Below are 142,238 nucleotides of genomic sequence, written 5' to 3' on the forward strand. Positions count from 1 at the left end.
TTTCAGGGTACTGTTATAGCCTGCTTGGGTGTGCTTGGGCTAAGGCCCCTGGATACAACAAGACCGTTGGTATTTTGGTGTGCATGGCTGGCAAAGAGATCTCTCTGCGGTAGGCAAAAAAGATGACGTTTGGACAGACAGGGTAAATTGGGGGTACATCTGCAGCAGCAACACTTTCTGGCTAATTATTAACTTCTTCCTGTTTCCAGGGGAAACTACTCTTTAGCACTCAATCAGAACAAACAGCAATGTGGGTTTCCCCTGGATTGTCTATTGCTAAGCAGCGGGTTTCTCTTGGGAGCTGTCCAGAGTGGCTGGGGCAGCCCAGCCAGGTGGGCAGAATACAAATAATAAAATTATTGTTCTTATTTTTCTTATTATGTCCTCTTGGAATGGAGCAGGACAAGGGGGAAATCTGTGCTGGTCCCAGGAGGGTTACTGTGCAGCGTGGTCCGAGTCCGGTCCTGGGTCAAGGGTCTGGAGGCTGTCCGTCAAGGGCGAAGTGGGGTCCAAGGCAAGGAGCCAGGCGTGGTCAGGAACTCTGGAGGAGCAGGTCAGGGTCCAGGCAGGAACAGGTTTCCAACAATGTTGCTCCTGCAACCTGGGACTGGGCTGACTGGCCTTTATCTCCTCTGAGGCCTGGGGTGGTCCTGGCCCACAGGTGACTCGCCTCTCCTGGCCTGGAGGCGAGCCCTCCTCCTGAGGGAACTTAGTTCCCTCTGCCTCTCTGCCCTGAGCCTCTGCAGCTCAGGAGAGGCTGGAGGGTTACCGGACCCAGAGGCAACCTCACCTTCCCCTGAGAGGGCTGGGAGAGGAGCACCTGCAGGCAATGGGTCCATGATCACCTCTGGAGCCAGAGCAGATTCAGCTGGTGTTTGCGCCTGAGGATCCGGCACAGGTGAGGGCCCTTCATGTTCAAGCCCCAGCCCCGGCTCAGCCGGCCCTGGAGGCGGGGACTCCTGTGCAGGCTGGGATTCTTCAGGTTCAGCCTCTGAATCTGATTCCCAGGCCGTCACAAAATCACTCAGACCTCTGCTTTCTAGGCACAACACAAGTCTGCTTACCTTTAATGGTCAGGCGATGTTGCGGCCCCGGTCATGTCCGCGATCTGGCACTGGCCTGGGGTCGGATTGCAGCCTGCTGGCAAATCAGCCAATGGCAGGCAGGTTTAGGCTCAGCCGACAGGCATCACTTGGCTCCACTCCCAGGGGGATAAACAGAGGTCTGCCAAGGTTTCCTCCCCAGTTCTTCAATGGATCTCCTACTCTGCCTCCATTTTTCATGTGTTTTTTGCCTTCATGCTAGACCTTGCTATGGACTTTATTGGCTGCCATATTCAGAACAAGGCCAGAATTTTTCCACTTGGCAAATTGGCTCCTGTTTTGTGGTTTTTCCCTTCGTCGTAGCAATAGTCACAACTTTGTAAGGTAAGCCATGGGGTAAGCCTTGGTCTTGGCTGGAGGGGAGGTTGTAGCCTCTGAGGAGATTTCACCCCTCCCATCTCCAAGAATCTCCTGATGATCTCTGCTGATTCTCCAGAGAGGAGGGGCAGTGTTCTGCTCTCTACTTATTCTGCTCCAGCACCACATCAAAGAGTCAGTCAGTGTGTCGGAGAGAGAGACTGAGTGTTAGAGATTGTGTGTATAGATAAGGTTGCTGCTAAGAGCAGCTGCAGACACTCAGTGCAGCATTCATTTATGCTTAGACCTCATTAAGCTCTGTATATAGTTGTACAATAGGTGTAGATAGAATAAAAGAAGTTATTCTACAGAGCTGCTCTCCAAGTCGTTTATATACTCTGCTAGACTCTGCTATACTCTGCTGTGCGACGACGGTCTTGTAGAAGTGAATCCGGTGCTCACAACTCTAAGCTGTGAGTCCACAGCACTTTGACCTGTTCCTGGGCAGAAGGTGGTCTCTGGAAGTGCTAGCCAGCTCACCTAGCCCAGTCGGGGCTGAAGTGCATGAGTCCAGTTGGTGGCACTGGCTCAAGGGCGATGCTGACACCCTCTGCCTGCCCCTCCTTGGTTATGGGTATCCTGTTAAAGGGATATGCAAGGAGTTTCTTCTGTCTGGATGCCCAGGCAGGGAATAGGGTCATAGTACTCCATGGGGTACCCCTATTTGATGTAGGTCATACCACACACACCCCAGATGTGATTTCCCCTTAGATGCACTCCCAGCAAATGGTCTGGAGTGGAAAATGGCTACACCCAAATGCCTATGCCAAATCATTCACACCTGTAATCAATAAAGTTGTGGCCGATTTGACGCCAATTTATGTTGCGTGGTGAGTTCCTGCCTCCCCCCCCCGGTGGAAATAAAGACACATGGCACAAATATTTAGGTTAATGGGCAAAAAATGGCCACAACTTTATTGGTTACAGGAATGAGCGGTATTGGTCCTAACCGACTATCTGGCTTCAGCCCGATTGCTTGAAGACCGACAAGGGTTAACCACCGGTAGGGGGAGTCCTGCTGATACACATCAACTAGGAACTCCCCCGGGGTCACCGATTGGGGGCATGCCTTAGGCCTTCACCTCCATAGGCTTTGGATGGGGCCACGCCCCCCGGAATCCTTTACCGGACTGCCCTTTGATTTGGGGGAAGGTGATGGCGCTCCTCCCCCCCAACACATCTACATAACAATACCCCTACCAATGCCTAACCGCCAATGCCGAGGAAGTTGTGACGATTTGCTACGAGGTAGGCGAAAAACCAAGTGGTTGCTGCCAATTTGCCAAGTGCAAAAAAAATCCTACCAGGCCCCTTAATGGCGACCAACCGAGGTCCATAGCAAGGTCAAAAGAGAAACCTTGAAGGGTGGGAGGGTGGGAAACCCGATGAGCTGAGGTGGCAAAAGTTCCCTGGCTGTGCCAGTGTGATATCGTGCAAGCCACGCCCCCCCCAGGTCAGCCGATTGGCTGCATCTCCTGCAAGAAAATAATCCTCTCGAGTTCGGAAGTGGTTTTGTTGTCTTGTCTGGTTATTTATCACTTAGGCCGTGATGTAGCCACAGGGCCTTGGCACGCAAGTGGAAGTGTGGGAGAGTCCCATGTTGAGCTATTATTTGTTGTAAACACACACACACACAAATGGACTCACCAAAAGAGAATGGCATAAAAACCTCATTCTTCTTGAACTGTCCGTTCTCATCCAGGAAGTGTTAAGGGTCGAATCTTTCTGATTTTGCAAGATGTTTGGGGTCTCTCAGCACGGATCTCAGTGCAAGGAAGACTTCAATTCCCTGAACAAGAGAGGGAGAGGAATGAGAAGAGAAAGGGACAAATGGAAGATTCCTCCGGGTGGGAAGAAATCAGTATGAGATTTAGAGTAGCAAATTACCTTCCACTAATCCTGGTTGTCTTTGTCCATGGAGTTTTCTTGGCAGGGATACTGGAGTGGCTTGCCAGTTCCTGCTCCAGGAACCTAGATAGCATCTTAAAAAGCAGAGACATCACCTTGCCAACAAAGGTCCGTATAGTTCAAGCTATGGTTTTCCCAGTAGTGATGTATGGAAGTGAGAGCTGGACCATCAAGAAGGCTGATCGCCAAAGAATGGATGCTTTTGAATTCTGGTGCTGGAGGAGACTCTTGAGAGGCCCATGGACTGCAAGAATATCACACCTCTGCATTCTAAAGGAAATCAGCCCTGAGTGCTCACTGGAAGGACAGATCCTGAAGCTGAGGCTCCAAGACTTTGGCCACATGAGAAGAGAAGACTGCCTGGAAAAGACCCTGATGTTGGGAAAGATGGAGGGCACAAGGAGAAGGGGACGACAGAGGACGAGATGGTTGGACAGTGTTCTCGAAGCTACCAGCATGAGTTTGACCAAACGACTAAACAACAACAACAACAACAAACCCAAGTAGAAGAGGGGTGGATCTATACACAGGGGTGAAAACATGATGCTACAAATAAGTCAGAAATTAAATAATTATAACAAAAGGGGAAAAATATTATGTAAAAAAAATTCATAGAATTTTTTGTTTGCTCTCTGGCGCCATCTGGTGTTTCATGTTTATAACACATTCAAAGTGTTGGGGGCGGGTTGGGTTTTTTGGACTAATGTAGCCGAGTCCCAGATGTCCTCAAAGCATCTGACGTGAAGACAAGATTGGACCAGCCAAACTGTCTAGAACACTGCTTAAAATGGCAGGTGGCATTTTAATCATGGTACAGCCCAACTCCTTATTCATCCCATCCTTCCTGAGTCAGTCTCGGTGGAGCAGCACCAGGATTTACCGTATTTTCCGTGTATAACACACACCCACGTATAAGACACCCACTGTTTGGAGAACTCCAAATCAAGAAAATGTGGGGCGTCTTATACCTGTGTATTAGACGCCCCCAATTTTTAACATAATTTTAAAAGAAAAAAATCTAGTCTTATACATGGAAAAATACAGTGGTACCTCGGGTTACAGATGCTTCAGATTACAGACTCCGCTAACCCAGAAATAGTACCTCGGGTTAAGAACTTTGCTTCAGGATGAGAACAGAAATTGCGCGGCGGTGGAGCGGCAGCAGCAGGAGGCCCCATTTGCTAAAGTGGTACATCAGGTTAAGAACGGACTTCCGAAACGAATTAAGTTCTTAACCCAAGGTACCACTGTATGGTATTTGCTTATTTAAAACAAAATGAAAAGCAACTTCCCTGTGCATTTTGTTGGTAGATACCCGCCTTGTGGGAAACAAAGCGTCGACAACCTTGCCAGAAAAGCCCCTTTGTTTTGTTTTTTTATAAAATATTTATTGAGATTTTACAAAAACATAGCTTTACAGAATACAAGAAAGACATATGGAAAGAAAAAAACAAGAAAAAAACAAGAAAACTCACAAAAATACATAAAAAATAAAAAATTAATAAAAATACAAAATACAAAGAACAAATAGATAAAAAAGAATTAAAAACAAATCCATGTTTTGTAACTTTAAACTCATTAGCTTGTTTCCTTGACCTCCTCACACCTCCCCTTTTTGTATTCCCATTTACATAATCAGATCAGCAAATCCTTACACTCTTTCATTTATCTTAACTCTATTCTTAACATATTGTAACTCTATATTTCCATCCCTTATCGACTCATTTTGCATATTCTTAATAGCTTTGTTGCTAATATCACTTATTTTCAATCCAACATCATTTTAACATTCAGTAATTTTACAGTGTTTCTGCAAATAGTCTTTAAATTTCTTCCAGTCTTCTTCCACCATCTCTTCTCCCAGGTCTCGGATTCTGCCAGTCATTTCCACCAATTCCATATAGTCCATCACCTTCATCTGCCACTCTTCCAGGGTGGGTAAATCTTCTGTCTTCCAATACTTTGCAATAAGTATTCTTGCTGCTGTTGTTGCACAGAAAAGCCCCTTTGAGTCAGCCAGAAAAGCAACCCTTTGAGTCATCTCCAGCAACCTTGCCAGAAAAGCCCCTTTGAGTCATCTCCAGCCCTGTCTAGTCCCATAGGCCTCCACCAAGGAATAGCCTGTATGGATCAGCCTTCGGCATCCAAAGATGAAGACTGTAGGTCTCAACCAATGCCCCAGGCCACCCCCCCCCATCTTGGTAACCACCTGGCAGAGATGAGCACCCCAAGCAAACAGACTGCAAGCTGCCACCAGGATCCGTCCCTGCAGCTTGCTCCCTCCATTAACTGGGGAGGGATGAAGCACCTCTGTAGCTGGGTCAGGAATGGGCACCTGAATCCTCAGCTCCACCGGAAATGGATGCTGGAATGGAAGCAGAAGCTGCTGAGGAGACCAGGAGTGAGAACCCCGTGCAGGATTTACGTATAAGCTAAGCAAGCTATAGCTTAGGGCCCCACTCTCTTAGGGGCTCCCCAAAAATGTAAAGGGGAAAAAACTGGATGTACATTTCCAAAATGTAAGATAAAAAAGAAATAAAATAAAACCTACATACAAAAACAGTTTTGTGTTGTGTGGGCTCCTGCGATGTAAGTCATGGGCCCCGCCTGCTAGGCTGCTCCCTAAAATATCACTGGTTTGCTCATTTGCGTGGTGAGTTCCCGCCCCCCCCCAGTGAAAATAAAGACACATGACACAATTATTAAGGTTAATGAGCTAAATAAGGCCACAACTTTATTGGTTACAGGTGATGAGCGGTTTTGGCTTAGGCATTGGTCCTAACAGACTATATCTGGCTTCAGCCCTTCCACTTGACGGGTTAACCACCAGTTGGGGGAGTCCTGCTGATGCACATCAACTAGGAACTCCCCCAGGGTCACCGCTAGGGGGCATGGCTTAGGCCCTCACCTCCCCAGACTTCGGACAGGGCCACGCCCCCCCCCCCGGAATCCTTTATCAGATTACCCTTCAATATACAGGTCAGGTGAGGGCGCTACCACCCCTCTTCCAACTACAGAGCAATACCAATGCTTAACTGCCAATACCAAGAAAGTTGTGACGATTTGCTATGAGGTAGGCGAAAACCAAGTGGCTGGTGCCAATTTGCCAGGTGGAAAAATTCCTACCAGGCCGCTCAACGGCGACCAACCGAGGTCCATAGCAAGGTCAAGGAACGAAAACCTTAAAGAGTGGGAGGGTGGTAGTTCTTAACTTGGTGCTTCTCAGTTTCTGTTTTCGGTATGAGTGAGATAAATGCTTGCTTCCACGATTCAGGAGCCTTTTTCCCCTCCATGATTTGATTACACACTTCTTTCAACGGTTGTATTAGCCATTCCTTAAGTGCTTTGTAGTACCTCGCGGTCAATCCATCTGGTCCTGGTGATTTCCCCAATTGCATACCCTGAATGGCACCCTCTATTTCTTGGTCTGTAATTTTCTCATTCAAAATCCTTTTATTATTTTCACTAATCTTTGAAAGTCCATATTTTTTAATAAAATCTTCTATCTCTTGTTCATTCTTTGGCCCTTGTGCATATAATTTCTTAAAAAAACTTTGAAAACAATTACTGATCTCATTTGGTTTACTGATAAGTTTCCCCTCTACCTCGAGGGATGTTACCGTGTTCAGCTTTTGCCTCTTTTTCAATTGCCATGACAGCAGTTTCCCACATTTATCTGCTGACTCAAAAGTCTTTTGCCTCATTTGTTTTATTTTCCATTCTATTTCTTGATTTATCAGTTCCATATACTGGGTTTGTTGGTACTTTATTTCTCTTAAAATCTCTTGAGACTTGGGTTTAGATCTCAATTTCTTTTCTCCTTCTTTCATCTGTTCCCAAATTTTTTCTTTTCTCTCATTCTGTTTTTTCCTTTTTATAGAATTTTGTTGGATTAGGAAACCACGCATCACGGCCTTGCTAGCATCCCACACTATTCTTCTTTCCACATCTGATCTTAAATTCACCTCGAAGTAGTCTTTCAATGTCTTTTGGGCCTTTTTGTAAATAGCATCATCTCCAAATAGGGTGTCATTCATTCTCCATCTGAAGTTTCCAGCTGTTGTCAGTTTCATGTCCATCCTTATTGCGTTATGATCGGAGCAGGTTTTTGGGCAGATTTCTGTCTTTTTAACCCTTGGTGCCAGATTGCTAGAGATCCAAATTTGGTCAATCCTGGTCCAGGTCATCTTTGCTTCAGAGAAGAAGGTCCCCTCTCTTTCCAGGGGATTCCTTGTTCTCCAAATATCAATCAAGTCCATGGTATCAGTCAGCTCGAAAAAGGTCTTTGGTAATCTCCCATCTTTAGAAATTATTTGTCTTTGCGCTTTGTCCATGTTTGTGGAGACGACTCCGTTCATATCGCCCATCATTATGATTTTAAAGAATTAAGGCCTACTGGGAAATGATCTATAATGAAATTAAGAAGGTCCTAAAGTGGACATTTGCAAAGAAGCCGGAGGCCTTTCTCCTGGGCATGGTCGATCAAACGATTCCAAAGAAAGATAGAACTTTTTTCATGTACGCAACCACGGCAGCAAGAATTCTTCTAGCAAAGTATTGGAAGACTCAAGAGCTACCTACTCTGGAAGAATGGCAGAACAAGGTGATTGAATATATGGGACTAGCAGAGATGACCGGCAGAATCCGCGACCAGAGGAGAGAGACGGTGGAAGAGGACTGGAAAAAATTTAAAGTGTATCTTAAGAATTTTTGTAAAATTTTGGAATGAGAAGATGTCAAGGGCTATGAAATTAGAGAATTTATAGCTGTTAAAATCTAAACTTAAGAAAATTTAAAGAAAGTTGTTCTTTTAAAATTGAAAGAAGGATTGCTTAAAGCTAATTTAAAAAATAAGGGTGCAGTGATGGGAAGGTTTGGGGAAGTCATGTATGTATGTTTGTATGTTTTTCTTTTTCTTTTTCTATTTTATTGTCTATTTTGTTTTCTATACTGTTTAAAATGAATAAAAAATTTTATAAAAAAAAAAAAAATAAAGAGTGGGAGGGTGGGAAAAGCAGGAGCAGTTGACGGGCGGCAAAGAGGGAGATCCCTGGCCGCGTCCTGGTTTAAATAGGGCAGGCCACACCCCCAGAGCCAGCTGATTTGGCTGGGCAGGGGGTGACACGGCCGGTGATTGCCCCAGTCGCATGCGGGCTTGGCTCCAGCCTCTGCCCTTGTGGTGGGGCCGTGACGCCCACAATCCCCCCTCCTCTGCAGGGCGGAAGTGGCTTTCTATATACAGTGGTGCCCCGCAAGACGAACGCCTCGCAAGACGGAAAACCCGCTAGACGAAAGGGTTTTCCGTTTTGGAGGCGCTTCGCAAAACGAATTTCCCTATGGGGCTGCTTCGCAAGATGAAAAAATCTTGCGAGTCCCTGCGGGTTTTTTTCCACTTTTTTCGTCCTTTTCCTAAGCCGCTAAGCCGCTTAACAGCTGATCCGCTGATAAGCCGCTTAACAGTTGATCGCTAGAAGCCACTAGACCGCTGTAGCGCTAATCCGCTAAGTTGTCAATGGGCTTGCTTCGCAAGACGAAAAAACCGCTAGACAAAGAGAATCGCGGAACGGATTCTTTTCGTCTTGCGAGGCACCACTGTATAGGGTGCCTACATTCTGCATGGACTGATTGCATGGCAACATGTGCAAATGGTTTTAGATACCTGTTAGGCCCATAAATCACCATATAGCATATATTCAGCTCAAAAAAACAGCAGCAATTTGTTGTTGACAAAGGAGGGCTGGACATATAAAAGGCCCCATTCCCTTCCGTAGCTCCTCATCAAACCTAAATCCAGCCCTGTGAGAACCACAACCGCCAGATCAGGTTGGCACCTGACACCATCAGGCCCCATAGCCATTCTCACCTGAGGTGCCAGGACATCCCCTGCGATCGGAGGAGAAAGAGGAAGAGGAAGAATGGACGCTTGTGCATTTAGCCAAAGCTACTCCTGAACGTTTTAACATCAGCCAAAGATTACTCGGTTGCATCAAGTCAAAAGACAAACTGTTTGTCCTCATATTCAAACCGCTGGCCAAAAACCACAGAGCAGATAACATTGGAGGCGGCATGGCTGAGGTAGAAGGTCGGATCAAATGGGTGCCCTGCAGAGGTGGAAAATGGGCACAACCAGGGAGAAGAGTCGGTGGAAGAAGAATGGAAAAAATTTAAAGATTATTTACAGAAATACTGTAAAATCAATGAATGTTAGAAAAATGTTGGAATGAAGTTATATGGCTTTAGCAGAAATGTGATAAGGAATTAAGTACAAATAGACTTTTAATGTATTAAAGGGGGAAAATAAGGTTAGAATAAGTTAAGATAAATTACAGGACAGAAAACAGAGGAAGATGGAAAGGAATTGCTGAAACAGTTAATTGAAGTGGAATACAAAAAGGGAGGTGTGAGGAGGTCGTGGAAACAAGTGAATGAAAGAGAAGATACTGAAATTATTGGATGTGTTTTAAATTGTGTTTGTTTTGTGTTGTTAATTCAATGTTTTAGTGTTAATGTAATGTAGTGTTTTTCTTTTTGTATTGTATTGTATTGTTTTGTTGAATTCTTTTTCTTTCTTTTATAGTCTTTAAACTGTTAATAAATATATATTTTTTTTTTTTAAAAGGAAAATGGGGACAACATCACCCAAGATGCCAGGATACACCCTGTGGTCAAAGGAGAAAGAATATGCCTAATGGACACGGGTGCATTTAGCTAAAAAGGCTCCTGAATGTTTTAACAGCAGCCAGAAATATGCAAACAAAGCTTCTCCAGCTAGATGAAGCCAAATAAAACTCTGCACATGGGCAGGAACTTGCCATGCCATGGGAGCCAGTGCAGAACTCCCGCCAGCCCCATATTTCTACAGTTTAAAGGAAATTCAAGAAAGCTTGGGGGCTTTCTAGAAATTCTCCTCAATTCTATTTAATTTTTTTTGAAACTATTTGTCCAAGAAAGGAAAGAAGAAAAAATATTTTACATTTACATCTACAAGAATACACAGGCAGAAAACACAGAATGGCACCTGGGTTATTTCATGTGCAAACCTTGGCCCAGGAAATGAAACTCTACAGCGTGAATTTCAAGAGATCCTTAAGACAATGACTTGGAAAGCTGTGGTAAAAGAGAGGCAGCTTTGCCTTTTCAATAGCTGAGGGGAAAGCCTAAGGAAATAAGGAAAAGGGACAAGGCCATCTTGCAGTTTCACCCAGCAATGCAATTCCAAGCCATCCTCTGAGGAACCTTCCAAATTCCTCAGGGACTCGTGAGGCGTGTGTAGTAATTAATTTATTACAGAATGAGGCATGTGTAGTGATTAATTTATTTCAGATGGTAGCTGTTTAGAAGGGCCATCGAGAAGGGCTCTCTCTCCAGGGGGGAGAAAGAGGGCAGGAGAACCTTTTGAATCGTCATGAAAGAAAGGAAGGAAGGAAGAGGCATGTACCTAAAGGGAGCCATTTTGAGCCTGGCATTAATTTAGCCTCTTCATGGCGGGAGAGAAGGAAAAGGTGGGAAAACGCCTCTGCTAGAGGACGGCTCCATTGCCTCTGCTCAGTTTGCTCACATCCCTTGTCTGGTCTGAGGAGACAGAAAAGGGGTCTTATTTCTCCACAGAAACAACCCCAGAACTCATTTGGTTCCTCACTAGATGTCTCACCCCTTAAGTCTCCGAGGGAAGAGGGAATGGAGGTAGACAAGCCGGAGGTTTCTGAGGGAAGGTGCTCAAAAAACCACAATCTGACACCCAAAATGCAGAGGTTAGACTACACACATCCACAAAAACCAGACCCAATATAAAGTTATTGTGAAAAATTACAGGTGACAGTGATTGCATCGCACAAATGCAGAGCCCCACTCCTTGAGGTAAAACCCTTTGCAGATCTGGAACGCAAAGAGCAGGCATAGTGTCGTAAACAAAAATTGCCCTTTTCCCTTATGGGGTATCCAAGAGCCCATATAGAGTCCTTACATAGGTTCCCTATTGGTAGGAGAAAAATAACAGAGGCCAACCAGAGAATATTGAGAAGCAAAGAAGCTAGTAAGCCTGATCTTTATTGATCTGTGCAACAGGGTGCTCCCCTCACCCGCAGGAAAGGAGGGACCCAGAAAAATGGCGCGCAAGGCCTTATAAAGACTTTTGAAATTGCCACCCTGTAGATCAAGACCACCCCCAGAAACATCACACATACATCACAGAAGGGGTGTAACCTAAGACCACTCTCCAGATACATCACACCTACATCACAGAAAAGGTGGTCCAAAATAGAAATTTTAATATTGTTTTTCTCCTGTTTTTGTTTATCTCCTGTCTGGCAGGTTACTTGATTGGATTGCCTGGGGAGCCTGGCCAGTCTTTTGTAATGATAAATACTTAGTTCCTGGGCCATGTCACAGGCTCACACCTTATTCAAACACAGACATATCCTTAAGACAGGATTTGTGAAGGAAAAGACAATGGGGAGGCTTTTCCACTTTGACCATGCAGAGAAAACATTTGCTCAGTTTAGGAATAAAATGGCTTCAGGTCGGTCTTCCTGTGCTGTACATGCTGTTATGAACATTGCCATATATCTAAGACCATAAAATTCCTATTACAATAGGCAAACCCAGCCCTCCAGATGTTTTGGGACTACAACTCCTATGATTCCTAGCTAACAATGAGGCATCTGATCAAGGCCTGTATTTTAAAATGAGCTTAAAAATATATATATATTTGCAGATGCTTGTGTGTTTTTATGCCAGGCAGAAGACCAGCTGGCTTTGACAGATGTTTATCCTCCTGGACAAAGGCCCCCTGATTTATTTATAGCAGGAGCCAAAATTCTCAAAGTTGTAAAAAGGGAATTACAGGCTGAGAGCAAAGGCTACTAGGTTACTGACCCTACAGAATACAATCAAGCCGCAAAAGCACTAATTAAGAGTTGGTAAATAGTAGGATTCATTGTTTAACAAAATATAATACCATGTGTCTCCCATTAGAGACTTTAGCCACATTTTCATAAGGTTAAAGGGCAAGAGCTAATGGGAAAAGCAGCTGGCCAGGAAAGGGGGTTGTAAACTGAAGAAGTTTTTACTTTGAAAAGGCCTTTGCTTCTAAAAATCTATATATGTTATGTATGAAATATATTGGCTTAAATGTAATTATGCAAAGGATTTAGAAAGTAAGAAATGTTAGATTCTTATGTTAGATTCTTATTTCATTGATGATGTGTGAGAATGTGAACCCAAGATCTCTGATCTCTGTTTAAGATAAAAATTTAAAACCATTAACCATCTGTTTTGGAGGGCAAAAGGGCAAGAAGAGCAAGAGGTGATCTGGTAATTAAGGTGCCTTGTTGAGGCAAATGTAAGATATATGGCTACTTGTTCGCCATTTAAAGATAGAAGGAAATATAGCTCTTTGTCTCCCATAAAAGGTAATAGGAAATGGGTGTATCTTTTATGATTGGTTCTAGCAAACAGCCAATAGGAATTTCAACCAGGCTGATTGGACAGAGGCAGCCAAAGGAGGAGCAAGGGGGCTGGGCTGAGGAAATATAAGTGCTGGCCATCAGGGCTGGAGTGGGCAGAGCTTTGGTAACCATATACCACTGTGTCTCTCATTTATTTGTCTGACAAATAAATTATTATTTTAATTTCTCTATTGCTGCGTTGAATATTTCATTCCAGCTAAGCGTTAACCACAAGCAGGGTGCTACAACAGGACCAGTGGTCAGGGATGATGGGAACTGTAGTCCCAAAACATCTGGAGGGCCGAGTTTGCCTATGCCTGGAAAAGAGGGAGGAGATCCTTTGCCACCCATGACAGGCTCTGGTTTTATGCGCCACAGCCCTCCTGAGGCATCAGCACAACCACAAGCCTTGTCCTGTGTCAAACTGGTCTTGTGAATGTCCTGTCAGGCATGGGCAGACTCCCCCCCCCCCTTTTACACACATATACAAAGCAAAATGGAGACTGGCCATCTAGGGCAGCCATTCACCTCAGAAAGGACAGGCAGCTTGTTCCTTCCTCTCTCTGTGTGTGGAGACAGGTGCAAAAATGGTGGCTGCACCTTGCCTGTTACCCTCCTTCTGCCTTGCCCAGCCCCATGGGTGCCTTTTGCGGTTTCCCCATACCCCCCCAACTTTAAGACAAGTTTCCCTTCATTGGGTGTGTCTGTGTGTGACAGAGGTGGGTGCAAAAATGGCGGCCGCACCTCATCCAATAGCAGCCTTCTCATGCCTGACTTGGCCTTGGGTTTGGGGAGGATTCCTGCCCTTTTGGCTGCCTCCAACATGTGCTCACTTATTTTATTTCGGAGAGGGAGCGAGGTGTCATTATTAGCATGGGTCAGGGTTAGAATGGCAGCCTGTGTCTGCATTCGTGGCTCAATTTCTCTGCTGTTGTTTTCTCATAATCTTCATTATTATTGTTGTTGTTTAGTCGTGTCCAACTCTTCGTGACCCCCTGGACCAGAGCACGCCAGGCACTCCTGTCTTCCACTGCCTCCCGCACTTTGGTCAAACTCATGCTGGTAGCTTCGAGAACACTGTCCAACCATCTCGTCCTCTGTCGTCCCCTTCTCCTTGTGCCCTCCATCTTTCCCAACATGAGGGTCTTTTCCAGGGAGTCTTCTCTTCTCCTGAGGTGGCCAAAGTCTTGGAGCCTCAGCTTCAGGATCTGTCCTTCCAGTGAGCACTGGGCTGATTTCCTTCAGAATGGAGAGGTTTGATCTTCTTGCAGTCCATGGGACTCTCAAGAGTCTCCTCCAGCACCAGAATTCAAAAGCATCCATTCTTCGGCGATCAGCCTTCTTTATGGTCCAGATCTCACTTCCATACATCACTACTGGGAAAACCATGGCTTTAACTATACGGACCTTTGTTGGTAAGGTGAGGTCTCTGCTTTTTAAGATGCTGTCTAGGTTTGTCTCATTATTATTAGCAGCCTGAAAATGTATGTGTGTGTTGTGCAGTCCCCTGTTGACTTTGGATGTGTTGTTGTACCAGTATCATCAGTTCTGAGGTTAGGACTGCAGCCTGTGTCTGTGCATAGCTGTCAACGTCTCCCTTTTTTAAAGGGAAATTCCCTTATACCGAATAGGATTCCTCGCAAGAGAAGGGAAGAGTTGACAGCTATGTGTCTGTGTGTGTTGCTGAATGCTTTTGTCATCTCAGCATTATCATCCTAGCAGAGCATGATCTTCATTCCACATGGTGGGAAGAAGATGTGGCACAATAAATGTGTGCCCTGCTGTTGCATGCTTCTTGTTTTCTTTGCAAAACGGGAATACAGGGAGGGAACCAGAACAGAGAGCATGCAGGGAAGCAACAGGGGCAGCTGGGACCAGCTTTCAGAACCAAGCTAAGACACTTGTCAGTTCAGTTAGGTACTAAATATTTGTAGAAGTGCAATTCTTAAATGTTTCTAATATATTTGCAAAGGGAAAATATGTGGCGGGGGAAGGGAGAACAGCTTGGCCATGTCCCCTTGAGCCCCTTGGCCATGTCCCTGAGACCATGTTCTCATGATCTCCTAGCTGTCCTATCAGGTCTAAGGGACACCAGACATCATGGATTAACTCTGAATAAATGCCATGGGGTGCCTATAAAGGTAAAGGTAAAGGGACCCCTGACCATTAGGTCCAGTCGTGGCCGACTCTGGGGTTGCGGCGCTCATCTTGCTTTGTTGGCCGAGGGAGCCGGCGTACAGCTTCCGGGTCATGTGGCCAGCATGACTAAGCTGCTTCTGCCGAACCAGAGCAGCGCACGGAAACGCCGTTTACCTTCCCGCCGGAGCAGTACCTATTTATCTACTTGCACTTTGACATGCTTTCGAACTGCTAGATTGGCAGGAGCAGGGACCGAGCAATGGGAGCTCACCCCGTCGCGGGGATTTGAATCGCCGACCTTCTGATCGGCAAGTCCTAGGCTCTGTGGTTTAACCCACAGCGCCACCCGCGTCCCACCGGGTGCCTATAGGGGGGAAATATTCTCCAGGTGACCTGCCTCTTCCCCATTGCACATCTAATATAGAGAAACCCTTGCCGCTGTGAGAGATTGCTCACACTGAGCCAGCCAGGAACAATTTCTGACAACCTGATGAGTCCCAGGGAGCCATGCGTTGTGTCTCATGTGGGGTTTCAGCCATGGTGGTTGGCAGCAGGTGGTGCAACAGCTAACACTGGACTACAAATCTCCAAGTAATGTGCTCTTAGGGTTCTAAGGAGGCAGCAATTTCCACCCCATCCTGTGCTTATCACACCCTTTGTGTTCTGCTACTTTGCATTCTTCCACTGAAACCTGTGCTGTCCATTTTACTATCCACTATGACCAAAACTAAGGGACGCGGGTGGCGCTGTGGTCTAAACCACTAAGCCTTGGCCTGAAGGTCAGCGGTTCGAATCCCCATGACGGGGTGAGCTCCCGTTGCCCTGTCCCTGCTCCTGCCCACCTAGCAGTTCGAAAGCACGTCAAAGTGCAAGTACATAAATAGGTAGCACTCCAGTGGGAAGGTATACCACTTGCTTCCATTTCTGGTGGAATTTTCTAACATCCCCGTTTTCCTTTAAGCTATCCAAACAAACTCAACTTGGCCGGCGCAAGATGCCACTGGGGCAAAGTTAATTGCTTTCCAACAGAGAAGGAGTAAAATGATAATTGATTTGGACTGATTCTGTAAACGCGTCAAAGGGCGTAGGAGGGTAATAACATTGGCACTACACTATTGTGTCTTTTAGGTCCCTCTCCCCAAAAAAGGACTGGCTCTCTTCTGCCAACACCCACACACCGTATTTGTGCTCCAGTCTGAAGGAAACATTTATAAATTAAATCCATATTCTCTTGTTGATAAAACACATTTTATTCTATGTTTAACCATCAGCAATATAGCATAAAAACAATCATGGGAAGCATTATCTAGCTTGATAGAGTATTTTTCATTCTATCTTTCTAGAACCTCTATTACAACGCAGTACGTATTTATTAACGATGGGGAAATTTAAAATTCAGAGGAAAATCAATCTGATATTTTTCTCAAGTTGATTCAGTCTCAGAGAATTTGCTTGAGAACTTCCTTTCCCCCCCAGCCACTCACTGGTCTACTGTCTAGCTTGTTTCAATCCCAATGCTTTTTGTCTAAATATGCCTTAAACACCCTTTGAACCCAGTAATTAAAAAAGCAGACCGCCCCCACTTCTTCAAGAAGTCTTGGGTAGATCATGGATTCTAATCTCTACTAATGCTTGAGATATCAGAATCAACTGGGGTATTTATTCTTTCATTCTGGATCCACCCTGGCATTAGAGAGTGGCTGTGTTGAACCATGAGATGGAAATGACCTCTCCTGGTTAATGATTGACGGTTGCTCGTGCAAGAGAGAAAGCTTTGCAGAGGCATTTGACATGCAAGTGAACATTCTGGTCAAGGCTGTTTGTGTATTTGCTAACAGGCCTTGCCAAAGGCAACCTCAGAACCACCCCAGCAGGGATGGATGACAGAGAAACACTTTAAAACAGAAAGAGGCGGGCTCTGGTCAACGGTGACCTCTCACATATTTCTGGGTGTGTTTCCAATGAAAACAAGAGAGTCTGTGAAGATTTCAAAAACTAGGTAAAGGTAAAGGGACCCCTGACCATTAGGTTCAGTCGTGGCCATCTCTGGGGTTGCGGCGCTCATCTCGCTTTATTGGCCGAGGGAGCCGGCGTACAGCTTCCGGGTCACATGGCCAGCATGACTAAGCCGCTTCTGGCGAACCAGAGCAGTGCACGGAAACGCCGTTTACCTTCCTGCCGGAGTGCTACCTATTTATCTACTTGCACTTTGACGTGCTTTCGAACTGCTAGGTTGGCAGGAGCAGGCACCGAGCAGCGGGAGTTCACCCCGTTGCGGGGATTCGAACTGCCGACCTTCTGATCGGCAAGCTCTAGGCTCTGTGGTTGAACCCACAGAGCCACCTGCGTCCCTTTTTTCAAAAGGTAGGTGGCTGCTATCTAAACAGAAGATTTTGCAGCATTTGAACCAAAAAGTGTGCTCCACCATCGCCAGCAATTCTATTCCTGACCTGGAATGCACCTTTAAGGCAAACAGGCATTTATGGACTAATTCTCAATTTTACCATCTGCATGGTGTGAGTTCTGCTGTTCTTGCCATCCACCTTATACAAGCTGTGACCCAATATTAGGGACCTGGCCCATCAGTTGAAGACCAATGCCATAGAGCAGTCTTGCTCAACCTTGTGCCTTCCAGCTGTTTTGGACTGTAACTCATTGTAGTCTGAAGCAGCTGGAGGGCACCAGGTTGCAGAAGGCTGTCATGTTGGGGTGCCATGTAGCTCTCTGATTGCTTGTGACTATTTGTGGTCCAAGACCTGTCCACCTAAAAGCCTTTGACTGTGTCGACCACAGCAAACTATGGCAAGTTCTTAAAGAAATGGGAGTGCCTGATCACCTCATCTGTCTCCTGAGAAATCTCTATGTGGGACAAGAAGCTACAGTTAGAACCGGATATGGAACAACTGATTGGTTCAAAATTGGGAAAGGAGTATGACAAGGCTGTATTTTGTCTCCCTGCTTATTTAACTTATATGCAGAATTCATAATGCGAAAAGCTGAGCTGGATGAATCCCTAGCCAGAATTAAGATTGCCGGAAGAAATATCAACAACCTCAGATATGCAGATGACACAACATTGATGGCAGAAAGTGAGGAGGAATTAAAGAACCTTTTAATGAGGGTGAAAGAGGAGAGCACAAAATATGGTTTGAAGCTCAACATCAAAAAAAACGAAGATCATAGCCACTGGTCCCATCACCTCCTGGCAAATGGAAGGGTAAGAAATGGAGGCAGTGAGAGATTTTACTTTCTTGGGCTCCATGATCACTGCAGATGGTGACAGCAGCCACAAAATTAAAAGACGCCTGCTTCTTGGGAGAAAAGCAATTACAAACCTAGACAGCATCTTAAAAAGCAGAGACATCACCTTGCCAACAAAGGTCCGTATAGTTAAAGCTATGGTTTTCTCAGAAGTGATGTAGGGAAGTGAGAGCTGGACCATAAAGAAGGCTGATCACCGAATAATTGATGCTTTTGAATTATGGTGCTGGAGGAGACTCTTGAGAATCCCATGGACTGCAAGAAGATCAAATCTCTCCATTCTTAAGGAAATCAGCCCTGAGTGCTCACTGGAAGGACCGATCCTGAAGCTGAGGCTCCAAGACTTTGGCCACCTCAGGAGAAGAGAAGACTCCCTGGAAAAGACCCTGATGTTGGGAAAGATGGAGGGCACAAGGAGAAGGGGATGACAGAGGGCGAGATGGTGGAACAGTGATCTCGAAGCTACCAGCATGAGTTTGACCAAGCTGTGGGAGGCAGTGGAAGACAGGAGTGCCTGGCGTGCTCTGGTCCAGGGGGTCACAAAGAGTCGGACACAACTAAACGACTAAACAACACAACCTGTCCACCTCCCTCCACTGAGTACCATCTGGAGATGTTCAGTAGGCTGACTCTGGCCACAAGGTGGCCGTTAAAGGCACAGAATCTAGGAGATTTGGACAGAAACAGCATTGGGACTATATTAGCATAACCTTGGAGAATGTCACTGTGCAGTTCTGGCTGCTTCACCTCAAAAACAATATTGCAGAATCAGAAAAAGTTTAGAAAAGGACAACCAAACCAATCAAGGAGCAACTTCCCTAATGAAGAAAGGCTGCAGCTCTTGGGACTTTGTAGTTTGGAAAAGAGATAAGTATGAGGCATCATGATAGAAGTTTCTAAAATTATGCATGACATGGACATCCATTGAAGCTGAATGTTGGAAGATTCAGGACAGAGCAAAGTCAGTCCTTCCTCGTGCATTTCAGAGTTAGACTATGGAACTCTCTGCCACAGGAGGAAGAGATGTCCACCAGTTTACACGGCTTTAAACAAGGATTGGACACATTAATGGAAGAGGAGAGGGTTATCAGTGACTACTAGCCATGATGTCTATGCTGTATCTCCATCGTCAGAGCATAGCTGTCCCTTATTTGGCAGGAAAGTCCCTTATCCCAGCGCCATGTCCCACTGCTGTCCCTTATTGATGATGTCCCTTAAATTTCCCGGGTTTCAAAGGAAGCAGCTCCTCTCTCTCCCTTCCTGCCGGCCAGGGAGGAGGGAGGCTCCAACTGTGTTGCTTGACCCAATAAGGAGTCTAAGAACGACTGGGGGGTGGAGCTCGCATGCCTTGTGCCGATCAAATCAGCCGCGTTTCCTAGGGACTCGCCTTTGCTCAGCGCTTCCCAGCGGAGAGGGGACGGTGGTTTTCCTTGCTGCATCCCCTTTGCCGGGTTGCTGCGCTGTGGGAACCACCGCTTGAGGCTCCGTTTGGCTGCTGGTTGACTAAAATCCCTTATTTTGGCTGCTGGTCCCTTATTTTAAAGGCTGCTGGTCCCTTGTTTTCAAATCTGTAAGTTGACAGCTATGCGTCAGAGGCACCAATGCTTCTAAAGATGAGTTGCTGGAAATCTCAGGAGGGGAAAATACTGTTGCCCTCATGTCAAACTTACAGGCTTCCCACAGCCATCTAGCTGGCCACTGTTAGAACAGGATTCTAGGCTAGATAGGCCGGTGACCTGTTCCAGCAGCTCCTGATTGTGTTCTTATGTTTTCAATTCGATTCGATAATCTTTATTGTCATTGTCCCATACAGAACAACGAAACTGAAAAATCTACATAAGACATTCAAAACACAACACGCCTGCTATCCCAGCTATCCCAACCTGGTTAGCCCCCTAAAAACTCTGATAACTTATTTTTTGGTCAGAATTGCCCCACTGGGTCAAACTAAGCATCTATCCCAATCTTCTGTTCCCAGAAGCTCACAACAGAGCAGGGCAGGAGACAAGAAAGTCACATAGCCCAGACAGTTCACAGGCTTAAAAACATGACTAAATAATGGGGTGTGTTTCTGCATAGTTCTAGAGCAGCTTAGGGCAAAATGAAAACGTACAAGACCCATGATGAACAGGTGAACCCAATTTGCATCTTCTCCCCTCCCTCCCTCCCTCCCTCCCTCCCCACCCACCCCAAGCAATGGCTTGCCAAATCTGGGATCAGCGAGGCACCAAGCACAGCTCATATGTTGGGGGGATGTTCCCAAAGCCACTCAGTTTGGGGGAGAGGTCAATGTCCTTTGCAGGCACAAGGGATTTCAAAGAGAAGCTTTGCAAGATGGTGGTGAAATAGAGGAAGAGCTCCATGCGGGCCATGGCTTCCCCCAGGCAGACGCGCTTCCCTGTGGAGAGAGAGAGAGAGAAAGGAACCCGAATAAGTCATAATTTGCTTGGCCAAGGGGAGCTCCACTCTGCCTGCAGATGCTACAGAGGTCTTGGAACGCCACCTTCCCTTCGACCTTTATATTTCTCTCTCACATTATTCTCTGTCAGTACTACTATATAAAATAAAATAATTTATTTATACGCCGCCGAACTGGCTGGGTTTCCCCAGCCACTCTGGGCGGCTTCCAACAAAATATTAAAATACTGTAATACATCAAACATTAAAAGCTTCCCTAAACAGGGCTGCCTTCAGATGTCTTCTAAAAGTCTGGTAGTTGTTTTTCTCTTTGACATCTGGTGGGAGGGTGTTCCACAGGGCAGGTGCCACCACCGAGAAGGCCCTCTGCCTGGTTCCCTGTAACTTGGCTTCTCGCAGCGAGAGAACTGCCAGAAGGCCCTTGGAGCTGGACCTGAGTGTCTAGTGCCGTGTCAGTACTATGAGCACCATTGCTATCACTACCACTGCTATTCTTAATCATCATCGTTTGTTTCCCACATTTCTTCCAAGGTTTTCAGGGTGGCACACACAGGAATCATCCCACTGTATCTTCACAACAGTGATGAAGGCTCGATTAAGCTATAAGGGAGCTGACTAGCCAAAGGCCCTTTCAGTAAGCAGTAAAAAGCAAACAAGGACAGAGACCTACCCGAAGAAAATGGCACAAAAGCATCGTTCTTCTTAAAGCGCCCTTTCTCATCCAGGAAGTGCCCAGGGTTGAACTTCTGGGGGTTGCTGAAATATTTGGGATCACGTAAGACTGAGCCTAATAAGGGGAAGACATCAGTGCCCTGGAAAGACATGAGACAGAGGTCCATATTGAAATGGAACTGACAGGGACAGCGAGGGCCTCATAAACAGATATGGATCACCCTTTCATCTTTTCCATAGGGTTGTTCCTTTTTAACTGAACTCCCCTCTTGTCTCACCTTGGGCAGGTGGTACCCCCGGAACTGAGTGTCTCGCATCACAGTGTGTGGAACTCCCATGGGGACAATGTCTGTCAGTCTCTGGATCTCATGGATGACGGCGTCTGTATAGGGCATGTTCATCCTGTCTTCGCTGGCAGGGATGCGGTTGAGGCCAATGATGTGGTCAATTTCCTGGTGGACCTTCTCTGTGGAGACATTGAGAAACACCTTCTAGGAGATCAACCAGGGGAAGTGAAAACGTGGCCTTCTGAGCACATCACTGAGAGAAAGAAGCGCATTATGGATGCGAGTGGAACAGCCCTGGAATTAGCTGCCTTCCGGAGCTTAGAATTGGAAGCTGTCTATCATGTAGAGCCATCAAACCTTAAACTGGAAACAAGTGGATTTCATGCATTCAGCCCTGTTTAAAGCCTGACAGTGCCTCATCATTGATCAGTTCCTATGGGTAGTTTGGATTTGATTTCCCACTTTATCATTACCCGAAGGAGTCTCAAAGCAGCTAACATTCTCCTTTCCCTTCCTCCCCGACAACAAACACTCTGTGAGGTGAGTGGGGCTGAGAGACTTCAGAGAAGTGTGACTGGCCCAAGGTCACCCAGCAGCTGCATGTGGAGGAGCGGAGACGCGAACCCGGTTCCCCAGATTATGAATCTACCGCTCTTAACCACTACACCACACTGGCTCATCGTATAAAATAATGCCTGGAAAATCCAGCAGCTGTAACTTACTGATGTCTCCCTAGGACATTGCGGCAGAAAGCACAGATGGCTCCAAAGTAGGGAGTAATTGCTCCAGTCCTCCTGAGCAGAAGAGTTAGCTAGAGGGAAGCCTTTCAGAGATGGCCACTTCCATATCCCCTCACTCATATGCAGTGGCTACTTTTTCTCTTTGTCCACAGCAGTCATGAAATTAAAAGACGCCTGCTTCTTGGGAGAAAACCAATGACAAACCAAGACAGCATCTTAAAAAGCAGAGACATCACCTTGCCGACAAAGGTCCGTATTGTTAAAGCTATGGTTTTCTCAGTAGTGACGTATGGAAGTGAGAGCTGGACCATAAAGAAGGCTGATCGCCGAAGAATGGATGCTTTTGAATTATGGTACTCTTGAGAGTCCCATGGACTGCAAGGAGACCAAACCTCTCCATTCTGAAGGAAATCAGCCCTGAGTGCTCACTGGAAGGACAGATCCTGAAACTCCAAGACTTTGGCCACGTGTTGAGAAGAGAAGACTCCCTGGAAAAGACTCATGTTGAGAAAGATGGAGGGCACAAGGAGAAGGGGACAACAGAGGACGAGATGGTGGGACAGTGTTCTCGAAGCTACCAGCATGAGTTTGACCAAACTGCGTGAGGCAGTGGAAGACAGGAGTGCCTGGCGTGCTCTGGTCCAGGGGGTCACGAAGAGTCGGACACGACTGAACGACTAAACAACAACAACTTTTTCTCTTCTCCTCATTATGGGTCAAAACTGAGGTGAGCAGCCGTAATTGAATCACTCCTCAACTAACCATGTGAAGGGGGCAGGAATCAAGTTGCCTCCAGTTGAACTTTAATGTGGCAATCAATAAATCACTGTAGGGAAAGGAAGGTGTGTGAGCACTTCCACCCTGAAGGATGCACTACAATATGCACCTGGCCTCTTCTCCATCTCACCTTGAGATATTTTTGTTTTGCCCTCCAATTCTTCTCCTCTTCTCTTTCTTAGGGCTTACTTAGATCTCATGTTAAACATGTAATTGGGAAGCCCACCTCGCTTCTTCTTTTATTTTATTTTTTCAGAGAAGGCGTGCGAAGGCCAGCTTTCACTGGGACCACAACAGAGAGAGAGAGCAGGTTTTGCCAGTGGTGTCTGGTGCTCCTTGGGATTGGTTGGGTGGAAGTCACACAGCCCAACAGCAGGTGGTGCCAGAGTCAATGACAGGCAGAGCCAACAAACCCAGCCTTGCCCCCATTTTTCATCCTCCCTGCTGAGCTCTGCAATGAGGAAAATTGAGGCTGGGGAGGAAGAGAAAGCTGGCAGTAGATTCCACCACTCGGACTGGATGTGTGGGAAAAGGCAGGCAGGTGGGGGTTGCCCAAGTGGGCACGGGATTAGCTGTTCCCTACTTCACTGGGACACGGGTGGCTCTGTGGGTAAAACCTCAGTGCCTAGGACTTGCTGATCGTAAGGTCGGCGGTTCGAATCCCCGTGACGGGGTGAGCTCCCTTCATTCGGTCCCAGCTCCTGCCCACCTAGCAGTTCAAAAGCACCCCTAAGTGCAAGTAGATAAATAGGTACCGCTTTATAGCGGGAAGGTAAACTGGTGCTGACTCGCCAGTTGCGGCTTTGTCACGCTGGCCACGTGACCAGGAAGTTTCTTTGGACGGCGCCGGCTCCCGGCCTCTTGAGTGAGATGAGCGCGCAACCCTAGAGTTGGTCACGACTGGCCCGTATGGGCAGGGGTACCTTTACCTTTACCTTTACTTCACTGTGATCCCAATGAAAAGCCCCCCCCTGCTATTAAACTCTAGGGGGAAGTCCCCATTGACAGCAGCAATGATGAAAAGCAGAGTGAGGCAATGCTTTTCATAGGAACTGAAGGAAGACTTACCGGTAAATCTTTCCTTCCCATGTGCTGCAGTCTCTCTCTCTCTCTCTCTCTCTCTCTCTCTCTCTCTCTCTCTCTCTCTCTCTCTCTCTCACCTGTCAGCTATCCTCATGATGCTTTTAGCACCATGTCTAGCTGGGTGCCTCTAGTCTCCTGGTTCTTCTGATTTTGATACAGCTGCTAATGCATATTAGGTGCCATCATTAACCATTTTATCAATGGTAAATGACAATGGCTACAAACTGCTATCTAAGCTTAATGGGTCGTATTTGACTACAGATCTGGATTGCTATACATTCAGATAATGATTTAACCCCAAACCAGCCTTTACCAACTTAGTGCCTCTATATATTTCGGACTACAATTGCTGTGCCGACTGGGTCTGATGGGCGTTGTAGCCCAAAATACCTGAAGAGCCCCAGGTAGATGAAAAAAGGTAAATGACCCCTGACAGTTAAGTCCAGTCGCAGACGACTCTGGGGTTGCAGCGCTCAACTCGATTTACTGACCGAAGGAGCCGGCGTTTTTCTGCAGACAGTTTTTCCAGGTCATGTGGCCAGCAGGACTAAGCTGCTTCTGGTGCAATCGAACACCAAAACCAGAGCAGCGCTCAGAAACGCCATTTACCTTCCTGCCACAGCAGTACCTATTTATCTACTTGCACTTTTTGCCGTGCTTTCGAGCTGCTAGGTTGGCAGGAGCAGGGACCAAGCAACGGGAGCTCATCCCATCGTGGGGATTCGAACCTCTGACCTTCTGATCGACAAGCCCAAGAGGCTCAGTGGTTTACCACAGCGCCACCAACGTCTGATGGGCGTTGGTAGCCCAAAATACCTGAAGAGCCCCAGGCAGATGAAGGAAGAAGAAGAGTTTGGATTTGATATCCCGCTTTATCACTACCCGAAGGAGTCTCAAATCGGCTAACACTCTCCTTTCCCTTCCTCCCCCACAACAAACACTCTGTGAGGTGAGTGGGGCTGAGAGACTTCAGAGAAGTGTGACTGGCCCAAGGTCACCCAGCAGCTGCAGGTGGAGGAGCGGAGACTCGAACCCGGTTCCCCAGATTACAAGACTACCGCTCTTAACCACTACACCACACCACTACATCAGCACTTGCTTGACATCTGCCAGTCCCAGATGTCATCCTCCATACCTTCCACTTCCGGGTGTTTCATCAAGAAGAGGAATCCGTATCTCAGGGTGGAGCTGACCGTCTCTGTCCCAGCAAAGAACAGGTTGAGGGTGGTGAGGACCAAATTCTTCAGGTTGAATTCACTGGAAGGGTTCCCTTTTTCCTGTGAAGGAACAAAGAAATTAGCGTATGTGTGTGCGTGTGCATGAATGTGCACCGTGTACGCAAGCATGGCCACTGGTGGCAAGAATGGTTTTATGGTTCAAAGGTGCTTTGACTCTGCTCAGGGCTGGATTTAGGTTTGATGAGGCCCTAAGCTACTGAAGGTAATGGGGCCCTTTATATGTCCAGCTTGTCAACAACAAATTGTTGCTGTTTTGTTTTTTGTGTTGAATATACGCTATATGGTAATTTATGGACCTACGGTAATTGGTCTCTAAAGCCATTTGCATATAACAAAATACAGTGGTACCTCGGGCTACGTTCTTAACCTGAAACTGTCCGTTCTTAACCTGAAACTGTTCTTAACCTGAAGCACCACTTTCTCATCCTGAAGCAAAGTTCTTAACCCGAGGTACTATTTCTGGGTTAGCGGAGTCTGTAACCTGAAGCATATGTAACCTGAAGCGTCTGTAACCCGAGGTACCACTGTATGTATTTTATCAAAGTCATTGTTGAACTGAAATACAGTTAAGAAGTATATTAATAGTGAAATACAATTAATTATATTAATAGTGAAATACAATTAAGAAGTATATTAATGGTGAAATAATTATTAAGCTCTAATCGTATGTGGGTTTAATTTTTTATCTTATATTTTGGAAATGTGCATCCATTTTTTTTTCTTTTAATTTTTTTGGGCCCCCAAGAGAGTGGGGCCCTAAGCTATTGCTTGCTTAGCTTATGCGTAAATCCGGCACTGACTCTGCTAAATGCCTCTTGCTTGTCTGGACAGATAGGGAGGGGTGTGGGTGTTACAGATACCGTCATGCAAAGGTCACATTCAAATTCATTGCTCAGCCCACTTTTTCCTCTGGCTCCATGCACCGCTGCCATGGGGAAAATGGCCCTAGGGCAGGAAAAGGTTCCCAACCCTTGGTATAAAGGTAAAGAGTAAAGGGACCCCTGACCATTTAGTGCAGTTGTGACCGAATCTGGGGTTGCGGCGCTCATCTCGCTTTACTGGCCGAGGGAGCCAGCGTACAGCTTCTGGGTCATGTGGCCAGCATGACTAAGCCGCTTCTGGTGAACCAGAGTAGCGCACGGAAATGCCGTTTACCTACCTGCCGGAGCAGTACCTATTAATCTACTTGCACTTTGATGTGCTTTCGAACTGCTAGGTTGGCAGGAGCAGGGACCGAGAAATGGGAGCTCAGCCCATCGCGGGGATTCAAACCGCCGACCTTCTGATCGGCAAGTCCAAGGTTCTGTGGTTTAACCCACAGTGCCACCTGCGGTCCTTAGCATACACCATGCATAATTGGACAAATTTCTGCTATGTCTCCTCTGAGCTGTCTTCCCCCCAATCGGAAAACCTGATATTGTAGCCTTTCCTCACAGGGAAAAATGCACCAAGCATTTTGGTTGCCTTTCAGTGCACGTTTCTGTGTGAGGAGAGCTGCACACACAACCAGGATTCCACGTGTTGCTGCCCCTATCCTGGCAGGGGGTGGGGGCTTCCCTCCCAATTTCAGATAATACGGTCCAGTTTGGTTCTCTTCCCTTCTCCCATGGCTGAAGAGGGGATCCATTCTGGTACCTTCTCCATCTGGCTAAGGAAGCAGTCAATGAAATCCCGCGGGTTGTTGGGGTCGAGTGTCGCTTGGTTCTTTTTGATTCTGTCTGCAATGAAATCCTTGAGCTCCTCGATTAGGTAGTAGATGCGGTTGTGTCTCCCGGGCAAGTATTGCATGACGCAGGAATACATGTCGTAGAGCTGGAAGGGAAAAGCAGCTGTTGTTGCTGTATTCTGAGACCATGCAGCCAAGGAACACAGCTTGTACATTGAGAGGAATAAAGAGCAGAGACGCTTGCCCAGAGATGGGAAGACGGTAAGATTCCCACTGAGGAGGACTGGCAGAAACTACTGGACCATGCACAGATGGCAAGATTAACTGGGAAGATCAGAAATCAGGAGGATCAAAGCTTCAATAAAGAATGGGACAAATTTGCATTATATTTGAAAGACCACTGTAGATACTTGAACTCTCAGGCAGGTTTTAAATAACTTGCAATGACTTTGGATACAATGGAGGATAGCAAACTAAATGGACTTATTAGGTAAAAGTAAAGGGACCCCTGACCATTAGGTCCAGTCGTGGCCAACTCTGGGGTTGCGGCACTCATCTCGCTTTATTGGCCAAGGGAGCCAGCGTACAGCTTCCGGGTCATGTGGCCAGCATGACTAAGCCGCTTCTGGTGAACCAGAACAGCGCACGAAAACGCTGTTTACTTTCCCGCCAGAGTGGTACCTATTTATCTACTTGCACTTTGACGTGCTTTCAAACTGCTAGGTTGGCAGGAGCAGGGACCGAGCAATGGGAGCTCACCTTGTCGCGGGGATTTGAACCGCCGACCTTCTGATCGGCAAGCCCTAGGCTCTGTGGTTTAACCCACAGCGCCACCCGCATCCATATAATGGACTTACTATATGCAGTAAACAAAAAATTTACTTGAAGAACCCACGGAAGGGAGGAGGGAAGTTCTGAGTATCAGAAGAATCTTGTGCTGTTTTTACCTTATGTGTTCATGACTGGGAATGGAGTTGTAAAATCAAATTAAAAAAATAAATACAGATAGAGACTCCCAGAGAAGAGGTCTGTTGCCCCTTCCCATTTTTGTCTTGAAAAGCTGAGTTTCCATTTTTGGAATGCTTCCCCCTTGCAGAAAAAGGGTAGATGGACTCCCTTGCAGATCTTTCCATTACCTGTGCCCAAGGAGTGCTCATCTCTATGAAGCTCTCATTGATCATGCGCAACAAAGAGAGAAAAACCTTGTCGTCGTAGTCAAAGCGACTGCCAAAGACAACTGAGCTGATGACATTGGAGACTGTGCGGCTTAGGAAGAAGGTGGGATCGAAGGGCAGTCCTGAAAAGCACAAATCCAAGGGTCATTGGTGATGGCACCCTTTGCCCATTTCCCTCTCCACAAGCCTCTGGCAGAAGCAGCACTGCGGAAGGAGTTGGGCGAGGCCAACACTAACCTTTAAAGGTAAAGGTAAAGGGACCCCTGACCATGAGGTCCAGTCGTGGCCAACTCTGGGGTTGCGGCGCTCATCTCGCTTTATTGGCCGAGGGAGCCGGCGTACAGCTTCTGGGTCAGTGGCCAGCATGACTAAGCCGCTTCTGCCGAACCAGAGCAGCGCACGGAAACGCCCTTTACCTTCCCGCCGGAGTGGTACCTATTTATCTACTTGCACTTTGACGTGCTTTCGAACTGCTAGGTTGGCAGGAGCAGGGACAGAGCAATGGGAACTCACCCCGTCGCGGGGATTTGAACTGCCAAACTTCTGATCGGCAAGTCCTAGGCTCTCTGGTTTAACCCACAGTGCCACCCGCGTCCCAATACTAACCTTTAGTTTTCCTAAACTCCTCCAGCAAGTATTGGGCCTCCTCTTGGATCCGCTCCTCAATGGACCGTTTCCCCATCCCAAAATTCCTCAGGGTGGTGAGGGAGAAGCGACGCAGCTGCCTCCACCGTTCCCCGTTGGCCAAAGCAACTCCTGGAAATGAAGGCAGTGACATTCCTTAGGGCAGCCATGGTTGATACAAAATCTTATCTCCTACCCTCCATATTTAGGCCTGAACAAGGCAGGCACATATTACAACTCAGCTCCTTGACTCACAAGCCCAGGAGAGGTTCTGTCTGGCAGGAAATATAAGAAATTCTGGTGGTAATTTACATCAGCGATAACCCCTCTGTGCCTGCCCCCAATAAGCTCCCCCACTTTAAAGCAGACCTCACTGACTGTAGTTCAAAACAGCTTTCTCTAGTTGAGAAAGGCTATCCCCAACTAGAGATGGTAAAATCTGTAGATCTCAGTTTCTTCCACTTTCATATTTTCCCAAACTGAAGTTTGGTCCTCCACATTCCCATGTCAGTTTGAAATTCTTCTTTTTAAAGCCTTCATGAATATTAATCAACCTGAAAGTGTGATATTCTCCTAGTATATACATTTTTTTGGCAACCAATTCCCCCTAATATAAAGGATCTTTGAATCTTACATATGCATTTTTATGGACACTACCCTAGCGGACACATTTTGGTATGCGTTGCTTGTTTGGAGAATTGCCCTACAAAATTTGGAGAGCTGCAGATTCTGAAGGATGGCCGTGTTTTGGTTTCTGTATTGTTTCAAAAAGGTCAGATTCAACCAGTTAACCTTTAAAAATGAATTTGTCCTCTGTTCCTATCTGCAAAACAGACTCTCCTTTACCATTCATAAGAGTTTCTCCATGTTGTATTGGCAGAACCCACCAGATCTACTCGACTCACCAAAGCCATTGAAGTTCCGGTCAATAGAAGCCAGCTCCCCCCGGCCACTGAACTCCTCAGCTTGGTCCACCAAAGCTTCCTTCACTGCCTCATGTCCACACAGGACCACAACTCTCCGCGGCCCAAGGTACACCGTGAACACGGGACCATATTTTTGCTGCAGCTGCAGAAGAAACCATAGTTAAGAAGACAATGGTGAAACAGGCAAAGCAGGACACATGAAAGAAGGTTGTAGAATCATAGAATCATAGAATCCTAGAGTTGGAAGAGACCCCAAGGGCCATCGAGTCCAACCCCCTGCCAAGCAGGAAACACCATCAGAGCACTCCTGACATATGGTTGTCAAGCCTCTGCTTAAAGACCTCCAAAGACCACCACGCTCCTTGGCAGCAAATTCCACTGTCGAACAGCTCTTACTGTCAGGAAGTTCTTCCTAATGTTTAGGTGGAATCTTCTTTCTTGTAGTTTGGAACCATTTGTAGTTTGTAGAAGCCTTCAATCCGTCTGGGCCAGCCTGGTGCCCTCCAGGTGTTTTGGACTACAATTCCCATCAGCCCTAGCTACCATAACCATGCTGGTTGGGGCTGATGGAAACTGTAGTCCAAAACATCTGGAGGGCACCAAGCTGGCATATATATTGCATGGAAAAAGTGGGTAGACATACACCCTGCAATTAATTCTATAACATGCTGTCATTCAAAGAGATTCGTTAGTAAGAGATTCAGAACACAGAGAGAGAAAAAGTCCTACTTCACACAACATAGAGTTAAGTGGTGATGGTGGTAGACCCTTATGGTGGTAGATACTTACATGGGTGGCTGTAAGTAGAAATAAAATAAATTCATGCCGGGTGGGTATTTGGCATAGCTGTCAACATTTCCCTTTCTTTAAGGTAAATGCCTTTATTCCGAATAGGATTCCTCGCAAGAAAAGGGAAAAGTTGACAGCTATGCTATTTGGTCAGTGGGTATTTGCTCATAAAAGGTGATATAGAGCTTCCATTTTCAGAGGCAACATATCTCTGAATTGCCTTTGTGGAGCAAAAAGTGGGGTTGATGTTGCCTACAGGCCCCTCTGGGGTCTTTCCAGAGAGTTGTGCTCAGTCACAGATGCAGTGCTGAGCAGACCACTGGTCTCACCTGGCTGGAGTCATAAGAGCTACCTTGTGGAAGGTGGAACATGCGCTCATACCTGTTCCCTGGCTCAACTTGGGCAGTTCGAAACACAAGAATTCTTGAAAACTAAGCATACAGCTCCAGCCCAGCCATACTTTCTCCCCTCATTTCCTCCCAAGCTTCTGATGGCAAAGAGAGCACAACTCACCGCCAGAAAGGACTTAAAGGGCTCGCTGGTTTTGATTTGCAGCAAGTTGCCGATGAACGGCAAGGGCGTTGGCCCAGGGGGCAACTTGCCTTCCTTGTGCATCCTCTTCCATGCTGAGATGAGGAGCAAGCAGGAGACACAGATGGCCAGGAAGATGCTCAGTGCCCCTCCAAGCTCCATGGCCAAGCGGCTGAGAATTCAGCTGAAGGCCAGCCTCGGCGCACCCATTATATGCCCCTGCCCTGTAAGTGAAACCATCTAGCCTGGCCTCCTGGACTTCCTTGCAGAGCAGGAAAACAAGATTGGGTTTCAATATAGCATTCATTGTTTTGGGAAGGTAGAGGATGGATGGATTCCTCTCTGAGTTCAAAGTGAGCATTTGGGGCACGTGGAAGATTTCTTGGCTAAACTGAAGAAGGCATTTTTTAAAAAAAAACACTGCATAGCTTCCCACCTTTCTACTGTATCTTACAGAAGCAGGCCGATTTAGGATCAGAGTTCAAAGTCTGCAGAAATCAATGACACAGCCTTGCTGCCAATATTTATCAGGAAAGTTCCTTTGAGCATCCAGGAGATTTGTTGTTGTTGTTTAGTCGTTTAGTCGTGTCCGATTCTTCGTGACCCCCTGGACCAGAGCACGCCAGGCCCTCCTGTCTTCCACTGCCTCCCGCAGTTTGGTCAAACTCATGCTGGTAGCTTCAAGAACACTGTCCCACCATCTAGGCCTCTGTCGTCCCCTTCTCCTTGTGCCCTCCATCTTTCCCAACATCAGGGTCTTTTCCAGGGAGTCTTCTCTTCTCATGAGGTGGCCAAAGTCTTGGAGCCTCAGCTTCACGATCTGTCCTTCCAGTGAGCACTCAGGGCTGATTTCCTTCAGAATGGAGAGGTTTGATCTTCTTGCAGTCCATGGGACTCTCAAGAGTCTCCTCCAGCACCATAATTCAAAACCATCAATTCTTCAGCGATCAGCCTTCTTTATGGTCCAGCTCTCACTTCCATACATCACTCCTGGGAAAACCATGGCTTGAACTATACGGACCTTTGCTGACAAGGTGATGTCTCTGCTTTTTAGGATGCAGTCTAGGTTTGTCATTGCTTTTCTCCCAAGGAGCAGGCGTCTTTTAATTTCGTGACTGCTGTCACCAAGAGATCTGTATATGCTTATTATTATTATTATTATTATTATTATTATTATTATTATTATTATTATTATTATCTACAGCAGGAGTGCCAACTTGAATAAAATATTGGGGGGCCCAGGTAAGTCCCACCCCACATAACTGATCACAAATGCATGCACGCCATTTGAATGGAAATGCCCATCAACATTTTTGGGGGCCAGGGCTCAAACATTTTATTGGGGACCAAAGGGACCTTGGGCCCTAGGAGTTAACTCCTATGATCTACAGCCTCTGCTTGTATACTGGGTTAGGGAGAACATTGCTCCGGCATGTATGAGCCCATTGCTAGGTCCCAGAAGCAGCCTCCTATTAAAAGTTCTAATCTGAAACATATTTGTTTGAGATCATGGGGAGAACTATCGCCTGCCCAAGCAGGGCCATAGCTCAGTGGCAGGTCACCTGCCCCACATGCAGAAGGTGCTGGGTTCAATCTCTGACAGCATCTCATAGCCAGGCTGGGAAAGAACGTTTCAGCTGTGATTCCTGCACTGCATAGGGTTTGGCTAGATGACCCTTGGGGTCCCTTCCAGCTACAGTTCTGTGAGCTGCCTTGCATGCAGAAGGCCTCAGGAGAAGTTTCAATCCCTGGCACATCCAGATGGAGCTGTAAGAGAGTCTCTGTCTCAAACTCTGGAGAGCCATTCCCAGTCAGTGAAGATGCTATGACAAACTGGGTGGACCAGTGTTCTGACTCAGTGGAAGACAGTTTGCTATGTTCCAGCTGGTAAACTGGGACCGGCTCCAAAGGGTGACAAGTTGAGCATTTGCCAAAGCCACCAACGGTGTCTGACAGCGCTGCCTTTCCCCTTGTGCACAGAAAACCCCAAAACATCATAGACGCAACGGGAGGTTATTCTCTATCTGTCCTTCCCACCTCTGCATGGGTTAGAGGCCACTGCGAAGGCCCTGCCTGAAGATTCTCCACCTCATCCCATAGGGTGTAGAAACAAACTCTGGGTGGAGTACTGTATTTTTCACCCTATAGGACGCACTTTTTCCCCTCCAAAAATGAAGGGGAAATGTGTGTGCGTCCTATGGGGCGAATGCAGGCTTTCGCTGAAGCCTGGAGAGCCCCACCACCAGCCCCACAAGCTCGGGGGACAGCGGTGAGGCGCAGCACGCCATCCCGCTGTCTCCCGACCTGGTTTGGAGGCTGGCGGCGGGGAGAAGCGTGCAAGCTCGGGGAACAGCGGGGAGGCGCAGCGTGCCCAGGCTTAGCTTTGCGCAGCTCTCCGCAAGGCGCGGGAGCCCGGCACTGGGCTCCCACGGCTTGCGGAGAGCTGCATGTTCTGGGGGCTGGGGTCGGGGGAAGCTCGGGCTTCCCCCGCCCCAGCCCGCGCCTGGGGGGGGGGAAAATAATTTCCCCCTTTATTTCCCCCCAAAAAATATTGTAAAATTAATGAATGTTAGAAAAATGTGGGAATGAAGTTATATGGCTTTAGTAGAAATGTTATAAGGAATTAAGTATAAATAGATTATTAGAGTATTAAAAGAAAAAATAAGGTTAGAATATGTTAAGATAACTATAGGATAGAAAACAGAGGAAGATGGAAAGGAATTGATGAAACAATTAACAGAAGTGGAATACAAAAAGGGAGGTGTGAGGAGGTCGTTGAAATAAGCGAATGAAGGATAGGATAATGAGATTGTATGATGTGTTGTAAATTGTTTTTATTTTGTTGTGTTAGTTTAATATGTTAGTGTTGTGTGGTGTTTTTGTATTGCATTGTATTGTCTATTTTGTTTTGTAATGTCTGTAATGTTTAAATTGTTGGAAAAGTAATAAATATAATTTTTAAAAAAATATTCCCTCCCCCCCCAAAAAAAAATTAGGTGCGTCCTATGGGCCGGTGCATCCTATAGGGTGAAAATTACGGTAAACTGTTTTGGGCTGGGTGGTCTGCCTTCGTACAAGGCTTGAGAGTCACCACTTAGAAAATGAGACCCATTCAAAAGTTCATGTGATGCGAGGGCTCCAGATGCCCAAAGAACGACAAAGCACTTCCTTGGGAAGTGATTTATAATGAGTTGGGGGAAAAAATTTTAACATTGCTTTCCCAAAAAGACCAAAGTCCTTTCTATTGGGAATAATCCAGACAGAAATCCCTAGGTGTCAGAAAAGCCTGTTTATGTAGGCAGCAACAGAGGCCCATGTTTTGTTAGCTCCAAAATGGAAAGTGAGCGAGGTCCCTCATAAACAAGATTGGCAACTTAAGATGTTAGAATTTGCAGAACTCGCAGGTTTAACATATAGAATAAGAGAGGAAGAAGAACGTATATTTAAAGAAGAGTGGGAAATATTCATTGAATATGTGGAAAACAACTATATGCAGCTGAAAACGCTGCCAGCATTAAGATAAATTCAACAGAGTAAGTAATAATTGATTGTTGTAAAAGTGGAAATCTGATTTCAATGGTTAAGGTGAAATATGCAGGAACAGGGGATATGCAAAACGAACCATGGAAGGAGAAGAAGGGAAGTCAGTGGATATCTTAAAGTTTGTAAAATGTTTATTTTGAAATGTAAAATTGAAATCTTTAATAAAAATCGTTTTAAAAAAGGAACGACGAGGCACTTCCATGCTTTAGCGTCAGCTGGGAAAAGGTTCCGCTGCGTGGAACTCACGGCTACCTCAAAATCAATCACGGGTGTTGTCAACTCTCAACTCAATGGCCTTCAGCCAACTGTCCTGGGTCAAGAATGCTTGACGATTGCTTCATTTAACCTTAGCAAACAGAAAAGCATTTTACAAACATTAAAATCAATGTGAGATTGGGAGGCGAGGAGGTGGGGGCTGAGCAGTTATGTAAAGCGAGATTGGGTTGCAGCTGGTGTTATGCAATCCCCTGCAAGGGAATAATTCTCCCTTTGGGAGCTTGACTTTGCACTTTGAGTGCCTTTGTTTACCCACCAATCACTCAAACCCTTGTGAACAGAGGCGGGGCAGCGAGAACTGATCCTCTATACCTCAAGCATGTATGGCCCCAGCTGACTAATATTTATCAAGGCATGAGAAGACCTGAGATGCCTCTGACAGGCGGCGCAATGTAGACAACCTGAGGCAGGTCATTCCCCCCCAACACAACACACTTTTGACAGGCTTTTGTGAGTGTTACGGAAATGACGGGGGGGGGCACACCTTTAAAGTTGTTACAATGTTACAAATATTATGCCTGAATGTATCCTTTCGACTTGACAGCTCAGATACCTAGCTTTATAAATTTGTAGAAAACCCATACTTTAACCAACTCTCCTCATTCCAACGCCATTTTAACCCTTTGTTACCGGAAAAATCCGAGGGCTCCCTTGGACAAAAAGTAAAGACACCAACCAGAGTAAATTGGAGCAAATCAGCAGCCTGTAGGCTTGGCCTTTATTGAACTATTGCAACAGGGTGCTCCCCTCACTTGCAGGAGAGAGGAAAGACACAGAAAAATGGTGTGCAAGACCTTAAAAAACTTTTGAAATTCCCATCCTGTAGGTCAAGCCCACCCCCAGAAACATCATGCATACATTACAGAAAGGAGGGGTTGAGGGAGGAGTTGTGGTGGTAACCTGAGTGTCCTGTCACCTGGCTGGTTCCCCCTTTCCCCCTCCCCATGAGTACTTTCCAGGTGACAGAGGGGAGTTGGCAGTTTCCTGCCCCCAGAGGGAAGATCTGATCATTGTCCTTTGTTCCAGTCCATGCTGAATCCACTCCCATCTTTGTGATCTTGATGGTCGTCTGTCTAGGACCATCAGGGTTGGCATAGCAACTGGGCAGGGCTCCTGTGGATGTGCTGGGATAGTGAAGGGATTATGGCTGGCCTGTATCAAACCTTCCCCATTTTGTAGTCTTTCCTTCATGGAGTAAAATAAAAGTGGAACAGTGAAAATCCGATGTATGGTTGATTTTTCTATGAATTTATAACAGAAGCGTAGTGTATGCAGTGTGTGAGTGTGAGTATGTGTGAAGTTTGTACAAACTGAATGATTGGGGGGGGTTTCCTGCTACACCTTAAAGAAAGGTGAATTTGGGCTCCACCTCCCTCCATGGCCCAAGAAGCAGGAAGTCACACAGGCAGCAGGAACAGGGCATCCTACCATAATTCCCCAAGCGTGAGAGCGCAGACACGGCCCCCCCCCCCACCCAGGGAGTGACCAAGGGGGCAACACTAGACATCCGCAGAGGCAGTTGAGCAAGTCAGGTGTTCTGAAAGCCCATCTCCAGACCAGTCCTGAGGGCAAGGAGATGTCAAGGGTTTTATTGTTCTTTCGGTGATGGTCTTAGGAAAGGTGTCTGATCAAGTGACCTAATGTTGAACTTGTGTAATCCTTGTGTACCCCTCCCCATTTGTGACATGCTAGTGATGTAGTGATGATGTATCAATGCTGCTGCTCAAAGTGTATTCAGGGGGAAAGAGGGAAGTTTTGAAAGAGGATGTGTTCGGGGTTATTACTCGTGTGGGGACCTGTCGCACAACGATAAAGATCGTGGTCTACTGACGGCTGTTTTACTCCAAATTACTTGGCTGGATAGTGATGTATGGAAGTGAGAGCTGGACCATAAAGAAGGCTGATCGCCAAAGAATGGATGCTTTTGAATTCTGGTGCTGGAGGAGACTCGTGAGAGTCCCATGGACTGCAAGAAGATCAAACCTCTCCATTCTGAAGGAAATCAGCCCTGAGTGCTCACTGGAAGGACAGATCGTGAAGCTGAGGGTCCAAGACTTTAGCCATCTCATGAGAAGAGAAGACTCCCTGGAAAAGACCCTGATGTTGGGAAAGATGGAGGGCACAAGGAGAAGGGGATGACAGAGGACGAGATGGTGGGACAGTGTTCTCAAAGCTACCAGCATGAGTTTGACCAAACTGCGGGAGGCAGTGGAAGACAGGAGTGTCTGGCGTGCTCTGGTCCATGGGGTCACAAAGAGCCGGACACGACTAAATGACTAAACAATAACTTGGCGTTATTTTACTGACTGCATGGACCTGCAGGGGACTTGCACCCCGATGAGCTGGGCTGTTGAGTAGGCTCTCACCCCAGAATTCTTTTCCCTTAACAGAGGTATTTGTATCTGTCTTAGTACTTTACTCCCTCTCCCACCACTGCAGCAAAGCCCCCACCCCCACAATTTTGGCTCAACATATCTGAACGATGTAAGTGCTCCACATTGTACCTCTCTGTCCAGTGTGCAAGTTCCTTAATAATTATGACCTGCCAGAAAGACCCAATGGTGGTTCCCCCGGAAACATAGTATCCATTTATTTTTTAATATTCAAAAACCACCCAATTGTACTGCTGATGGTCTGAGCCTTTGGTTCTAACCATTGTTCACGCTTTCTGTTTTCAGCTGCAGAGTAATGGTGGCAGCCCTGTGCGAGTTACACAACCAGGCACCCAGTGTTTGCCAAATTCATTGTGCCTAATCATACCATGACAGTTCCCTGAGAAGCCAGAAGGAGCAAGCAAAGGAAAGAAAGAGAGAATCTATAAAGGACAAAAGGCTGTGAAAAGGCAGGATTAGCCTTTGGGGAATCCACCCTGAGCACAACGGGTAACGCTAAACCTCTCAAAGGGTTGGTCCAAACCAGTTCTTCATTATGTCCTTGAAAAAGGAGCCGCTTAAGCAGGTTGCGTAAGAAAAACATTCTGCGGCTTGGACAATACGTGCTGCCCAAATTGTCATGGGCTTCAGCCATGTGAGAGCAACAAAATCCGTGTGTGCAAAGGCTGAAGATATTTGGCAAGGAAACTGTTGTGCACAACTTGCCAGGAGGCTGAGGCTGGGATGTGGGGACAGAAGCCACTTAGATTTGGCTCAGTAACATCGAAACTGGGGAAAGGAACACAGGAAGCCTTATTCTGAGCCAGACTGGCTCGGTATTCTCTTGACACAAATTGGCAGGGGTTATCCCAGGATTTCAGGAAGGGGAAATTAACAGCCATACGTTGGTGGTGCTGCCAGTATAGAACGTGGGACCTTTTGCTCTAACTCTGAGCCACAGCTCATCCCAAAAGGGAAGAAAGGGCTGTCTCAAAAATACCTGTGGCTAGGTCCAATAGAGACCAAACCCTGGCTCTGGGTGGGGAAAGTGGCAGCTGTTCCAAAAGTCATAAATAAATCTTCGACACCTCCCTTTCCATGGAGGCGCAGATTGCAGCTATAACAAAGGCGGCATTTTTCCATCTCCGCCAAGCTAAGCAGTTGGCTCCTTACCTTTCTCGCCCTGACCTAGCCACTGTGATCCACGCGACGGTCACCTCCAGACTGGATTATTGTAACTCGCTCTACGTGGGGCTGCCCTTGAGACTGACCCAGAAACTCCAGCGGGTGCAGAATGCTGCAGCGAGACTCCTTACGGGGTCCTCGCTGCGAGATCACATTCACCCGGCTGCACTGGCTCCCGGTGGAGTACAGGATCAGGTTTAAGGTGCTGGTTTTAACCTTCAAAGCCCTATACGGCCTAGGACCCTCGTACCTACGGGACCGCCTCTCCTGGTATGTCCCACAGAGAAACTTACGGTCTTCAAATAAAAACATCTTGAAGGTCCCAGGCCACAGAGAGGTTAGGCTGGCTTCAACCAGAGCCAGGGCTTTTTCAGCTGTGGCTCCGATCTGGTGGAACGCTCTGTCACAAGAGACTAGGGCCCTGCGGGACTTGACATCTTTTCGCAGGGCCTGCAAGACAGAGCTGTTCCACCAGGCCTTTGGCCAGGGCACAGCCTGACTCCCTCCTTCGGCAATCTTCGCGGAGCTCTGCCCCAATGGTTGCCATTGGTTTGATTTGAATTTTATAATGAACAATTTTAGAGTGTTGTGTTGTACTGTTGTACTGTTTTATTGTTGTTAGCCGCCCTGACCCTGGCTTCGGCTGGGGAGGGCGGGATATAAATAAAAAAAATATTATTATTATTATTATTTAATTAATTAATTAATTACGGTCCAGAGACCCAACAAATCACTGCAAAGCAATACGCAATTCATATAGCCTACCTCCAGGTTAAACAAGCATTTTGTTCAAAATCATTGGTTCTTGCAACAACCGATAAAAACTTTGCCACTGCTAATGTTCTAGCGTTTGTCCGGTCTTCAAATAGGAACTTGACATATTGAGCCGCTGGTTGCCCGATTCCTCAGTAGCAAACTGACAACTTTTCTAAATGAACATAATATACTATCTGAAGCCCAGGCAGCCTTTCGTGAGAACATCAGACCACTGTCTAATGCTGTCCTTCCTAGCTGAGAAGTATACCAGGCCTCTACAGGGTAAACTCTTTGTGGCCTTCATGGATCTGAAATCAGTGTTTGATTCCATCCTCAAATCCCAGCTATGGTCCAAATTAAATCTGATTTTGCAGGACAAATGACTCCTCTTTCTTATAAAAGCCCTGTACAATGGAACGAAACTGCAGGTCCGATGCGGTCGGCAGGGACAGTTATTGAACAGCATCGAGATGACTAGGGGGGCGAGACAGGGATGCATTTTGGCCCCCACACTGTTTTTTCTCTTCTTAAATGACCTAGAAGAGAGCTTAATGGACCCAGAATGACACATTCCAAAAATAGGAATGAGAAGGACCCCCCTTGTTGTTATATGCGGATGACGCAGCCATCATCTCACATTCCAGACCAGGTTTGAAATACCGTATTTTTCGCCCTATAGGACGCACTTTTTCCCCTCCAAAAATGAAGGGGAAATGCGTGTGCGTCCTATGGGGCGAATGCAGGCTTTCGCTGAAGCCTGGAGAGCGAGAGGGGTCGGTGCGCACGGACCCCTCTCGCTCTCCAGGCTTCAGGAGAGCTGCAGCGCCAGTCCCACAAGGTCGGGGGACAGCGGGGAGGCGGAACGCCGCCATCCCACTGTCTCCCGATTTGGTTCGGAGGCTGACGGCGGGGAGACGCGTGCTTCTCCCAGCCGCCAGCCCCGCAAGCTCCGGGGACAGCGGGGAGGCGCAGCGCGTCTTCCCGCTGTCCCCGGACCTGGTCTGCAGGCGGGCGACGGGGAGAAGAGCGCTTCTCCCCGCTGCCTGCCCCGCAAGCTCCGGGGACAGCTGGGAGGCGCAGCGCGTCCTCCCTCTGTCCCCGGACCTGGTCTGCAGGCGGGCGACGGGGAGAAGAGCGCTTCTCCCCGCTGCCGGCCCCACAAGCGCCTGGGGGGGGGGGAATAATTTTTTTTTCTTTATTTCCCCCCCAAAAAACTTGGTGCGTCCTATGGGCCGGTGCGTCCTATGGGGCGAAAAATACGGTACATGCTGAGGACGTTTTCTGGTTACTGTTCTGGAAATGGTTTATCCATTAATTATGAAAAATCTAAAACTTTAGTATTCAAAATCATAAATAGTTCAATCTTTACTAGCAAATCCTGTCAGTATCCTCATTGGATACTGCTGGCTTTTGCCAATAAGAAATTACCGTATTTTTCGCTCTATAAGACGCACCAGACCACAAGACACACCTAGTTTTTGGAAGAGGAAAACAAGGAAAAAAATATTCTGAATCTCAGAAGCCAGAACAGCAAGAGGGATCGCTGCGCAGTGAAAGCAGCAATCCCTCTTGCTATTCTGGCTTCTGGGATAGCTGCACAGCCTGCATTCGCTCCATAAGGCGCACACACATTTCCCCTTACTTTTTAGGAGGGAAAAAGTGAGTCTTATAGAGCAAAAAATACGGTAATTTAGGTTCAGCCTGAGCAGGAGACTTGAAAAGGCTGAAACCGGAAAAGGCAGAGCCTCTGAAATTTGGTGATGAGGCTATCTGGTCCAGAGTGAGCCAGTTCCTTTCTGAACCTCAATTAAAGTGGAGTTTTTTGGCTATTGGGGAGCGGTCAGTTCTACAGATATAGCAGAGGATCTTGTCAATGACAAGCCTCATTTTGATAAACCTTGGGCTCATCCACACTTAACCTGTTGCCCAGTGCTTTCTTCACACAGGTCCGCACTTCTCCAGTCAACATCCAAGTACATTTTTACGCCCAAGATGCAGCAAGGGAAAGTTTGGACGAGCCCTTAGAAGTGTAAGGCAGGCGATAAAGAATAGCCCTGAGCATAAGTTAACTTTGAAGCCAGTTTTCCATCTTCCTACAGGCAGAAGTGTTAGCTGAACTCGGAAAATTGTTAGCTATTTGCAGTTTAGTAGCACTGCAGAGAGCTTGCTGGGGAGACCACGCATTAAAAAGGGACTCAAAAATAACTTAAACAAGGTTTTAATAACAAAAACTCCTTATACACTAAATACATCAACAACAAACCAGACCAAACCACCAACCCATCCCCCAGGGTCATGGGAGATCTAGGTGCTGCTCCTTATATACTACACCCAATTGCTGGCACAGCTTAATCAATACAACTCAGCAGCACCTGCTTTGTTTCACAGCTGTAAAGCTGGGTCTCGTTATTTTGCTCTGGCCCCTTAAAGAGACATACACATCGGGTGGAACAATGATGAACCTTTACATTTAACGAAACCATTCAACAGAAATAACAGAGAAACTTGGGATTTTGGGGTAGCAGCGACAGAAGAGTTTAGAATCAGCCCAAAAAACAAAAGGTAGCAACAAGTTCACGATCTTTCCCAGGTCTTATTAAATGGGATTGGGGTGCTGATTTGCTTATTTTCGGTTTGCAGACATTTTTTAAATGACACTGCGGATGCAAATAGCAATCTGGATATCTGGCATACCCAGCTTGCAGGCACCATTTGTGTGTGTGTGTTTCTTAGAGATCTGACTTATAAAGGAACCTAGTGTTGTTATAAATCCATATTGTGATAGGTGGAGGTGGAAGAAAGATGATTACATCGTAGTTGTTATTTCAATTTATTTCTTGCCCAGGGCAGCAAGCACATCAATATTTTCTTTTAAGCATTCTAAAAACAATCCCCACAACGGGGTGACCTCCCGTTGTTCGGTCCCAGCTCCTGCCAACCTAGCAGTTCGAAAGCACTTCAAAGTGCAAGTAGATAAATAGGTACCACTCAGGCAGGAAGGTAAACGGCGTTTCTGTGCGCTGCTCTGGCTCACCAGAAGCGGCTTAGTCATGCTGGCCACATGACCCGGAAGCTGTAGGTCGGCTCCCTCGGCCAATAAAGCGAGCTTCCTTCCAATTGGACAAAGACATCTCTCTGCTGTGCGCTTCGGGATAGGGCTGGGCAAGCTGTTCGGCCTTGGAGCCAAATCTGCTATGATTTTGACGGCTCCAACCCTGAGAGGCCAAAGAGGGCGAGCTGGGCTTGCCAGCTGGCCTCCCGGCCCCTCTGCCTGTTGACACTCCCATCATCCCTGACCACTCATCCCACTAGCTAGGGATGATGGGAGTTGTAGTCCAACAACAACTGGGGACTCAGCTTTGAGAAATATTGGTGTACTCTGATGGTCAGTGGCTGTCCAGGGTTTTAGCCTTTCCCATCTTGGCCCTACCTGGAGATGCCAGTTATGGAAGCCAAGGCCTTCTGCATGCCAAGCAGGTGCTCCAAATAACAGGGGAAGAGCCCACCGCTCCTTCGCATGGAGAAGGTCCCATGTTCAGTCCTGGGCAATAAATCCTCTGCTTGAAACCGTGGAGAGCTGCTGCTGCCAGCCAGTGTAGCCAACACTGAACTAGATGGACCAATGATCTGGCTCCATAGAGGGCAGCACCTTATAATCTGACGGTCCACTCTGCAGGTCACTGGGACTTGTGGGTCTGTCTCCCTACGTGCCCTCAATCTGCAATTCCCAGTGCAATCCCAGGCAAGCGGGAAACGACCAAAGAGGCAGAAGTCACAGCAATGGGCGAAAAAGAAAACTCGGCCAACCCCAGCCAGCAACATTGGGCAGGGAAGCAGTTGATAGGTTGGGAACATTGGGAAACAAATCCCTGGATCTTTGTGGCTTCGCTGCCTTGGGCTGCAACCAGGAAATGAATGGTTGGAGATCCTGAAGCTATAAGGAATGCACTCCTGAGCATGTGCAGAGTGCTTTCTTTGGGTAACACTGGACAACCGCCAGCCACTTCCACCCCTCTGGATTTAGGAGGCCCATTGAGCTTGTGATTCCTACCAGACTTTAGCCCTGGTGGCATCTCCTAATAATAATAATAATAATAATAATAATAATAATAATAATAAATATTTTTATTTATACCCTGCACTCCCCAGCCAGAGCCAGGCTCAGGGCGGCTAACACCAGTAAAAATACAGTAAAAACATAATAGGGGGAAAAAAACAATTTAAAATACAGGTTAAAATGCAGCTCTGTCTTGCAGAAAGATGTCAAGTCCCGCAGGGCCCTGGTCTCTTGTGACAGAGCCTTCCACCATGTCGGGGCCAGTACTGAAAAGGCCCTGGCCCTCGTTGAGACCAGTCTAACCACCTTGCGACCCGGGACCTCCAAAATGTTGCCATTTGTGGACCTTAAGGTCCTCCGTTGGAACATACGGTAATACAATGGTGCCTTGGTCCCTTTACCTAAGTCCATAAAGAATGCTGTGTTATTTTACTGTTGTTAGCCACTCTGAGCCTGGCTTTGGCTGGGAGGGCGGAATATAAATAAATTATTATTTATTATTATTATTATTATTCAAAGAACTGTCGCAACAACCAGATTTACGAATCTGAACCATTTGCTTCTCCTTCCAGATCCAGCCTACAAGAGCCTTCAATCATCTCCTGCCTCCGAACCCAGAAGCTCCCCACCATATGGAACAGGACGGTGATGATCCTCAGCGCCATCCTGCTGCTGCTGCTGCTGCTGTTCCTGGCCAGCCCCTTTCATCTGTACCCGTCGGAGCTCTCCTGCCTCCAGCAAAACCGCTACGCCAGATCCTTCCACCTCATGCTCACATACAGTGGGCCACCACACACGTAGAAGGCAGGGAGTGCTGGTGCGGCCTGGACTCTTCATAATGCATGGAGAGAAGAAAGTTGTCTCTGGGAGTTCCACAGGCTCTTCCTCCAGCAGGTTCCAGAATCTGTTCCTGCAGTGCAGTGCCCGGCTGCATCTGCTCAGAGATGGGCTGTAGCACCTGGTGAAAGGAGAGAGACCCCCCCCCCACGTGTTCATTTATTAGTTGTTAACACAAATATTCACTTACAGATAGGTAGCCGTGTTGGTCTGCCAACACGGCTACCTATCTGTGTATCTAAACTCTGTGTATCTGAAGAAGTGTGCATGCACACGAAAGCTCATACCAAGAACTAAATTAGTTGGTCTTTAAGGTGCTACTGGAAGGATTTTTTTTTGTTTTGACAAATATTCACTGTTAGGCCTATGTTCCTCCATTCATTTAACTGTTCTTAAAAATGATGGAACTTGTATCCAACTACGCATGCCTCATACATTTGCGGCACATTCCCTTCCTCCTAAGAACTACAGTTCCCAGCACCCTTGACAAACGGCTATACCCAGGATTCCTGTGTTTGGGTGTGCTTTAAATGTATGATGTGCACACCGCCTTTCTTCCACTCGGCACAGAGTCACAGAAGTCAAGGAACCTAGGTTAGCCATCCCCATTAAGTTCAGTGTGTCTGCGGACATCACCCTGAGGCTAGGAGTTCCGTAGATCGCAGGCGGCTGCATTTTGAAACGCAGGACCTTAGGTGGTAATTCTGGCAACCTCTGCTCTTTGATTGCCACATTCCCTCGCTAGAAGTGGCAACATCTGGAATTCTGGGTGGCCTTTTCTGCAGAACATGAACAAGAACACATTTAGAAATGGGTATTTTGAAGGAAATGATTTTGAGAGGAAAATGCACTCTAAAATATTATTAAAAGGCAGTTTTTTAAAAAGATCATGGCATCACACAGAAAGGAGGCAGAACCAACTTCTGGGTGAATCCACACGAAAGCTGCATAAACCATTAATATAAGGTTACCAGATTTTTTTCAATGAATCCGGGGACACTTTTCAACTTCAATGGATTTTGTCAAGGGGCTGATTTCCAAAATCTGGGGACTGTCCCCAGGAAACAGGGACACCTGGTAACCTTACATTAATAACGTTTTATCACCCATTTATTTGTTTGCAAGCAGCCTTGTACCACTTTGTAAGGGAGGTGGGGGCAAATAATTTTGCCTGCTCTAGTGTCAATGCTCCCTGTTAACGGAGAAATCTGAGGGCTCCCTTGGACAAAAAAACAAGGACCCCAGCCAGGAATACCAGAGCAAAACAGCAGCCAGTAGGCTTGGTCTTGATTGAAGACTGTCGTGACAGGACTCCCACCTGCCACCAGGTGGAACAAGATGGAAGCCCAGAACAAAAGAGAACCCAAACTTTTATTAGCTGCTAATTCCCATGTTACACCCCTCCAAACTACATCACGGTTACATCATGAAAGGGGAGGTCTGGTGGCAGTAATCTGAGCATCCTGGACCCTGCCCCATGGTTCCCCTTGCCCTCCACCAAACACCCATCAAGTGAAGCAAAAGAGATATTTACATTTCCCTGTTTCCCAGGCAAGTTAACTGCACCCTTTTGTCTTCATCTGGGTTTGTTATTTCTGGAATGGCTACCTGTCTGGCACTCAGGTATCAGGATGCCAGGAATTACCACTCAGGGATTTCTGAAGTTTCCCTAGTGAGCCAATACACAGATACATTTGTTTTGCGTTTTGCGCCTTTTGGGGAGGGCAGTGCCACCCTCCTGGTGCCCGTCCCCCCCCCCCCCGCCATAAAAGCAAGCAGGCCGCGGCTTTGCTGGAGCCCCGCGCCACCCGCCTGGGTCGGAAGGAGCACCGGGCAGGCGGCGGTGGGGAGCGATGCCCCCCCCAATACAAGCTTGTAATGGGAATTTTATGGTCTTAGATATATGGTAATGTTCATAAGTGTACCAGCCAGGCACATACATAGATCAGCGCAGGAAGGCCAACCTGGAACCATTTTGATTCCTAACCTGACCAAATCTTTTCTCTGCAAGGTCAAACTGGAAAAGCCTCCCCATTGTCTTTTCCTTCACAAATCCTGTCTTAAGGGTATGTCTGTGTTTGAATAGGGTGTGAGCCCAGGAACTAAGTATTTATCATTACAAAAGCCTGGCCAGGCTACCCAGGAAATCCTGCCAGACCGGAGATAAACAAGGACAAGAGAAAAACAACATTTAATTTTCTGTGATGTATGTATGATGTTTCTGGGGGTGGTCTTGATCTACAGGGTGGGAATTTCAAAAGTCTTTATAAGGCCTTGCACACCTTTGTTCTGGGTCCTTTCCTGCGTGTGAGAGGAACACCCTGTTGCAACAGATCAATAAAGATCAGTCTTACTAGCTGCTTTGCTTCTCAATATTCTCTGGTTGGCCTCTGTTATTTTCTCCTACCAATAGGGAACCTATGTAAGGACTCTATATGGGCTCTTGGATACCCCATAAGGGGAAAAGGGCAATTTTTGTTTACAACACAAGCAGCCCGCGGCTGCGGCCAGCTGGGGTCCACGCCACCGCTGGCCGTCACAAAAAGCTGGTAGGCTGAACTAGCGGCCGACTCAGGGGCCAGGATGCCCACTCAGGCTGGCAGCGCCCTGGGCAAGCAGCTGCCGGTGGAGGAGCCGGCTCCCCCCCCCCTGCTGCCAGGGAAAAGCTCCAAAAAGGCCGCAACGTGCCTTACCGAGCACGCTAAAATGCAGCCTAGCCTCGGGGAGGGGCAAATCCCCCCCCCGGCAAAAGGAAAGTCCGGCCGCCTGGATGCGCTCCTGACCCTGATCCTGGAAGGAAGAACGGCAAAAGAGGCTTGAGCCGAGGAGTCAGCCTCTTTTCCTTTTGGCCGAGGGCGGGTCAAAGGCCAGTTCAAGCAACATAGCTGTCAACTTACAGATTTGAAAATAAGGGACCAGCAGCCTTGAAAATAAGGGACCAGCAGCCAAAATAAGGGACCTGCAGCCTCACCTGTTCCAGGCACTCCAGTCTTCCTGTCCTCCTGCAGTCTGGTCAAACTCATGCTGGTAGCTTCGAGAACACTGTCCAACCAACTTTGTAACCAGAGGTTCAACTGAATAGAATCTGAATCCCATGCACCACAAGGCCTATGCAGCCTCAACTTAAGATGGCTCCCCAGCCTGGCTTTGCACTGCAAAGTTTGCAGCAGCACGTGCAACAAAATGGCGTCCAGCATTCAAAAAACTCCTCAGCTTGCATTAACTAGCCACACACACACAGCCTCCTCCCCTTGCCACGAGATCGCCACTCAACCAGCTCCTTTCTTTTCCCCCATAAGTCAATCGAATAAGTCCCGCTCCAGCGGGAAGGTAAACGGCATTTCCCTGCGCTGCTCTGGTTCGCCAGAAGCGGCTTAGTCATGCTGGCCACATGACCCGGAAGCTGTCTGCGGACAAAACGCCGGCTCCCTCGGCCAATAAAGCGAGATGAGCGCCGCAACTCCAGAGTCGGCCACGACTGGACCTAATGGTCAGGGGTCCCTTTACCTTTACTAAAAACAATTAGAAATATTTTCTCGGCCACCGATTTCAGGGTTGCCAGGAGCAGTTAAGTCAGTATTGTTACCCAGTCTCCTGGCATCAGTCCCACGGCCAGCAAGTAGGACATCCACAGGAGCAAAGGAGGGTGTGTGTGGTGGGGGTGGTCCGCCCTGGGTGTTTTCGCTGAGGAGGTGACATTTGGCACGCCGCCTGCCTGTGACTCCCAAGCCTACCCTGAGCCAGTGTGGTGTAGTGGTTAAGAGCCATAGACTCGTAATCTGGTGAACCGGGTTCGATTCCCCGCTCCTCCACCTGCAGCTGCTGGGTGACCTTGGGCCAGTCACACTTCTCTGAAGTCTCTCAGCCCCACTCACCTCACAGAGGGTTTGTTGTGGGGGAGGAAGGGAAAGGAGAATGTTGGCGGCTTTGAGACTCCTGAAGGGGAGTGAAAGGCAGGATATCAAATCCAAACTCCTCCTCCTCTTCTTCTTCTTCTTCTTCTTCTTCTTCTTCTTCTTCTTCTTCTTCTTCTTCTTCTTCTTCTTCTTCTTCTTCTTCTTCTTTGCCAATTTTCTGGCGGCATTCTCTGCTTCCCCCTTTGTTTTGACAACAGGGGAAGGCTTGGGAGTCATGGGCGGGTGACTCGCTGAATGTCCGCCATCAGCGGCTGTCTCCACCCCCAGCTGCAGGGCATGCACGCTGCACCATGCACCTGAGCGGCTATCTCATGCCTATCAGGGCACACGCCACCAGGCCCAGACGGGGGGGGGGGGGATAAGGGCCACTTGGTCCGGGCCTCCAATTCCAAAGGGGGCCTCGGTCAGCATATTCACAATGCTAGGAAAGCGTTTTTAAATGTAAATACTTAAAATAATCCTTTTCCCTATGTATTTTAAAAAAGCACTATTGTATATATTTTCCCAATAGTGATGTATGGAAGTGAGAGCTGGGCCATCAAGAAGGCTGATCGCCGAAAAAGGGATGCTTTTGAATTCTGGTGCTGGAGGAGACTCTTGAGAGTCCCATGGACTGCAAGAAGATCCAACCTCTCCATTCTGAAGGAAATCAGCCCTGAGTGCTCCCTGGAAGGACAGATCCTGAAGCTGAGGCTCCAAGACTTTGGCCACCTCATGAGAAGAGAAGACTCCCTGGAAAAGACCCTGATGTTGGGAAAGATGGAGGGCACAAGGAGAAGGGGACGACAGAGGATGAGAGGGTTGGACAGTGTTCTCAAAGATACTTGCATGAGTTTGACCAAACTGCGGGATGCAGAGGAAGACAGGAGTGCCTGGCGTGCTCTGGTCCAGGGGGTCACGAAGAGTCGGACACAACTAAATGACTAAACAACAACAACAATTGTATATTTATATTTTCCATTTTGTCTTTATATGCAGATATGGTTCAAGTCTTGAAATTATTTGTCAGCATAACGTTTGTGAAAATTGTTTATATACTTACTTATTTATAAGACTTCAGTTATCCCCAGGGTAAAAAAAGGGGGGGCACATTGTCTACCTGGCCCTGGCCTTTGCCTGGCTCTGCAAGGCCCTGCACGCCACTGTTGGCTATTTGCAGTATAGGAGCACTGCAGAGAGCTTGCTGGGGAGACCATGCATTAAAAAGGGACTCAAAAATAACTTAAACAAGGTTTTAATTACAAAAACAAAAACTCCTTATACACTAAATACATCAACAACAAACCAGACCCAACCCCCAGGGTCATGGAAGAGCTAGGTGCTGCTCCTTATATACTACACCCAATTTCTGACACAGCCTAATCAACACAACTCAGCAGCACCTGCTATGTTTCACAGCTGTTATTTTGCTCTGGCCCCTTACAGACATACACATCAGGTGGAACAATGATGAACCTTTACATTTAAAGAAACCATTCAACAGCCACGCCCCCCTCATATGCTCTGCCGCTGGTCATCCAAGGACCCTAGACTCAGAAGGCCCCTCACTGGCTATGCCCCCCAGCTGCTCACTCACTGCGGAGCCTGGCTCTCATCCACTGGGATACTCCAAGAGCTGTGCTGGACGCAGTTTTGGTGCACCAGGAGGACTTCTGCACTCCATTAATGCCCCCGGCCTTGGCTGATGTCTTGCCCTGCCTCACAATAGCGACCCCACTGCCAGGAGACCAGTCCTGTTGTAGTTCCCCCGCCTCCCAGGCATAGCTGTCAATGTTTCCCTTTTTAAAAGGGATATTCCTTTATTCCAAATAGTGTTAACGGAAAAATCCGAGGGCTCCCTTGAACAAAAACAAAGGCACCAACCAGGATAACTTGGAGCTAAACAGCAGCCTGTAGGCTTGGCCTTTATTGAACTGTTGCAACAGGGTGCTCCCCTCATCCGCAGGAGAGAGGAGGGACCCAGAAAAATGGTGTGCAAGGCCTTATAAAGACTTTTGAAATTGCCACCCTGTAGATCAAGACCACCCCCAGAAACATCATGCATACATTACAGAAAGGAAGGGTTGAGGGACGAGTTGTGGTGGTAACCTGAGTGTCCTGTCACCTGGCTGGTTCCCCCTTTCCCCCTCCCCATGAGTACTTTCCAGGTGACAGAGGGGAGTTTGCAGTTTCCTGCCCCCTGAGGGAAGATCTGATCATTGTCCTTTGTTCCAGTCCATGCTGAATCCACTCCCATATGCAAGTTATTTGTGATCTTGATGGTCTTCTGTCTAGGACCATCAGGGTTGGCATAGCAACTGGGCAGGGCTCCTGTGGATGTGCTGGGATGATGAAGAGATTATGGCTGCCCTGTATCAAACCTTCCCCATTTTGTAGTCCTTCTTTCATGGAGTAAAATAAAAGTGGAACAGTGAAAATCCGATGTATGGTTGATTTTCTATGAATTTATAACAGAAGTGTAGCGTATGTAGTGTGAGTGTGTGTGAAGTTTGTACAAACTGAATGATTGGGGGGGTGTTTCCTACGACAATAGGATTCCTCACAAGAAAAGGGAAAAGTTGACAGCTATGCTCCCAGGTGCTCCTCACCAGACTGGCTGCTGTAGAAACAATTATCACCGTCTCCCCCCCCTCCCCCACTCAGCTGGTGAATTTATTTCGAGGGCTGGTTTGGTTTTCCAGACAAATGTACCCTCTCTACTGACCCCGCCACACAAGCACGAACAAACTTCAGGTGACAGCAAAGGTCCGTTTCGCTCGATTGGCCCCTCTCAGCCCAAATCCAGCTCTACATTGCGCAGAGGAGCCTAACATGTCACAAACACACACACATGAGTTTTTGCCTCAAACCAAGAACAGTGGTACCTCTTGTTAAGTACTTAATTCGTCCTGCTGGTCCGTTCTTAACCTGAAGCACCACTTTAGCTAATGGGGCCTCCTGCTGCCGCTGCGCCGCTAGAGCACAATTTCTGTTCTCATCCTGAAGCAAAGTTCTTAACCTGAGGTACTATTTCTGGGTTAGTGGAGTCTGTGACCTAAAGCGTATGTAACCTACCAAGCCTACCAAGCCTATCAAGACCACCCCCAGAAACATCATGCATACATTACAGAAAGGAAGGGTTGAGGGACGAGCCTACCAAGTGGCAATGGCGACGGCGAAGAGGGCCTTCTTCGCCGCCTCCATTGCATCTGCAGAAAACAGCAGCAGGAGACTTTTTCAGGTGGTTCGCAATCTATCAGAACCACCTGTACCACCGGGGCCTGGTAGGAACCCCAAGATCTCCTGCAATGCTTTTGCAAAGTTTTTTGCAGATAAAATCGCTCAGATTCAGAAGGAGGTAGACTCCACCGTGGGAGCAGGGCCAGGGCGGGAGAGTGCTAGAGTTCTGTCTGGTCCTGTTACATGGGATCAATTCCAATCTGTTACCTCCGAGGATGTGGACAGGCTGCTTGGACGAGTGAAACCGACCACCTGTCTCCTTGATCCTTGCCCATCCTGGCTGATAAAAGCGAGCCGGGAAGCGCTGGGCGATGGGCTCTGCGGGGTGGTGAATGCTTCCCTCTGTGAGGGAGCCTTCCCAGACCCGCTGAAAGAGGCGGTCATTAAACCGCTTCTTAAAAAAACATCTTTAGACCCGACCAATTTGGCCAACTATCGCCCAGTCTCAAATCTGCCATTCTTGGGCAAGGTGATTGAGCGGGTGGTTGCTGAACAACTCCAAGCACGCCTGGAGGAAACGGACCATTTGGATCCCTTCCAATCGGGATTCAGGCCTCACCATGGGACTGAAACTGCCTTGGTCGCGCTGGTTGATGATCTCCGGCGGGCTAGGGACAAAGGTGAGAGCTGTTTCCTAGTTCTGCTGGATCTCTCAGCGGCCTTTGACACCATCGACCATAACATCCTTCTGGACCGTCTAGAGGGGCTGGGAGCTGGGGGCACTGTTATACAGTGGTTCCGCTCCTTCCTCCTGGGCCGTGTCCAGAAGGTGGTGGTGGGGGGTGAGTGTTCAGACCCCTGGGCTCTCACTTGTGGGGTGCCTCAGGGTTCTGTCCTCTCCCCCATGCTTTTTAATATCTATATGAAGCCTCTGGGAGAGATCATCAGGGGGTTTGGACTGGGTGTTCATCAGTATGCAGATGACACCCAGCTCTACCTCTCCTTTAAATCAGAACCAGTGAAGGCGGTGAAGGTCCTGTGTGAGTGCCTGGAGGCGGTTGGAGGTTGGATGGCGGCTAACAGATTGAGGTTGAATCCTGACAAGACAGAAGTACTGTTTTTGGGGGACAGGAGGCGGGCAGGTGTGGAGGATTCCCTGGTCCTGAATGGGGTAACTGTGCCCCTGAAGGACCAGGTGCGCAGCCTGGGAGTCATTTTGGACTCACAGCTGTCCATGGAGGCGCAGATTAACTCTGTGTCCAGGGCAGCTGTCTACCAGCTCCACCTGGTACGCAGGCTTAGACCCTACCTCCCCGCAGACTGTCTCGCCAGAGTGGTGCATGCTCTAGTTATCTCCCGCTTGGACTACTGCAATGCACTCTATGTGGGGCTACCTTTGAAGGTGACCCGGAAACTGCAATTAATCCAGAATGCGGCAGCTAGACTGGTAACTGGGAGTGGCCGCCGGGACCACATAACACCGGTTCTGAGAGATCTGCATTGGCTCCCAGTACGTTTCCGAGCACAATTCAAAGTGTTGGTGCTGACCTTTAAAGCCCTAAACGGCCTCGGTCCTGTATACCTGAAGGAGCGTCTCCACCCCCATCGTTCAGCCCGGACACTGAGATCCAGCGCCGAGGGCCTTCTGGCGGTTCCCTCATTGCGAGAAGTGAGGTTACAGGGAACCAGACAGAGGGCCTTCTCGGTAGTGGCGCCCGCCCTGTGGAACGCCCTCCCATCAGATGTCAAAGAGATAAAGAATTACCTGACGTTCAGAAGACATCTTAAGGCAGCCCTGTTTAGGGATGTTTTTAATATGTAATGCTGTATTGTTTTTAATACTGATTGGGAGCCGCCCAGAGTGGCTGGGGAAACTCAGCCAGATGGGCGGGGTATAAATAATAAATTATTATTATTATTATTAACCTGAAGCGTCTGTAACCCTCTGACAGTGCTCGCATCAGCTTCTTCCGCAACAGGCATCAAGAGTACCTCGGTTTTTTCTCGGACGAGAAGGACTTGGTGTACTGTGCAGATATTGCGCAGCTTCTGCTCAAGCTTGGAGTGCCACAGTACGAACCCAAAGATTGGAGACTGTTCATTGACAGCAGCAAGCGATCACTGAAATGTGTTCTGCTGCACAACGGCAACCAGTTTGCCTCTATACCCCTGGCTCACTCGAGTACACTGAAGGAGAACTATGAAGCGGTGAAGTATGTGCTGGAGAAAATTGGTTATGATCAGCATAAGTGGTTTATTTGTGTTGACCTGAAGATGGTGAACTTTTTGTTGGGACAACAGTCTGGCTTTACCAAGTACCCATGTTTTCTGTGCATGTGGGATAGTAGGGACCGTGCTCAGCATTACATGAAGAAGGACTGGCCTGTGTGGGAGGAATTGGTGCCTTGCAAAGAAAGGAATGTCATCAACGACCCTCTGGTGGACAGACACAGAATACTCTTCCCACCGCTGCACATCAAGCTCGGCTTAATCAAGCAGTTCACCAAGGCTCTGGACAAGGATGGTGACTGCTTCACTTACTTGTGCCAGGCTTTTCCAGGACTGACCATGGAGAAGTTGAAAGCTGGCATCTTTGACGGTCCTCAGATCCGTCAGCTCATCAGAGATCCAGAGTTCGGAAAGTCAATGAACGAAGTGGAAGCGTGGAAGGCACCTGAGGAGAAGAGAAGACTCCCTGGAAAAAACCCTGATGTTGGGAAAGATGGAGGGCACAAGGAGAAGGGGACGACAGAGGACAAGATGGTGGGACAGTGTTCTCGAAGCTACCAGCATGAGTTTGACCAAACTGTGGGAGGCAGTGGAAGACCCAGGAGTGCCTGGCGTGCTCTGGTCCAGGGGTCATGAAGAGTCGGACACGACTAAATGACTAAACATCATCAACAACAACAACAACTTTTCTTTGGGTAGGCGGGATGCTTGTGCGATTGTATCAAGCTCTATGCCCAAATAGGTCCTGGTTGTGACTGGACCCTCAGTTTTATCATTCGCCAAAGGGACACCAAGCTCCCCGGCCAAGAATGTAAATGCTCGTAGCAACGCTATGCAGTCGGGCGGGTTACTTGCCACGAGAATAAAGTCATCCAAATAATGCCCCACCCCTTTGGACCCTGTTCTAAAGCGAAGGGCCCTATCCAGGAATGTGCTAAAGGTCTCAAAGGCTGCGCAGGCTACTGAGCAACCCATGGGCATGACTTTATGAAATACGCCCCCTAGAATTTAAAACCCAGCCAATGGAAGTCTTCCAGATGAACTGGGAGGAGACGAAAGGCTGACTCAATGTCACACTTTGCTAGTAGGGCTCCCCTCCCAAATCCCCAAATAAACTTTACCGCTTGATCGAAGGAGGCATACTTCACAGAACAGAGTTCCTGAGGTATTGCATCATTAACTGACACCCCCCTAGAGTAGGACAGGTTATGAATCATGTGGAATTTGCCCGGGGCCTTACTGGGCACAATACCTAATGGCGAAATGTGTAAACCCTCAAAAGGAGGCTCCATGAAGGGGCCAGCTACCCTCCCAGCGGCAATTTCCTTAAATATTTTCTTTTTTGCAATTTCTGGCATGTCCTTTACTGACTTCTGATTAGGGGGGTTACCGGAGCTGGGTGTGAATGACACAGGGATTCTAAAGCTGAGGGAAAACCCATCCCACAGATATCTCGTGGCTTTCCTGTTTAGATATAAATCAAGGAGGACTTTCAATGGCTGAAGTTTAATTGGTGAGAAGCCCAGACCAAGGTTAGTATTAATACCGGTTTCCGGCCGCACCCTGGGAGGGACTGGGGACACTACGGTTACCCTGGTGGAAGTGCTCCCTGCCACCCCGGAAGGGCTGCTTACCTTTGAAACAAGTTGTGGCCGGATGGTTGCCCTGGCATTTCCCCCACTCATGCAGGTACTTACAGCTTGGTCGCAAACACGTCCCTCTGTTATACTCCCAGCATTGCCGATGCCTTTTTGGCTTGACCTTCCCAGATTTATTGAATGCTTCAATGGTTGGTAGGCAGGATTGTATTCCAGGATTGTATTCCTAGCATTTTGGAGCAACCGGGTACATCTGCCTCCGGTCTGAGTAGTGCACAGCTGGGCAGCAGTTCAGGCAGTCGCCCTAACACACGCTCCCAGTCATCATGTAACAAAAAGTCTATGCCAAGTTCCGCAGGTGGTGGGACCTCTTTCACTAGACCTAATCGCTCTGCTCCACAGCGGCAGGTTATAGATGTTCGTAGTATAGTCCAGCTCTTGTATGCTGTGCTTTAGTTAGCAGGCCACATTTTTGATACCCCTGTGTTGTTCCTTGTATTAGTGAAGAAAGCTGGAAACTGCAAGCTGAAAACAAATGTTTATTTAGCTGTAACATAGAATACGTTAACCACGAGCAACCTTCCTCAGATTCTGGCTGTTTCCCTCCCTACTCCAGCCAGGCCTCTCTCCAATCCTTCTTCCTTCCAGCACCTCCACTCAAAGGAGGTTTTTAGTCTTGCAATCACCCTCAAAAAATAAAATTTCATAACAACTTTGGAATCAATATGCAATTATCAGGAGAGTCCAAATGCAGACAACGGGACTATTGACTAGAAACCACTAGATTAAAAAGTTTAAAGTTGATTGGCATGGAAATTGTTTACCCACATCACGAAGAATGTGCACACAAACTCTCGTGCTCCTGGAACAAATATTCACAACCTTGATAACCAGGAAATAGATGATTAACTTTTGGCATAGGTTTATTGGGATTAAAGCTCTCAACAGGTTGTCCTTGTGCAGTTACATAATGCAGAAGGTGGGGCCAAATCCAGCCTTGATTCAGTATCTAGAACCCTGTCAAAATGGGACAGTTGTCTACACTGCGACAGACTGGTAGTGACCTCCATCATGGATCTGGCCAGCATTGTAACTCCCCTTCTTGTCATCTGCCTGGCTTGGCTCCTCATTTCGGCAGCAGTGAGGAGCATATCGCGCCATGGGAAGCTGCCCCCCGGACCCATCCCGCTCCCTGTGATTGGAAATTTCCTGCAGATCAAGTCATCAGAAACTTTGAAATCCCTCCTCAGGGTGAGTTGACAGCCTCTGGGAACCAACCTTTTCCAACCTTAAATTGAGTTCTCAATATTTCTGGAGAAATTTGAGAACTATTTTTTTAAAAAAAGAAATCTTCATGGAAATTTACCAGCATTTTAGTGCAAATGTCTCCTTATATACACATCCCCCCTCGCATGCCCTTTTGACTAATGTGCACATTTTTTTCAAGTGATATCCCTGAATATTTCCATTTGCATGCACCCTTTCCTGTGGTGTCTTCATTTGTCATTGTTTGGCTGGAGATCTGCGTTGCAGAACCTGGATCCGTGCGCTTCAGTTTGTGCATGGTTTTGGAAAGTAAAAGGTTGGTAGATTAGCCTTCCGATGAAAGCGGAACCAGATTTCTCCCCAGGTCGTTCTAGGAACAGAGCAGCAAGAGCGGCACCCAGGAGTCAAGGGGAAATTCAAATAATTGAGATGCATGGAGGCATCAGTTTGCCTCCATCTCTCTCCTCTTCCATCTCCACCCTTTCTCTTGCACAGGAATATGCTCAAAATACAGTGCTTCCCCAATTAAGCATCTCTGTGTCTTCTTTGTGGCTTTCTGGATATTCCTGTCTCTCTGCCTCTTACCCAAATACCTTCCTCCATCTCTCTCCTTGTATCCCTGCCTGCCTGCCTGCCTGCCTGCCTGCCTGCCTCTAGTTGGGTAGATTAGATGACGGTTGCCCTGTCCACCCAAAAGCTTTTATAAAGAGAGACACCTTTGATGAAACCTGCCTCCCCTTCTTTTCATACACAAGGGAAGTAGATAGCAAATTTCTCCCACCCGTTTCCAAACAGGTCTGTGGACAGCCTACAATGATCCATTGATGTTTTAAGATGATGTAAACTGACACTATAAACTCAATGCTATGTTTGTTTGTTTTTTGCAGAGACTGTATTAAATTTTAATTTTAAAAAAGGAGAGTTGACACACTTGATAATCTTTTGCTTCTGTTTTCTTTGGATCCATATGTTCACCCGTTTGCCCGATGTTTGCCTGATGCCAACTTTGTTAAATAACACAAAAAAAACCCCTGTTAGGACTCACCCACTCTTACCTTTGCGCTGCCTCTTCTTGGCACAGGTCTGTGTTTGAAAGCTCCCTGTTTGAACACTTTCCCCATTTTGCCCTGGTGCTTTCCCCATGAAAGCCCGCTCTTTACTACGGAATCGAGCAAACTGCAATCCTCAAAAAACCCAAATTGCTGTTTGTTCCGATTCAGCTTTAAAGAGCAGGTTTTCCTGGGGAAAGTGGAGGTGCCAAAAGAGCGTTACTGCGAGTAGAAGTAACACTAGTAAAATTAATTGCCTACCTTTGTAAGGTTGTTGTGAGTACCAAATGTTGAGGTGCACTTTCAGCACTCAGCAAGCTAAGCATGATTCTTGCTAACTTCCGAAAATATTTTTCTTTTTTAAAAAAACAACTCAACATCAATCCTACATGTTATTTTCACAACCCTCCCCTTCTTTTAAAACTTTCCAACCTGTTTTGCATTCTGGCAGGCAGCATTTAACTATACTGTACGGCATTTAACTATAAGGTCCGTATAGCTCAAGCTCTGGTTTTCCCAGTAGTGATGTACGGAAGTGAGAGCTGGGCCATAAAGAAGGCTGATCGCCGAAGAATGGATGCTTTTGAATTCTGGTGCTGGAGGAGACTCTTGAGAGTCCCATGGACTGCAAGAAGATCAAACATCTCCATTCTGAAGGAAATCAGCCCTGAGTGCTCACTGGAAGGACAGATCCTGAAGCTGAGGCTCCAAGACTTTGGCCACCTCAGAAGAAGAGAAGACTCTCTGGAAAAGACCCTGATGTTGGGAAAGATGGAGGGCGCAAGGAGAAGGGGACGACAGAGAACGAGATGGTGGGGCAGTGTTCTCGAAGATACCAGCATGAGTTTGACTATACTGCGGGAGGCATTGGAAGACAGGAGTGCCTGGCGTGCTCTGGTCCAGGGGGTCACGAAGAGTCGGACACGACTAAACGACTAAACAACAACAGGCAGCATTTTGGAGACTCTAAATTTGGATAGAATCCTAGAATTGTAAAGTTGGAAGGGGGACCACCAGGGACATCCAGTCCAACCCCTGGCTATGCTGGGATCTTTTGCCCAACATGGGACTTGAAACCATGTGTGACGAAAAAGTTGGTTTTGCTGGACCTGTTGGATCAATAAGCATTTCTTTCTTTCCCTGCCAGCAAATGGTTAATGAACGGCAGACTCCGATTGGCTGTGGTTCCAGGAGGGAGCGTTTAAAGGCAGAGGATCTGAAGAGAGACAGGAGAGTTGAGAGGGTTGGTTGAGGCGGGTTGGAATTGAGGTTGGGAGATAGAGTAGGAGACGGGTTGAGCTTGGCTTTAACCATTTGCCTTTGAGAAAGAACTGCGCATTACAGTGGAAATTGTTAAGCAACACCCCCCCCCTCAATGCTCAGCTATGTTTCCCCTGGTGATGAAATGCTGGTGTGTCAACAGAGTGAGGCTTTTTGTTCAGGTGTTGCTGGCATCATATTTCATAAATGTCTCCATTTATTTAAATATTTGTACTCATACTTTTTTGTTCAACAGCAGGATCCTCACGGCAGCTATAACTCACCTCGTTGGAGGTCTTGTGGTTTATTTTCCCCTTCAAAGAGAAATGGGTCAGGCAGCTGGGAGGATTTTGTTTTTCCCCCTCAAGTAATATTTATCGAATTTTCCACTTTTATCATATTCACATTTTGTTACATAATTATATAGCTTATTACTCAATAAGAGCATTGACGTCCTTCTCTCCCTTTTTCTGACTTCCACACATTTTTCTATATTCTTCGCATTTCTATAATCACTTATTTACCTTCTATCTTATTACAGTATTTCACTTTGTTATCGGTAACTCAGTTCCTTATATTTACATTACAAAACATTTCAATTCAAGCCTGCAAACGTTTTCAAATGTTTACAATTTTCTTTCATGTAAAATATAAATTTGTTCCAGTCCTTTTGAAACAGTTCGTCACGCTGTGAGGATTTTGAACAGCAAAATGGTCCACGAAGAAAGGATTAAGTGCCTGGGAATGCCAGCCGCTGCTTTAACCAAATTTGCCCTCCCTGCCAGCACCTGCTTTTTTAAAAATAAAAGTGTTGGATGATTCATTCTCCCACCTGATATGGAGTTTGGCTCTATATGAGAGAGAATGCTCATCTGGCTGATGAAACCCTGAAGTGCGACTCTGAGCCAGGTCTCATAGAATTATAGAAAGGGACAATACCACTGTATTGTTGTTTAGTTGTTTAGTCGTGTCTGACTCTTCGTGACCCCCTGGACCAGAGCATGCCAGGCACTCCTGTCTTCCACTGCCTCCTGCAGTTTGGTAAAACTCATGCTGGTAGCTTCAAGAACACTGTCCCACCATCTCGTCCTCTGTCATCCCCTTCTCCTTGTGCCCTCCATCTTTCCCAACATCAGGGTCTTTTCCAGGGAGTCTTCTCTTCTCATGAGGTGGCCAAAGTCTTGGAGCCTCAGCTTCAGGATCTGTCCTTCCAGTGAGCACTCAGGGCTGATTTCCTTCAGAATGGAGAGGTTTGATCTTCTTGCAGTCCATGGGACTCTCAAGAGTCTCCTCCAGCACCATAATTCAAAACCATCAATTCTTCAGCGATCAGCCTTCTTTATGGTCCAGCTCTCACTTCCATACATCACTACTGGGAAAAACCATAGCTTTAACTACATGATAAAGTGCATTTTGGTGGCAGGTAGAGGCCCTCTGAGCATGTGCCGAAAGCCTCCTGCCTGGCATCTCTCTCCTTCCCACAAAATAAGAGTCTAAGGGAATTCAGTGAACAGATTTTAACACAGAGATGATGTTCAAACCGCACTGTTGGATCAGACCAAGGGCCAGCCTGTTTCCAGCATTTATGTTGTCGACTTTTTTACGGGTGCCAATGAATTGTAAGAAAAAGAAGCAGTGGATTTAAGACTGTTCTGTTTTTTAAATTTTAAAAAGTAGCCTTTGGCCTTTCTCCTGTGCAGCTGCGCGACAAATACGGCCCAGTGTTCACCGTCTACTTTGGAAATCGCCCGATTGTGGTCCTCTGTGGACATGAAGCTGTGAAGGAGGCCCTCATAGACAAGGCAGAAGAATTTAGCGGAAGGAAAACCAACCCCACGCTGCAAAGGACCTTTGATGGTTATGGTGAGGAGGAGGAACCCAGGGCAGTGGTGTAGCGTGGGGGGTGCAGGGGGGCCGGCCGCACCGGGTGCAACATCTGGGGGTTAGGGTTAGGGGGCACAAATCCATGGGTGAGGGGGTGCAAATTCACAGGTTAGGGGGCGCAAATTACTTGCCTTGCCCCGGGTGCTGACAACCCACGCTACGCCACTGACCCAGGGTGGTCTAACTTGCAACACAGGAGTCTTGTGTCTGCTGTTTCCTGGCTGATATTCAATCCTTCTCCCCTTTCTCCTCCCCATACCTGCAGGGGTGGCGTTTTCTGAGGGAGAGCGCTGGAAGCAGCTGCGACGCTTCTCCCTCACCGTCTTGAGAAATTTTGGCATGGGGAAAAAAACAATTGAGGATCGGATCCGAGAGGAAGCTCAGTTCCTGCTGGAGGAATTTCATAAGACCAACCGTGAGTAGGCCAAGTGAAGGGCAGGGAAGAGGAGGTCAGCAGCCCCACCAGGCTGGGCAGAAACACGAGCTCCGAAGCCCAGACAGGCTGGGGAAGGGAAGGCTTTTTGTCCCAAAGGCAATGACAATTTCTGGGCTCCAGAAGGATAACGGGCAGGGAGGAAAGAGCACATACATTGCCCCCAAAATAACGGATAAGGAGAAATAAAGGGGGATGCGGACCTAGCAGTTCGAAAGAACGTCAAAGTGCAAGTAGATAAATAGGTACTGCTCTGGCGGGAAGGTAAATGGCATTTCCATGTGCTGCTCTGGTTCACCAGAAGCGGCTTACTCCTGCTGGTCACATGACTCGGAAGCTGTACGCCGGCTCCCTCGGCCAGTAAAGCGAGATGAGCGCCGCAACCCCAGAGTTGGCCATGACGTTTACCTTCCCGCCGGAGTGGTACCTATTTATCTACTTGCACTTTGACGTGCTTCCAAACTGCTAGGTTGGCAGGAGCAGGGACCGAGCAACGGGAGCTCACCCCGTCGTGGGATTCAAACCGCTGACCTTCTGATCGACAAGTCCTAGGCTCTGTGGTTTAACCTACAGTGCCACCCACATCCCTAACATGCATAATACTATTAACCAATATTGGTTGGAATATTGGTTGGAATAATTCTCTGTAGCAAATATGCAATGAAACATGGTTGGGAGGCCCAGAGCCAAAGCACAAATTGGGTGAGTAAAAGGCGTTCAGCAGATGCAGCAAAAGAGAGGCCATAATGATAGGACTGAGCGAGCTCTCTGGGAAGGCTGCTCCATAGCCAGCGAAGGTCTTCATTCTAGTAGCCTGGTCAGCAACAGGCATCTTCTGGGTGGGTACTGCAGATGATCTTTTGAAAAGAGTTTGGGAGAGGACTTTTCAGGTGTCCCACAGTTCCTCACACTTCCCAAGGTACCTTGGCCCCTTCAGCACAATGCGTCTTCCTTCCCTGGCATTGCAGAGAAGCCTTTCGACCCCACCTTCACCCTCAGCCGCGCCGTCTCCAACGTTATCTGCTCCATCGTCTTTGGCGACCGCTTTGACTACGAAGACAAGGATTTCCAGTCCCTGATGAAGATGATGAACGACAGCTTCCGGGAGATGAGCACCGCCTGGTCTCAGGTACCCGGTCTCAAAGCAGACAGAGCCCGAATCCATTTCTCAATCAGACACCCTCCTGATATTGTTGGAATGGAGCTCCCATCTTCTTAATCATCCCTGAGCATTGGCCTTGCGGGCTGTGCTCTGTGCCTGATGGGATTTGGAGTCTAAGCTCATGTGGAGAGCAGAAGGGCACCAGGCTGGACAAGGGTCTGAAAGCCAGCCGTAGTTTATAACAGCTACTGATCATCTAGTGGGGCCTCCTTGGCTTGCAAGGAAGCTCTCCTGACCCTCAGGAGACATTCCTGGTCAGCTGCCGGTGGCTTTTCTTTCTTCTTGCAGTTCTATGACATGTATGCCAGCATTCTGAAGTACTTTCCAGGGCCACACACCAAGATCTATGACCTTCTGGAAGACATGAGAGCCTACATTGCCAAGAGAGTGAAGAAGAACAAGGAGACCCTTGACCTCAATGCCCCTCGTGACTTCATTGACTGCTTCCTCATCCAGATGGAAAAGGTATCCTGTTGGCATATGACATGAGGTGGGATTTCCACAGGGAGCTGTAGGTTCGCACAAGGATCACTAACTCGCACATCACTTACAAAGAGATGCGCTCTCTGGTCTGCCACAGGGGCTCTGCAGATTCTGCTGCTTGCTAGCACACCTTGCTGATAATACACTTTGCAACTGCTTCATGATCAGGTGAGCCACCGTTTCAGTCACTGGTGAACCTAGAGTGTGCTAGGCAAGCATGTAAAATTATTGTGCAAAGTTCAGTGAATGCTGCTCACCAACTGAGAGGCCCCTCTAGGCTTGTGCCTTATTGCACTGGGTGAATTGCGTGGCAAGTTCCAGCCCCACCCCCAGTGGAAATAACGACACACGACACGTTTATTAAGGTTAATGGGCTAAATAACTTTATTGGTTACAGGTGAAGAGAGGTATTGGCTTAGACATTGGCTTAGACATTGGTCCTAACCGACTATATCTGGCTTCAGCCCATCTGCTAGAAGTCTGGGAAGGGTTAACCACCAGTAGGGGGGGTCCTGCTGATGCACATCAACTAGGAACTCCCCCAGGGTCACCGACAGGGGGCGTGCCTTAGGCCCTCACCTCCCTAGGCTTCGGACAGGGCCACGCCCCCCGGAATCCTTTATCGGACCACCTGTCAATATGCAGGGCAGGTGATGGTGCTCCCTCTTCCATCTACAGAGCAATACCAATACCTAACCGCCAATACCAAGAAAGTTGTGACAATTTGCTATGAGGTAGGCGAAAAGCAAGTGGCTGGTGCCAATTTGCCAGGTGGAAAAATTCCTACCAGGCTACTCAATGGCGACCAACCAAGGTCCATAGCAAGGTCAAAAACCTTATAGGGCGGTAGGGTGGGAAAAGCAGGAACAGCTGGCAGGCGGCAAAGAGGGAGATCCCTGGCCGTGTCCTGGTTTAAATAGGGCAGGCCACACCCCCAGAGCCAGCCGATTTGGCTGGTCAGGAGGTGAAGCGGCCAGGAATCCCCCCAATTGCGCGGGGGCTGGGTTCCAGCCACCGTGCACGTGGTGGGGCCGTGAAGCCCGCAACTCCAGTTCGCGTGACAGACCTCAGCAACTCAGCATTTTGGCTAATCTACTTTATTTACATATAAACACACACGGAGCACTGCAACATGACTCCCTCTCTCTCTAGCATCAGACAGGAAAGAGAAAAAGAACAAAGGACAATAGTCCCACTTCACGGAACACAGTAACACAAACATCCTGTCTCCCTCACTTCCCACTCTGTGGAGTCGAAACATCCACCGTCATGTGATAGACAACAATCCCATGACTGCAATCACGGAGCAGGAATTCTAACATACAGAAGACCTTTTTGGTAGTCACACCCACCCCGTGGAAAGCCCTCCTGGAAAACGTCAAAGAGTTCCACAGCTATATAATTTTTCACAGACATCTGGAGGCAGCCCTAGTTTTAGAAGCTTTCACTGGTTGTTGTTGGTTTTCCGTATTTTTGTTGGAAGCCACCCAGAGCGGCCGGGGCAACCCAGTCCGATGATTGGGGCATAAGAAATTTATCCTCATTATCATTAATGATCTGATGGGGTGACATGTGTCCAGCTTGCCTAGTTTCCCTTCACCCCCATCAGACAAGTGACGTCCTTCTTCCATAAAAGGACTATACCAGAGGCAGCAGCCCTGAAACCAACTCCCCCTTCTTCTCACCCACACGGGGGAATCCTGATGACATTGGCTTCCTGTTTGTCTTCAGGAGAAAGGCAACCCGTCCAGCGAATTCAACACCAAGAACCTAGAACTCACCACACTCAATTTGTTCTTTGCTGGGACGGAGACCGTCAGCTCCACCCTGAGATACGGGTTTCTGTTTCTGATGAAACACCCTGAAGTGCAAGGTACGGAAGGGAACCAGCACACTGCCGCCATGCTGATTAAAGCCCAACCTAGCCTATTGGGGGGTGGGGAGTGAGTAAGTAAGGGGGAGATGCGGCAGAGGTGTGTAAAGTTAGGCTTGGTGTGGAGAAAGTGGGTAGGAACAGTTCTAACCCAACAGAGCCATCCAGTGAAGCTGAATGTTGGGAGATACACAGTGATGAACTATGGAACTCACCGACACAAGATATTCCATCTGAGTTGAAATAATTATTGAATTGAATTGAATTTTATTATTACAGTTACAGATCAGTTCCGGCTCACTTACAATATCAGGAAAATCATAAAACGCAACAGAAATACATTGAATTGCAATTGGGTATAACAGAGACAATTCAGATATAGCGGCAGTTAAAAACATATATTAAATCTTGATCACTAAAATATAACCTAAAATTGTCATTTAAAACCATAATCATTTTGGCAGTACAGCTTGTTCCCTAAATTTTATGGCAGTCGCACAGAATTTGGCCACCTTAGCTGATCTCTAGGCCCTTGTCCTCTACCAGGAGTTCTAGACATTGAAGTTCAGACCCATTTGGAGATTTTTGTATACTGTAACAGGAGTGATAAATACCGAGCGTATATCCCCGTAGAAACGGCAGCGTAACAAGACATGAGAGACAGTTTCTGCTTCCATCAAGCCACAGGGGCAGACTCGTTCCACGTATGGTTTACCCTCAAATCTGCCCTGCAGTAAGGCAGGTGGCAGCACGTTGAATCTAGCGAGGGTAAATGACCGCCTGTATTTGGGTATTTGTAATTTTGACAAATAATTTGCTGGGGTGAATCCTCTCCCATTATCTTTTATGGCTGGGTGTTTATTCATCTCACTCACGTGGCAGAATTAATCATTTCTTAAATGCTTCTCATATGCTTTTAGCTTTTTGTGATTTTTTTTACACCTGTCTTGTTTTAATTTGCGTAGGTTGCCTTCAGTCTGGAGAAATAAAGAAACATTTAGCTAGGTTCAAGCTGAAAGTTGAACTGCGTTTTGGTGCTAGAAATCTTAAGTACAGTCATACCTCGGGTTAGATGTGCTTCAGGTTGAACATTTTCAAGTTACGCTCCGCAAAAACCCTTAAGTAACAGAGTGTGTTACTTCCAGGTTTCGCCGCTCGCGCATGCGCAGGCACTCAAAATGACGTCACGCGCATGTGCGGAAGCAGCAAAACAAGACCCGCGCATGCACAGATGCGCTGTCGTGTCTGCGAACGGGGCTCCGGAACGGATCCTGTTCGCATCCAGAGATACCACTGTAAACAGATAGCTTAGGCAGTGGACTACGAGACTCGGGGTCATGGATTCAGGCCCTATGTTGGGCCAAAGATTCCTGTATTACAGCGGGTTGGGCTAGATGACCCTTGTGGTCCCTATTTTCTGACCCTTCTCTGATCTAAATGCATTGGACAGCAAAAATGCACCAGGAGATTGACCAAGTGATTGGCCAGAACCGTGCCCCCAACATTGAAGACCGGAGCCAGATGCCTTATGTGGACGCTGTCATTCACGAAGTCCAGAGGGTCAGTGACCTCATCCCCATGAACGTGGCCCACTCTGTGATGCGCGACACGGAATTCAGAGGCTACATCATCCCTAAGGTATCAGTTGTGGGGCAGAGGGAATAAAAAGTGTCTGGGACACAAGAAAATGGGTTCTTGTTGCTGTTTAAAAGAGATTAGCAACATTCACAGATTTGTGCCTTGCCACCAACATCTGCCCGCAACAGTTGAGTCTTCATCCGGCACAGAATCCACCTGTTGGAGGCAGGATGAGGTGATGTTGGCTACTGTTATTGGCGGGTATTTGGCAAAGGAAAAGGACTGGACGCCCTCCAGGAGAGTCTTAAAGATTTGCCAATCCGTTAAGCAGCCTGCACCAACCTATTGCCCTCTAGGTGTCTCGCATGGCCAGGCTGGCTGGGATTGACCAGAGTTGCATTTCAAAACCTCTAGAGGGTACCAGGTTGGCAAAAGCTGCCAACATAGCACTTAAAAACAACAACAACACAACAGCCAATCCTCAAAGGATGACCAGGGCCCAGCTGGTAAAGTCTCATGCTGCGGCTAGTTTACAGGGTGCATGGGGACCAAAGCTGTCAACTTACAGATTTGAAAATAAGGGACCAGCAGCCTCGAAAATAAGGGAACAGCAGACCAAATAAGGGATTTTCAGAGCACAGCTATGTTCAACTTCTGAACCCCTCTGAGCCAAAGGCAGAAAGCCCAGCCGGCAGCCAAACGAAGCCTCAAGCGGTGGTTCCCAAAGCGCAGCAACCCGGCAAAGGGGATGCAGCAAGGAAAACCACCGTCACCTCTCTGCTGGGAAGCGCTGAGCAAAGGCGAGTCCCCAAGCAACCCGGTTGATTTGATCGGCACATGGCATGCAAGCTCCACCCCCCAGTCGTTCTTAGACTCTTTATTGGGTGAGCAACGCAGCCAAGCAACACAGTTGGAGCCTCCCTCCTCCCTGGCCAGCAAGGAGGGAGGGAGAGGAGCTGCTTCCTTTGAAACCCGGGAAATTTAAGGGACATCATCAATAAGGGACAGCAGCGGGACACTGTGCTGGGATAAGTGACTTTCCTGCCAAATAAAGGACGGTTGACAGCTATGATGGGGACACATCTGTCCTCCAACACCTGGCCTCTAGTCCTCACCCTCCAGACATGCCGCTTGAAGCAGCTGGCTCACTCTGCCTAATGGCAAGGCTGGACCTCCTCTTGGCTTAAGCTGAACTACAGCCAGAGGTGGAATGCCTCCCTGACCCCAGATGGATGCCCACAGTGATGCTTCTGTGGAGTGGTGGGGCGGGGACCTGTAGATCAACTGACCATTTGACCAGAAAGCATGAGATTTCTGTGGGTCAGTTACGCATGCGGTGCCTTCACATTCAGGCAGGGCACTCTGTAGATGTCACGGGGAGGAGTTGGCCGGTGGCTGAATGTGGCTGGCAATCCACCAGTTGAGAGAAGGGGTGGAGAGCTTCTCTCTCTCGACTTTCCCTGAATCGTTGCAATTCTGACCTCAATATTCTCTCCCTCTTTTTCCTAGGGGACAGAAATCTACCCTGTGCTCCACACTGTCCTGTTTGACCCCAAGAAGTTTAAAAGCCCATTTGCTTTCAACCCAGAGAACTTCCTGGATGAGAATGGGCGCTTCAAGAAGAATGACGCTTTCATGCCATTCTCCTCAGGTACATTAATAATAATAATAATAACAATAACAACAACAACAATAATAATAATAATAATAATAATAATAATAATAATAATAATAGATTTATTGTTTATACCCCACCCATCTGGCTGGGTTTCCCCAGCCACTCTGGGCGGCTTACAACAGAATATTAAAATCTCTATTAAACATTAAAAGCTTCCCTAAACAGTGGTGCCTTCAGATGTCTTCTAACGGTCTGGTAGATGTTTTCCTCTTTGACATCTGGTGGGAGGGTGTTCCACTGGGCAGGTGCCACTACTGAAAAAGCCCTCTGCCTGATTCCCTGTAACATGGCTTCTCGCAGCGAGGGAACCGACAGAAGGCCCTCAGCACTGGACCTCAGTGTCCGGGCTGAACGATGGGGGTGGAGACGCTCCTTCAGGTATACTGGACCGAGGCCTCCTCTTAAACCAGGCTACCTCAACTTCGGCCTTCCAGATGTCTGGAGACTACAATTCCCATCAACCCTGACCACTGGTTCTGCTAGCTAGGGATCATGGGAGTTGTAGGCCAAAAACATCTGGAGGACTGAGGTTGAGGAAGCCTGTCTTAAACACTTTTTTATTTTTATTTTGGAAATGAGAACCTCTCCCATCCTCTCCTCCTTCACTTTTTGAAGTTGTGAATGTTGGACTTGCGTTCGACCGAGCGACTCTTCTGGAATCGCTCTTCTCTGATGTAATTAACGACCTGAGCCTCTGATAAGGCTCCAAGCACGTTCCCCATTCCGCAGAGTATCCAACACAGGGAAGGAGCTGAGATAGCATGAGCTACATGCTAAGAGTTTTATTACGCAGACAGAAAAGAAATATATCCTCTCTCTGTGAAAGCAGAGAGCAACCAAACCACAAAGGATCAGGAAACAAGTAACGTCACATCCGTCTCCCGTGAGACTTCCAACAGTATGGAATCTCTGGAATGTAAACAGAGTCTTGTGACTCCAAGAACTGCACAGTGGCAACAAAGAGAAACTAACAGTGAACCTGGGTCTCCTACAGAAAACAAACCTTCACTGCACTGTGGCTTTTACTTGGTCGTTTGTAGTGTTTCCACATACCCTACTCCCTAACATGCACCATAATAAATAAATGTGCAAAGGAATGGGGAGATGTTAATAACAAATATATGGGCATAATCTGCTGGAAGGAAGTATTGGTTGTAGGTGGGGCTGCCAACTTTGGTCGGTCAGAGTAAGCGACAAGTCTGGGGTTGGAGTGGGGGAGACAATTGGTTCCTTTCCAGCTCTACGATTCTATGGATCTATAAGCCCATTTTACATATAGGGGACGCGGGTGGCGCTGTGGGTAAAACCTCAGTGCCTAGGACTTGCTGATCGCAAGGTCTGCGGTTCGAATCCCCGCAGCGGGTTAGCTCCCGTCGTTCGGTCCCAGCTCCTGCCCACCTAGCAGTTCGAAAACACGTGAAAGTGCAAGTAGATAAATAGGTACCGCTTTCTAGCGGGAAGGTAAACGGCGTTTCCGTGTGCTGTGCTGGTGCTGGCTCGCCAGAGCAGCTTCGTCATGCTGGCCACGTGACCCTGTGTCTCCGGAAAGTGCTGCCTCCCGGCCTCTTGAGCGAGATGAGCGTGCAACCCTAGAGTTGGACACGACTGGCCCGTATGGTCAGGGGTACCTTTACCTTTACCTTTACATACACAGTCTGAAGAAATACTTCCTTTTGCCACCCTAGATCTCCTGTCCCTAAGTTTCACTAGATGACACACACACTCACACAAAGAGATCTGCCAAAACAACAACAACAACAGGGTTTTAGTCCTATAAGAGAGGAAAACTCCCCTCCCTCCATTCACATGGATTTCAGCTGTTCTATTCACACCCCAAGGACGTTGGACTTGACCGAAACCTGGCCTCTAACCCCAAAGCCCATGTCTTCCCTCCCTGCTGATTCTTCTCCCTTTCGCCTTGCAGGGAAACGGGTGTGTCTGGGTGAAACGCTGGCCCGAATGGAGCTCTTCCTCTTTTTCACCACCACCCTGCAGAGATTCCGGCTGAAGCCCCTTGTGGACCCCAAGGACATTGACACAACCCCCCAGGAGTCCGGCTTTGCCACCATCCCGCCCTTCTACAAGCTCTGCATCGTCCCGCGTTGAGTGGAAACCAAATCTTTCCTCCCCTGCCACTGTGCTCTTGCACAAGCTGGTCTCTCTGGCTGCTCAGGGAGAGGGCCGGCTCAAGATTTTGCTCTCAAATTAGGCCTCGTTCCTACCTATGGACTGGGCTTCCTTCGGCTGAGTCTATGCCTCTCTGCGTTTATCATCCTTTCCCCATTGCTGCCCTTCCCATCCTCTCCTCTACTGAGCCCAAAGAACTTCAGTGCCTCTTGAATTTCCATCTCCTTGCAAAATGTCTTTAAGCTTTGACCTTACGCCTGAAAAGAAAAGAAAAACTTGCAGCATTTGCTTCTGGACTTGTTGCTTGTTATACGCTTCAGAGCTTCTGGGGGGGGCGGACTATATTTTGGGGGGAAATATGAAAGTGTTCCTATGCCCCACAAATACCCCAGAGATGCATTTTAAATAAAAACACACATTCTACTCATATAAATACATGCTGATTCCCGGACCGTCCACAGGCCGGATTCAGAAGGCGATTGGGCTGCATCCGGCCCCTGGGCCTTAGTTTGCCTACCCAAGGTTAGAACATCTAGATGGGAAAGGGTTTGCTGGTAATTTTCTTGCATTGCTTTGCTGTGTGATGGATTTATTATGACATTTCGTTCTGCTATCTTGAGTTTGGAGCCTGCAGGGGAAGTAATGAACATCAGAGCCTAGAGCAACATGCCATGATTGTTGTTTTTGTTGTGGATGTTTTCTGTCTGGGCTAGAAGACGCCAGGCATATGAGAATTCCCTCTGGTGAGTTTCTGAGCCGCAGCAGTCTCTCAGAATTCTGTTCTTAACTCCATGGTTGCCAACTCCACTTTCCACCTCCCTCTCCTCAGCCCCCAGCACCCAAGGAGGGAATGCAAAGCCCAGCATGCAAGGAAAGAAGAATCATTTGTGATCTAACAGTGCTAGAGAAATGTTTGCATAAAGCTTGGTGACACATACTTTTTCCACAGTTCTGTCGTGGTCAGAGATAAAGATGGCATCTAAATGCTAAGATTGACAAGAAGCATACATATATTAAAAAATATACAGTGGTACCTCGGGTTAAGTACTTAATTCGTTCTGGAGGTGCGTTCTTAACCTGAAACTGTTCTTAACCCCATTAGCACGGGAGGCTAATGGGGCCTCCCACTGCTGCCGCGCTGCCGGAGCACGATTTCTGTTCTCATTCTGAAGCAAAGTTCTTAACCCGAGGTACTATTTCTGGGTTAGTGGAGTCTGTAACCTGAAGCGTATGTAACCCAAGGTACCACTGTAGTAAGTAATTTCCACGCATAATAAAATGAAGGACCGATTATGCAAATGAGTCGGTTACTTCATTAGAGCAACAGTGAGATTCTATGTACTTTTACTCAAAAATAAGTTCCACTATGACCAGAGGAGCTTCTTTCTCAGAAGGTGGACACAGGTGGCACCTTAGACTTTTTACAGGATGGGATGGTCATTTGAATTTAGCCTTGGAGGGATCAATAAATATTTGCATGCAATGAGTTTAAATCAAATCAAAACAAAACAACCCAATAGTCCAACAATTTGTTCCTTTGTTATGAAGAGGCAGTGTGAAGTGGAAAGGCAGCACAGTGAACACCTACCGTATTTTTCGCTCTATAAGACGCACCAGACCACAAGAAGCACCTAGTTTTTGGAGGAGGAAAACAAGAAAAAAAATATTCTGAATCTCAGAAGCCAGAACAGCAAGAGGGATCACTGCGCAGTGAAAGCAGCAATCCCTCTTGCTGTTCTGGCTTCTGGGATAGTTGTGCAGCCTGCATTCGCGCCATAAGACTCACACACATTTCCCCTTACTTTCTAGGAGGGAAAAGGTGAGTCTTATAGAGCAAAAAATACAGTACATAGCCACTTGGCAGCCCTCGATGCAAGTTATATAATGAGCAAATGGTCCACAATTTAGTCCGCTTGGAAAATGGCAGCCAGAGCTGGGCAAGCCACCAAAACCATCATCTGCTTTGTGTAATCTGTGCACGTTGCTTAGACAGCGAGATACTTCACCCCCCTTTCCAGCCAATCAGCCTTGAATGGAGAAGAACACTAAATCATGTCCCGCAGAGCTAGGCTGGCAGGCCTGAGACGTTCTCTGACACTTTTTGATCGTTCCCCAAATTGTTGGAGAATTTCAGCCCCCACTGAGGAATATCCATCTGCAGGGCAGCTGGAGGAATAAAGGAACAAGCATGGACCCAGCCCAGTATATTTAAGAAGAGTTGAAGTGGGACATGGAGGAGGAGGAGTTTGGATTTGATATCTGGCTTTATCACTACCCGAAGGAGTCTCAAAGCGGCTAACATTCTCCTTTCCCTTCCTCCCCCACAACAAACACTCTGTGAGGTGAGTGGGGCTGAGAGACTTCAGAGAAGTGTGACTGGCCCAAGGTCACCCAGCAGCTGCATGTGGAGGAGCGGGGAATCGAACCCAGGTCACCAGAATACGAGTCCACCGTTCTTAACCACCACACCACACTGGCTCTCCCCTTCCACAAGGGGTGACACTAGGCTTTATTTCACCTGGGTCAAAGACCCTGTTTGGCAGCACCCCCATCCCCACCCATTTGTGTATACACACACAGGCTGGGAGCCTCAATGGTGCCTCTCTGGAGGCTTCAACTGGGGCAAAAAACGCGGCTAGTCCCCACCCCCCCAATTGATGCTTTTGAATTATGGTGCTGGAGGAGACTCTTGAGAGTCCCCTGGACTGCAAGAAGATCCAACCTCTCCATTCTGAAGGAAATCAGCCCTGAGTGCTCACTGGAAGGACAGATCCTGAAGCTGAGGCTCCAAGACTTTGGCCACCTCAGGAGAAGAGAAAATACCCTGATGTTGGGAAAGATGGAGGGCACAAGGAGAAGGGGACGACGGAGGACGAGATGGTGGGACAGTGTTCTCGAAGCTACCAGCATGAGTTTGACCAAACTGCGGGAGGCATTGGAAGACCGAAGTGCCTGGAGTGCTCTGGTCCAGGGCGTCACGAAGAGTCGGACACGACTGAACGACTAAACAACAAAGTCCCCACCCCCCAACCCCATAGCTACAGTTCTGCCTTCCACTCTCCCCTCCCTAATCCCATTGCTTCCCCCATCCACCCGTAGGAATAAGCTAACAGTGTAAGTTTCTTTCAGAAGTAACTGAGCCAACATTTCTCACAACATTTCTGGGAATACTCCCTCCCTATCTGCATGGACTGCTGAAGATCTCTGCCTCATTATAGAATCACATAATTGTAGAGTTGGAGGAAACCTCCAGCCCAACCCCCTGCAATCCAGGAAACTCAACTAGATCATACAGGATCATACAGGAGAGATTGCAATCCAACCTCTGCTTAAAAAACCCAAATGAAGGGTAGTCCTCCACATCTCGTGGCAGTCAGTTCCACTGTCAAACACCTCTTACAGTCCTAAAGTTTACTGAGAATCTCTTTTTTTTGGTAACATGAATCCATTGTTTTGGTCATTCCTCCAGAGCAGGAGAAAACAAGATTGCTCATTCTTCCTTATGACAGCCCTTAAGATATTTGAAGATGGTCACCCTCTCAGTCTCCTCTATTAGGCTAAATTGGGTATAATTCCTTCAACCATTCCTCATAAGGCTTGGTTTCTTGATCACCTTGGTTGCCCTTCTCTGCACACATCCATCCTAAATTGTAGCACACAGAACTGAACACAGGACTCCAGGTGCGGTCTGACCAAGACAGAATAGAGTAGGACTATACGATACAATAATCTTTATTGTCATTGTCCCATACAGAACAACGGAATTGAAAAAATCTACATCAGACATTCAAAAACCAACAAGCCTGCTATCCCAGCTATCCCAGCCTGGTTAGCCCCCTAAAAACTCTGACACCCCATAATTAAATACAATATACTCCCATAGAGACTACCTTACACTGCTTTGAAAACCAAAATCGCATTTGGATAGAAACTGTTTCTCAGGAAGCTAGTCCTAGTCTTTATAACCCTGTACCTGAGGGATGTGGGTGGCACTGTGGGTTAAACCACAGAGCCTAGGACTTGCTGATCAGAAAGTCGGCAGTTCAAATCCCCGTGACGGGGTGAGCTCCCATTGTTCGGTCCCTGCTCCTGCCAACCTAGCAGTTCGAAAGTATGTCAAAGTGCAAGTAGATAAACAGGTACCGCTCTGGCGGGAAGGTAAACGCCGTTTTCGTGCGCTGCTCTGGTTCGCCAGAAGCGGCTTAGTCCTGCTGGCCACATGACCCGGAAGCTGAACGCCAGCTCCCTCGGCCAATAAAGCAAGATGAGCGCCGCAACCCCAGAGTCAGCCACAACTGGACCTAATCATCAGGGGTCCCTTTACCTTTACCTTTTACCTTCTTCCAGAAGGCAGAAGCTGAAAGAGATCATTTCCGGGGTGGGCACTATCCTGCGCTATCTCTGCAGCTTTCTTATGGCACCTGGAAGCATAGATTTGATCCACTGTGGGGAGAGTGCACCCAATTATTCTCTCCACAGTCTTTACAACCCTGTATATTGTTGTTTTCCCCCTGACCATGCAGCTCCCAACCACACACAGAGACCATAAGTTAACACACTCTCCACAGCACAATGGTAAAATGCCATCAACAGGTCCTTTGAGAGATTGTTTTTCCAGAGGATTCTCAGAAAATATAACTCTGCTGTGCTCTCTTCATCAGATCTTTACCGTTTTCTCCCCAGGTTAGGTCATCTTCTCTTGATCTGAATACTAGTCTTAGAATCAAAGAGTCATAGAATGGTCGAGTTGGGACCCCCTGGGGTCATCCAGTCCAACCCCCTGCAATTCAGGAATCTCAGCTATAGCATCCATGACAGATGGCCAGCCAGCCTTTGCTTACAAACCTTTAAAGAAGGAGAGTCTACAACCTCCCGAGGGAGACCCTTCCACTGTCAAACAGCTCTTACTTGTGTTGATGCAGCCTAGAATATCATTAGATTTTTTTTTGTTGCTGCATCATACTGTTGACTGACATCTGAAGACAGCCCTGTTTAGGGACATTTTTAATGATTGATGTTTTATCATGTTTTTAATACAGTGATTCTTTTCCTGTGATTTTGGCGGTTATGCCAGAAGACAATTATTCGAGGCCCTAAAATTTAATAGACAGATTTTTACACAACCAACTGTTCTGGACCTGCTGGCAGACAGCGATGATCAAATTACTTTAATAGCGGCTGAATTTTTAAGTGCTGTCCATGAAGAAAGAATGGGCCATGATAAAGAGACTTAGTGGTTTTTAATGGTAGGTGATGTTGCTGTGTTGTATTATATTATCTATGTACATCGATTTATTTCTTGGAGTTAAGAATAGGACTGGGATAAATTGTGTTTGCTGAGCCCGTATTTTATACAGTCTGTATATGATGTTTGTTTGTTAATGTGTGGTGTGCTATGCCTAATAAAGGATTTTGAATTGAATACAGTGGTACCTCGGGTTACAAACACTTCAACTTACACTTTTTTGGGTTACGGACGATTGTAACCAGGAATTAAGTTGTCCAAGCTCTCAGAAGCCTTGCCGCTGCCTGGATCCAAGCCCCAACATCTGCGGGGCCTGCAGAGGCTCCGTGACTGAGCTCCAGCCGCCGGAGTTCTCTGAGGCCTCCGCGAATGCCGGGAGCGAAGCCGATTGTGATTGTGGAAGAGAACCCTGAGCCCCCATCCAAACAATGACTATCATCAGTGCAGGTACAGTGGTGCCCCGCAAGACGAATTCCTCGCAAGACGGAAAACCCGCTAGACGAAAGGGTTTTCCGTTTTGGAGGTGCTTTGCAAAATGAATTTCCTATGGGCTTGCTTCGCAAGACGAAAATGTCTTGCGAGTTCCTGTGGGTTTTTTTCCCTTTCCCCCCCCCTTTTTCCCAAGCCGCTAAGGCGCTTATCAGCTGATCTGCTAAGCTGCTTAACAGCTGATCCGCTAAGCTGCTTAACAGCTGAACTGCTAAGCCGCTAAGCCGCTTAACAGCTGATCCGCTAAGCCGCTTAACAGCTGAACTGCTAAGCCGCTAAGCCGCTTATCAGCTGATCCGCTAAGCTGCTAAGCCGCTTAACTGCTGATCCACTAAGCCGCTAAGCCGCTTAACAGCTGATCCGCTAAGCCGCTAAGCCGCTAATAGTGCTAATCCGCTAAGCCCCTAATGGGCTTGCTTCACAAGACGAAAAAACCGCAAGACGAAGAGACTTGCGGAACGGATTCTTTTCGTCTTGCGAGGCACCACTGTAAGGGGGGAAGGAATCACATTTTCATTTTGTACTGTTTTATTTATTTCATGTTATGGATCAATGAACTCGTTAGTAAAATTCATGTAAAATTGCTGTTTTGGGGGGTCGCTTTTCATCGTCTGGTTCCTTTTTGCGTTTTGGTTTGTGCGGCTTTCTCGGTTTTTTGACTGTGACTTGTTCTTCATTTTATGGGACTGACTCGCGACTTCGCTTTTGTGACTGTGCGGAACCCAGTTCAGCTACTGGTTGATCGTGTGACTTCAGAAATGGATAAAAGCCCCCCATCCAAACTGACTATCATCAGTGCACGAAAGAGGGGGGGGAATGTTAATTTCATCTAAAATACTGTTTACTTATTTTATAGTACAGTACATTGATTATTGCCTTAATTTTATGGATCGATGGTCTCGTTAGACAAAAAAAAAATGTGTTAAATTGCTGTTTTAGGGGGTGTTTTTCATCATCTGGAACGGATCAATCCACTTTCCCTTACTTTCAATGGGAAAGTCCGCTTCAAGTTAAGAACAGACTTCCGGAACCAATTAAGTACTTAACCTGAGGTACCACTGTATTCTGTTGGGAGCCGCCCAGAGTGTCTTGGGCAACACAGTTTGATGGCACATGGGCGGCATACAAATAATAAAGTTGTTGTTGTTGTTGTTTGGCATACAAATAATAAAGTTGTTGTTGTTGTTTGGCATACAAATAATAAAGTTGTTGTTGTTGTTGTTCTCATGTTCGGCTTGTGGTCTACTAAGACCCCTAGATCCATGAAAGTTAAGTACACTTCAGGTTTGCAGCTGCGTGTGACTAAATTAGGTAAGAAAAACCAACTCATTAAAAAAAATACAACCCAAGTAAAAGTACAGTTACTGTATTGGCCTGAATATAAACTACACCTGCAAATAAGCCGCACCTTTAAAATTCAAGGGAGGGGAAGTAGGGGAAAAAGACGATACCTGAAGATAAGCCACTCCCTTAAAATTCTGCAGGCACTCACACCTATAAATGGCAAATGTAGAAGAAAATCCCACGGGTGCCATTCTCCCACGCTCCCGGGTTGCTCTCTTGGGGGGGGGGGAGCCGCGTCGCTTTGACGGCCTTCCCCCCTTCCCCTTTCTTTCCAGCGGTTTGGGGGAGGCTTGGGAGCTGCGGTTGGGACAGCTGCTGTTGTCCTGCACCCCCAACACCCCCCGTGGGCAGCTGTTTCAGCAGTGATATTGCAAAGTCACAAATATAAGCCACACTTTAACTTTTCACGGTCGCAATTTGGGGGGAAAGTGCGGCTTTTATTCGGGCCAATACGGTATATAATAAAATATATTTTGATTGCAAACAGAAAACAAAAACCTTTTCCGTACTAGTTGATGATGCCACTATATTATGAGAGTCATGTCGGGTGCTGAAGAACAGAAAGGGGGTGAATAAGTGGTAGGAGCAAAGTTGAGCTTAGACCTTTTCATCAAAGGAGGCCTGCATGTAAATTACCGTATTTTTCGCTCTATAAGACGCACTTTTCCCCTCCTAAAAAGTAAGGGGAAATGTGTGTGCGTCTTATGGAGCGAATGCAGGCGGGAGGCTCTGCTCAGCGCTCCCTTTAAAGAGCCACGTGGAACATGTGTGCGGCTCTTCGGGGCTGCCCTCCTCCCTCCTCGGGAAAAGCCCCCAAGAGCCGCACACATACTTTGCTCTTTAAAGGGAGCGCGGCTCTTGAAGAAGCCTTAGCCGCACGCAGCCTCTCGTGGGCAGGGGATGAAGGCTCTCCTTGCCCAGGAGAGGCTGGGCGCAGCCAAGCAAGAAGCCAGGACAGCCAGCGGGATCACAGTGATCTGCGCACAGCCTCCGCAGTGCAGCAGGGAGCCTTCATCCCACTGCCCTGCGGAGGCTTCGCGCGGCTATCCCTGGCTTTTGCAGGAGATGGGGGAAGGGACAGAGTGCGTGGCTCTTGTGGGAGGTGAGGGGAAAGCCAGTAGGCTTCCTTTCACTGAATCCAGGAGGGCAAGTGGGATTGGTGTGCACCGATCCTGCTTGCTCTCCTGGCTTCAGGGATAGCCTCGCAAAACCTCCTGTGCAAAGATGGAGGAGCGCTCCCTCTTAGCTCAGGATGCTTTGCGTTGCTTTCTTATTTCTTGTTTTCCTCCCCTAAAAACTACCGTATTTTTCGCTCTATAGGACACACTTTCCCCCCTCCAAAAATCAAGGGGAAATGTGTGTGCATCCTATGGAGCGAATGCAGGCTCCTTGGCTTCAGCGATAGCAACGCGAAGCCTCCAAAGCGCAGGGGGAGCCCTCCCTCCGCACTTCGGAGGCTTCGCGTTGTTTCGCTGAAGCATGGAGAGCGAGAGGGGTCAGTGTGCACCAACCCCTCTCGCTCCCCAGGCTTCAGGGATAGCTGCCTGAAGCCAGGAGAGCAAGACTCTCCTGGCTTCAGCAGAGAGGGAGAGCTGCGCAGCACCCCTTCAGCCAAGCGGGAGGAGAAATGGAAGGGGCTGCTTTGCTGGAGGGGCGCTGAGCAGAGAGAGAGAGATTTTCCCCCCTTGTTCTCCCCCTCTAAAACAAGGTGCGTCCTGAGGTCCAGTGCATCCTATAGAGCAAAAAATACGGTAGGTGCGTCCTATGATCCAGTGCGCCTAATAGAGCGAAAAATGCAGTACTTCCTTTGCTTATCTCGTGTGAATGCCACATAACAGGGACACCTGGCTTTACGCCCTCTTTCCATCATGCTTTATTTAAAAGTCCACAGCAACAGGGCAGGAGCCATGGTTGGGGGTCTACCATGTCAATTCTTGGGACCTGCCAGCGTATAACAACCAACAAGTCCAGAAGCAAATGCTGTAAGTTTTTCTTTTCTTTTCAGGCGTAAGGTCAAAGCTTAAGGACATTTTGCAAGGAGATGGAAATTCAAGAGGCACTGAAGTTATTTGGGCTCAGCAGAGAGGATGGGAAGGGCAGCAATGGGGAAAGAAGGATGATAAATGCAGAGAGGCATAGACCCAGCCGAAGGAAGCCCAGTCCACAGGTAGCAACGAGGCCTAATTTGAGAGCAAAATCTTGAAGCCGCCCGTTTCAAAAGCCTTTGGGCGAGGGCCAGGAAAGGGAAGAAGACCGCTCCCCTCTCCCTGAGCAGCCAGAGAGACCAGCTTGTGGAAGAGCACAGTGGCAGGGGAGGAAAGATTTGGTCTCCACTCAACGCGGGACGATGCAGAGCTTGTAGAAGGGCGGGATGGTGGCAAAGCCGGACTCCTGGGGGGTTGTGTCAATGTCCTTGGGGTCCACAAGGGGCTTCAGCCGGAATCTCTGCAGGGTGGTGGTGAAAAAGAGGAAGAGCTCCATTCGGGCCAGCGTTTCACCCAGACACACCCGTTTCCCTGCAAGGCGAAAGGGAGAAGAATCAGCAGGGAGGGAAGACATGGGCTTTGGGGTTAGAGGCCAGGTTTCGGTCAAGTCCAACGTCCTTGGGGTGTGAATAGAACAGCTGAAATCCATGTGAATGGAGGGAGGGGAGTTTTCCTCTCTTATAGGACTAAAACCCTGTTGTTGTTGTTTTGGCAGATCTCTTTGTGTGAGTGTGTGTGTCATCTAGTGAAACTTAGGGACAGGAGATCTAGGGTGGCAAAAGGAAGTATTTCTTCAGACTGTGTATGTAAAGGTAAAGGTAAAGGTACCCCTGACCATACGGGCCAGTCGTGTCCAACTCTAGGGTTGCACGCTCATCTCGCTCAAGAGGCCGGGAGGCAGCACTTTCCGGAGACACAGGGTCACGTGGCCAGCATGACGAAGCTGCTCTGGCGAGCCAGCGCCAGCACAGCACACGGAAACGCCGTTTACCTTCCCGCTAGAAAGCGGTACCTATTTATCTACTTGCACTTTCACGTGTTTTTGAACTGCTAGGTGGGCAGGAGCTGGAAACGAACAACGGGAGCTCACCCGCCGCGGGGATTCGAACCGCCGACCTTGCGATCAGCAAGTCCTAGGCACTGAGGTTTTACCTACAGCGCCACCCGCGTCCCCTATATGTAAAATGGGCTTATAGATTCATAGAATCGTAGAGCTGGAAGGGAACCAATTCTCTCGCCTACCCCAACCCCAGACTTGTCCCTTACTTTGACCGACCAAAGTTGGCAGCCCCACCTACAACCAATACTTCCTTTCAGCAGATTTTGCCCATATATTTGTTATTAACATCTCCCCATCCCTTTGCTTATTTATTTATTATGGTGCGTGTTAGGGTGTAGGGTATGTGTAAACACTACAACCGACCAAGTAAAAGCCACGGTGCAATGAAGGTTTGTTTTCTGTAGGAGACCCAGGTTCACTGTTAGTTTCTCTTTGTTGCCACTGTGCAGTTCTTGGAGTCACAAGACTCTGTTTACATTCCAGAGATTCCATACTGTTGGAAGTCTCACGGGAGACGGATGTGACGTTACTGGTTTCCTGATCCTTTCTGGTTTGGTTGCTCTCTGCTCTCACAGAGAGAGGATGTATTTCTTTTCTGTCTGCGTAATAAAACTCTTAGCATGTAGCTCATGCTATCTCAGCTCCTTCCCTGTGTTGGATACTCTGCGGAATGGGGAACGTGCTTGGAGCCTTATCAGAGGCTCAGGTCATTAATTACATCAGAGAAGAGCGATTCCAGAAGAGTCGCTCGGTCGAACGCAAGTCCAACATTCACAACTTCAAAAAGTGAAGGAGGAGAGGATGGGAGAGGTTCTCATTTCCAAAATAAAAATAAAAAAGTGTTTAAGACAGGCTTCTTCAACCTCGACCCTCCAGATGTTTTTGGCCTACAACTCCCATGATCCCTAGCTAGCAGAACCAGTGGTCAGGGATGATGGGAATTGTAGTCTCCAGACATCTGGAAGGCCGAAGTTGAGGAAGCCTGGTTTAAGAGGAGGCCTCGGTCCAGTATACCTGAAGGAGCGTCTCCACCCCCATCGTTCAGCCCGGACACTGAGGTCCAGTGCTGAGGGCCTTCTGTCGGTTCCCTCGCTGCGAGAAGCCATGTTACAGGGAATCAGGCAGAGGGCTTTTTCAGTAGTGGCACCTGCCCAGTGGAACACCCTCCCACCAGATGTCAAAGAGGAAAACAACTACCAGACTTTTAGAAAACATCTGAAGGCAGCCTTGTTTAGGGAAGCTTTTAATGTTTAATAGATATTTTAATATTCTGTTGTAAGCCGCCCAGAGTGGCTGGGGAAACCCAGCCAGATGGGTGGGGTATAAACAATAAATCTATTATTATTATTATTATTATTATTATTATTATTATTATTATTATTAATGTACCTGAGGAGAATGGCATGAAAGCGTCATTCTTCTTGAAGCGCCCATTCTCATCCAGGAAGTTCTCTGGGTTGAAAGCAAATGGGCTTTTAAACTTCTTGGGGTCAAACAGGACAGTGTGGAGCACAGGGTAGATTTCTGTCCCCTAGGAAAAAGAGGGAGAGAATATTGAGGTCAGAATTGCAACGATTCAGGGAAAGTTGAGAGACAGAAGCTCTCCACCCCTTCTCTCAACTGGTGGATTGCCAGCCACATTCAGCCACCGGCCAACTCCTCCCTGTGACATCTACAGACTGCCCTGCCTGAATGTGAAGGCACCACATGGGTAGCTGACCCACAGAAATCTCATGCTTTCTGGTCAAATGGTCAGTTGATCTACAGGTCCCCGTCCCCCCTCTACAGAAGCATCACTGTGGCCATCCGTCTGGGGTCAGGGAGGCATTCCACCTCTGGCTGTAGTTTAAGCCAAGAGGAGGTCCAGCCTTGCCATTAGGCAGAGTGAGCCAGCTGCTTCAAGCGGCATGTCTGGAGGGTGAGGACTAGAGGCCAGGTGTTGGAGGACAGATGTGTCCCCATCATGGCTGTCAACCGTCCCTTATTTGGCAGGAAAGTCCCTTATCCCAGTGCCGTGTCCCGCTGCTGTCCCTTATCGATGATGTCCCTTAAATTAGCTGGGATTCAAAAGAAGCAGCTCCTCTCCCTCCCTCCCTGCTGGCCAGGGAGGAGGGAGGCTCCAACTGTGTTGCTTGGCTGTGTTGCTCACCCAATAAGGAGTCTGAGAACGACTGGGGGGTGGAGCTTGCATGCCTTGTGCCGATCAAATCAACCGGGTTGCTTGGGGACTCGCCTTTGCTCAGCGCTTCCCAGCAGAGAGGTGACGGTGGTTTTCCTTGCTGCATCCCCTTTGCCGGGTTGCTGCGCTGTGGGAACCACCGCTTGAGGCTTCGTTTGGCTGCTGGCTGGGCTTTCTGCCTTTTGCTCAGAGGGGTTCAGAAGTTGAACATAGCTGTGCTCTGAAAAGCCCTTATTTTGGCTGCTGTTCCCTTATTTTTGAGGCTGCTGGTCCCTTATTTTCAAATCTGTAAGTTGACAGCTTTGGTCCCCATGCACCCTGTAAACTAGCCACAGCATGAGACTTTACCAGCTGGGCCCTGGTCATCCTTTGAGGATTGGCTGTTGTGTTGTTGTTGTTGTTAAGTGCTATGTTGGCAGCTTTTGCCAACCTGGTACCCTCTAGATGTTTTGAAATGCAACTCTGGTCAATCCCAGCCAGGATGCCCATGCGAGACATCTAGAGGACACTAGCTTGGTGCTGGCTGCTTAGCGGATTGGCAAATCTTTAAGACTCTCCTGGAGGGCGTCCAGTCCTTTTCCTTTGCCAAATACCTGCCAATAACAGTAGCCAACATCACCTCATCCTGCCTCCAACAGGTGGATTCTGTGCCGGATGAAGACTCAACTGTTGCGGACAGATGTTGGTGGCAAGGCACAAATCTGTGAATGTTGCTAATCTCTTTTAAACAGCAACAAGAACCCATTTTCTTGTGTCCCAGACACTTTTTATTCCCTCTGCCCCACAACTGATACCTTAGGGATGATGTAGCCTCTGAATTCCGTGTCGCGCATCACAGAGTGGGCCACGTTCATGGGGATGAGGTCACTGACCCTCTGGACTTCGTGAATGACAGCGTCCACATAAGGCATCTGGCTCCGGTCTTCAATGTTGGGGGCACGGTTCTGGCCAATCACTTGGTCAATCTCCTGGTGCATTTTTGCTGTCCAATGCGTTTAGATCAGAGAAGGATCAGAAAAAAAAAGTCGGAAGGGACCACAAGGGTCATCTAGCCCAACCCGCTGTAATGCAGGAATCTTTGGCCCAACATGGGGCCTGAATCCATGACCCCGAGTCTCGTAGTCCACTGCCTAAGCTATCTGTTTACAGTGGTATCTCTGGATGCGAACAGGATCCATTCCGGAGCCCCGTTCGCAGACACGACAGCGCATCTGCATGTTTTGCCGCTTCTGCGCATGCGCATGACATCATTTTGAGCATCTGCGCATGCACGGATCGTGTTTTGCCACTTCTGCGCATGCGCATGGCGTCATTTGGAGCGTCTGCGCATGCTCGTGTGGCGAAACCCAGAAGTAACGCGCTCCGTTACTTCCAGGTTACCGCAGAGCGTAACTAGAAAACGCTCAACCTGAAGCACATCTAACCCGAGGTATGACTGTACTTAAGATTTCTAGCACCAAAACGCAGTTCAGTTTTCAGCTTGAACCTAGCTAAATGTTTCTTTATTTCTCCAGACTCAAGGCAACCTACGCAAATTAAAACAAGACAGGTGTAAAAAAAATCACAAAAAGCTAAAAGCATATGAGAAGCATTTAAGAAATGATTAATTCTGCCACGTGAGTGAGATGAATAAACACCCAGCCATAAAAGATAATGGGAGAGGATTCACTCCAGCAAATTATTTGTCAAAATTACAAATACCCAAATACAGACGGTCATTTACCCTCGCTAGATTCAACGTGCTGCCACCTGCCTTATTGCAGGGCAGATTCAAGGGTAAACCGGACGTGGAACAAGTCTGCCCCTGCGGATTGATGGAGGTAGAAACTGTCTCTCATGTCTTGTTACACTGCCCTTTCTACGGGGATTTATGCTCGGTATTTATCACTCCTGTTATACAAAAATCTCCGAATGGGTCTGAACTTCGGTGTCTAGAACTCCTGGTTGAGGACAAGGACCTAGAGATCAGCTAAGGGGGCCAAATTCTGTGTGACTGCCATAAAATTTAGGTTTTAAATGACAATTTTAGGTTATATTTTAGTGATCAAGATTTAATATATATTTTTAACTGCCCCTATATATGAATTGTCTTTGTTATACCCAATTGCAATTCAATGTATTCCTGTTGCGTTTTATGATTTTCCTGATATTGTAAGTGAGCCGGAACTGGTCTGTGACCATAATAATAAAATTCAGTTCAATTCAATAATTAATTTAATTCAAATGGAATTAAAAATCAATCTTTAAAAAAAACAACCCGTCTATTAAAATACAGGGAATAAAAACAGCACGTATAAAAAGCCCTGCTGGGTCAGGCCAGAAGTATATCTGCCTCCAACAGTGAAAGTACAGCATAGCCATCAGGATTAAGAGCCATGGTTTGTCTTATTCTCCATGGGTTGGTCTAGTCCTCTTTTAAATCTGTCCCATTGGCCATCACAACATCTTGTGTCGGTGAGTTCCATAGTTCATCACTGTGTATCTCCCAACATTCAGCTTCACTGGATGGCTCTGTTGGGTTAGAACTGTTCCTACCCACTTTCTCCACACCAAGCCTAACTTTACACACCTCTGCCGCATCTCCCCCTTACTTACTCACTCCCCACCCCCCAATAGGCTAGGTTGGGCTTTAATCAGCATGGCGGCAGTGTGCTGGTTCCCTTCCGTACCTTGCACTTCGGGGTGTTTCATCAGAAACAGAAACCCGTATCTCAGAGTGGAGCTGACGGTCTCCGTCCCAGCAAAGAACAAATTGAGTGTGGTGAGTTCTAGGTTCTTGGTGTTGAATTCGCTGGACGGGTTGCCTTTCTCCTGAAGACAAACAGGAAGCCAATGTCATCAGGATTCCCCCGTGGGGGTGAGAAGAAGGGGGAGTTGGTTTCAGGGCTGCTGCCTCTGGTATAGTCCTTTTATGGAAGAAGGACGTCACTTGTCTGATGGGGGTGAAGGGAAACTAGGCAAGCTGGACACATGTCACCCCATCAGATCATTAATGATAATGAGGATAAATTTCTTATGCCCCAATCATCGGACTGGGTTGCCCCGGCCGCTCTGGGTGGCTTCCAACAAAAATACGGAAAACCAACAACAACCATTGAAAGCTTCTCAAACTAGGGCTGCCTCCAGATGTCTGTGAAAAATTATATAGCTGTGGAACTCTTTGACGTTTTCCAGGAGGGCTTTCCATGGGGTGGGTGTGACTACCAAAACGTTCTTCTGTATGTTAGAATTCCTGCTCCATGATTGCAGTCATGGGATTGTTGTCTATCACATGACGGTGGATGTTTCGACTCCACAGAGTGGGAAGTGACAGAGACAGGATGTTTGTGTTACTGTGTTCCGTGAACTGGGAGTATTGTCCTTTGTTCTTTTCCTCTTTGCTGTCTGATGCTAGAGAGAGAGGGAGCCATGCTGAAGTGCTCCGTGTGTGTTTATATGTAAACAAAGTAGATTAGCCAAAATGCTGAGTTGCCGAGGTCTGTCACGCGAACTGGAGTTGCGGCTTCACGGCCCCACCACATGCACGGTGGTTGGAACTCAGCCCCCGCGCAATTGGGGGGATTCCTGGCCGCTTCACCTCCTGACCAGCCAAATCGGCTGGCTCTGGGGGTGTGGCCTGCCCTATTTAAACCAGGACACGGCCAGGGATCTCCCTCTTTGCCGCCTGCCAGCTGTTCCTGCTTTTCCCACCCTACCGCCCTATAAGGTTTTTGACCTTGCTATGGACCTTGGTTGGTCGCCATTGAGTGGCCTGGTAGGAATTTTTCCACCTGGCAAATTGGCACCAGCCACTTGCTTTTCGCCTACCTCATAGCAAATTGTCACAACTTTCTTGGTATTGGCGGTTAGGTATTGGTATTGCTCTGTAGATGGAAGAGGGAGCACCATCACCTGCCCTGCATATTGACAGGTGGTCCGATAAAGGATTCCGGGGGGCGTGGCCCTGTCCGAAGCCTAGGGAGGTGAGGGCCTAAGGCACGCCCCCTGTCGGTGACCCTGGGGGAGTTCCTAGTTGATGTGCATCAGCAGGACCCCCCCTACTGGTGGTTAACCCTTCCCAGACTTCTAGCAGATGGGCTGAAGCCAGATATAGTCGGTTAGGACCAATGTCTAAGCCAATGTCTAAGCCAATACCTCTCTTCACCTGTAACCAATAAAGTTATTTAGCCCATTAACCTTAATAAACGTGTCGTGTGTCATTATTTCCACTGGGGGGGGAACTTGCCACGCAATTCACCCAGTGCAATAAGGCACAAGCCTAGAGGGGCCTCTCAGTTGGTGAGCAGCATTCACTGAACTTTGCACAATAATTTTACATGCTTGCCTAGCACACTCTAGGTTCACCAGTGACTGAAATGGTGGCTCACCTGATCATGAAGCAGTTGCAAAGTGTATTATCAGCAAAGTGTGCTAGCAAGCAGCAGAATCTGCAGAGCCCCTGTGGCAGACCAGAGAGCGCATCTCTTTGTAAGTGATGTGCGAGTTAGTGATCCTTGTGTGAACCTACAGCTCCCTGTGGAAATCCCACCTCATGTCATATGCCAACAGGATACCTTTTCCATCTGGATGAGGAAGCAGTCAATGAAGTCACGAGGGGCATTGAGGTCAAGGGTCTCCTTGTTCTTCTTCACTCTCTTGGCAATGTAGGCTCTCATGTCTTCCAGAAGGTCATAGATCTTGGTGTGTGGCCCTGGGAAGTACTTCAGAATGCTGGCATACATGTCATAGAACTGCAAGAAGAAAGAAAAGCCACCGGCAGCTGACCAGGAATGTCTCCTGAGGGTCAGGAGAGCTTCCTTGCAAGCCAAGGAGGCCCCACTAGATGATCAGTAGCTGCTATAAACTACGGCTGGCTTTCAGACCCTTGTCCAGCCTGGTGCCCTTCTGCTCTCCACATGAGCTTAGACTCCAAATCCCATCAGGCACAGAGCACAGCCCGCAAGGCCAATGCTCAGGGATGATTAAGAAGATGGGAGCTCCATTCCAACAATATCAGGAGGGTGTCTGATTGGGAAATGGATTCGGGCTCTGTCTGCTTTGAGACCGGGTACCTGAGACCAGGCGGTGCTCATCTCACGGAAACTTTCGTTCATCATCTTCATCAGGGACTGGAAATCCTTGTCTTCGTAGTCAAAGCGGTCGCCAAAGACAATGGAGCAGATAACGTTGGAGACGGCCCGGCTGAGGGTGAAGGTGGGGTCGAAAGGCTTCTCTGCAATGCCAGGGAAGGAAGACGCATTGTGCTGAAGGGGCCAAGGTACCTTGGGAAGTGTGAGGAACTGTGGAACACCTGCAAAGTCCTCTCCCAAACTCTTCTCAAAAGATCATCTGCAGTACCCACCCAGAACTTAAGATACCTATTGCTGACCAGGCTACTAGAATGAAGACCTTCGCTGGCTATGGAGCAGCCTTCCCAGAGAGCTCGCTCAGTCCTATCATTATGGCCTCTCTTTTGCTGCATCTAGTGAACGCCATTTTACTCACCCAATTTGTGCTTTGGCTCTGGGCCTCCCAACCATGTTTCATTACACATTTGCCAGAGGACTATTCTGAACACTACTTTTATTGGTTAATAGTATTATGCATATTAGGGAGGTGGGTGGCACTGTTGGTTAAACCACAGAGCCTAGGACTTGTCGATCAGAAGGTCAGCGGTTCGAGCCCCGGTGACGGAGTGAGCTCCCATTGCTTGATCCCTGCTCCTGCCAACCTAGCAGTTTGGAAGCACGTCAAAGTGCAAGTAGATAAATAGGTACCACTCCGGCGGGAAGGTAAACGTCGTGGCCAACTCTGGGGTTGCGGCGCTCATCTCGCTTTACTGGCCGAGGGAGCCGGCGTACAGCTTCCGAGTCATGTGACCAGCAGGAGTAAGCCGCTTCTGGTGAACCAGAGCAGCACATGGAAATGCCGTTTACCTTCCCGCCAGAGCAGTACCTATTTATCTACTTGCACTTTGACGTTCTTTCGAACTGCTAGGTCCGCATCCCCCTTTATTTCTCCTTATCCGTTATTTTGGGGGCAATGTATGTGCTCTTTCCTCCCTGCCCGTTATCCTTCTGGAGCCCAGAAATTGTCATTGCCTTTGGGACAAAAAGCCTTCCCTTCCCCAGCCTGTCTGGGCTTCGGAGCTCGTGTTTCTGCCCAGCCTGGTGGGGCTGCTGACCTCCTCTTCCCTGCCCTTCACTTGGCCTACTCACGGTTGGTCTTATGAAATTCCTCCAGCAGGAACTGAGCTTCCTCTCGGATCCGATCCTCAATTGTTTTTTTCCCCATGCCAAAATTTCTCAAGACGGTGAGGGAGAAGCGTCGCAGCTGCTTCCAGCGCTCTCCCTCAGCAAACACCACCCCTGCAGGTATGGGGAGGAGAAAGGGGAGAAGGATTGAATAGCAGCCAAGAAACAGCAGACACAAGACTCCTGTGTTGCAAGTTAGACCACCCTGGGTTCCTCCTCCTCACCATAACCATCAAAGGTCCTTTGAATCGTGGGGTTGGTTTTCCTTCCGCTAAATTCTTCTGCCTTGTCTATCAGGGCCTCCTTCACAGCTTCATACCCACAGAGGACCACAATCGGGCGATTTCCAAAGTAGACGGTGAACACTGGGCCGTATTTGTCACGCAGCTGCACAGGAGAAAGGCCAAAGGCTACTTTTTTAAATTTAAAAAACAGAACAGTCTTAAATCCACTCTTTCTTTTTCTTACAATTCATTGGCACTCTTACAACAGCCGACAGCATAAATGCTGGAAACAGGCTGGCCCTTGGTCTGATCCAACAGGGTGGTTTGAACATTCATCTCTGTGTTAAAATCTGTTCACTGAATTCCCTCAGACTCTTATTTTGTGGGAAGGAGAGAGATGCCAGGCAGGAGGCTTTCGGCACATGCTCAGAGGGCCTCTACCTGCCACCAATATGCACTTTATCAAGCAAGGGGACAAAATGCATGAAAGCAAATTTCCATTCCTGTTTTGATAAAATTTTGAGACTGGTATGTCTCACACAGACTGGCTCTGCAAGTGTCAAGATGCTCGTGGGACAGTTCTGCAAGGTTAAATGTCATTTCTGACTAAACCCTCTTGTGGTGTGTGGACAGAAATGGTTTTAATGTTGTCTTTTGAAATGGCTCTGACCCAGAAGGCTCTAAAACGTGACTCTAGGCTGAAAATGCAATTCTAGGCTTCATCCACAGAGGTTTAGCCTCCAGATCAAGGGAACTCATAGTTATTTGGTGGGTTAAGCTCCGGAGCCAACTGCATGCTTACTATTGGCTCCACCCCCCTTATATTTGTTGGAAACATGCCCGGGAAGGCCACCAACTTCCCAAGACTCAGGGGTATCTCTCCGGTGGTCCTCCCTAGCCGTAAATCTCCCTCAGTCCAGAGAGACCGGTGATAAGCGACCCCTGGTTCCTGAGAGGAGCACACTTGTCTTCTGGCATATCATAGCAGAAGAAAGAGTCAACCGTAGTTCTAAAACTGCTTTATTTACAGTCATATATACACAGAATGCCTGTTGTCTTTGTCCATGGTGTTTTCTTGGCAGGGATACTGGAGTGGCTTGCCGGTTCCTGCTCCAGGTGGATCACGTTTGGTCAAAACTCTCCACTATGACCTGTTCATCTTGGGTGACCCTGCACGGCATAGCTCATAGCTTCTCTGAGTTATTCAAGCCCCTTCACCATGGCAAGGCAGTGATCCATGAAGGTCTGTGTAGTTCAAGCTATGGTTTTCCCAGTAGTGATGTATGGAAGTGAGAGCTGGACCATAAAGAAGGCTGATCGCCAAAGAATTGATGGTTTTGAATTATGGTGCTGGAGGAGACTCTTGAGAGTCCCATGGACTGCAAGAAGATCAAACCTCTCCATTCTGAAGGAAATCAGCCCTGAGTGCTCACTGGAAGGACAGATCCTGAAGCTGAGGCTCCAAGACTTTGGCCACCTCATGAGAAGAGAAGACTGCCTGGAAAAGACCCTGATGTTGGGAAGGATGGAGGGCACAAGGAGAAGGGGACGACAGAGGACGAGATGGTTGCATAGTGTTCTCGAAGCGACCAACATGAGTTTGACCAAACTGCGGGGGGCAGTGGAAGACAGGAGTGCCTGGCGTGCTCTGGTCCAGGGGGTCACGAAGAGGCAGACACGACTAAACGATCAAACAACAACAATACAGTGGTATTGTCCCTTTCTATAATTCTATGAGACCTGGCTCAGAGTCCCACTTCAGGGTTTCATCAGCCTGATGAGCATTCTCTCTCATATAGAGCCAAACTCCATATCAGGTGGGAGAATGAATCATCCAACACTTTTATTTTTCTTTAAAGAAGGTGCTGGCAGGGAGGGCAAATTTGATTAAAGCAGCGACTGCCATTCCCAGGCACTTAATCCTTTCTTCGTGGACCATTTTGCTGCTCAAAATCCTCCTCACAGCGTGACGAACTGTTTCAAAAGGACTGGAACAAATTTATATTTTACATGAAAGAAAATTGTAAACATTTGAAAACATTTGTAGGCTTGAATTGAAATGTTTTGTAATCTAAATATAAGGAACTGAGTTACCGATAACAAGGTGAAATACTGGAATAAGATCGAAGGTAAATAAGTGATTATAGAAATGCGAAGAATATAGAAAAATGTGTGGAAGTCAGAAAGAGGGAGAGAAGGAGCTTGATGCTCTTATCGAGTAATAAGCTATAGAATTATGTAACAAAATGTGAATATGATAAAAGTGGAAAATTCGATAAATATCACTTGAGGGGGGGGACGACAAAATCCTCCCAGCTGTCTGATCCATTTCTCTTTGCAGGGGAAAATAAACCACAAGACCTCCAACGAGGTGAGTTATAGCTGCCGTGAGGATCCTGCTATTGAACAAAAAAAGTAGGAGTACAAATATTTAAATAAATGGAGACATTTATGAAATAAGATGCCAGCAACACCTGAACAAAAAGCCTCACTCTGTTGACACACCGGTATTTCATCACCAAGGGAAACATAGCTGAGCATTGAGGGGGGTGTTGCTTAACAATTTCCACTGTAATGCGCAGTTCTTTCTCAAAGGCAAATGGTTAAAGCCAAGCTCAACCCGTCTCCTAATCTATCTCCCAACCTCAATTCCAACCCACCTCAACCAACCCTCTCAACTCTCCTGTCTCTCTTCAGATCCTCTCCCTTTAAACGCTCCCTCCTGGAACCACAGCCAATCGGAGTCTGCCGTTCATTAACCATTTGCTGGCAGGGAAAGAAAGAAATGCTTATTGATCCAACTGGTCCAGCAAAACCCAACGTTTTCATCACACATGGTTTCGAGTCCCATGTTGGGCAAAAGATCCCAGCGTTGCCAGGGGTTGGACTGGATGTCCCTGGTGGTCCCCCTTCCAACTTTACAATTCTAGGATCCAAATTTAGAGTCTCCAAAATGCTGCCTGTTGTTGTTTAGTCGTGTCCGCCTCTTCGTGACCCCCTGGACCAGAGCACGCCAGCACTCCTGTCTTCCACTGCCTCCCACAGTTTGGTCAAACTCATGCTGGTAGCTTCGAGAACACTGTCCCACCATCTCGTCCTCTGTCATCCCCTTCTCCTTGTGCCCTCCATCTTTCCCAACATCAGGGTCTTTTCCAGGGAGTCTTCTCTTCTCAGGACGTGGCCAAAGTCTTGGAGCCTCAGCTTCAGGATCTGTCCTTCCAGTGAGCACTCAGGGCTGGTTTCCTTCAGAATGGAGAGGTTTGATCTTCTTGCAGTCCATGGGACTCTCAAGAGTCTCCACCAGAACCAGAATTCAAAAGCATCCATTCTTCGGCGATCAGCCTTCTTTATGGTCCAGCTCTCACTTCCATACATCACTACTGGGAAAACCAGAGCTTGAGCTATACGGACCTTATAGTTAAATGCCGTATAGTTAAATGCTGCCTACCAGAATGCAAAACAGGTTGAAAAGTTTTAAAAGAAGGGGAGGGTTGTGAAAGATGTAGGATTGCTGTTGAGTTTGGTTTTTAAGAAAAAAGAAAAATATTTTCGGAAGTTAGCAAGAATCATGCTTAGCTTGCTGAGTGCTGAAAGTGCACCTCAACATTTGATCCTCACAACAACCTTACAAAGGTAGGCAATTAATTTTACTAGTGTTACTTCTACTCGCAGTAACGCTCTTTTGGCACCTCCACTTTCCCCAGGAAAACCTGCTCTTTAAAGCTGAATCGGAACAAACAGCAATTTGGGTTTTTTGAGGATTGCAGTTTGCTTGATTCCGTAGTAAAGTGCGGGCTTTCATGGGGAAAGCACCAGGGCAAAATGGGGAAAGTGTTCAAACAGGGAGCTTTCAAACACAGACCTGTGCCAAGAAAAGGCAGCGCAAAGGTAAGAGTGGGTGAGTCCTAACAGGGGTTTTTTGTGTTATTTAACCAAGCTGGCATCAGGCAAACATCAGGCAAACGGGCGAACATATGGATCCAAAGAAAGCAAAATATTACCAAGTGTGTCAACTCTCCTTTTTTAAAAAAATAAAATTTAATACACTCTCTGCAAAAAACAAACAAACATAGCATTGAGTTTATAGTGTCAGTTTACATCATCTTAAAACATCAATGGATCATTGTAGGCTATCCACAGACCTGTTTGGAAACGGGTGGGAGAAATTTGCTATCTACTTCCCTTGTGTATGAAAAGAAGGGGAGGCAGGTTTCATCAAAGGTGTCTCTCTTTATAAAAGCTTTTGGGTGGACAGGGCAACCATCATCTAATCTACCCAACTAGAGGCAGACAGGCAGGGATACAAGGAGAGAGATGGAGGAAGGTATTTGGGTAAGAGGCAGAGAGACAGGAATATCCAGAAAGCCACAAAGAAGACACAGAGATGCTTAGTTGGGGAAGCACTGTATTTTGAGCATATTCCTGTGCAAGAGAAAGGGTGGAGATGGAAGAGGAGAGAGATGGAGGCAAACTGAGGCCTCCGTGCATCTCAATTATTTGAATTTCCCTTTGACTCCTGGGTGCTGCTCTTGCTGCTCTGTTCCTAGAAGGGCTAGAGGAGAAATCTGGTTCCGCTTTCATTAGAAGGCTAATCTACCAACCTTTCACTTTCCCAAACCATGCACAAACTGAAGCACACGGATCCAGGTTCTGCAACGCAGATCTCCAGCCAGACAATGACAAATCAAGACACCACAGGAAAGGGTGCATGCAAATGGAAATATTCAGGGAAATCACTTGAAAAAAATGCGCACATTAGTCCAAAGGGCATGCGAGGGGGAATGTATAAGGAGACATTTGCACTAAAATGCTGGTAAATTTCCATGAAGATTTCTTTTTTTAAAAAAAAAAATTGTTTGCAAATTTCTCCAGAAATACTGAGAACTGAATTTAAGGTTGAGAAGCAGAGAACCAAAACTGACTGCGCTTTCTGCCCCTGGTTCCCAGAGGCGGTCAACTCACCCTGAGGAGGGATTTCAAAGTTTCTGATGACTTGATCTGCAGGAAATTTCCAATCACAGGGAGCGGCATGGGTCCGGGGGGCAGCTTCCCATGGCGCGATATGCTCCTCACTGCTGCCGAAATGAGGAGCCAAGTCAGGCAGATGACAAGAAGGGGAGTTACAATGCTGGCCAGATCCATGATGGAGGTCACTACCAGTCTGTCGCAGTGTAGACAACTGTCCCATTTTGACAGGGTTCTAGATACTGAATCAAGGCTGGATTTGGCCCCACCTTCTGCATTATGTAACTGCACAAGGCCAACCTGTTGAGAGCTTTAATCCCAATAAACCTATGCCAAAAGTTAATCATCTATTTCCTGGTTATCAGGAGTGTGAATATTTGTTCCAGGAGCACGAGAGTTTGTGTGCACATTCTTTGTGATGTGAGTAAACAATTTCCATGCCAATCGACTTTAAACTTTTTTTATCTAGTGTTTTCTAGTCAAAAGTCACGTTGTCCGCATTTGGACTCTCCTGATAGTTACTTATTGCTTCCAAAGTTGTTATGAAATTTTATTTTTTGAGGGTGATTGCAAGACTAAAAGCCTCCTTTGAGTGGAGGGGCTGGAAGGAAGAAGGATTGGAGAGAGGCCTGGCTGGAGTAGGGAGGGAAACAGCCAGAATCTGAGGAAGGTTGGTCGTGGTTAACGTATTCTATGTTACAGCTAAATAAACATTTGTTTTCAGCTTGCAGTTTCCAGCTTTCTTCACTAATACAAGGAACAACACAGGGGTATCAAAAATGTGGCCTGCTAACTAAAACACAGCATACAACAGCTGCATCTTCCAGCAGGGATTTAATGGTAAAAGATTTCTACATTGCAGGGGGTTGGCCTAGATGCCCTTAAGAGTCCCTACAATTCTATGATTCTGTGTGCATAGGCCTGGGCTGCAAAACTGCATTTGAAGAAAAACAACTAATGTAGCCATTGGCAAGAAAGTCAAGTGAATCCCACAGAGGTTAAACAATTCTGGAACTAGCAGTAAGATTTACAGTGGTGCCTCGCAAGACGAAAAGAATCCGTTCCGCGAGTCTCTTCGTCTAGCGGTTTTTCCGTCTTGCGAAGCAAGCCCATTGACGGCTTAGCGGATTAGCGCTTTTAGCACTTTTAGCGACTTTTAGCGGTTTATCGGCTTAGCGGATAAGCGGCTTAGAAAAAGGGGGGAACCCGCAGGAACTCGCAAGACATTTTCGTCTTGCGAAGCAAGCCCATAGGAAATTCGTTTTGCGAAGCACCTCCAAAACGGAAAACTCTTTCATCTAGCGAGTTTTCCGTCTTGCGAGGCATTCGTCTTGCGGGGCACCATTGTATTGTGGTCCTGAGCCGTTTAAGGCTTTATAGGTTGAAACCAGCGCTTTGAATTGGGCCCAGAAGCTGTATTTGTAGGAATGCAGATATCCAGAGTGTGGGGTCAGGTGAGATTACTATGAGGAATTATAAAATATGCATCAAGCCATTGTGTCCACGATGAATGCATTGTGATGACTGGGTTTGATACACTGACAATAATTTCTGATCAAATCCCACAACCCTCTGCATCTCTGTCCATTTCCTCTGCTGCTCATTTCTCTTGCTTGGCAAGTCGCGTACACAGCCCAGTTGCTTTGCCAGACAAGAGTCCTGGGCCATAAGGATAGTGGGCAAGCTTCTTTGATGTAGCTTTTCTGATATGTTAATCTCAGCATGTTCATTTTAGGGCCTGGAAATAGTTTCACAGGAAGGTGATAAAGATCCCTATCCTCCTTGCCATCCTTCCTTCCTCTTTTGTTTACTCCTGTTTATGATCTCTGGAGTTTCTCTAGTCCTCTTTTATTTACTCTCAGATTATGTATGCATGCTCAGAGTAGTAGTCTTTGTAGTTAAAAGAATTTCTTTTGATCTAACTTTGTCCCCACATGGGGTTTGTTGAAATGCTCAGAAGAAATCTGATTGGTTCTTACGAACACTCTGTAAAAAGTTCTTTTGTGAATAAAACGACCTGGGCCGAGGGGTGGAGAGACGCAGAGATTATTATACGCACCCTTCCCAGAGTCTTGCTGGTTCAAGCCTCTGTGTGTATTCTTATTAATCAGAGTTCAATCCTTCCTTTACTTTGGGAATGCCTCATTTATTTATTAAAATATTTATATACCATTACACCATTAAAATCTTGAAAGCAGATTACAGCAGCAAAACATAAAAAAACATACAATAAAACCATAAAAATTAGTACTTGGCACAGAAGATGCCTGCTGAATCTCTGTTGGCATGTTCCACAGGACTGGGCCGAAGATGCCCACTTCTCAGTTTCTTGCTCTCCAGTAAGCCTCACCATATCAGGGAAAGATCAGTGACGCTCCTGCGGATGATCTCAGATGTGTCTGGCACTCAAAGGTCACCCAAGTTGAGACCAGGAAAACTTCTCCCGGGTGAGGAACTTTGCACAGCTGAAAAGGCCCCCTTCCTGCTGTGATAGGAATTTTATGATCTTAGATATATGGTAATGTTCATAAGTGTACCAACCAAGCGCATACATAGATCAGCACAGGAAGGCCAACCTGGAACCGTTTTGATTCCTAAACTGAGCAAAAGTTTTCTCAGCAAGGTCAAACTGGAAAAGCCTCCCCATTGTCTTTTCCTTCACAAATCCTGTCTTACGGGTATGTCTCTGTTTGAATAGGGTGTGAGCCTGTGACATGGTATTTATCACCACAAAAGACTGGCCAGGCTACCCAGGAAATCCAATCAAGTAACCTGCCAGACAGGAGATAAACAACAACAGGAGAAAAACAATATTAAAATTTCTGTGATGTAGGTGTGATGTATCTGAGGGGTGGTCTTAGGTTACACCCCTTCTGTGATGTATGTATGATGTTTCTGGGGGTGGTCTTGATCTACAGGGTGGCAATTTAAAAAGTCTTTATAAGGCCTTGCACACCATTTTTCTGGATCCTCCTCCTTTCCTGTGTGTGAGGGGAGCACCCTGTTGCAACAGATCAATAAAGATCAAGCTTACTAGCTGCTTTGCTTCTCAAAATTCTCTGGTTGGCCTCTGTTATTTTCTCCTACCAATAGGGAACCTATGAAAGGACTCTATATGGGCTCTTGGATACCCCATAAGGGAAAAGGGCAATTTTTGTTTACAACACTGCCAATACCTCCCTGAGTTCACACCACAAGCCAGTGGTGGTACAGTGGTTAGAGCTGGGCTGTCCAACACATGGCCCAAGGGCCAGTCCTCAGCAATACTGGGCACACACTAACTGCCACAGTCTTCACGTTGCATTCCCAAACATGTGAGGAATGAGGAGCTGGGCTTTGGGAAGGAGGCGTGAGGGATCTGGCTGTTAGGAATACATTCTTCACAAAATAGATTAATAGTTACTGGAAAATTTTAAAAAGCGCTCCAGAAGTTTCTTCGGCATTCGTGGCATTGTCGGTTAGGACATTCAAATTTTTGCAGCAGAGCAAAAGTACCTGAATTGAGTAAAGGAGTAAAAATGAAAAATTGTTCAGTTTCCCTTGATTGCAGTGCATGCAAAGAATCAAAGAGTATACATGGGTCTTATCCTAAAAGCAAGAGAGTCAGCAACAGCCAATGTGGTGTGGTGGTTAAGAGCGGTGGACTCGTAATCTGGTGAACTGGGTTCGATTCCCCGCTCCTCCACATGCAGCTGCTGAGTGACTTGGGCCAGTCACACTTCTCTGAAGTCTCTCAGCCCCACTCACCTCACAGAAGGGGAGTGATAAAGCGGGATATCAAATCCAAACTCTTCTTCTTCTTGCTGGTACCTTTCCTGGGAAAATCAGAGGCTCACTATGTCAGGTTCCTATTGGAAGACTGGACAAATGCTAGAACATTAGCAGTGGCAAAGTTTTTATCAGTGGTTGCAACAACCAATGATCCCTATTTTTAAGTCGGAACAAAATGCTTGTTTCACCTGGAGATAGGCTGGTGCTGGCTGAGGCTGATGGGAGTTGTGGTCCAAAACCACAAGTGGCTGTGGGAGCCAGTGTGGTGTGGTGGTTAAGAGCGATAGACTCGTAATCTTGGGAACCGGGTTCGCTTCCCCGCTCCTCCACATGCAGCTGCTGGGTGACCTTGGGCCAGTCACACTTCTCTGAAGTCTCTCAGCCCCACTCACCTCATGGAGTGTTTGTTGTGGGGGACAAAAAATATTCCTTCCAGTAGCACCTTAAAGACCAACTAAGTTAGTTCTTGGTATGAGCTTTCGTGTGCATGCACACTTCTTCAGATACCACACTTCTTCAGTGCACACACACTTCTTCAGATACAAGTGTGCATGCACACGAAAGCTCATACCAAGAACTAACTTAGTTGGTCTTTAAGGTGCTACTGGAAGGAATTTTTTTTGTTTTGACTATGGCAGACCAACACGGCTACCTATCTGTAACTGTTGTGGGGGAGTAAGGGAAAGGAGAATGTCAGCCGCTTTGAGACTCCTTAGGGTAGTAATAAAGCGGGATATCAAATCCAAACTGCTCCTCCTCCTCCTCCTCTAATCCATTCTGACCTTCCTGGGCCTTTTTCCGAGTCAGAAGGAGGAGCGAACTATTTCCTTGTTCTAGTAGATTACTATAATCGGTACACGTGGGTATATTTACTGAAACATAAAAGTGAAACTTTCCAAGTAATTAAAAACTGGATTAACTATGTAGAGAGAAACAACATGCAGAATTGTAAAGGTGTGAAAACCCTGATGGAAATAGTTTGTTTGTTTTAAATGAAGGAGAGTGTTCAGAACCTGTGAATCCAGAAACATATCATTCAGTTACTGGAAGTTTGTTATATATTTCACAATGGAGTAGACCTGATTTGTGTTATTCTATTGGAATCCTTAGTAGACTTGTAAGTAACCCCACTGAAAATGCGTGGAAAGGTTTGCAACATATTCTTCTGGCCCTCCAGCTGTTTTGGGACTACAACTCCCATCATCCCCAGTTGGTCATTGGAGTCCCAAAACAGCTGGAGGGCCAGGTTTGGCCATGCCTGCTCTAGACTGTCACAACATCTCTGAGGTGAATTCAAGGTTCCACAGATGCATAGCTGTCAACCGTCCCTTATTTGGTGGGAAACTCCCTTATCCCAGCGCTGCTGTCCCTTATTGATGGATGTCCCTTAAATTTCCCGGGTTTCAAAGGAAGCAGCTCCTCTTCCTCCCTGCCTGCCGGCCAGGGAGGAGCGAGGCTCCAACTGTGTTGCTTGGCTGCCCGGCCTGCCCCCCTCCGGCTTCCTCTCACCAGCCTCGGCCCCTGGGAGTCCCTCCCCACCGGGACTGGTGGGAGCCTTGGGCCCTTCTGCCGCCATCCTCCTCGCGGCCGCCGAACTGAGCATCTCTGCCTGGGGCCTCCCCTCTGCCCGTCACCATCACCGCCACTCCTGCTAGGCCATACTGCGGCTGCGCCGCCAAAGGACCCGAATGAGATGGGCAGCCTGACGTGGGCTATGAATTGCTGAGGAGCCTTGAGAGGAGAGTGAGGGCAGCCATAGAGAAAGCAGTTCAGAGAGAGGAGGAGGCAGAGGCGCGGGCAGGTTTCCCAAGGGCTAACCATAGAGGGGGAAAGCGGAGGAAGGACCGCAAGCGCTTCCCACATAGATTTGTAGTGGTAGACTAGCATAGATGGTCTGATTTGCGGATTTACTTCGGGCACTGTTTCTCCCCCCCCCCCCGCCCCACCTGATGGAACTGAGAGCTACAGATGGAGCACGAGATAAAAGATACAGAACTGCAGCAGCATCTTTGTAGCTTGGAATTGTTTTGCGTGAAAAGTGGTGGCTGCTTGTAGTTATTTAATTGCAGTGTTTCATCGGCTAGTTGCTTGAGCAGCAACCTCTGGAAACGAAGGGCTAAAAACCGGCACTGCTCTCCAACATTATCTGGTCCCTTTTAACTTCGCACTTCAGCTGGTTGACTAAAACCCCTTATTTGGGCTGCAGATCCCTTATTTTCAAATCTGTAGTTGACAGCTATGCACAGATGATGTACAAAGGTCTGGTTGACTTGAGATGGAACTACCTTCTCCTTTCCACCTGCCACCAGCAACAGGGCTTTTGGCCGGGACTTGGGAATGGCCTTTTCCATGATGGTTCCCCACTTCATTGGGCCTTTCTCCCACTGGAAATCTAGTTAGCACTTGCACACTGCTGGCTTTCAGATGCCACATTAAAACCTGGCTGTTGATTCTGGCCATTAGGCAGCTCCTGCCTCTGTCATTGGATACTGGCTGAGGAGTTCTTTCTGTTGCAAATTTAGTGCATTATTATTTTTTTTGGTTTTGTGGGATTTTACACTTTGTTGTTGTTGTTTAGTCGTTTAGTCGTGTATGACTCTTCGTGACCCCCTGGACCAGAGCACGCCAGGTACTCCTGTCTTCCACTGCCTCCCGCAGTTTGGTCAAACTCATGCTGGTAGCTTTGAGAACACTGTCCCACCATCTTGTCCTCTGTCGCCCCCTTCTCCTTGTGCCCTCCATCTTTCCCAACATCAGGGTCTTTTCCAGGGAGTCTTCTCTTCTCATGAGGTGGCCAAAGTCCTGAAGCCTCAGCTTCAGGATCTGTCCTTCCAGTGAGCACTCAGGGCTGATTTCCTTCAGAATGGAGAGGTTTGATCTTCTTGCAGTCGATGGGACTCTCAAGGGTCTCCTCCAGGACCATAATTCAAAAGCATCAATTATTCGGCGATCAGCCTTCTTTATGGTCCAGCTCTCACAGCTTTAACTATACGGACCTTTGTTGGCAAGGTGATGTCTCTGCTATTTAAGATGCTGTCTAGTTTTGCCATTGCCTTTCTCCCAAGAAGCAGGCATCTTTTAATTTCCTGGCTGCTGTCACCATCTGCAGTGATCATGGAGCCCAAGAAAGTAAAATCTCTCACTGCCTCCATTTCTATTTTACAGTTAACCACCCCAAAATTTGCAAGTGTGGGGTGGGATATAAATGGGCTGGGGTGGTGGTGGAAGGCAGGCTCTTCTGATAACCCCCAGAGGTTCTGGACTTTCTGTGTAAAATTGATCCCATTTGTCTTGCTGTTCTCCAGCTGATTATTTGCTCTCAAGCTGCCGTGATCTGAGTCGCTTCTCCTTTGCCCTGCTTACCTTTCATGGCACACTCTGTTTACCTTTAGCCCTTTCTAGCAAGCAGATGGATTGCATAAAACCTCTGAATGTTAATCAGTTGTGATAAGCGAATTAAGTTCAGATTTGAGCTGATCTGGCCAGCTGGCACAAAAAGGAGGGGACTTTAAGCGGCTCGCTCTTAGCCTCCATCTGTCCTTCCAGTGAGCACTCAGGGCTGATTTCCTTAAGAATGGAGAGGTTTGATTTTCTTGCAGTCCATGGGACTCTCAAGAGTCTCCTCCAGCACCAGAATTCAAAAGCATCCATTCTTCGGCGATCAGCCTTCTTTAGGGTCCAGCTCTCACTTCCATACATCACTACTGGGAAAACCAGAGCTTGAACTATCCATCGCCTACCCCTCACTTTATGGGTATTCCGGTAAAGGAATCCGGCGGTCGTGGATCCTGTCTGACGCCCTTGCTGGTGGCTATGGCCATGGCACGACCCCCGGTGACATCAGGGGGAGCTTCCAGTTGTATTTGCATCAACAGGCTCCTCCCACTGGCGGTTAACCCTTGTTAGACTCACCCCTCCCTGAGGGGATGGAGTCACGCTCTGTTGTTTTATCCAATGCCTAAGCCAGTACCTCTCACATGCTGTAATCAATAAAGTTGTGGCCTTTTTTTAGCCCATTAACCTAACATACTGTGCCCATGTGGGGCGTCCTTGAATCACAAAGCTTCACTTGCAGAAAGAGAATATCACACTCCAAGTCTGGCATGGTAAAATGGGAAATGTTTGCAAAATAGGTAGGGAAATCCACCTGGGCTTTGGGCCTGTCAATCAGCAGCCTTTGGCCTCTTTTGCCAGCTCTTTTCTCACAGTTCTCGTTTCAGTGTCTCTCACACCTCCTGGCAAACCAGGAGTGCCCTTAGCATGCCAAATGGCATGAAGGGAGGGTTTGTTTGTACAGTCCTCTACTCCGGTTCCACCCAAGGCTGGATAAACCTGCCTTGTTTTTATCCTCTCCCCGGTCCACTTCCCTCCTTTGAGATTATCCTCCTTATCGGCAAGTCTGGTCAAGAAGAACCGACAGGTCTCAGGAACAGAGCTAACTTTTTTCTTTTCTCTTTTCTTTGTCTGAGAGGGCCGCATGCACCCTCTGGGGGCCACACGTCTGAATAGCTGTGTGAATAGCTACCCCAAACACACACACACACAACATGAATGTGTGGATCAGCTAAGGAGGGAGACTATGGCCACTTCATGGTCACTAAATGATCACTCTGGTGATTTGAAAGTTTGGTTTTTTTTGTTAGTGAATTTTTTATTGAATTAATTGAAAATACAAACAAAGCAAAACATACAAAGATATCAACTAAAGACAAAAGAGGAAAAAAAGAGGGGGGGGGAGAAAGATGAAAACTAAGCAAAAACAGAGCAAAAGCAAAAATTAAGAACATGAAGATAATAAAAAATAACTATAATAAACACTTAAGACAATTTAAATCGTCACCCATACAAAAATAACTTGTACAATTTCTTCTGTTCCTATGTTAGAATTTAGATGTCTATATTCTTCTTCTAAGGGACGCGGGTGGCGCTGTGGGTTAAAGCCTCAGCGCCTAGGGCTTGCCGATTGAAAGGTCAGCGGTTCGAATCCCCGCGGCGGGGTGCGCACCTGTTGTTCGGTCCCAGCGCCTGCCAACCTAGCAGTTCGAAAGCACTCCCGGGTGCAAGTAGATAAATAGGAACCGCTTTCTAGCGGGAAGGTAAACGGCGTTTCCGTGTGCAGCTCTGGCTCGCCAGAGCAGCGATGTCACACTGGCCACGTGACCCGGAAGTGTCTTTGGACAGCACTGGCCCCTGGCCTCTTGAGTGAGATGGGCGCACAACCCCAGAGTCTGGCAAGACTGGCCCGTACGGGCAGGGGTACCTTTACCTTTACCTTATTCTTCTTCTACAATTGACAGTCATTTATTTTGTAGCAAATACTCTTATTTTATTTCCATCTTTATGTTCCTTTTATATAACTTTTTGTAATAATTTATAAAAAATTCTTTGATTTTTCTGGGGTCAATTATTTCTCCCCCTTGATCTGTTACTTTATTTATAATTCTCTCTGTTTGTTTTTTTCTTTATAAACCAGGCTAACATCCTGCCGGGCTTGTTGGCCGATACAAAACATCTTCGTCTCATCCATTTAATTTTGTTTTCTACTTCTTTGTTTAATAGATTGGAAATGTGTGATTGTAGGATCTTTATATTTTGATTTATCCTTTCATTTTTTGGATTTTTAATCAGTTATTTTTCATTGTCTTATTATTTCTTGTATGTTATTTTCCTTTTTCTTCTTTATCCGAACCATTTGCTGTATCCCAAAACCGCTCATGTAGGCCTTGCTTGTGTCCCAAATTACATTTATATCTGATCCTTGTGTTTTATTAATTTTCAAATAATTCTACCAGCGTTTCTTTTGCTCTTTCAACTATTGGTTTGTCCCTCCAGTTCGTTTTGTTTTGTTTTGCTGCTGCTACTGTCAAATTCAATGATGTCTAGGAGGAGGGACACAAAAATGTGCTTGGAGGCTGGTATTAGAACCCTGAGCAAGCTGCTCTCCCCACCCCCCACCCCACCTCACCTGCCATAACCTGGATTTAAAAAGAAAAGGCAATTGAATGGATAGAGTTGCTGCATGCAAAACGAAACTTTTGGTTCTTCTAAACCCCTCCTTCCATTTCCTACCCACAAGCTCCATTATTTTAAGGACTGATAGAAGAGATGTGCTTTTGGCACCTTAAACTTTTAAGGCACCTCCCTCCCCCGGCCAACCTAGTGCCCCCTGACTTCCTGGATTACAATTCTCATAAGCCCCAGCAGCATATGACCGCGCTGGCTGACTCTGAGGCAAGTTGCAGTCCCAAACATCCAGTGGGCACTCGCTTGGGGGAGGCTGCTTTGATGCTTTAAAACTTTCATATATAATAATAATAATAATAATAATAATAATAATAATAATAATAATAATAATTTATTATTTATACCCCACCCATCTGGCTGAGTTTCCCCAGCCACTCTGGGCAGCTCCCAATCGAGTGTTAAAAACAGTACAGTGTTAAATATTAAAAACTTCCCTGAACAGGGCTGCCTTCAGATGTCTTTTAAAAATAGGATAGCTGCTTATTTCCTTCCCATCTGAAGGGAGGGTGTTCCACAGGGTGGGAGCCACTACCAAGAAAGCCCTCTGCCTGGTTCCCTGTAGCTTAGCTTCTCGCAATGAGGGAACCACCAGAAGGCCCTCGGCGCTGGACCTCAGTGTCCAGGCTGAACAATGGGGGTGGAGATGCTTCTTCAGGTATACAGGACCAAGGCTGTTGAGGGCTTGAAAGGTCAGCACCAACACTTTGAATTGTGCTCAGAAACGTACTGGGAGCCAATGCAGATCTCTCAGAACCGGTGTATGATGGCCTCGGTCTCTGAGGTTCCACAAAATGGTTGTTTCTGCTGTAACACCTGCTCCTCTTGCAGCTGTTGCTTTTAAGCAATACTTAAAAAAACCACAAATAGGTACAGGAACTCGCCATGAAGAAACTGCCATCTCATGCACCAAAAGCAATTTACATTTTGGGTTTGGGAGCAAAGGGCATACAGCCATAGACAGCATTTTCAGGGCTGGGCTGGGTACAAATTATGTTTACCAAGGCTACAGGTTCTGCTATAAAGGTGAAGATTTCCAAGATTTGCACCAGTCACACTGATTTCTGTTTGCTTTCATCAGCCCCACCGTGCGAAGGCAGGTGTGGCTCTGTTGGTTCCCTAAGTTCCCAGATAAACCTCCCTCTCCATTTGCTTCGGGCATGTTGCAGCTGGCAGAAAGCCTCTTGGCCTTGCTGGTGGTTTGCCTTTCGGCCTTGGTCCTCCTTTCAGCATGGAGCCAAATGGCTCAGCGAAAGCAGCTGCCCCCGGGGCCTACGCCCCTCCCCATCCTGGGCAACTTGCTGGATCTGAAGACCCATGACATGCTCACGTCGTTCAAGAAGGTAAGCCGTGGCGACGGCATCCGTCTTTGCAGAGGTCAGACTATTTGTCCACTCTGACTGGCAGCCCCAGCTCTCCAGAGCCTCAGGGGAAGAGATATCTTTCTCATCATCACCTGTATGATTTCAGCCCTTGAGTAGCCATGCCAGAGATCGCACCCAGGGCCTCTCCCGGAGGACCTTACGGTCTTCAAACAAAAACATCTTGGAGGTCCCGGGCCACAGAGAGGTTAGGCTGGCCTCAACCAGAGCCAGGGCTTTTTCGGCTGTGGCCCCGATCTGGTGGAACGCTCTGTCACAAGAGACCAGGGCCCTGCAGCACTTGACATCTTTCTGCAGGGCCTGCAAGACAGAGCTGTTCCACCAGGCCTTTGGCCAAGGTGCAGTCTGACCCCCCTCCTTTGGTCATCCTCACAGAACTCTGGTCCAATGGTTGCCATTAATCTGATTTGAACTGATTTTATAATGAATTGATTTTAGAATGCTGTGTTACTTTTATTGTTGTTAGCCACTCTCAGCCCGGCTTCGGCTGGGAGGACGGGATATAAATTATTATTATTATTATGCATGAGGACCAAGCGATCTACCATTGCTCCTTTCCATTGAGGCTCTCGTGCCTCAGGCGAAGTGCCAAGATGAGAATCATGAGGGCTAGAATCTTGTAATTAAAATTACAAGGGAGAACAAGGTGACCAAAAAAACAACAACCCTCCTCTCATTCTATTCTCTTTCTATTATTTCCTGCTTTTGTTAGGCTCTGCTCTGAGTTCTTGTCTAACATCTAAAACTGCACTTTCTACTGTCGGCCTCTCTCCTTTTTTGCTGACTTTGCTGGACCTCTGACCCTGAGCAAATTCATAGGCCTTTCCCATTTCCCCTCTTTGCAATCTATCTTCTTTGCTTTGTTTTCACCTCTAAATTTCTATACCTCTCCCTCGCACGCTTCCTTTCCTTTCTTGAAAATCTTTCTACAATGGTACCTCAGGTTACATATGCTTCAGGTTACATACGCTTCAGGTTACAGACTCCGCTAACCCAGAAATAGTGCTTCAGGTTAAGAACTTTGCTTCAGGATGAGAACAGAAATCATGCTCTGGCGGCACAGCGGCAGCAGTAGGAGGCCCCCTTAGCTAAAGTGGTGCTTCAGGTTAAGAACAGTTTCAGGTTAAGAACGGACCTCCGGAACGAATTAAGTACTTAACCTGAGGTACCACTGTATCTGTTCTTAGATTGAAGGCCATTTCCAGGCACAAGTCTGGCTTATCGTTTGCAGGAGGAAAGCAAACGAGCAAATGCAAATTTCAGTCTCTTTTAATTAACCGAAAGTGGGCCACAGATGTGCATTAATAAACTGGGATTAATACCCACCTCTGGCTACAGCGAGATAAGCCTGTGTGTGCCCATGGAGTTTGCAGAGGTGGTGGGTATTAAATTTCCCAGCCACCGCCTGTTCCCAAGAGGTGCAGCCCTTTGAAAGGGTATCAGGTTACCCTCTTGGAGAAAATGTGCCAAGGTTTGTCAGGGTGGTGGGGCGGGTGCGGCTCTTTCTGGGGGCAGAAGAAGAGCCTTGTGGCGAGAACAAAGACAAAGGGGGATTTACCACCGTGACTCCAGCGCTGGAGCTGCGCCGGGGCCCTTGCGTCATGATCCGCGGCGTTTTGGGAGGTAACGCAATAGCACCAAAACCGATACCAAGGCGCCCTTGTTGGTTCAGGTTCCAACGCCATGAATGCAGTCAGTCCGGGTTGGGCACCAGGTTGGGGCCTTGCTCCGTGGCGGATCGGGTGCTTTGCATGCCGACAGGGAGCAGCAGCGGGACTGTCCTCTACTTAGGTCCTCAGAGATCAGCAGCTGATAGTCAAGTAGGAAACCTAGATGGCGCCGAGATGTTGCAGTTCCTTTTTTAAAATAATAATAATAATAATAATATTTATTCAAAGTTTTAAAGGTTACAGTAAAAAGAAAAAAGATTTTTTTAAAAAAAAGACATAGAAAACATACAATCATTAAAAAAGAAGAAAAAAGAAACAAATCAAACCTTTACATAACTTTATTCCTTTACTTATTTCCTTGAACCTCCTCACACCTCCCATTTTTGTATTCTAATTTAAATTGTTGTTTCAGCAAATCCTTCTAACCTAATTTTTATCTTAATAATTTATTTCAACATACTGTATCTTTACGTTCTCTCTTTCATCGATTCATTTTTACTTAATCCTTTAATGTCTTTTTACCAAAGCCACATCACTTCCTTTCTCAAACATCTTATCAACAAAATCCTTGATTTTACCATATTTTTAGAAGCAGTGGGCGGCACTTCCCATCAGCTCCAGCCAGCACAGCAGTTGTCCCATCATCCCTAGAATTATCCAGCCATGCCGGTTGGAGCTGATGGGAGTTGTAATCTTAAGCATATACGGCTCTGTGGTGCAAAGTTCCCTTCGGCCCCCACCCACTGTTTCCCAGAGTTGTCGACCTTTTCCAAGCCTCTCCTCCCGCAGAGGTTTGGGAAGGAAGCTGCATGCCCGCCAGCCATATACCGTATTTTTTGCTCTATAAGACTCACTTTTTCCCTCCTAAAAAGTAAGGGGAAATGTGTGTGCATCTTATGGAGCGGATGCAGGCTGCACAGCTATACCAGAAGCCAGAACAGCAAGAGGGATTGCTGCTTTCACTGCACAGCGATCCCTCTTGCTCTTCTGGCTTCTGAGATTCAGAATATATTTTTTCTTGTTTGCCTCCTCTCAAAACTAAGTGCGTCTTGTGGTCTGGTGCGTCTTATGGAGCGAAAAATACGGTAGTTGGCGAGGTGCATCTTCCACCCTAAGCCTCTGCGGGAATCGCTCTTCTCCTGCGGAGGCCAGGGAGGCAAGCTGAATGCCCACCAGCCATATGGTTGATGGGGCATAGCTGGCAGGCGTGCAGGAGGAAAAGGGGAGACCGCACAGCTCCCCCACTCACTGGGGCGCCCCTGAGAGGCCGGCACCCTGGCGCAATGCACCAGTAAACCCAATGGGAAAGATGACTCTGGTTGTACTTCAAAACATCTGGAGGGCATCGGGTTGGAGAGGGCTGTGCTAGATGGGCCATGGCAAGGGGCAAAGGCTAGCAGGGATATTAAAGGTAAAGGTGAAGGGACCCCTGACCGTTACGTCCAGTCACAGACAACTCTGGGGTTGCGGCGCTCATCTCGCTTTATTGGCCGAGGGAGCCGGTGTACAGCTTCTGGGTCATGTGGCCAGCAGGACTAAGCCACTTCTGGCGAACCAGAGCAGCACACGGAAACGCCGTTTCCCTTCCCGCCAGAGCAGTACCTATTTATCTACTTGCGCTGGCGTGCTTACAAACTGCTAGGTTGGCAGGAGCAGGGACCGAGCAATGGGAGCTCACCCCGTCATGGGGATTGGAACCGCCGACCTTCTGATCGGCAAGTCCTAGGCTAAACTACTTATTAAATTCATTCAATTTACTCATTTAATTATCTACTTTAAATATACTCTCTTATGAAACTGCAGGTTATTACAATAATCCTGCCAATGTCTTTATCTGTTTGCAATTCATCTGTAAATATTCAATAAACCAGTTCCAGTTTGTTATCTTCATTTCTTGTTCTTCCGGTAAGTTTCGCCATTTCTGCATATTCTTATGGAATTTGTTAGGCTTTTTATCTTGGCTCAAGACAACGCAAAATAACTTACAGTAAATACGATATGTCTCAGGGAAGATCACTAATGACCCTGCCTGGTTCCCATTTCAGCTAAGAGACCAGTATGGACCAGTGTTCACAGTTCACTTGGGACCCAGACGGGTGGTCGTCTTGTATGGATACAAGGCCATCAAGGAAGCCCTGGTGGACCATGCCGAAGAGTTCAGTAGTAGAGGGTACTTGGCCACAGTGGACGACTTCGTTCAGGGTTTGGGTGAGTTCCAAAGGGATCAGTCAGTTATACGGAGCCACAGCAGAAATAAGTCTGTACTTGTTGTTGTTGTTTAGTCGTTTAGTCGTCTCCGACACTTCGTAACCCCCTGGACCAGAGCACGCCAGGCACTCCTGTCTTCCACTGCCTCCCGCAGTTTGGTCAAACTCATGCTGGCAGCTTCGAGAACACTGTCCCACCATCTCGTCCTCTGTTGTCCCCTTCTCCTTCTGCCCTTCATCTTTCCCAACATCGGGGTCTTTTCCAGGGAGTCTTCTCTTCTCAGGAGGTGGCCAAAGTATTGGAGCCTCAGCTTCAGGATCTGTCCTTCCAGGGAGCATTCAGGGCTGATTTCCTTCAGAATGGAGAGGTTTGATCTTCTTGCAGTCCATGGGACTCTCAAGAGTCTCCTCCAGCACCAGAATTCAAAACCATGAATTCTTCAGCGATCAGCCTTCTCATTTCTGTCCAGCTCTCATTTCTGTACATCACTACTGGGAAAACTATAGCTTAAACTATACGAACCTTTGTCGGCAAGGTGATTTCTCTGCTTTTTAAGATGCTGTCTAGGTTTGCCATCGCCTTTCTCCCAAGAAGTCTGTACTAGTCTTCCATATTAGTATATTTGCAGTAAGCAACCCATCTGAAACATGTTTGGCTACTCTAGAATCTCAACGGCCTGGTGTCTTTGTCTTCACCCGCTTTTGCAGTCCTTCTTATTTATGTAGCTCTCTAGGGAGCTCTGACCACAACACCTCTTGGTGTTGGACAGCATCTCAGCGCTTGCAAACAACCCTGGTTGCCTAGAGCAGTCCCCTTCAACCTGGGCGCCCAGATATTGGTGGACTACAATTCCCATCATCCTTGCTGAGCTGGCTGGGGATGTTGGGAGTACCAGTCCCAGCTGTAGAATATATCCAGCCTCATATAACCAACATGTTTAACTCTAATTAATGGATGGAGGGGTTAAGACCACAGAGTAGGCTACCATGCTAGGCTTAGCTAGGCCACACCCCCTCACCTTGGGAGAAGGTTTACCAAACCCTTTGTTCTCTATTGTTCCACCATGTGAACCCTATCACTAAGGAGGTCTAACCTGGATGCTCAGACTGCATGGCTTTAGCAAGCCACTTTTGTATTTCTATACAAATAATTGAGAAATGTTTACCACTTTTCAAACCCAAGATACTATCTCTGTCTTTTCTGAAGGCAACTTTTGAAGAGTCTGTAAGTAAACCAGTTTTAGCTTATCAACCAGGTGGTCTCCTTCTCAGCAAACTGAAGTAGGGAGCTTTGGAAGAAGGGGATATTTTAAAGGTCTAACACCCTTTATTTCAGGATTTAACCTTCCACTGGGCCTGTAAGACAGAGCTATTCCGCCTGGCCTTTAATTTGAATTCAGCCTGATCTTTTATTTCCCTTCCCTCCCCTTTTATGACGATCACCCGCTCTGAGACCCCACGGCAATTCTCCCCTGGCCTCCTCGCTGGCCCAAGTAGGACTAATTCAGCCAGCTAGCCCTGGTGACTATCCAATGCTTATTAGATGGATTTCCCCCAAATTGATTTCAGAATTTTGAATTTTATTGTTATTCATGGTTTTATACTGTATTTTATGCTGCTTTTACAATTAAGTGTTTTAAATTCGTTGTTAGCTGCCCCGAGCCCGGTTTTTGAACCAGAGGGGTATAAATTAAAAAAAAAAAATTATTTATTTCCATGCTTTACTTTGCTGCATGTTTTATGATTTTAAATCTCTGCTGGGGCTCTGTGAACCACCCAACATGAGAGCAGATTAATGCACAAACAGGGTCATCCAGAAGAATGAAAGCAGGGGAAACACATCTGGAAGGATGGGAATTGTAGAGTCCCCCATTTGCTGCCATTGGCTGCTGAAGGGGTTGGGTTTTGTTTGTTTTCTGCATTTTCTTTTCTTTTTTAAAGATATGTATTAAAGTTTTATAGACAGAAAAAAGTTACATAAAAAATAAAAAAAATAAAAAGGTACAAAAAATACAAATAAAAAATACATAATACATGGGGGGGGGGGAAATACAAACAATTAAAAACAGATCAATCTTTTCATGTCTTATATTTCATTTACTTATTTCCCTGACCTCCTCGCACCTCCCTTTTTTGTATTCCAGTTCACATGGTTAATTCAGCAAATCCTTTCCCTCTTTGTTTTTATCTTAATTCTATATCTTAACATATTAAAGCTTCATATTTTCTTCTGATTATCAATCCATTTTTACATATTCTTTTGACCTTGTTGCTAGAACCGTTTCATTTCAATCCAACATCATTTTAGCATTCATTAATTTTACAATGTTTCTGCAAATAGTCTTTAAATTTCTTCCAATCTTCTACCAACTCTTCTCGGATTCTGCCAGTCATTTCCGCCAATTCCATATAGTCTATCACTTTCATCTGCCATTCTTCCAAGGTGGGTAGATGTTTTCTGCATTTTCAGGGATTGCTTTTGCCAATGGGGAACGCTGGAAGCAACTCCGACGGTTCACCCTCAGCACCTTGCGGAATTTTGGAATGGGGAAAAGGTCCATCGAAGAGCGGATCCAGGAAGAGTCCCAGTTCCTGTTGGAGGAATTCAGAAAAACTGACGGTCAGGATATTTTCCTCCTTTCTTATACTGTGAAATAGGGGGAAAGCCGTAGCTCCGTGCTGGAGCAACTGCTTGGCATGTAGGTCACAGGTTCAATCCATAATGGCATCTCAAGGTAATAATGCAGATGATACAACTGTGGTTGGTTTAATCATGGCTGGAGAGGGGGAGATGGCCTATAGGAAGGAAGTTGAGCAGTTGGGGGAGTGGCGCAGAAAAAACTCATGGAACTTTGAAGTGTCAGGCATAGCTCTAATGGCTATAGCCCAAACGTAGCAGAGTTTTCCTGCACAGCGAAGAAGCTAGTTGAGGTGGAAATGACTAGTCAGCTAGACTCAGAATTACTATTTACAGGATTTATTAAAAGGGAAAATTAAACCAGCAGAGTTTCTGCATACAAAGCAAAGCAAAATAAATCCTTTCTCTCTCTCTCTTAACCATACACAGCACTCCTACTCCTAACACACCTAACCCAAACTTTGCTAGCATTCCTAGATAACAGAATTGAGTGCTGGTCGTTAACCAATCAGAGTAAGTAGTTTCTAGGTCAAGTAGACCTTGGCTTTCTGCCAAGAGTAAATTGACACTGCCTTGAGTTAATTGTGTGAAGCCAGAATCTGTAAGTTTTCATGAGAATCAATTAACAGAAACTGAACAAAAACAACTTACTCCTTAACTTAAAGAAAACAAAAGAGATTATTGAGGGGAAGCCTGTGGAACAGGTCTCGGTGTTTCGATTTCTGGGAATGGAGTTGAGAGATGACCTAACTGGGGAGAAAACAGCAAAGACCTGATGAAGAGAGCACAGCAGAGGTTATATTTTCCGAGAATCCTCCGGAAAAATAATCTCTCAAAGGACCTGTTGATGGCATTTTACCATTGTACTGTGGAGAGTGTGTTAACTTATGGTCTCTGTGTGTGGTTAGAGAGCTGCACAGCCAGGGGAGAAACAATGCTGTCCAGGGTTGTAAAGACTGCGGAGAGAATAATTGGGTGCACTCTTCCCACCTTGGATCAAATCTACGCTTCCAGGTGTCATGAGAAAGCTGCAGAGATAGCGCAGGATAGTGCGCACCCCAGAAATGATCTCTTTCAGCTTCTGCCTTCTGGAAGAAGGTCCAGGGTTATAAAGACCAGGACTAGCCGCCTAAGAAACAGTTTGTACCCAAATGCGATTCTGGTTCTAAACACAGCATAAGGAGTCTCTAGTATATTGTATTTTAAAATGGGGTATCAGAGTTGTTGTTGTCCATGCCTAAAGTACCGGCTCCCTTGACCCTTACTGATACATTTCAGTCAAGGTAGAAGATGATAGTAAATAAGTACTCAGTCTAGGATTCTCACCAAATGCCATTCTTGCCATGAGTTATGTAAAAGCCAAAGAAGATATACACCAACACATCTGGGATATCGAGTTGCAAAATTATATAAATGCAGCTTCTATTTTTCCAGCAGAGGGCAGGCTCTCATTCTTGCTGATCACCTGATCAATCTGACTATTCCAAAATTTAGGAAAGCATTAAATTTAATGTTCTTCCATCTGCAGAACTGAAGGGCAATATCCAGGGTTATCAATGGCCAGAAGGTTTGACAACGAACATTGCTAATACATTCACAGCAAACTGGAATGTCTGGAATGAATGCAATGAGAACAAGCGATCCCCTAAACCCCACCCACTGAATCCTGACCAGCCTCCAACCTCTCTGCCTTCCAGTCACCATATTCCCAGTTGCTGTTCTCTGCTCAATTCCCTCCTCCCTCTTACCATTTCATTTACACTCTTCCCTCACCTCCCAACCCCAAACACAGTTCATGACAGGCAGTGGTGTAGCGTGGGTTGTCAGCACCCGGGGCAAGGCAAGTAATTTGCACCCCCTAACCCGTGGATTTGCGCCCCCTAACCCTAACCCCCAGATGTTGCACCCGGTGCGGCCGGCCCCCCTGCACCCCCCACGCTACGCCACTGATGACAGGTGCACAGAACAGGTGAGCAGCTCCTGAAAGGGTGGTAGGTCAGGCGCTGTTGGCTTGCCTACTCTGCAGACTAAGGCCCAGACTTGCAAAGTTCATCACTAGCAAAAGACAGGGGTTGAATCCTGGTTTTCATGTCATGGCTCCCATTCTCCCTGCAGGTTCCCCTTTTGACCCCACGTTCTTCCTGAGCCGGTCTGTTTCCAACGTCATCTGCTCCATTGTTTTTGGCCGGCGCTTTGACTACGAAGACAAAGACTTCCTCTCGTTGCTGGCCAAGATCAATGAGAATTTTGTGCTGATGAGCAACACCTGGGGCCAGGTGAGAACTTTGGGATCCCCCTTGCAGGGCAACTTCTCAGCCCACCTTCCTCTCTCCCCAGCTAGAGGAAACACCCCCTTTCTCGTCACTGGAGGCCAAGGCTGGCAGCAAATCTAGCCTGATGAATCTTTAACTTAGCTGTGATTTGAGCAACACACAGGTCGATCGAGTTCGGCCCTTCCGCACAAAATTTTGTTGAGTCACTTTCTTTGGTAGGCTTCCAGGTCTGAGAGCAGAGGCAAGATCAGGTGACATTGTTGTTTTTCTACTTCGGGAACCTTAATGAGGCAGCTGGACAAACCAAAGGAACGTTCACTGACGTGCTTTTTTTTTAATGTGTGGAGTTTTATTGCCACCAGTTTGAGAAGTGTTCTGTTTCCGCTTCCAGGTGGGAGGCCTAGCTTAGCAAACCGGTCATTCAGGCATAGACAACCATTTCTGCTTTTAATTTAGCAGATCTTCTGCGGGAAAGGGCAAATCCAGGAGAAATGGGAGGAAACACAGTCTGGCATTTAGATGCTGATGAGGCGTACCAGCCCCATAACCAGTCACCACTTAGAAAAGCATTCACAGCTTTGTGTCTTCAGTGCATGCCTTCCGCATATCTAACAGGAAGATTTAATAACACCCCAGTGTACCAAAGACTCTGAGTCAGGGGAGGTGAAGGACATTCAACACTATTTCTTACGATGTCCTTTGCTCTCTCTCCAACTGACCTTCCCTTGAGCAAATCTCTATTTTGCTGGCTATCAATAGCGTATTTATTACTGCATAGGTTGCAAAATTTGCCCTGGCCGCAAGTAAACTGAGAGCTAGGCACCAAGATAAGTATCATAAAAGGGAGTGTGGAAAAAGCGGAGTGCTTAACATATGCTGGTGTGATTTTTGCATTTTTGTATGTTTGCTTGGCTGTTGTTGCTGTTCAGTTTTAAATTAATTATCTGTGTCCTACGCATTGTGACGGCTTATAGCTTTTCGCAATAAAGATTTCATTCATCCATTCATAATCAGCACTGAAACACCCTGGGAGAGATCTGGGTGGCTTTTTTTGAGACCATCCCACCTTTTCCAGAGGGTGGGAGACCCCAGATTTAAGACCCACTGAAGAAGACTTGCTAAAACAGATAAGACTACTGGGGGGGGAGCATAAGATTTTTAGGAGGAGGGAAAAGGTAAAGGTAAAGGGACCCCTGACAGTTAAATCCAGTCGCAAACGACTCTGGGGTTGTGGCGCTCATCTCGCTTTACTGGCCGAGGGAGCCGGCGTACAGCTTCCGGGTCATGTGGCCAGCAGGACTAAGCCACTTCTGGCGAACCAGAGCAGCGCATGGAAACGCCGTTTACCTTCCCGCTGGAGCGGTACCTACTTATCTACTTGCACTTTGATGTGCTATTGAACTGCTAGGTTGGCAGGAGAGGGAAGATGAGACCACTGTAATTGGCCTCCAGGGAGCGACATCCAGGAGCAGGCAGCACTAAAAGAAAACTGATGACACCAAAGATGGTAATGAGTGATTGAAGGTGATAGAAATCTCTTTGGTGGGGAAGTTTTTGAAAATCAGAAGGGGCATCAAGAAGATGGAGAACACAAGGGACTCATCCAGCCTTCCCCAACCTGGTATTTTCCAGATGTTTTGGACTCCAGGTCCTCTCAAATTTCAATTCCAGTGGGGCAGAGCTGCAGCAATAGCTTCCAAACAGTGGAGTCAACTGCGGCTTACCTGGCCAGGTGGGGGCAAGGTCTGGGCTGTACAGATACATAATGGTGGAGGCCTCACCACCATCTTGGCCATCTCTCCTGGACTCCACCATCATGGAAGGCACCAAGTTAGGGAGGACTGCCATAACCTAACTCTATTTCATAATGAGCCATCATTGAGGGAAGGCTGTGGGTGTCAGAAGCAACATCAAGGTGCTTGAAGGACGAATGCTTGGAACGTGACAGATCATTGCTCTTCGTGCAGCTGTACGAGATGTTTCCGTGGATCATGAGGTTCCTGCCAGGGCCCCACAAGAAGATGTTCCGGAACTTGGATGACATCTACGACTTTGTGGCCGAGAGGGTCAAGGTGAACGAAGCGTCGCTGGACCCCGACAACCCCCGGGATTTTATCGACTGCTTCCTTATTCAAATGAAAAAGGTATCCTCCTTTTATAATTGTGGGTTATAAAAGGCTAGTTGCCCATAGCAACAGCCTTCTCCATCCTCAACCAGCCCCCTTAGGGGTCTTCAGATGTGAAATGAGGTGAATGGAGAACACAGAGGGTGGGGAGGGAGGTCGGTCTACAGGCAGACTAGCTGGAATGATATCCTTCAGGCACCAGGGCAAGACTTCTTCATTGTCTACCAAAACCCTGAGATCATCTTCTGAGGCCCTTCTTCGTGTGCCACCTCCTCGAGAGGTCCAGACGGTGGCAACACAAGAACAGGGCCTTCTCTGCAGTGGCTCCCGGTCTGTGGAATGCTCTCCCCAGGGAAGTTTGCCTGCTGCCTTCACTATACACCTTTAGGCACCAGGCAAAAACGTTCCTTTTTAACCAGAACTTTGGTTGACCTGATGGGCATCCCGTACCCTTCTAAAATGTGTCTCTTGGGGGGGGGTTATTGGGTTATTGTTTTTATTTTGCTTTTATGTATTTTGATCTTTTCTGTGAGCTGCCCTGAGACCTCTGGGTATAGGTCAGTATATGAATTAATAATAAAATAATAAAATAATAAATAATAAATATTGGGCCAGCCTTATTAGATCTTTTCAGCTCTGTTTTAAAAGCTGGCACTTTCTAGCTGCTCCACTCTTTCTCACGAGTATTATATTAAATGATTGGTTATTCTATTGCTTGTGCTTGTGTGTGTGTTAAATGGAAATCTTGTAATCTGCTCTAGGGGCACATAGACTAGAGAGTGGAATATAAACTTATAAATAAAAGTGTGGTCCTACATGGGGAGGGATGAGGAGAGACTGGCAAAGAGAATCTGTGGTGAAGCAACTGCCATGTTGGCTCATTGTGGCCAGTGTGGAATGTGGGCAGCTAATTTCTCTTTCCCCCCGCCTTTGACTTTCCCCTCCGTTTGGCTTCAGTGGAAGAGAATCTAGTACACTTCAGAGTCATGGCTGGTGTAGATCTAGTCCTATGAGTTGGGGGGGAGAGATGCCAGGTGATCCATCGCCCAGGCTCCTGTGGCCTCTCAGCCACCCTCCCCAGGGAGCATAGGATTGCTCCCTAAATAAATAGAATAATGACGGCGGCCTACCTTGCAGGCCTGTAGTGTTTGAGAGAAACGTGTGAACACCTTAAGGGCGTTGCCTTTTTAAGACGGGATTTAAAGACGGAGTAAGAGATCGGTCATTTTGTGGAGTTAACCAATTTGAAGAGCATGGTACGCTGTTTTCCACCTGACCTACGAGGCGGGGACCAGACTCGCCCATCTCTGCTTCAGATTCCTGGGAGGCCAGAGGGACACTGCCCTGCTGTGAGGACTGATGAGTCCAGACTCACTAGAACAAACTTTGGGGTTGGGGCAAATATCAAAAATGCTTTTAAATGTTTTAAAATAGTTTTTTTTTTAACTGTGGCGTTTTAAATTTTGCGTTTTTTGTTTTGTTTTTGCTCTGTTGGTGGTGGAATAAACCTTTAGTTGGGGCTGGGATTAGTTTAATAATACAATTATACTAAAATTATTATTAGTTTCTGCTGTATTATTGGTTTATTGTACAGTTTTGTTGGGAAAGAAACATTCTGCACAGAAACAGTAAAGATGTTTGTACCTTTAAGAACAGTTTTTGTGAGCTCTGGGCTGATTGGTTGCAGCTGGCCATGACTACAAAAGGAGAAAAGCTGCAGTTTGAACTTTGCCTGCAGGAAAAACACCCACAAGCTTTGCTGTTTGTTGTTTTGAAATAGAATCTTTATTTGGCTTTGGTTTTACACCGGTCTCATGGTGTCACAGTCTCTCTCATCTGCCACCAGTGGAAAATCCCCCTCTAACAAGTTTGTGTTCTGTTCTTAAGGGGAGATGGTCAGGGTTGCCTGGGAGTGGACCCCAGGCAACAGAATGGCTGGGGCAGGTTCCACAAGAGGGGATACACTGGGACACCCGATCTCAGTGATCACGGGCAGGAGGAGAAAACTATCCCTGCCTCCGGGAAGTTTAGGAAAGTTTTTAATATTCTGTTGGGAGCCACCCAGAGTGGCTAGGGAAACCCAGCCAGATGGGCGGGGTGTAAATAAATGAAAATTATTGTTCTTGTTGTTGAAGGAGAGCAAAAACCCTCTGAGCGAGTTTCATCTCAAAACGATGATCATGACCGTTCTCAACCTGTTCATTGCTGGGACTGAGACCGTGAGCTCCACACTCCGTTTCGGATTCCTGATTCTGATGAAATATCCAGAGGTGCAAGGTAATAGGGGACAGATGCGAGCCAAGGGAGGGCATTTACAGGTTAAGTTTAAAAAGGGATGCATTATCTTAGGGAGTGGGGTTGGCCATCTTTTGTGGGCCAGCAGTGGGTGATACAGTCCTAATTTGAGGCTTCTCCATCCAGAGGGAGAGAAAATAGGGAGTTGGCGGAGGTCACAGAACCTGGACAGAGGTCAGTCTGCCATCCCTCAAGAGTTGCCTGTTTGATCTCAGCCAGGAAGGAGTTCCCACAGAATCAGGCCCACAGCAGTACCTGTGTAACATTCAGGACTGAGTACATGCTGTCCAACTGAACCACAGGGAACCACTGAAGCCCTCAGTGATCAGGCAGGGAATCAGGCAATCCTTAAGGTATCCTGGGCCCAAATTTCTTAAGGGCCTTGTAAATTAATATTACCCATGGGACTCAGTTTTAATATCCTCCTTCTGGAACATTCCCAGAGACACCATATAAGCAAGATGCCAAGAAGATCTCCATAGAAAAAATTGGCTATTTTTTCTGAACATTGTGTATTTAAGCAAGATCCAGATCTGTGTGGTGATCAAGACTTCCAAGGGAAGCACCTTGGGGGCTATAATCCATTGGCAATAGGGAAGGGGGGGGATTCAATTCAGTTCACATTTAAAGACACTTTCTGAAACCGTACGCAAACTGAAACACAGCCAATCTTCAAAATTCACACTTATTTGAATTTTGCGAGGCGGTATCCCAGTCAAGTAACATGCATAAGAATGCATGTTTCTTTGAATGTTAATGGCTTAAAAAATAAAACAAAGAGAAATAAAATAGAATACATTTTAAAGAAAAAAATAGGACATAATTTGCCTGCAGGAAACACATGTGGCTAGAAGACACAGAAGAGTATTGAATAACAAGAAATTAGGAACCAAATTTATCACCTCTGGTATCTAAAAAAGGGGGGAATTGTTATATATGTAAACCCAAAAATAGCATCAAAATTAATTTTTAAAGATGAAGAAGGCAGATTACTGGGTGTGCAATTAACAAGAGGGATAGAAAATATAATAGCTGTAGGAATTTGTGCACCGAATGGAAATAAAACACAGTATTTTAAATCAGTTGAGGGAAAATTGTTAGAACATATCAATGAAGAGATTATTCTAATGGGTTATCTTAATGGGGTCACCTCACTGGAATTAGATAGAACAGAAAGAAGGGGGAAATCAAAAGAAGGGAGACTTCCACAACCCTTCTTCCGAATGGCAGAAGATTTAAATTTAAAAGGCGCATGGAGACATAAATACCAAATGAAAAGCAATTCATGCATCACTCAGAGGCAAAACAATCGGCAGGAAGAATTGATGGGGTCTGGGTTACAAACAATTTAACCTTGAAAATTAGAAAGGTAGAAATACAACCTAAATCAGTATCAGATCACAACCCAATCATGTTAGAGTTGAGAAGTGCTAGAGTCCTGTCTAGTCAAGTTGCGTGGGATCAATTCCAATCTGTTACCTCTGAGGATATGGACAGGCTGCTTGGACGAGTGAAACCAGCCACCTGTCTCCTTGATCCTTGCCCATCCTGAGGGTCCCGATCCTGCCACTCACCACCTAGCCCAGGGCGGGGCCTGACAGGCCTCATAAGGATGGTTGCTGCTGCTGCTGCTGCTGCTGTCCAGGAGGACTCAGAGGGGCGCAGAGTTCTTTTAAAAATGTTTTAAAATTTTCTTTTTTCCTTTTGAATTTTTTGTACGTGGGGGGGTGGGGGGTGGGATGGATGTTTGGTTGGGCTTGGGAATTTGTTTGATTTTGATGTATTTGTAATTTTTACAGTTTTTTGTTTGTATTCTTTTTGTTTGTTTTTTAAGGTTTTATTTTGTTCTTAAGGGGAGGGGCCAGGGCTGCTGGGGAGTGGGTCCCAGTCAACAAAATGGCTGGGGCATGTTCCACAGGAGGGGATGCACTGGGACAACTGATCTCAGTGATCACGGGTAGGAGGAGGAGTTACGCTAAGACCAGACCATGTCATTACAGAGGAGGCAGGTTTAGTCGTTGTCTGAGGACTATCCCTGCCTCCGGGTCTGGTCCTGACCAGACGGATACTAAAATCAGCAAGGGATACCCACCTGACCTGAAGGTGCTGCTGGTGAGTGGTGATTGAGAGCAGCTGCTGAGACCACATAACACCTTTTCCCTCTAGATTTTTTTGTGGAAGTAAACTAAATAATAAAAATCAAAAAGCTTCGTTTATTTCCACAGTATAATATTTCTAGTTGATTACTTCTCGTTTTAGGGATTGGATTGCACAATGCGCCCACGGCATTCCAGCGATTAATTCTCTGATCCATGATATGAGTGATTTTTGCTTTGCCTACTTAGACGATTTGGCTATCTTTTCTAATTCCTGGGGGGAGCATCTTAGGCATGTGCAGAGTGTTTTGTCGCGGTTACAGGAAGCCAACCTGACGGTGAAGATCTCCAAGTGTCAGTTTGCTCAAGGAGAGGTGATCTATTTGGGGTTCAGGGCGGGGTCTGGAAATATCAAATCCCTGGAGGCCAAGGTCCAGTGTGTACAGGAATGGCCTTCCCCTCAGACAAAAAGGGATGTGCAGTCCTTCATTGGGCTAGTGAATTATTATCGAAGGTTTATTAACCATTTTGCAACCCTTGCCACCCCTTTGACAAAAGAAATCTCTGCCTGTTAAGGTGACATGACACTGAGGAGTGTCAGTGTGCTTTTGATATGCTAAAACAGGCATTAGTGAGCTCAACAGTGATGCTTGCACCCACCGCAGCAGCTCGAATACTTGTGGCCAAGGGATGGAAGGATCACGAGGCTCCAAAAATAACAGATTGGCAAATCAAATTACAGGAATTGGTGGAGACGGCTCAACTGACTAGGAAACTCAGAGAAAACTCAAAGCAAAAATTTGGCGGAAAAATGGGGTGGTTATAGAAGATATGTTCAAAAATATAACAATAGTTTTGACTCTGTGCTAGCATTCGAGTGATAAAGGAACTAAAAGGAGATGGACAACAATTAAGGATCTATTATGTTTTCAGAATGTATTAGAAAAATTATATAGAAAGGTTTATTGGTTTGTGTACATTCAAATGTAAGATAAAATATATGGAAAGGGACTTGACAGGAAGTCAAAGTTGAAGAAAAGATTTTGGAAGATAAAAGGGGGGGAAATATTTACTTTCATTATCATTTTGTGTGCAGGTGTGGGTGTCTGCGCATATGTGTGTTGTATTTAATGCTTGGGAGGAAATAAGACGGTAAATAAAAAATAAACTAAATATCGATATATGTAAAAAATAATTCTCTTTTCTTAATTGTACTTAGTGGTAGTATGGCTGTATTGTTTTGTGTTACATAAAATCATTGAATAAAAATTAAATTAAAAACAAACAAGCAGTGATGCTTGCACCAAACCAGCATTGCTACCATTTGTAGTACAGACAGACGCTAGTCAGACCGGGTTGGAGGGTGTCCTTCTTCAACAAGCAGAGGAAGGAGCCTGGCATCCAGTTGTGTATTTGAGCAAAAAATTGCTACCACGTGAGCAGAAATATTCCACTGTTGAAAAGGAATGTCTTGCTTTGGTTTGGGCTTTGGTCAAACTCCGTCCCTACTTGTGGGGGAATAATTTCAAAGTCCAAACTGATCATTCACCCTTGTGCTGGTTAGAAAGAGTGAAACACACTAACCAGAAGATGGGGGGGGGGCTTCGCTCTTCCAGATTTAAGAATATATTATGACGCCTCATGCCTATGCTGGATTTAAGAGTGGATGCAGTTAGTTAACACAGATATACTGGATATTGAGGGCTGGAATAATAGGTATGGATGGCATGCCTATCTTGTCTATATAAAGGGTTTCTAAATCACATAATTAGGAGTTCATTATATAAATTGTGCGTAAAATATCAAGCTCTATTAGAACCCATAATTCTGTGGTGGACCTCACCTTTGGAGGCACTCTCAGATAAAAAAAAATATGGGGGAAAACTGGGCTACATATTATCAATTATAATATTAATTATACCTATGTACCTACAGGACCGCCTCTCCTGGTATGTCCCACAGAGGAACTTACGGTCTTCAAATAAAAACATCCCTAAGGTCCCAGGCCACAGAGAGGTTAGGCTGGCCTCAACTAGAGGCAGGGCTTTTTCGGCTGTGGCCCCGATCTGGTGGAACGCTCTGTCACAAGAGACTAGGGCCCTGCAGGGCCAGCAAGACAGAGCTGTTCCACCAGGCCTTTGGTCAGGGCGCAGCCTGACCCCCTCCTTTGGCAATCTTTACAGAACTTTAGCTTATGGTTGCCATCAATTTGATTTTAATTTTTATAATGTTTTTAGAATGTTGTACTATTTTATTGTTGTTAGCCGCCCTGAGCCCGGCTTCGGCTGAGGAGGGCGGGATATAAATAAAATTTATTATTATTATTATAAAAGAAGAACATAGCAAATTGAAATTGAAAACTTTTGAGGAAATCAAACAGACTGGTTACAATACTACCAATTAAACATCTTTAATTTGGATAAGAAAAGTGGCTTTGCAAAAGAATCTAAATTACAGAAAGAACTATAACAAAACACAAAGAAATTACTATCCAAAACTTATAATTTATTCCCTCCAGTAGCACCTTAAAGACCAACTTAGTTAGTTCTTGGTATGAGCTTTCGTGTGCATGCACACTTCTTCAGATACCTATCCTATCTGAAGAAGTGTTCATGCACACGAAAGCTCATACCAAGAACTAACTTAGTTGGTCTTTAAGGTGCTACTGGAAGGATTTTGTTTTGTTTTGACTATGGCAGACCAACACGGCTACCTATCTGTAATTATAATTTATTGTTAGATTGGGAATTAAAAGCTGAGGAAGTAAAAGAGGTGATGATCAGGTGGGCCAAGACTTCGGTTATATCATTCAGATGGATCCATGGGAAAAATTGTGGAAACAAGCTCACAGATTTACTGCTTGCTACACAATGAGAAAACCGGATGAAGATGCTGTACAGGTGGTACATGACTCCCAAGATAAACAAATTAAAATATGTGTTGGAGATGCAAAAAGAAGGAACTATGTACCATGTATGGTGGGGATGTGGGAAAATAAAAAAATTCTAGAGTAGCATACATGAAGAATTAACCAGAGTCATTTCTATTACGTATAGTTACACCTGACATCCCCTCTGATAAGAAAAAAAGTGCTTTTATACACTACAGCTACTACCAGAATACTAATAGCTAGAAACTGGAAAGGGTAAATTGTTCCTAGCAAAACAAGCTGTGAATTTATAGAACTGGCTAAAATGACAGCAGCTATTAGATTCCAATCAAATCAGAAATTGAGAAAAGACTGGGAATGCGTAGAAGAATATATGACAAAACATTGTTCCAAAACACAACTATTGATATGTATTGACTGAAGTTTGTAAAGTCAAGTAAAAAATAAGAAAAGATGACTTATGGGGAATAAGTAAATACTATGTATAGCACAATTTAAAAGTAATGAAAAACAAAAGAAGCCGTGCTGGGCTGGAGGGAGGTCACAGTGGTAGAAACAAGGGAAATATAAGTTCACAGATATATATATATATATATATATATATATATATATATATATATATACACATACTGCATATAATTTGGAATGTACTGTACAGAATGGGAGAATGTGTAACAATGTAATTTTGCAGAAATAATAATTAATCAAAAAAACCATAGTGAAAATAAACAAAAGCTGCATTATATTAGGGACAATTGCTTTTTTAAAAAGGTCTGCATGCAAGTGTGTATACAGTATTAGGAGAAATTCACAATGAAATGTTGGTGACACTTTATTGTTTATTATTGCAAACTGATGTGGAAAACTGAAATTTGGAAAACTGAAATTGAAAAGATTCGCCCCTCCCTATGTGGATATGGCCAATTCTGAGCAGTCTCCCAAAATTCCAGAGTGCGGGGGGGGGGGAGAGCTGGGGGTTAAAACCAGTTTCAAACTGCATTTCCACGCGTAGCATAAACGGGAGCCCAACGCTACCCTCTGCCTGTCTTTGCTGCAGAAAAAGTGATCCGAGAGATCGACGATGTGATCGGGAGGGACCGCGTGCCGGCGGTGGAGAAGCGGGCCCAAATGCCATACACGGATGCGGTGATCCACGAGATCCAGAGGTTTAGTGATGTCATCCCCACCAACCTGCCCCACGCCCTGACCCGGACGGTGCATCTCAGGGGCTACACGCTGCCTAAGGTAAGCCATGTTGGGATTTTTGACTACGTGCTATTTGATATAGCTTCCCACAGAAGCAATTAAGGAGTTGGCCAAAGGCCAAGAAGACTGAGCAGAGGGAGGTATTCTGCCTAGAGATATGGGACCTTGGATACAACTCTGCTATTGGTCGAGGTCTCCACATAGGCATGATGACTCATGAGAGAGCCAGTGTGGTGTAGTGGTTAAGAGCGGTGGACTCATAATCTGGTGAACTGGGTTCGCTTCCCCGCTCCTCCACCTGCAGCTGCTGGGTGACCTTGGGCCAGTCACACTTCTCTGAAGTCTCTCAGCCCCACTCACCTCACAGAGTGTTTGTTGTGGGGGAGGAAGGGAAAGGAGAATGTTAGCCGCTTTGAGACTCCTTAGGGTAGTGATAAAGCAGGATATCAAATCCAAACTCTTCTTCTTCTCTTCTTCTGCTCTGGTCAGACCTCACCTGGAGTACTGTGTCCAGTTCTGGGCACCACAGTTCAAGAAGGACACTGACAAACTGGAACGTGTCCAGAGGAGGGCAACCAAAATGGTCAAAGGCCAGGAAACGATGCCTTATGAGGAACGGCTAAGGGAGCTGGGCATGTTTAGCCTGGAGAAGAGGAGGTTAAGGGGTGATATGATAGCCATGTTCAAATATATAAAAGGATGTCACATAGAGGAGGGAGAAAGGTTGTTTTCTGCTGCTCCAGAGAAGCGGACACGGAGCAATGGATCCAAACTACAAGAAAGAAGATTCCACCTAAACATTAGGAAGAACTTCCTGACAGTAAGAGCTGTTCGACAGTGGAATTTGCTGCCAAGGAGTGTGGTGGAGTCTCCTTCTTTGGAGGTCTTTAAGCAGAGGCTTGACAACCATGTCAGGAGTGCTCTGATGGTGTTTCCTGCTTGGCAGGGGGTTGGACTCGATGGCCCTTGTGGTCTCTTCCAACTCTATGATTCTATGATTCTTCTTCATGACTGTTATGGTTCTGGACAGTTAAGAGTTAACACTCCAGGAGCGTTCTTATTAACTGGGTGCACTGCCCACATGACACGGGCATTTCCCTTTGATCTGTGCTCTCTGGGGGGAGAGCAGTCCGTCTGAGAAAGTGAGCAAGGTAGCTTGTTTTGTTAGAGACAGAAAGCTGCAAGCATGCAGCTAGATTCTGTAGGTTTTTCTTTTCTGTTTTTGTATGCTTCTAAATAAAGAGTGACGGGACATGGGTGGCGCTGTGGGTTAAACCAGAGAGCCTAGGACTTGCCGATCAGAAGTTTGGCGGGAACAAAAGATGACCTCCAACAGACCTGACACACTGAGCTCAACACCAAATGAGGCCAAAGAAATGGAAGTAGAGACTGAAAACAGTCCTACTGTCCATAATAGTCCACCAACCACAGAAATTTCTCAGGAACAAGGAACAGTTAAGGAAGAAAATCAAGAAAGGGAGGAAATTTTAATTCCCCGCACTTTAAAAAAAAATCTAAAAGATCCATCATTATGTTCCCCACCGAAAGCAGCGACAAATGGCTGTATCTGCACAAGACAAAATCCCTCGCTGGACTCAATGACAGAACTAGAATGACTAAATGCTGTCAACCAGCCACCAACTCAAAAACGGTTCCTACGCTTGCTGTCCTGGAATATCGCAGGGTGGGGAAACAAAAACGGAGACCCAGACCTAATGAACTTCTTTAAAGATTTTGAATTAATACTTCTACAAGAAACATGGTCAACTAGAGATATTAAAATCAATGGATTCACCTCCTATACGAAACCCGCATTGAAAACAAACGCGAAGGGTCGGCCGAAAGCAGGGTTCTGTTGTATGATCAAAGACAACTTAGGGTTTGAAATCAAGCAACCAGAAAAATGCTTACCACTTGCACAAGCTCTACTTTTAACCCAAAAAAACGATACTTTGCTACTTGTAAATGTCTATATCCCCCCAACCAAAAACAACAGCAGCAGTGAAAATTGGTCACAACTAACCTTTTATATAGAAAATTTGACCGATAAATACCCAAATGCCTCACTGATAATAGCAGGTGATTTTAATGCCAGAGTGGGAACCAACAATGAACAACTATGTAGCAAACTAAATTGGAATACTGATAATGATATCGCACATGCCCTGAAAATAGGACGATTCTCCAGAGACAGGGTTGTAAACAACGAAGGCTTACGCCTACTTGAATTATGTAACAACTTTAATTTACAGATTGTGAATGGTTCAACAAAAGGCGATAGAAGTGGGGAGTTTACATACTTCTCCCCCCGAGGATGCAGTGTCATCGACTATATTCTTGTCCCTTATAATATCATAAATTCGATCATGGGCCTCAAAATTGGAACGCGCACCGAAAGCGACCATCAGCCATTATCGTTGTCTATTAACTTAAAGGACGAAACCAAAATAACTAAGCACAATATCATAGAACCTTCTCAATACAAACAAATGACCCAATTAAAATGGTCCCAGGAAATGAGTGCAGCAGTGGGGCAAAAACTTACAGCCAACCTGAGAAAACAAGTACTATCCAACTTAAAGACCACTAATTTCTACAGTGATATACCGAAAATTTATAATGAAATCTTCCAAATGTTCGTAGAGCTTAGTACTCCACCTAAAGTTTGGGTACTTAAACATAGCGCTAGCCCTTGGTTTGATGATGAATGTTTCCAGCTAAAAAGAAAACTGCGCCAAACATTTAAAAATAATCGCACTAAACTAGAGCCCTCTTATCTTGATGAAAAAAGAAAATATCATTACATTCTGGCCGAAAAGAAACAGAAATACGCAACCCAAAAATGGCTACAATTATTCGACTCAATTCAGAGTAAAAACAACAAAGCGTTCTGGAACTTAGTGTACGGAGGATTGAAAGCCGAAAATCAACTAACTCTACCATCAATTGAAGAATCCAAATGGTCCCAATACTTTACATCTGTATTTAACAATCTACACAGTGAACTTAAAGGAAATGAAACCACTAAAAATAAAATTAATAAACTCCAGGAGTGGCCAAGGGTAGAGGAAGAGGAAATTAGAGAGATAGTTAAAAATTTCAAATCGGGGAAATCTCCTGGGCCAGACGGTCTACCAATAGAATTATTTAAGACCTATATAGATTGGTGGGCAGAACCCTTAGCTCAACTGTTTACTCTCATAGATAAATATGGGATCATACCTGAGATATGGTTAAGATCAATAATTATTCCAATCTTTAAAAATGGCGACCCAAAAGAACCAAGGAATTATAGACCGATTAGCCTATTATCAGTGATAGGGAAAATCTACGCCAAGCACCTCTTATCTAAACTCCTTACCTGGATGAAAAATCTAAATTTACCAGGGAAAGAACAAATAGGTTTCTCCAAAGGTTGCTCTACACTAGACCACTGTCTTATACTTATGCACTTGGTTGAAAAATACAGATTCCAAAGGCAATCTAAGATATATGCTGCTTTTGTAGATTTTCGTGGTGCATTCGACTCAATTGACCGCCCAAAGTTGTGGAGGAAACTCGCAGAATTAAAAATTGATCAGCGCTTATTGATTCTAATGCAAAATCTACACTCTTCCAATACCTGTCAAGTCAAACTTAACACCAAAGGTCACCTTTCATCAGACATCCCTAACTCGAAAGGGGTAAAACAAGGGTGTATCCTTGCCCCCTTTCTATTTAATTTATTTCTATCAGACTTGCCAGATTACCTTCAAAAAATAGAATCACATGCCCCTAAACTTAATCAGAAACCAGTTCCTCTCTTATTATACGCAGACGATGCTGTCCTACTATCATTAACGAGCTTGGGTCTGAAACGTCTTATATCTTCACTGATCCTTTACTGCGAATGCAACAAACTCTCTATAAATTATGAGAAGACAAAAATTTTGGTCTTCTCGAATGGTTGGAAATTAGAGAAATGGAAAATAAGAGGGCAAGAAATCCAACAAGTGAAAATCTATAGGTATCTGGGAATCTTATTCCAGAGCAATTTAGGGTGGGCAACCCATCGCACAAACGCCATAAAACAGGCAAAGTGCACCTCATCAGCAGTTGCCCGTTTTTACTATGAGAAAGGTAATCAATTTATTCCTGCGGCCAATCAGATATTTCAAACAAAAGTGCAATCCCAGATATTCTATGGAATCCCGCTATGGGTCCAAGCATATAACAGTGATTTAAAAAAGATTCACTCCAGCTTTCTGAGACGTATTCTTGGACTCCCAGCTATGATCAAATATGAAACAATGTGTGCAGAAATAGGCATACACACAATGGAATATTGGGCATGGTCCACCTCAATAAAGTACTGGTTACGCTGCCATTTTCGCTGCCCTCCATCAAGTCTGCTCGCTGATTTGCTCAATGACTCCTATAAATCAAGATGGTATCAGCACCTCGAAAAAAAGATTGAATCTTTAGGCATCGAGCTGGAGCCCCTGTACAATTCTAATGAGCAATACATTTTCCATAATATCCTAACTAGACTAAAGGATGTCGAGAGACAAAATATTATGGCAGCTGTAAACAAAATTTGCTCCCCCATATTCTATGATTTAAATATCTTAGATAGCAGAGCCAATTACGTCACTAAATTAATAATCCCAGCCCAACGTAGGGCTTTTATGCTGGCCCGTTTGAATGTTTTTCCCTCAGCATTTGCCAGGGGAAGATATCAAAACATTCCTAGAAACAAGAGATTCTGCAGATGCTCTATGAATGTCCCGGACACTGTAGAGCATATTCTCTTTCATTGCCCATTGTACAGTACGCTCCGTCAACGCGTGCTGTCCCCTCTCTCGGGTGGTCTGGAACCCCAGCAAGGTGAATGTGTGGGACTCTACCTATCCGACGTTGACCAAAGGGTAACGGCGGGGGTAGCCGAGTTTTTGGTAGCAGTCCTCCAAGGAGCAGGTTAACAAAGAAAACCATTGACTCTATATGTATATATATATATATGTATGTAGCCAACTGCTGCCCTTTTATATATATTTCAAGGCCTTTATATGTTATTTTCTCTTTTATGGTTTTATTCGCATAATGCCTAATAAAGGTTTGATAAGTAGTAGTAGTTCGGCGGTTCGAAGCCCCGCGACGGGGTGAGCTCCCGTTGCTCTGTCCCTGCTCCTGCCAACCTAGCAGTTCAAAAGCACAAAGTGCAAGTAGATAAATAGGTACCGCTCTGGCGGGAAGGTAAACGGTGTTTCCGTGCGCTGCTCTGGTTTTGCCAGAAGCAGCTTAGTCATGCTGGCCACATGACCCGGAAGCTGTATGCTGGCTCCCTTGGCCAATAAAGCGAGATGAGCGCCGCAACGCCAGAGTCAGCCATGACTGGACCTAATGGTCAGGGGTCCCTTTACCTTTACCTTTTAACCTGCATTTCAGGGGGTTGAATTAGACAATCCTTTGGGTCCCTTCCAACTCTACAATTCTGTAGAGGGACACTGGTTGCGCTGTGGTCTAAACCACTGAGCCTCTTAGTCTTGCCGATCAGAAGGTTGGCGGTTCGAATCCCCGCAACGGGGTGAGCTTCCGTTGCTCGGTTCCTGCTCCTGCCAACCTAGCAGTTTGAAAGCACATCAAAGTGCAAGTAGATAAAGAGGTATCTCTCCGGCGGGAAGGTAGACAGCGTTTCCGTGCACTGCTCTGGTTCGCCAGAAGCGGCTTAGTCATACTGGCTACCTGACCGGGAAGCTCCCTTGGCTAATAAAGCGAGATGAGCACCGCAACCCCAGCGTCGGTCACGACTGGACCTAATGGTCAGGGGTCCCTTTACCTTTAAGAGGCTTCTGGTTGCCTTCTGAGTTAAGGCTGTGGCAGATCCCGACCCATCTCTGTCCCTCCTTCTCTCACCTGCCTCTAGGGCACGGATGTCATTCCCTTGCTGACCTCTGTGCTGAAAGACCCCGAATGCTTCAGTGACCCCGAGAACTTCAACCCAGCCCACTTCTTGGACAAAGAGGGTCGCTTTAAGAAGAATGATGCCTTCATGCCCTTCTCCACAGGTACTGGGTTGAGGATGACAGGAGACAGGCATTCATGGGTTAAGTGGTGGGGGTACTTGGCCTGACCAAAATGCTATTTCATCCCTCAAATCTCCCTCTCATAATCTACAGTGGTACCTCGGGTTACATACACTTCAGGTTACAGACTCCGCTAACCTAGCAATAGTGCTTCAGGTTAAGAACTTTGCTTCAGGATGAGAACAGAAATCGTGCTCCGGTGGTGCAGCGGAGGTACAGTGGATGTACAGTGGTACCTCAGGTTACAGACACTTCAGGTTACAGACTCCGCTAACCCAGAAATAGTCCCTCGGCTTAAGAACTTTGTTTAAGGATGAGAACAGAAATCATGCTCCGGCGGTGCAGCGGTAGCGGGAGGCCCCATTAGCTAAAGTGGTGCTTCAGGTTAAGAACAGTTTCAGGTTAAGTACGGACCTCTAGAACGAATTAAGTACTTAACCTGAGGTACCACTGTATTTCCATAAAATTTTTGTTCCAAGTCTCTTGAATGAACACGTTTTTAATCGTGAAAACTCTGCACACCCCAATAGAGTATTTTTGCTCCTGGTGCAAGTAGTAGCTGGGGGGGGGGGAGTTGTCGTTGCAACCACACCAGGGAGTTTTTCATCTGCCCCCCACCCCTCATTATCCAGCTGCTGCTGCCCCTCCCCATGCCACAGAGCCTAGTTTCCGGCCAATATCCCACATACAATCACCGCTCAGGTGGCAGAAAAGTTGAATTGATTCTCAACTGGCTAAACTCCAGCCTCTTTCACAGCATGCAAAAGTCTGTTGACTTGTGTGCAGAGGCGTGGCTGTTTTTTAGAATGCTTAAGTTGCCTTGTGACTCAATAAGATAGCCTAAAAAAAACTTATTAAATAAATAAAAGTAACACCTAGAAAGATTTTGATTGATTGATTGGACTCAGTCTGGCCCTTATGTTTCCCTCCCCTTATGGTTTTAATCTATGGGCTATTATTAAAATGAGGCTGCATTTTAAATTGTATTTTTAACCGTATTTTAAATTGTTTTTCCCCTCCCCTATTATGTTTTTATTGTAATTTTACTGGTGTTAGCCGCCCTGAGCCCAGTGAGGGCGGGTTATAAATAAAAATATATATATTATTATTATTTATGGGAGGTCTGGCCAGAGTTAGAAAGATCAATAGACTACCTTTATTGTTACCTTGGGTTTTCTTGGAGGTGGGGGCAGAAAGGGGACATTGCTGCTTTATCTGTGCTTCCTATCACTGGAGAGGAGACCAAAACAGTACAGTACCTCGGGTTACATATGCTTCAGGTTACATAAGCTTCAGGTTACAGACTCTGCTAACCCAGAAATAGTACCTCAGGTTAAGAACTTTGCTTCAGGATGAGAACAGAAATCGTGCTCTGGTGGCGCAGCAGCAGCAGGAGGCCCCATTAGCTAAAGTGGTGCTTCAGGTTAAGGACAGTTTCAGGTTAAGTACGGACCTCCAGAAAGAATTAAGTACTTAACGTGAGGTACCACTGTAGTGCCGCAAATGAACCTCGAAGGAGACCACTCCACGTCCGTCTGTATTTATATATCCATGGACTTGCCACTTGCAGAAGAACAAACCAGATACCCTCTAGTGGGCATCTGTGGGGTGACATAGTTGTAGGACGAAAAAAGAATGCGCATAGGAATGGCTTGTGCTTCGAAGCGTTTTGTCACTTCAGACGCGGAACTCTTTTGACCTTTGTTGACCAGAGATAAAAAAAATCAAAATTGATCTTGTCTTGCATAAGGCTGCCTCTTATCTCTTTCTGTTTATCTTCCCCGATAGAAGCTGTGTGCCTTTAATGGCAGCATTAAAAGCAGAGGGACTTTTCCTGAGGCGATGGGAAGGGGAGCTTTTAGCTGCTTAGTTTTTTGCCAAGCCCTGGTCTCCCCAAACTGCTGCAGGGCACAAGGCCTCAATCTTCGCATATGGCAAAGAACTGGGAAGAGCTTGCTTGCAGAATTAGAGAGATAACTTCTGCACCATCGGAAGACCAAGTTTTTAATAAGGAACAGGGAAAATTTACAATTTATCTTAAAGACCATTGTAAACAGTTAAAATTGTTAGTAGGATTGGAGTATCACTTGTAGTTTAAGGTTGAATACTGGACATAATGGAACAGGCAAAGGATTTGGGAATTATTATGAATAGGACCCACAAAGGGAAGATTCCTTGGAATCTTGTTTTATTTGTTTATATATCTCTGTAAGGAGACAGGAGTGCCTGGCGTGCTCTGGTCCACGGGGTCACAAAGAGTCAGACACGACTAAACAACAACATCATCATCTCTGTAAATTTTTAATTTGAAAAACCAAATAAAAATTTGTAAAATATATATATATAAATTGAATTTGCACCATCAAACACCAGACTAAAGCATAGCTGTCAACTTACAGATTTGGAAATAAGGGATTAGCAGCCTCAAAAATAAGGGATTTTCAGAGCACAGCTAAGTTCAACTTCTGAGCCCCTCCCAGCCAAAGGCAGAAAGCCCAGCCAGCAGCCAAACGAAGCCTCAGGCGGTGGTTCCCACAGCGCAGCAACCCGGCAAAGGGGATGCAGCAAGGGAAACCACCGTCACCTCTCCGCTGGGAAGCGCTGAGCAAAGGCGAGTCCCCAGGCAACGCGGCCGATATGATCGGCACAAGGCATGCAAGCTCCACCCCCCAGTCGTTCTTAGATTCCTTATTTGGGTGAGCAACGCAGCCAACCAACCCAGTTGGAGCCTCCCTCCTCCCTGGCCGGCAGGGAGGGAGGGAGAGGAGCTGTTTCCTTTGAAACCCAAGAAATTTAAGGGACATCATCAATCTGGGACAGCAGTGGGACACAGTGCTGGGATAAGGGACGGTTGACAGCTATGGACTAAAGCCATAAAGTGCTGCTTGATTCTCTCCGCAGGGAAAAGGATCTGTGCCGGGGAAAGCCTAGCGCGCATGGAGCTCTTTGTCTTCCTGACTTCCATCCTGCAACATTTCACGCTCAAGTCCCCCGACAACCCCGAGGACATCGACCTCACAGCCACAGCAAACGGTTTTGCAAACATCCCACCCGCCTACCAGCTCTGCACTGTTCCACGCTGAGGAACGATTGGTTGAGAAGCGGGGCAGGGAAAGGGGCAACAAATTTAATTGGGGGGGTTGGGGGGGAGTAAACATTACTGGTGGTGCCTGGGAGGAAGTGACCAATGTGCTATAATCCATGGAATGGAGCCATACAAATGAGGCTTCCAGACTTTCATCCTTCCCCATACTCCCAGATCTCTCTTAATTCCATTCCACATTGTTGTATAATTATTTTGAAATAAATCTATATTCTTTGATGTTAACCAAATTCCTAAATATTTAACATTTTTAACTGCTTTATACCAATCTGCTGTTGCAACATATCCACCAAATCTTGTTTCATATTTTTAACTAACATTTTAGTTTTCTTTCTATTTCTTCTAATACTTCTTTAACACTGGATAATAGTTCTTCTGTGGTTAGTACCAAGTCATCTGCAAAGGCTTGAGCAGCTTTCTTATTTCTACACCCCATTCGCTGTGCACACTCTGTGTTGGTGAAGTAGCTCAACACACTAAACATTACTGGTGATACCTGGGAGGTAGTGGCCAGTGTGCTATAATCCATGGAATGAAGCCACACAGATGAGACTTCCGGACTTTTGGAATGGAAGTTTCAAGGTCTAAGCATAGCTGTCAACTTACAGATTTGAAAATAAGGGACCAGCAGCCTCAAAAATAAGGGATCAGCAGCCAAAATAAAGGATTTTCCAAGCACAGGTATGTGTTCAACTTCTGAGCCCCTCCCAGCCAAAGGCAGAAAGCCCAGCCAGCAGCCAAACGAAGCCTCAAGCGGTGGTTCCCACAGCGCAGCAACCCGGCAAAGGGGATGTAGCAAGGAAAACCACTGTCACCTCTCCGCTGGGAAGCGCTGAGCAAAGGCGAGTCCCCAGGCAATGCGGCACAAGGCATGCAAGCTCCACCCCCCGGTCGTTCTTAGACTCCTTATTGGGTGAGCAGCGCAGCCAAACAACACAGTTGGAGCCTCCCTCCTCCCTGGCCGGCAGGGAGGGAGAGAGAGGAGCTGCTTCCTTTGAAACCCGGGAAATTTAAGGGACATCATCAATAAGGGACAGCAGCGGGACATGGTGCTGGGATAAGGGACTTTCCTGCCAAATAAGGGACAGTTGACAGCTATGCTCTGACGATGGAGATACAGCATAGACATCATGGCTAGTAGTCACTGATAGCCCTCTTCCCCTCCATTAATGTTTCCAATCCTCTTTTAAAGCTGTGTAAATTGGTGGATATCACTTCCTCCTGTGGCAGAGAGTTCCATAGTCTAACTCTTAAATGCACGAGGAAGGACTGACTTTGCTCTGTCCTGAATCTTCCAACATCCAGCTTCAATGGATGTCCATGTCATACATAATTTGGAAACGGAGGGAGGGAGAGGAGCTGCTTCCTTTGAAACCCGGGAAATTTAAGGGACATCATCAGTAAGGGACAGCAGCGGGAAATGACGTTGGGATAAGGGACTTTCCCGCCAAATAAGGGACGGTTGACAGCTATGGGTCTAAGTCAAGGCCCATGGCACCCCCCACCAAGCAAGAACATGTGATGCTGGGGCTGAGGAGGAAGTATGGTTGTCCAGAAAACCTGGAAGGGAACCTGTGCGGGGGCAGGGATGGCAAAACCAAAATTACAGGACATCCCAGAGGTGGACGGTACCCTGTGGCTCAGGTCTTTCTGAAAATGCCTGCTCTGCTGACTATACGTCAGACCAAATCAGCACCATCTTCTCCCTGAATGATTAGGGTAGCTCTCCCAGAATCAGAGCGTCTCTGCAAATGTAGTAAACAGGAACCTGATACTTTGGAGCATTATTTTCTTTTCTTGTGATTTTGGCATTTATGCCAGAAGACAATTATTAGAGGCCTTACAACTCAACAGGCTCAATTCTATGCTACCAGCGGTTCAGGACCTGCTCTCGGACAGGAATGATCAAATTCCTTTAATAGTGGCTGAATTTTTGAGTGCTGTCCATGTAGAAAGACTGGGCCATTATAAAGAGATTTAGTGGTTCTTAATTGATCGGGGATTCGGTAGTGCCTGTGTTGTGTTATTTATGTAAGTGATTTTCTCTGGAGTTAAAGATCTGACTGGGACAAACCTTGTTATGTTGAGCTCGTGTTTTCCACAATTTGTATAGGGTGTCTGTTTGATAATGCGTGGTTTGCTATGCCTAATAAAGGATATAATGTAGTCACCGCTGGCTGTTGTGGAGAGGAAGAAATGAGACCTGGATTGCTGTTTCTCTGCCTCTGCCACACAATATTAGAACTCGGGGAAAGTCCAGGGAGACCTGGGCAGGCAGGTTAATTCAGGACAGGCATGAGAATGCCCTTCTCACACCAGGCCATGAATTTGTGTCAGGAGCTGGAGTCAAACACAGGACAGCAATAAAAGAAAAACTAAGTGAAGTCAACTCTCTATTCAAGAAACCAAAACAGCACAGGCCTAGTGATCGCAGCAACTCTTCCCAGTAGGTCCAGAGGGAGGAGAAGCTGGAGGGGGAGCTCCATCTGTTGAAGACCCTCAACCAGCAGCTAGAGGGGCAGGCCAGGTGAGTGAGCAGCAGCCTGAGAAGGGCATGGCGGGCTCATTTTGCTGCTCCTACTGCAGGATCTGACCTCTCTTTGCAGTGCCTTGGACTCGGAGCTGAAGGACAGCCAAGCACAGGTCAGAGAGAGCCTCCAGAGGGAGGAGAACCTGGAGTGGGAGCAGTGCCTGCAGGAGACTGTTTGGAGCTAGAACCAGACTATCTTGGAGCTAGAAAAGGCTGAGTGCGAGGCTAGGGAAGCCTCTGTTCCATTCTTAATTGCCTAGCCAATAATTTCCTGGATTTATTAGCAAATTCTTTTGCCTTAAGTTTTTATTTTCCATTCTACTTCTTGATTTATAATCGAGAATTTTCTAAGACTGGGGATTTCTAAGAAAAGCAATAGTTCTATCAACAATGGGAGAGCGATTCTCCAAGGGCATAAAGGCTGTTTATGAGAAACAACAAGCCAGTCTGATAATTAATAGCGGGAAAACAGAATATATTCCCACAGAAAAAGGCACAAGACAAGGCTGCCCACTCTCTCCCCTAATATTCAGATTAACTTTGGAAATGCTCAACTTGGAACTGAGAAAGGAAGAAGAAATTAAAGGGATTACGACAGGAAAAGAGGTTTTCAAGCTGAAAGCCTTTGCAGACGACATAATTTTAACAGTGGAAGATCCGGAGTTGAGTATCCCTAAAGCATTGGAAAAGATAACAGAATTTGGCAAGGTCTCTGGTTTTAAGCTAAACAGAACAAAGACCAAATTCATGGTTAAAAATATTCGGGATCAGGAGAAAAAGATATGGTAGGGAAAATTGGGTTTACAGATAGTGAAAAATGCGAAATATCTGCGGACTGAAATAACAAAGAACATTAATCTTTTCAGTGATAATTATAAAAAAAAAAACTTGGAAAGAAATTTAAAAACATTTAGAGATTTGGACCAGGTTAAAGTTGTCATTTTGGGGAAGAATCTCAGTAATTAAAATGAGTGTACTCCCCAAAATGCTTTTTCTCTTCCAAATGATCCTGATCATAAAGTTAAATGCTTTGAGGAATGGAGTAAAGACTTGATAAGGTATATCTGGCAAGTTAGGAAACCGCACATAAAATGCAAATTGCTGACCCCAACTCAAAAGCCCTACCTAAAGGGGGACCACTGGATAAGGAACGGGATGGGCCAGTATCTAGTCGGACCCGAAATAGAGACAACCTAGTTAATGGAGACGTAGAGAATGTGTTTCCCCTCAGAGCATTGCCCATACCCCCAGCCAGAGCAGGAGACCCACCACGTATGGTTTTCACCCATCAGCCTTTCATCACCTCGGACCTAATGAATTGGTCAGATAAAATGCCTTCCCTCCGAGATGACCCTGATAAATGCCACCGACAGGTAGCTACTATTTTCTCCACCCACAACCCGACATGGGCAGACGTACACATGTTACTGGGGGACCTTTTCAACGAAGCTGAAAAGAGGGAGATATTAGTAAAAGTGGGGGAGGCTTTGGGTAGACCCGACTACCAAGCAGACCAACCCGCTTCCATGGCCCCACTGACAACCCAAACCCTTGTCAACGACCCTGCCTGGGACTATAATACCACCGATGGCATGTGGGGCTTAAAGATATTCAAGAAGGCTATCCTAGACGGCTTACAAGCTGCAGGACAGTGGACTGTAAATTGGACTAAAGTCCAAGCCGTTGTACAAGCACCCGACGAACACCCCTCTGATTATTACACGCGATAGTTCTGCAATCAAAACGTGGGGTGGAATAGACCCAGAGAGCCCACAACACGAAGTTATTGTTAAAGGGTATTTTAAGGATCAAGCCACGGCCGATATACGAAAGGCGTTAAACGCACACCTTGGCTATGATGGAAAAACAATAAACGAGATCCTCTCCGTTGCAAAATTCGTCTTTAATTCAAGGGATGAACAGAAAAGGAAGGACCAAAAAACAGAGCTCCCATGAGTGCTAGCCTAGGCCACCTGGGGTCCCCCCCCCCTTGCAGGGAAAAGCAAAAAGGAAGGGGGTATGAACAGCCAGATAGGCGCACCTGTTTCCATTGCAATGAGATGGGAGATATAAAAAGATATTGCCCCCTATTGACCGGCCTCCAGGAGTCCGGAATCAGGAGAGCAGACTATAGAGACCCAAAGACCTTGAGACCGGAATACAGAGAGTTCAGGGTCCTATGTATGAACCCTCTCAAGTGCAAACCCAGATGGCACCTCCTCCTCCCATACCACGACCCAGGAATCCACCTAATAGTAATAATCCTTTCAACCACCCAAATCGCTCTGCAAACTCTTCCCATGAAATGGTGATGGAAGAATACAGTGATTACTGACAATCAGAAGCAGATCCCACCTCTTTTCCTTTTCTCTGTCCAATCTTACAGCTATCTTCCTCTGATCCTATCTGCACCATGCAGATAGATGGACAATCCTATGACTGCCTGCTCAATACAGGAGCCATATATTCTACCCTTACCAATAGCCACTTGGCCCCAGGAGAAGGAACTAGGACCGTAATGGGACTAGATGGAATCCCCCAAATTTGCCCCCCACCAAGCCCGCCAAATTGTCAGTCGGGCCTTTGTCAGTTAAACACACTTTCTTGCTGACGTCTAGCCCTGTCAATCTCTTAGGAAGGGATCTGCTTTGCAAGTTAAATGCCACCATTCAATGTGGCCAGGAGGGAATTTACCTACATATGCCCAATGAGTCAATTTTTAACTTTCAAGGGGTGTTACAAGAGGCTGATAACAAGAATTAAAAAAGATGATGGGGATAACTTTTACTAAAAAACCAGAGGCATTTCTATTATTTTAGATAAAGAGATCCCAAAAAATCTAAGAGGTATTCTTGTATGCAACGGCAGCGGATCGAATACTTGTGGCCAAGGGATGGAAAGATCATGAGGCTCCAAAAATAACAGATTGGCAAATAACAGATTTAAATAACAGATTTAAAAAAAAACAAAAAAAAACAAAAATAACAGATTGGCAAATCAAATTACAGGAATTGGTGGAGACGGCTCAACTGACTAGTAAACTCAGAGGAAACTCAAAGCAAAAATTTGCGGAAAAAATGGGATGGTTATAGAAGATATGTTCAAAAATACAATAATAGTTTTGAGTCCGTGCTAGCATTCGAGTGGTAAAGGAACTAAAAGGAGGTGGACAACAATTAAGGATCGATTATGTTTTCAGAATGTATTAGAAAAATTATATAGAAAGGTTTATTGTTTTGTGTACATTCAAATGTAAGATAAAATATATGCAAAGGGACTTTACAGGAAGTCAAAGTTGAAGAAAAGATTTTGGAAGATAAAAGGGGGGAAAATACTTTCATTATTATCATTTTGTGTGCGGGTGTGGGTGTGTGGGTGTCTGCACATATGTGTGTTGTTGTATGCAATGTTTGGAAGGAAATAAGACTGTAAATAACAAATAACAAACTAAATATTGATGTATGCAATTTTTATTTCTTAATTATATTTAGTGGTAGTATGGCTGTATTGTTTTTTGTAACATAAAATCATTCAATAAAAATGATTTATTTTTTAAAGATAACAAGAACCTCGACCTCCCCCTTGAACTCCTGAATGGGGTCCCCCCTTGGCTATGGGGAACCAAATCCACATCAGTTGGACTTCTGAAGTCTGCAACTCCAGTAAAGGTAAATTAAAGGAAGGATTTGCCTTTTCCCTGCACCAGACAGTATCCGCTACCAAAAGAAGCAATAGAGGGACTCACCCCAATGATTGAGTTCTTAAAAATGGGAGTTCTAGTTCCTTGCACCTCTCCGTGCAACACCCCCCTACTCCCTGTCCGTAAGACCCACACAAATCCCGTAAAATGGTGCTTAGTTCAGGACCTAAGGCTTGTAAACTCCTTTGTTATTCTCTGACATGCCGTAGTGGATAACCCTCACCACCTCCTGAGCACAATTCCGGAGGGAACTGTAGTTTATTCAGTCATGGACTTGTGCTCCGTCTTCTTCAGTATCCCTGTGGATGCAGAAAGTCAATTCCTTTTTGCCTTTGCTTGGCAAACTGGCCAGTTAACATGGACACGACTACCTCAGGGATACATAGAATCCCCAGCGATTTTTTCCGCCATACTGCACCAGGACCTATTGGATGTCACTCTTCCAGGAGGCTCCGCCCTCCTTTTATACGTTGATGATATCTTACTATGTGGGCAGGACTTAGAATCTTGTAAATCGGACACCATAGCTCTTCTCACAATATTGGCGTACAAAGGACATAAGGTGTCCCCAAAGAAAATACAATATTGCCAGAAAGAAGTAAAATACCTAGGCCATATCTTGGAGGAAGGGACCCGTGCCCTCTCCACTGACAGGATAGAAGCTATATGAGAAGCTATATGCCTTATGAGGAACGGCTAAGGGAGCTGGGCATGTTTAGCCTGGAGAAGAGGAGGTTAAGGGGTGATATGATAGCCATGTTCAAATATATAAAAGGATGTCGCATAGAGGAGGGAGAAAGGTTGTTTTCTGCTGCTCCAGAGAAGTGGACACGGAGCAATGGATCCAAACTACAAGAAAGAAGATTCCACCTAAACATTAGGAAGAACTTCCTGACAGTAAGAGCTGTTTGACAGTGGAATTTGCTGCCCAGGAGTGTGGTGGAGTCTCCTTCTTTGGAGGTCTTTAAGCAGAGGCTTGACAACCATATGTCAGGAGTGCTCTGATGGTGTTTCCTGCTTGGCAGGGGGTTGGACTCGATGGCCCTTGTGGTCTCTTCCAACTCTATGATTCTATGATTCTATAACAAAACTTGTTATTCTAAAGCAGCAATGCGGCAGCAAGCAAAGGCTATAGCAGCCAAGTCTGCTGCTTGTGGCTGGAAAGCCAAACAGGAAGTTTGTGACTGTTGCCATGGGAACAAAGGGGCAGTCCATTCTGTACTGAGCACCGGATGTTAGCTCAGTGGGTTTGTCATATGACCTGTGCTGGAAGTGCCTGGGTGGAGTTTATTCTAACTGCTGATGAGTGCAGACATGTTTTCTCTGTACTGAAGTAAAAGACAGGAATAAAAGATGTAAATAGATTTCTGTCTGCTTCTTTCCCCTCCCTGGGGACACCAAAGGGGAGGAGAAGCAGTTGGTGTGTTTTCCTCACAGCCTGAGGAAAATCGCCGGAACGGACCTCGAGTATGTTTTATCCTGCCGGGAGTCGCAAGAGGGAGGTCTAAGGAATTCAGCCGGTGCCTGAACAGATAGGCACATACCTCAAGAGGGGCTAGAATTCCAACAGTGGTAGCAGACGCCGGTTGCTGTTTTCATCGACCTCTGCATCAAGAAGTGGCCTCCATGGAAGCCTGAGGTGAGCAAGCTGATCCTCTGCAGCCAGAAGCTGACCAGAAGGAAAGACAGCCAAAGCAACGGAGCCCAGGTATGAGATTTTCGGGCTTAGAAGTGTGAATGCAGATTGAGTTATTCTCTGCTTCACGGGGAGCAGTAGATGGGAAAGAAAGCTCCAGTCAAAAGAGAAACCGCATTCCAAAAATTCCTGTGGTTTTTCCTGTCCAAGGAAAAGGAATGCTGTTGCTTAGCAACGAAGGCCATGCCTCAGAGAGGAGAAGTGAAAGTTAAAATGGAATGTTTTGACTACACAGTCTGAAGAGCTCTTGGAAAATTCCAACGCAGCCAGCGTTCAGAGCTGCCAGGTGGCACAGAGTGTAAACAAGCCAGCTATTGGATTTTAGAGGCTTGTGTTTGAGAGTCAGTGCAAGGACTCAAAATGGATGCCAAGAGGGGGGGAGGCCTGCCTACTCCAGACCTCCTGACCAGTGACAATTATGCATCTTGGTCTATTAAGATGAAGGCCCTGCTGCAGAATCAGAGACTGTTTGGGGTGATTGAAAACCCCATTCCAGCAGCACCAACGCGTGCTTGGGAGTCACAGGATGTGAAGGCCAGAACTGCTATAATTCTGTGCGTGTCAGATTCGCAGTTGATCCACATACAAGATTTACTGCACGCGAAAGATGTTTGGGACACGCTGAAAAGGACACATCAGAGAGATGCAGGTTCTTCAGCGTTGCTGTATTTTGAGAAGCTGACCAACCTGAGGCTTGCGCCTGATGGAGATGTTCAAGCGCACCTGACGGAAATGAAATTTCTGCGTCAACAGATGGTGGAACGTAATTTCCGTCTGCAGGAGGAAGTGTTTTGCTTCATGGTGATCAACAGTCTGAATCGGACTTACAAAACAGTTGCCAGTCAGCTGGGGTCTCTCCCAGCAGCGGATCTCACGTCGGAGAGGGTCTTTGCCGTGGTTCTGAATGAACATGACAGACTTTCCGCCCTGGAAGTGAAGGACAGGGGGAGACAAGAACGGAGTTCTGACACCCCCACTGCTGA

General features: G+C 46.6%; 4 protein-coding genes and 3 long non-coding RNA genes across 7 annotated transcripts; 3 read left to right on the plus strand and 4 right to left on the minus strand.

Moving 5' to 3' along the window:
* Positions 1 to 10,667: 10,667 nt before the first annotated feature.
* On the minus strand, positions 10,668 to 14,139 carry LOC309376274. The gene is made up of 2 exons (XR_014171142.1): positions 13,343 to 14,139; positions 10,668 to 10,940 (listed from the first exon to the last, which is right to left on the minus strand). It is a non-coding gene; the product is annotated as an uncharacterized lncRNA (long non-coding RNA).
* A 6,264-nt stretch (positions 14,140 to 20,403) lies between these two features.
* Positions 20,404 to 32,105, minus strand: LOC309376048 (cytochrome P450 2G1-like). The gene is made up of 9 exons (XM_081922201.1): positions 31,123 to 32,105; positions 29,800 to 29,962; positions 28,877 to 29,026; positions 28,232 to 28,392; positions 27,065 to 27,241; positions 25,327 to 25,468; positions 21,583 to 21,770; positions 21,303 to 21,444; positions 20,404 to 20,612 (listed from the first exon to the last, which is right to left on the minus strand). Exons 1-9 carry the CDS (start codon positions 31,300 to 31,302, stop codon positions 20,431 to 20,433), a joined length of 1,485 nt encoding a protein of 494 aa, XP_081778327.1. The 5' UTR covers positions 31,303 to 32,105; the 3' UTR covers positions 20,404 to 20,430.
* Positions 32,106 to 35,144: 3,039 nt separating this feature from the next.
* Positions 35,145 to 43,058, plus strand: LOC309376259. Its single transcript, XR_014171127.1, has 3 exons — positions 35,145 to 35,409; positions 37,638 to 37,841; positions 42,949 to 43,058. It is a non-coding gene; the product is annotated as an uncharacterized lncRNA (long non-coding RNA).
* A 13,050-nt stretch (positions 43,059 to 56,108) lies between these two features.
* Positions 56,109 to 69,910, plus strand: LOC309376044 (cytochrome P450 2G1-like). The gene is made up of 9 exons (XM_081922198.1): positions 56,109 to 56,320; positions 60,345 to 60,507; positions 60,794 to 60,943; positions 61,930 to 62,090; positions 62,412 to 62,588; positions 64,338 to 64,479; positions 65,930 to 66,117; positions 67,567 to 67,708; positions 69,660 to 69,910. Exons 1-9 carry the CDS (start codon positions 56,141 to 56,143, stop codon positions 69,839 to 69,841), a joined length of 1,485 nt encoding a protein of 494 aa, XP_081778324.1. The 5' UTR covers positions 56,109 to 56,140; the 3' UTR covers positions 69,842 to 69,910.
* A 3,667-nt stretch (positions 69,911 to 73,577) lies between these two features.
* LOC309376286 lies at positions 73,578 to 74,330 on the minus strand. Its single transcript, XR_014171155.1, has 2 exons — positions 74,200 to 74,330; positions 73,578 to 73,835 (listed from the first exon to the last, which is right to left on the minus strand). It is a non-coding gene; the product is annotated as an uncharacterized lncRNA (long non-coding RNA).
* A 4,459-nt stretch (positions 74,331 to 78,789) lies between these two features.
* LOC309376046 (cytochrome P450 2G1-like) lies at positions 78,790 to 93,819 on the minus strand. Its single transcript, XM_081922199.1, has 9 exons — positions 93,584 to 93,819; positions 88,622 to 88,784; positions 88,362 to 88,511; positions 87,216 to 87,376; positions 86,718 to 86,894; positions 84,834 to 84,975; positions 82,959 to 83,146; positions 81,375 to 81,516; positions 78,790 to 79,456 (listed from the first exon to the last, which is right to left on the minus strand). The coding sequence occupies exons 1-9, from the start codon at positions 93,761 to 93,763 to the stop codon at positions 79,275 to 79,277; spliced, it is 1,485 nt and encodes a 494-aa protein (XP_081778325.1). The 5' UTR covers positions 93,764 to 93,819; the 3' UTR covers positions 78,790 to 79,274.
* Positions 93,820 to 104,447: 10,628 nt separating this feature from the next.
* On the plus strand, positions 104,448 to 133,376 carry LOC309376043 (cytochrome P450 2G1-like). The gene is made up of 9 exons (XM_081922197.1): positions 104,448 to 104,721; positions 108,476 to 108,638; positions 111,108 to 111,257; positions 113,391 to 113,551; positions 115,516 to 115,692; positions 117,810 to 117,951; positions 124,013 to 124,200; positions 130,067 to 130,208; positions 133,128 to 133,376. The coding sequence occupies exons 1-9, from the start codon at positions 104,539 to 104,541 to the stop codon at positions 133,307 to 133,309; spliced, it is 1,488 nt and encodes a 495-aa protein (XP_081778323.1). The 5' UTR covers positions 104,448 to 104,538; the 3' UTR covers positions 133,310 to 133,376.
* Positions 133,377 to 142,238: the final 8,862 nt, after the last annotated feature.

This window comes from Podarcis melisellensis, assembly GCF_964234715.1.
Source record: "Podarcis melisellensis genome assembly, chromosome: 8".
Lineage (NCBI taxonomy): Eukaryota > Metazoa > Chordata > Lepidosauria > Squamata > Lacertidae > Podarcis > Podarcis melisellensis.

Coding starts and splice junctions, on each gene's coding strand:
- LOC309376048 (XM_081922201.1), bottom strand. CDS start 31,302: ATGGAGCTTGGAGGGGCACTGAGCATCTTCCTGGCCATCTGTGTCTCC. Junction 27,242..28,231: donor TGAGCACTCCTTGGGCACAG/GTAATGGAAAGA, acceptor TTTCCCTTCCAG/CTCTACGACATGTATTCCTG. Junction 20,613..21,302: donor TTTTGTGCCATTTTCTTCGG/GTAGGTCTCTGT, acceptor CTCTCTCCACAG/GGAAGCGCGTCTGCCTGGGG.
- LOC309376044 (XM_081922198.1), top strand. CDS start 56,141: ATGGATCTGGCCAGCATTGTAACTCCCCTTCTTGTCATCTGCCTGGCT. Junction 60,944..61,929: donor GGAATTTCATAAGACCAACC/GTGAGTAGGCCA, acceptor CTGGCATTGCAG/AGAAGCCTTTCGACCCCACC. Junction 66,118..67,566: donor GAGGCTACATCATCCCTAAG/GTATCAGTTGTG, acceptor TCTTTTTCCTAG/GGGACAGAAATCTACCCTGT.
- LOC309376046 (XM_081922199.1), bottom strand. CDS start 93,763: ATGGATCTGGCCAGCATTGTAACTCCCCTTCTTGTCATCTGCCTGACT. Junction 84,976..86,717: donor TCCTCATCCAGATGGAAAAG/GTATCCTGTTGG, acceptor GTTTGTCTTCAG/GAGAAAGGCAACCCGTCCAG. Junction 81,517..82,958: donor GAGGCTACATCATCCCTAAG/GTATCAGTTGTG, acceptor TCTTTTTCCTAG/GGGACAGAAATCTACCCTGT.
- LOC309376043 (XM_081922197.1), top strand. CDS start 104,539: ATGTTGCAGCTGGCAGAAAGCCTCTTGGCCTTGCTGGTGGTTTGCCTT. Junction 113,552..115,515: donor TGAGCAACACCTGGGGCCAG/GTGAGAACTTTG, acceptor CTCTTCGTGCAG/CTGTACGAGATGTTTCCGTG. Junction 115,693..117,809: donor TCCTTATTCAAATGAAAAAG/GTATCCTCCTTT, acceptor TTGTTGTTGAAG/GAGAGCAAAAACCCTCTGAG.